Source organism: Schistosoma haematobium, chromosome 7 (assembly GCF_000699445.3).
Source record: "Schistosoma haematobium chromosome 7, whole genome shotgun sequence".
NCBI classification, from domain to species: Eukaryota; Metazoa; Platyhelminthes; class Trematoda; order Strigeidida; family Schistosomatidae; genus Schistosoma; species Schistosoma haematobium.
Window position 1 is genome coordinate 7,250,346 of NC_067202.1, and position 144,179 is coordinate 7,394,524.

At 34.0% G+C, this 144,179-nt stretch overlaps 1 protein-coding gene across 1 annotated transcript; it reads left to right on the forward strand.

The window, feature by feature from the left end:
- The first annotated feature begins 11,474 nt into the window (after positions 1–11,474).
- On the forward strand, positions 11,475–93,520 carry MS3_00009516 (uncharacterized protein). The gene is made up of 14 exons (XM_051217899.1): positions 11,475–11,819; positions 45,820–45,966; positions 46,817–47,462; positions 49,328–49,464; positions 51,882–51,999; positions 53,185–53,552; positions 71,612–71,913; positions 73,019–73,154; positions 75,391–75,538; positions 83,280–83,428; positions 87,922–88,086; positions 89,120–89,232; positions 90,417–90,496; positions 92,394–93,520. The coding sequence occupies exons 1-14, from the start codon at positions 11,798–11,800 to the stop codon at positions 93,157–93,159; spliced, it is 3,297 nt and encodes a 1,098-aa protein (XP_051064331.1). The 5' UTR covers positions 11,475–11,797; the 3' UTR covers positions 93,160–93,520.
- Positions 93,521–144,179: the final 50,659 nt, after the last annotated feature.

Below are 144,179 nucleotides of genomic sequence, written 5' to 3' on the forward strand. Positions count from 1 at the left end.
TGTTGAAAGAAGCATTTGTCTAAATATTATGTCAATGACTGTACTACACTCTATCTTATCTGTCAATGTATATGTGTATACGAGAAAAATATACATTAAAATAGAGTATTTGTTATGTAACTTAGGATGAATCAACATACCTCCAGACAATTGAAATATGTAAGTCATTTCACTAGTTAAATGAACTCAAGTAATCAATATCACTAATTCTGTGAATATTATAAACTGATCATTTTGATGAGTTTAGCCAAAAGAAAGTGTTTACTGATTTAAGAAGATTCAATTCTCACCTACATGATCAGTGAAACTTCTTATTTAGTAGTCTTCATAATTCTATTTATATGATTCATGATGTTTTTATATTCCTATTTCAGCATTTAAATCTATCAACTATTCAGATCATTAGATTAACACAGTTATGCATATGTATTTCATGTTACTATAACATACTCGGTCGATAGAACTCAATGAAACTCTTATTACTGTACAAAGACGATAATGACCATTCATTAAAGAATGGTTATTCAGTTGCTTTCCAAAATTCTCTTCAATTCTAAATTGTTTGTAACATATACCATATTTTGATTGGTGTGAAAGTTATTCAACGTCAACCCTATAGTTTACTTCTGCCAAGATTATGTTTGAAAATGTTAACTTTAGTATATGGAAAAAGCATGATAATCTGTTAGTCTATTGCTTCTTAGCTAATGAGCTTGAAAATACTTCTTCGGCGAACTTTTAATGCATTTCCCAGTACATTAGTATATAATAATGTTCTCAATAGATTATAAGAGGTTACCATTTAATAGTTAACAGTTACCATCAAAAATAGCATTCTATTCCAAATAAATTTAGCAAATAACCCAACTATCAACACAGAAGCTATTACTATACTATGCTTTAAAATTATAGAGATGGGGATTTGTGGAGATTGTAGTACTTTTTTTAAAAGTTTAATTCATGTGCTGATCTTATCTAGACCATCATTAAAAATATAAAAACAATGGACAGTCGTTTCGTCCCATTATTAGATTCCTCAGTAGAGATGACAAAAAAATTTCACTAATCAGTCCTTCCAAATGAAGATCATAATTCGAACATGATTAGTAAGCTATTTTCTAAATACTTTTAAATTTACTAAACAAAGCAAATATTCTACTGCTTAATATTCACTTGATATTGTTTGTTTGAATCTTCCCATTGATGTTTAGGACTGCAATCGATCAGTCTGTTATGGGCATATGTGCAAACTGTGTGGATTACCTCGATATTGTCTTGAGTCACAAGCTTTTTAAACAAAGATGGATAGTGACTAGCAGTGGAATCCAGGACGTGAATATCGTCACCTGAATGTACCTGCATCTCAGAATTGATATTAAGTGGATAACACAATAGGGTTCAAAGCAAACGGTACTGAGTTCGAGTCCCAGAGTGAACATAAACTTTGAGATACAGATACATCCAAATAGGACGAAACGTGCATCAAACTAGATTCCACTACTATCCCCTTTCCTTCTTTGCATAGTTACTGTTTAATAGTTAACAGTTATCTTCAAAACTAACATTCCATTCCAAGTTAATTTAAAAGAACATTTCAAGAAAATAAATCGTCGGGAAATTACTACTACTACTTACTTACTTACTCACTCTTGTTACTCTCAATGGAGCATCGGTCGCCAACCATCATTCTCTAACCCACTCTGTCCTGGATCTTCCTTTCCAGTTCTATCCAATTTTTCTTCATTTTTCTCATGTCTGCCTCCATTTCTCGACGTAATGTGTTCTTCGGTCTTCCTCTCCTCCTTTGACCTTGAGGATTCTATGTGAGGGATTGCCTTGTGACGCAGTTCGGTGCTTTCCTCAATGTGTGTCTTATCCACTTCCAGCTCTTTTTCCTGATTTATTCCTCCACTGGAATCTCGTTTGTTCTTTCCCACAGTTGGTTATTGCTAGAAGTGTCTGGCCAACGGATCCGAAGTATTTTATGTAGACAGCTGTTAATAAACACTTGTATCTTCTAGATGATGGCTTTCGTAGTTCTCCAAGTTTCCGCACCATACAGTACAACTGTTGTAGTGCGGTGTCGAGTCGCGGTTAACTATAATCACCACTACAGGAAGACTAAGTGCCAGTTAACCGATAAGATCTCCCGTAAGCCAAAATTCAGAAGGCAGTTGGTGACTGTAGTCGAGATGTATTTGTTGGTGATCTCGTGGTATCAAAAATACTGAGATCGTGCCAGGTTAGAAGTGTGGCTACTGAGCGTAACCAAATTCGTGCAAGGCCACAATCAACGGAAGAATGTATATGTTTTGGTACAGTTAAAGAAACGAGTACAGTAAAACAATTCCTGGTACAATTTGTTTTAATAATAATAGGTTCTATAACACCAATCACGTTCTCTTGATAAAAGTATGTCACTACACTGTCTTGACATTCGTATTGAAAATCTTGACCTTGATGTTGGTTGAACTACTACTACTACTACTACTACTACTACTACTACTACTACTACTACTACTACTACTACTACTACTACTACTACTACTACTACTACTACTACTACTACTACTACTACTACTACTACTACTACTGCTACTACTACTACTACTACTACTACTACTACTACTACTACTACTACTGCTACTGCTGCTGCTGCTGCTGCTGCTGCTGCTGCTGCTACTGCTGCTGCTGCTGCTGCTACTGCTGCTGCTGCTGCTGCTGCTGCTGCTGCTGCTGCTGCTGCTGCTGCTGCTGCTGCTACTACTACTGCTACTACTACTACTGCTACTGCTACTACTGCTACTACTACTACTACTACTGCTACTACTACTACTACTACTACTACTACTACTACTACTACTACTACTACTACTACTACTACTACTACTACTACTACTACTACTACTACTACTACTACTACTACTACTACTACTACTACTAATACTAAAACCAGTGGTTATACTAACACTACTACTGATAATAATAATAATAATATTATTCTCACTCAAACAATTTACTGTTAACACCCTAAGTTTCTTATGGTTTTCTTTTCACAGTTTAATAAATTTCTCATGAGAAAATCTTTTTTTACATTTATTGCATAATATACGTTTGTTTGTTTGTTTGTTTTTCCATTTGTAATATTATAATTACATTGAAATGAATTAAAAGTCTGTTACGTTTAGTTTTAATACTCCCATGTGGGATAGATAAAAGCCTTTTTAAGATTCAGGTTACTAAAGATTATTATTGTATATGCCTTAATAATTGAATGAAGTTGTACAGGTTTTTATGTATGATTGATAAGATCGATTACTTAAGATGATTTCATTTAATTGTGACATTAACTAAAGGTCCTGGGTTCGAAACCGCCATGTCGGATCATGGGTGTATGCCGTTAAGAAGTTTTATTCTCGGATGAAATGACCATCCAGTGCTTCTAGGTATTCAGTATTGGTCTAATATTGAGTGAGTCATGATTTCAATCGAAAAATCAATAATCTCCACAATGCTTCGTTAAAAAAAAGAAATAGTTAGAGTGCGAGAGATAAAGGTCAACTGATTTTGTTTGCGAAAGTTGAATTGATAGTACTTTATGATGAAATGAATGTTCCAGTGATCAGTGACTATGTGTTAACTTAATATCATACTATGTCGTTATTTAAGAGATTTTCGCAATGTTGTCAAAGTCAAAATAAACGTAATTAAAGTTAATTATAAATAATTCATTTTTTATTGATTTTTCTAAATCTTCCGATTGATGTTTAAGATCTCATTTGATCAGTCTCGTATCGGCATATGCGATTAAAACGAACGGTTCTGTGTTAGAGTTCTGGAGTAAACATCAAGAATGGGATGCATTTACATTCAGCTAACGCGTCCCCAATAGGATGAAACTTGCATCTTGGATTCCATTGTTAGCCACTGTTCATACGCACTTATAATACTTGGGACTTAAAACAATATAGAAGTAATTCTCATAGAATACACATATGTCAATAAGAGACTAATCAATCGGAGTCCTAAACATCAATACGAAAATTCGAGTAAACAATACCAAGTGCTTGATTGAAATTATGAGTCAATTGAAGCTAGAACACCATCGAAAACCTGGAAGCACTGGATGGCCGTTTCATCCTAGTATGGGATTCCTCAACATTGCGCATCCACGATCCCGCACCCCACGAGATTCGAACCCAGGATTTATCAGTCTCGCGCCAGGCGCCTAATCAACTAAACCACTGGGCTGGCATCCAATGGTGTTAATGTCTAACTTCAACCAACTTGGGAAAAATTGAAATTTACAATTTAAAGTGGTCTAGTTGATTAAGCGCCTGGCATGAGACTGATAGGTCCTGGGTTCGAATCTCGCAGGGTGCGGGTTCGTGGATGCGCACTGCTGAGAAGTTTCATACTAGGACGAAACGGCCATCTAGTGCTTCCAGGTTTTCGATGGTGATCTAGCTTCAATTGACTCATGATTTCAATCAAAAACTTAACAACCTGCACAACCCCTAAACTGATAAATACCAAGTGAATTTGAAAAAATTGTAAATTACATCATCTTAATTACATAATTGTAAATGTAAATCTTCATTTAGAAACTTGAATTAGAACAAAAACAGAAGTGTTTACTTCATGTTGTTGAGGTCTATAATTAAGTTCAAAAGAAATTTTTTTCTTTACAAAAGTGAGTTCAGATTACAAGTATTTATACTATACATGTTCAATAATAAATATTTTTTTATTATCACCATGGTAACACAAATTTATTTATTCTGTTTACAGTGAAATTAAGTTTTTATTTTATTTATAAAATACAATCCAGTTTTGTGTTTAATGATAAACAACAGAAGACAAATAAATGATTAAGAAATGAATTGTGAAGGATCAATAACAGACAGAACATGCAATTGGAACATGAACCATGAGATAGAAGTACAACCAGCTGACAAGTCTCAAAATTGAATGAAATGCACGTCCTGGATTCCACTGTGAACCACCTTCCATATCTGCTTATTGAGTATGAATAACTAAATTCTATGTAAGGAGACATTTAGGTTTTATGAACTCTGATGCTTATTGTCTAGTTCTACTTGATATTACGTGTTGCAAACATCAAAGAAGCATAAATTAGGCGATTGTAAATTTTAAGTGGATATAATGCTCTTGTAAAATTTAAGTATGTCTTATTGACAAGCAAATATAAAGAATCTGTCATAGGTTTGAGATATTTATTTCCTGATTTCAGTATTATACATTTCATGAGTCTAACTGAAATAACATTGATGAATATACATGGAATGGTATTTTGTGCTATAATTTGTACTAGTTTAATGAGAATGAATGTTCTAAAGTTATTGTTTGTTTTAAATAGAAACTAAGCTTTAAACACTATTATGATAAATCGAAACTAAATCTTATTTCAGTGAAATTAATAAGACCTTGTTTAGCAAATTATTTTTCATTTCCTAATTTTTGTCTATTGAATACCTAGTAAACATGAAAACACTCTAATGTAGAGATATGTTTGAACTTTATTGACGATTTACGGCCGAATACTTAACAGTACTGAATGAAAGTACAAGTGATAAGTGGTATGAGATAGTCTAAAGACAACGTTTCATTTAGCTTTGAAGTTACTTGACGTTCTTTAATCTGATGTAGGTAAACTATTTATGGAACTGATTCTGTTTGTAAGGTTCAGTTCTTGGTCATTCAGGTTCACTGTCTAAAACGTTAACCCTAAGTTATTCTGATAGCAAATGACCTTAGACAGGATTGTGATATTTATGATTGATTGATCATTGTGTTGAGAATAGTCAGCATGGTTTGTCTACGATATGAGGCTGTCTGGTGATTCTTGAGTAACTTAAACCTGTATCATTAGGTGCTTCAAGTTATTCGGTATATGGCAGATCTCCTGTGAAACAGAGATAGATATATGCTGACGACCACTTGCTGTTAACTACTGTCTTACCTATTTAGTCATTACTGATGATTGAACTCTATCCAACAAATTATTATGTAATTACCAGAACACGTTGTTCAGTAACAATTCAGTCTCACATATGAGCAGATACTGTTTACTTAAAAATTGGGACCAGTATAAAATTTGGTTTTGGGGTTTTTTGTCTATTGTCTTTAACAGAGTAACATCAAAACATTACATGGGTGATGTCACAACATATGCCCATATTATATTTTGTCTGACAGAATTCACTAGAACTAAGGACTTGATATTGATTACTACGAAACAACCAATCCGTCTAAATAACCCACGTTTACATCTTCAGTCAACTTGGAATAAAGGAATATCATCATCCTAGTATTGCCGATTAATCATTGTCCACGTGCTGACTCCCAAGAATACACTTGAAGTTATTTTGTCATCACATTAAATAAGACGTTTTGAAATTTATTCTCCAGTGAGTTCATTGTTAGTACCGATTTGGGCAGTAACGTGGAGTAATGGTAAAGCTTGAATGTACTATTTATTACTGTCATCATTTTATATCTTCAAACAAGTGTAGTTCTGTGATAGGTGTTATTTGTACACAACTCAGTTCAATTTATATAAATCTGACTGTCAATCTAACTGTAATCATATAAATGTGATGTATTCTTAAATTGGTTCTGTTAACTTTGGGAATCAAATAAATTCTTATCACAAGCCTCCACGTTTTTACTTTTGTGTTCATGTTCCCGTGTAGATTCAGCCTGTAGTTATTAGGAGTGAACAGGAAATCAAATTGAACGTTTACTTAACAAGACTCGGTGTATTACTTCTTAGGAATTCGCATCCATGACCTCAATGGAGAGTGAACCAAGAATTTTTAAATCTCACAATGAGTGATTAATCTAGATGAATGTCTTCATACTCTTGTCCTATTGTCATGATTAAATCAGTCATTTGATCTACTCGTTTATCATAGTTCCATCATGATGTTAATATTTCATTGAATTTATTCATGCTCCAAGAATAAAAACAAAGCTCATGTTTTCTGTGAATATCTGAGTCAGGTGTAAAGGAACTTTGAATAATCTTCAAAATAACAATATGGCTATATTTTGTGGTTTGACAATTTACAATAGTATTTGATTAGGTTGATTACAATCGGTTAATTGGGTTGATACATTTAATGTAATTGAATAATAAGGTTATAAGAGAAATGAATGATTGGCTTTTAGATCACAACAAACACATATCAAAATTTAGAACAACTAAGCAGTAAATATTGAAGATGATTACATATCACATAAAAAGTAAATGACTGTTAGGTATCATTCATTAACCAATGAAATCGAAACTAATCAGATCTAGTTACTATTCATAGTATTTAGAAGAAATACTCTGCTTATAACAATTTATCTAAGATTATTGGATGAAGTATATGTTGGAATAATTGTTTGTCAGGATGAGGATTTGTAAAGGGTCGTTTTATTTCTAGACTGCCTCATCATAGGATAAGCTCAGTTAGCGTACCATTGAAATTTCAGATTCGATCTCTGATAGGGTCGCTAGTACAGGTTACTGAGGTGTAGAATATATATATATATATATATATATATATATATATATATATATAGTGCTTCCATGTTTTACATGGTGATCTAGCTTTAAATGACTCATGAATCCAACTATTGAATTACGAGAACGTCAACAAGACACCACTCTGATTATAATCATCATATGTTCACTAGTGACGGTTTCCAAGGTGTATTCCCTAGAGTTCTAGTGAAAACTAGTGACCAGTAGAGTTCAACCGGGTCTATTGTGAGATGGTAACTCACTGAAGACAATGGCTAACGGTTGCGTAGTTTCGTGGATTAGTTGAAATTAGACATTAAAACCATTGAATTTCGAGTCAGTGGTCTAAAAGTTAAGCGTCCGCGCACGAGACCGATAAGTCTTGGGCTCGAATCTCGTGAGGCGAGATCGTGTATGTGCACTGACGAGGAGTCCCACAATAGGACGAGACGGCCATCCAGTGCTTCCAGGCTTTCCATGGTGGTCTAGCTTCAATTGATTCATGAATTCAAATATTTAAAAAGTGAAAGCTTTATTTATCGTATTAGTGGCTTCAATCTACTGCATAAAATGCATTAATTGTATGTAAATATAGTTCGTTCGATAATACATATCATTGAATGAAATTTTTCTTTATTTAACCTATTCATTTCTACAGGTAATTGATGTTACGGACTGATTATTCAATCAGATAAGTTGTTTATACAATTTCCAGAATCCAACTGATTGGTTCAAACTCAGCATGTATTATATATATATATATATATATATATATATATATATATATATATATATATATATAAACCTTTAGAACTGGATCATTCATTTTAATATGGTTGCATGAATAATATGTAAATAATACAGATGATTATGATGAAAGTAAACTTTTCATTAGGTTTCTAGTTATTGTTAAATGCTGGTGAGCGGCCTATGCTCCTTCACGAGGAGTAACAGGCGTAAGTAATTAATTAATTATTTTTAAACACAAATATAAGTATAAATTGAAACCTTGTTGGTATTAAATTCACTTGGTGTTGTTCTACTTGTATCTTCTTATTGTTATTTAGGACTGCGATTGATCAGTTTCATGTTGGCATACGTGCATCCTGTGCAGATGCCTCGATATAGCTTTCAGTCACAAGCTTTTTAAGCAAAGATTGATAGTAGCTAACAGTGGAGTCCAGGACGTGCGTTTCACCCTATTTGGGACTCGTCAGCTGGATGTACCTGTATCCCAGAGTTGGTGTTCACTCTGGAACTCAAACCCAGTACCGATCGATTCAAACGCCGTCGCGTTATCCACTTAAATATTGAGTCCTAATTGACACATAAGCATGGGAAAAATGACTTGAAGTGATAATTTTAGGGGAAAAAATTCAGTTTACGGTGGTTAGCAGTTCTTTCTTATTTCTTTCTGCTTCATTAATTTCAAATAACAACTTATTATAAATTATAGTCAATCTATTAAGGATTGGTTGAAGTTAGGCATTAACACCATTGGATGCTGGCTCAATGGTCTAGTGGCTAAGTGCTCGAGCGGGAGACTAATAGATCCTGGGCCCGAATCTCACGAGGTGGGGCCGTAGATGTGCACTGCTAAGGTGTCCCACAATAAGACGATACGACCGTCCAGTGTTTCCAGATTTTCCATGGTGGTCTAGCTACAATTAACTCATGAATGCAACTACTTTAGTACAGAAATTCATTTGGTGAAAACAAATAAATGGCTTTCTCCAATTTGTAATACTCTCTAATCGGATATAACTACATTATGTCATTAATATTGCTTTGTAATTCTCTTAAATTCCACACCGTTTACATTTAAAAACAAACAAACAGACTATGAACGATTTATATCAGTTGGATAGATTGATGTTAGTAGCAAAAAGAATATTTTAATCCACCTCTTATCTTCATGGTGGAAAAATAACTTTTACTTAACTAATCAATAAATTGTACCAGTTTTTGTGTTAGTTGTATAAACAGATTGGACAATTTATTTATTTGCAAAATAAATGTAAGTTCTGGAGAGAGAAAGACAAGGAATCAAACAATAAAGACTATTGAAGAGTTAAATAAAAAGTGATTCTGATTTTAATAAGTAGTATTTATTGCTTCAAGGTAGATTAAATTTGTATATGTAAACAATTATGTTTTAATATCAGAAGGGGTATTGTGGATAGTATCTTAATTTCAATGGTTGAGATCATAAGTCATTTGAAGCTAGACCACTATGGAAAACCTGAAAGCACTTAAACGGCCATCCAGTGCTTTCAGGTTTTCCATAGTGGTCTAGATTCAATTGATTTATGATCTCAATCATTGAAATTATGTTTTATTTACTAACAAAGTAACATCAATAATTCAATGAAAATAGAAAAGTGATTATCAATGGGAGTCAAGAATTATGTTTCATCCTATTTGGTAATATTCAGTTTAAGATTTCTTCCATTCAGTGTTGATATTTATAATGAGAATTTGAATCGTGAATCTTTCGTTTCAGTAGAGAGTAAAATTCAATTGTAGTCTTGAATCTCTATGGAAGATTCAAGCAAAACAATAGCAAATGAATTTAAATTCACCCTATTGCACAAGCAAGTGGCTATCAAGACTCAGTAGTTAAGTGGATAACGCGATGGCGTTTGAAGCGAACGGTACTGGGTTCGAGTCCCGGAATGAACATCAACTCTGGGATGAAGGTAAATCCAGCTTATGAGTACCGAATAGGACGGAACGCGCGTCAAACTGGGTTCCACTGTTAGCCACTATCCAACTTTGCCTATGATGTTTGTGAATTAAGGCAATATTGAAGCAATACGCACAATATGCACATATGCCAATGAAATAACTGATCGATTTCAGCCCTAAACATTAATTGGAAGATTCAAGTAAGCAACACCAAGTGAATAGAAGTGCACAATATTTAGCTTCATGAAAACAGCTAAAATCAATCAGTGATTATACTTTTTGAAGTTTCTCTCAAATGAATAAAATAAAAATAATCTTTCCGAATATCTAACTATTATTTTGACAAATAAATTTATACATTCAGATTGCTTGAATTGTATTGTATATAAATAATAAATTTCAAATTCATTATAATTTTTTAGTTTCAATAGTTATCATATGATGAATGTCATGAATACAAAAATATTAAACTGTTTCTTATGTTAATTTCAATAGTTGAAATCATCAGTCAATTGAAGCTAGACCACCATAGAAAACCTGGAAGCACTGGACGACCGTTTCGTCCTAGTATGTGACTCCTCAGTATTGCGCATTCACGATCCCGCCCTCCCCCACATGCTTCAAAGCCAGAATCTATCATTCTCGCGCGCTAGCACTTAACCAATAAATTTACTTAAAATAAAATGTTCTTCAACTCAAATCTATCAACATTCGAATTATAAATACGAAAAAAAGAATCCATCTTAACTGATTAAATTGAATGATTTCAACTTACATTGGAATAAAAAAATAATTTTTTACAAAACAACCAATCAAAATTAAGCTTGAATTTGATTGGTTAATTTCAAAATTGGGCAAAATATTTTATGATTTTCAACATTATTATTATTTTCTTTTTTTCTTTTTACAAATGATGCAAAATTCCAAATCTTACATAACATGAAATAATGTAATCCAGTGATTGGAATTAATTTTAATTAAATTTAATTAATTATTTATTTAATTATTCAATATAAAACAAATTACATTATATTTATATATAGATGTATATACACATATATGAATGTTATGTATCCCTTATTTAATTGTTTGGAAAAATTTTAAAAAAATGTTTTATTCAATCAATATAATAATAATAATCATATATTTTGATAGAAATCAATTTTGATAATCATTAAAATTATGTCAATTCATGGAAACTATAATATAAAATCAATATTATTGATTATATTTTATCATATCATCATAAAATTGGATTGTTATTATTATTATGTAATAATTATATTACCATGGTTATTATCATTGACAATGAGTAAAGAAGAATTCATTTATAATGAATTCAATAAATATTCTATATATAATACAAAAACTTATATAAGAGGACCAGAGAATCAAACTATATTATATAATACAAATACTATTATGCATTGTAGAATATATCATCATCATCATCATAATTATAATCAAACAAAATTAAAATTATTTTATAAAGAATCTATAAATGTTCAATGGATTATTGATGGATTTGGTGTAAATAATGAAAGTTTAAAAGCTGTACATGGTGATCGTTATTCAATGCCTGGACCAATTGAAGAAGGTAATCATTAAATATTATTTGAATAGTTTTTAAATGTAATTTATTTAGGCGTTGTGATTTGATTGAAATGTTGTTCATTGTTAATGATATAGAAAGTTTATTATGATTACGTAATAATTGTTATTTAACATGGATAATTTAATAATGGCAGACTATAGAAGTGGATTAACTCATTAAGCAGTCGGTAATTAGACTAGACATTAACACCGTTAGATGCTGGCCAACTCAGTGGTCTAGTTGGTTAAGTGCTCACGCGCGAAACCAGTAGGTCCTAAGTTTGAATCCCGCGGGGAGCGGGATCGTGGTTGCGTACTGCTGAGGAGTCCCATACTAGGACGAAACGGTCGTCCAGTGCTTCCAGGTTTTCTATGGTGGTCTAGCTTCAATTGACCCATGATTTCAATCTGTGAAATTAAATAAACATTTATATTTATTACAATTTAATTACGCATTACTGTAAACATTTTTATTAATCATTAAGTTTCAATGAACTGATTCAGTAGTTAATTAATAAACAAAAATGTGTATCCAATTTTATAAGTCAGTAAATAAACTATTAAAATTACTACAATCTCTACAAAACCCCTTCTGATATTAAAGTACATATGCTCATTAGTGACTTGCTTCAAGAGGTATATCCTGGAGTTCTAATGAGAAGTAGTGACCAGTGGAGTTCAACCAGGTCTGTTGTGAGATAGTAAATCACTGATGACAATAGTGGGTGTGTCGCTCAATTCCGTGAATTAGTTGAAATTAGACATTAACACCGTTGGTTGCCGGCTCAGTGGTTTGGTGGTTAAGCGCTCGCGCGCGAGACGGATACGTCCTGGGTTCGAGTCTCGAGAGGCGGGATCGTGGATGAGCAATGCTGAGGAGTCGCGTACTAGGACGGAACGGCCGTCCAGTGTTTCCGTATTTTTCATGGTGGTCTAGCTTCAACTGACTTATGATCTTAACTACTGAAATGACTGAAATCTCCACAAAACCCATTCTGATACTAAATTAATGTAATTTATCAGGACACAATTGAATGAATGAACAATATTCTTTCAATGTATTTCTCATCAGGTACTCTACAATTATCATATCCAAATTACTAATCCATAAAATTGGCCAGATTTAAGGCAGAGTACATCATCTGGAAGTTGTAATATGTGTATTAAGGATTGTTGTTTATTATGTAAAATCGAATCAAATCGTTAGTGTTGGGGCTGACTAATATGAAGTTGTTGACTGGAATTAGTTTATAAGTGAAATGAAATTGCGAGATAAATAATGATCAGAATAGATATGATCAACATGGGCTGAAAGAGAGAATAATGGAATAAAAATCAGAAATTACGTAATATGCAGAATAATATGAATTAGGTCAGATATTGTAGATAGGAGGCTAGTAAGTGTAATAATAATAATAACATTAAAGATAATAATAATAATGGTAAGATGTGTGGATAATTTTAAAATATAAAAATGAACAGTCATCTAATTGCGTCATCATATTATAAATTTGATTATTAACTAGGTGGCTGCGAAGTTGACGAGGGTAAAAGGAATGACTGAACATATTTCTTTTGGATACAAATCTCCGGTTTTTTAATCCGAATAGCGATTGCTTTAGCCGTCTGCAGGATTCTCAGTTTGAAGGAATTAGGTAGTCTATTGTTAACACGATAAATTATTGTAAAAGATTGCTCCATGTTGGCTGTATATCTCGTCTGTTTTATATTTAATCTTTTCTTAACATTAAATTATATGAAGTTATCAGCTTCTTATTTGAATAATAAAGTTCACCTATAAACTAATATAAGTATTATCAAATAGTGTTAATAATTTAAAGATATATTATTTATTAAGTGATATTTACCGGTTTGGTGATATTATAGTAGGTATAGGAAAAATAGAACTATTGAACTTAACAAGAGAAAGCAAATTGTTTTTTTTAATACAACTTTTAAAAAAAACCAGGTCCTGGGTTCGAATCTCGAGAGGCGGGGTCGTGGATATACACTGTTGAGGAGTCTCACGATATGACGAAATGGCCGTCCAGTGCTTACAGGTTTTCCATGGTAGTCTAGTTTCACTTGACTCATGATCTAAATTATTGAAACCAAGAATTATGTTTGAACACTGTTATACGAAAGAAAATGATTAAATTATGATACTTATTTATTATTTATAAAATAATAATGAAATAACCCTAACACATTTAATCGTTTTAAAGTTAATGACCTACTTAATCTGTTAATAAATAATCTTATGAACAACTAAATCTTGGCAATTTATTCCTTTTTTATTTTGAACTTTCTTTGTTTCATCTTTTTTCTCTGAATAAAGGCTTGGTTGTAAATAACTGTAGGGCATATGCTGAATAAATCCATATGTTACCGTTATGTTACTATTGATTTCGATAAGTTATTGACAGTTATAAATGATAATGCCCTGTTACGGCCGAGAGTGGGGAGAGTTAGCTCTCTCTTTCGAAGTGCTCTAACATGGTCCCGTGCATACAACCCCTGTCAGGGAAGTACTACTCACTACCTTCTCGTGGCGGGGGTGTTGTCTACGAAACTGAGAAGACGAAAAGTGAATGTCCAGAGTTTTAACCGAGTTGATGGATACGGAGAGTCCATCTAGGGGAATTGGAAAACCCTTACTCCAAACCAACGGTATACATGGGCCCCAGTATCCTGAAGTAACAAATGGTGTATGAACCAATTATTAGTCACCGGCTACCATGGGACTGCATCTCCTTACGTTGCTCCACTGCCTTGTGGATCAGGCCTTTAGGTCGAAGGCTCTGGGTGTGGCCCTCTAAGAAAACCACCTGCTTCAGTTTGTGCATCCGGGCAGTATTTCATCTCCCACACAAAACGAGTGATCTATGTGGCGCATATGTATTTGGTGCCTCCTTGTACCAATGATTAAGTGTTTAAGTAATAAAAATAATAAAAATCTGAACAGAATGTACATATGCAAACATGATACTGATCAATTGCAGTCCTGAATAACAATGGGAAGATACAAGTAAAACAACACCAAGTGAATTTATTTCATTTTTTCGCTGAAAATCTAAACACACACTCATATGTTTATTAAGGAATAATGTTATGATGTGATTCATTGTGTTTTCATGTACTACTATGACTAGTAGAGACAAATCACGTCAAGTGTGAGAGATTTACTAACCAATGACATTATAATGCAGCGGATCGATGAACCATTGGATACCAACTCAATGGTTTGAACGTTAAATAATGATTTTGAGACTTGAAGTCCCATCTTCTAGGTTGAGGATGTGAGCATACAATCTTAAAGAGTCCTATATAACACAAAGTATCAATTCTATGCTTTGTAATTTTTTTAACATTTATCTAACTAAGTTTAGTTATTAATTTAAACTGTAAACAAATTCTTTTCATTGAATAAACCTATAACATGCTTTTCTCTAAACTGACTTGTTACTATTTAAGTGATTGCTTGATTAAACATTGAACGAAGTAAACAAAATTTTAAGGTTTCATATCTGTTTAAATACTGACCTGTAATAATTTTCACTAGTGATTAGATATGTATGTAAGTTAAATATTATTATAAGCAAAGATAGATAATGGCTAGTAGTGGAATTCAGGACGCACGTTTTGTCCTTTTCGAGACTCGTCAGTTGGATGTACCTGAATCCCAGAACTGAAACTCAGTACCGGTCGCTTCAAACGCGATCACGTTATCCACTTAGTTATATATATAACCCTAAATTATTACAATCATCCTTGGATACTCAATATAGTAGGTACATAAAACTGTAATTCCCTACTCATTAATAAATACATATACAATCGATCATATGAGTCTACTACCTATCAATCAACTATTTACAATAAATGACATTGACATAGAATGAATTCGAGTATACAACAAATATTCTTAATCAGTATCATATGTATATTACATTGAAGTATAATTAAATGGTTTTATGTAGACTAAATCGATTGTATATTAACAATAATATTGTTTAAGATTGCAATTGATCAATCTCTTATTAGCATATGTACATTCTGTGAGGATTGCTTTGATATTGCCTTAATTCACAAGTGTTATAAGTAAAAATGGATAGTGACTAATAGTGAAATCGAGGATGAATGTTTCGTTCTATATGAAACTCGTCCTCAGCTGGATATACACTCATTGTAGATTTGATGTTCATTCCATTGTACAATTTAGTAGCTATCAGAACTTGGTAACTATGTGGATAACGTGATCGAGAACGTTACTGGGTTCCAGTCTTGGAGTGAACATCAACTCTGAGATGCAGGTACATCCAACTGATGAGCATGAAACGTGCATCCTGAATTTATGCTTACTTAGTTCTCATAATCTTTAGATTAGCAACTAAATAAATAACTCTCACTATTAGTATTATAATTCCATATCTAATTTACTAATTTTATTAGTTAGTTGCTAAAAAGTTTAATTGTTTGTTGAATCAACTAGATAAATTTTTCAACTGTTTCATCAATTGATTTCAAGTGGATGGTGGCAGTTTGTAGGATGTTATAGTGTCAGTTACTATGTTAAGCCCATAATAACTTATTCTAGCTTCTGCACAGGCTAACTTATTCATTCTTCTTGAGTCATATTTTGACCTTGTTAATTATTCACTTATTGACTTTGCTTGTTTATTATATGAGAGTATGTATATGTATACTTCTTATCCTATTCATCACATGTCTGTAACTTATTTTGTGTAGCTATAAATATTGATTAATACTTGACTGAATGGAGTTGGTTTGCATGCCTTCTCCACCTAGAATATTTTTGATTGAGATCATGAACCGATTGATGTTAGACCACCTTTGGAAGCACTGGACGCCCGTTTCGTCCTATTGTGGGACTCCTCAGTAGTGCGCATCCACGATCCCGCTCGCGGGATTCGAACCCAGGGCCTTCGGTCTCGCGCGCGAACGCTTAACCTACTGGACCACTGAGCCGGCATCCAATGATGATAGGCCCTGGGTTCGAATCCTGCGAGCGGGATCGTGGGTGCGCACTGCTGAGGAGTCCCACAATGGGACGAAACGGGCGTCCAGTGCTTCCAGGTTTCCAAAGGTGGTCTAACATCAATCAGTTCATGATCTCAATCAAAAACTTAATAATCTGCACAACCCCCATACTAGAATATTTTTTTTCACTTCGTTCTCTCTTCTTTGCTTCATTCGGTGCGATTCTCTGAATGTCTGTTCCGATCAACAAGTGTACAGAATATACGTATTCGAAATCCTTTCTCATATTTGACTTATTTTAATTCCGTTATTCACGAACGCAAGTTAAGTCAATAGTTACATACGACGATAGCCAGGATGTATATTTTGATAATCATCCAATAACGGTCATTTGTCCAATCTACTTAGAGTCAGGTAATGGGCTTCACAAAGTTTTGAACCTAGTCTCATGTTCATTTGTACTCATCAGGTAAGCATGTCTAAAAATTTAGAAAGTAGGACTAGTGTTTCTCTCTAGATTTAAACCTGAATTAAACCGGTGGTCACCGATCTTCATCCATATATATATATTGTGTAGTTCCATGACAGCTTGATTCAATTTACTTAGTGATCGATAGAACATTTATTAAAACTGTGTTGTGATTAGATGACTGAATAGGCATATTGGTCACATATGACCGGTAAACGAGTTAGTTGTTTAACTGTAGATATTTATGTTTGATGAAATCCTCATATGTAAATTTAAGTGAACTACAGTTGGTCTTTTCTAAACCCTTAAAACTTTTAAGCCGTAATCAACCTTATTAGATTGGTACTAATATGCGGTACTTTAGTAAACTTATTCTGAATATCATTTCATATCCAAAAAAATATGATGAAATTTATACTAAAGCATACTTAATGTCGGATGGTATTTAACTCTCAGGAAATTGGATTCAACATATCAAAATATACCTATATGTGTATGCAGGTTGACTCGTGAATTGAATTATGAAAATACTACAATCTTCATAAATCTCCATACTGATAACAATCATGTGCTCACTAGTGATTAGCTTCAAGATAAATTTATTAGAGTTCTAATGAGAAACCATAAACGGTGGAGTCTAAGACAGTTATCCACCTCAGAAAATCGATGAAGGTTTGCACAAAATCATTGATCGATTGAAGTTAGATATCAACACCCTTGGATACTGGCTCAGTGATGTAAAGGTTGAGAGTTCGCGTGCGGGATCAAAAGTCCTAGGTTCGAGTTCAATATGCGGAGTCGTAGATAAACACTGTTGAAGGGCTCCATACTAGGGCAAGACGGCCGTTTAATGCCTCCAGGGTTTCAATGATGGTCTAGCTCAGATTAACTTACGAATTCAACTGTGAAAATCCTACAATCTCTACAAATCTCCTTAATGATTATATGTGCATTCATTAGAACTATGATTTCAATCTGAAGTATAATACTCTGACATTGAAAGTTTATATCTCTCAACTTAAAAGTTGTCAGGTTGTAATATCTAATTAAATTTACATTTAGATCTTTCGCATTAATAGATTGAGACAGTAACAGCCTTTTATGATAAGAATATCGTGTAGTCTCGATTATTGATTTTATATAAAGTAATGACTTTGACAAAGTTTAGAAAGAAGTGATGACTGATGAATGAAATATCCATTCCATTTATATCTTCCTATGTGAATAGTTACATAATCTCCTACTGATGTAATTATGACCAAATATATATGCATATCTACAATGTTTATGTACAGTTTATAGTTTAGTACTGTAATAAATTTAAGTATTTTGTTTATTTAAAATACAATTCAATTTATGAGTTAGTTTGTTTATTTTTACTACAGTAATAAACTATCAAAAATGTTAAATTCAATTGGTGTTGTTTTACTTGTATCTTGCCATTGATGTTTAGGACTGCAATTGATGAGTCTCTTATTGGCATATGTGTATACTGTGCGTATTGCCTAAACTTACAAGCATTGTAAGCAACGATTGATATTGTCTAACAGTGTAATCCAGTTTTACGCTCGTTTCGTCCTATTTGGAACTCGTCAGCTCGATGTACTTGCGTCTCAGAATGAATAACGCGATAGCGTTGAAAACAAACATCACTGAATTCGAATCTCAGAGTGAATATCAACTCTGAGATGCGTGTACATACAACTGTCTATGAATTTCAAATGAGAAAAACCGCGCGTTAAACTGGATTCCACTGTTAGCCACTATCCATCTTTGCTTAGAATGCTTGTGAATTAAGGCAATATTGAAGCAATACGCACAATATGCACATATGCCAATGAAATGACAGATCAATTGTAGTCCTAAACATCAATCAGAATATTCAAGTAAACAATAACAAGTGAATTTGACAACAATTGTAAATTACATCATCTTAATTACATAATTGTAAATGTAGATCTTTATTCATAAACTTGAATTAGGCACAAAAAAAACAGAAGTGTTTACTTCATGTTGTTGAGGTCTATAATTATGTTCAAAAGAAATTTTTCTCTTTACAAAAGTGAGTTCAGATTACATGTTCAATAATAAATATTTTTTTATTATCACCATGGTAACACAAATTTATTCATTCTGTTTACAGTGAAATTAAGTTTTTATTTTATTTATAAAATACAATCCAGTTTTGTGTTTAATGATAAACAACAGAAGACAAATAAATGATTAAGAAATGAATTGTGAAGGATCAATAACAGATAGAACATGCAAATAGAAATAAAAAAATAAATAAACAATAAACCTAAAGAGAAAGGAAGAGAGAAAGAGGGAGGGAGAGTGAGCGAGACAGTATCTTTTGTTTACTTAGTGATTGTTTTCGAATTAATCTAGTTTTTTGCCAAATTTATGATGAAAACAATCGAAAACAACAATGCGAATTTGATGAAAAGTTACTCGCGGATACTTATCATAATATTGACTTGAATATTTCCTTGTTACAAGGTAGACTATGAAGAGTGTAATCTGAATATTATATATATATATATATATATATATATCGATAGGTAGTAGAGGTAAGAGATAACCCTTGACTCTTTCGAACATAGACATGTTATTCATCTAAGTGTTACTCGAAGCATTCATATTTTACCAACTGGAAATATAATGTTTGACTGTGAACTATCGTGAATTTTTACTAATTTAGAAAATGAGTGCTAGCTAGTCTTCAAATAACATACTAAATACCAGTAAAGGGTATGTGAAGATTGTATTATGGTCACAGTTGAATTCACGTATTGATGTAAACTAGAAAACCTGGAAGCACTGGACGGTCGTTTCGTTCTAGTATGGTAATTCTCAGCAGTGTGCACCTATGATCTCGCACATGAGACCTGAACTCAAGACCTCCAGTTTAGCGCGTGAAAGTTGTTAATGTCAAACTTTAGACGATCCATGATCATGCGCAACACTTCATCCATTGTTTGATCAACTCGTGAATTCAACTATAAAAATACTACAATCTTCACAAATCCCCATACTGATAATAACCAAGTGCTCACTAGTGACCAGCTTCAAGATGGATTTCTTGGAATTCTAGTAAGAAGGCATGAACAGTGGTGTTCAATTTGTGTCAGGTGTGAGACAATTATTCACTACAGACAAATCGTGAATTGATTGGAGTTCAACATCAACACCGTTGGATACCGGCCCAGTGGTATAGAGGTTGAGAGTTCGTATGTGAGTCCGAAAGTCCTAAGTTTGAATTTCACATACGAGATCGTGGCTGCGCGCTGTTAAAGAGTTACAAACTAGGTCGAAACAGCCACTCATTACTTTCTGGTTTTCAGTGGTGATCTAGCTTATATCGGCTCATGAATTCATGGAAAATTTTGACATGATTATTGCATCTTGATATTTGTAAATATAACAAACTTCCATTCTTCATGATCAATTACATAGAACATCTACAGCCGAGTATTATATCATCATCTATTGCATATTCATCTATAATAGTTTTATCTTTCGTTTATAATGTTCATATGTATTATTTAAATGATGAATATCTACATTAAATCGGATTTAAATTTACCTCTGAAATATCATTTTACTTTACAAAGGTTAAATAAAACTAATTACAATTCTAGCCTATTTATTTGTTACATTTATTTTAATGAACCTTTAAAGTATGGCGTTATCAACTTACTTCTTCTTAAATGGTTTTAATTATTTAATCTAAGGTAACATTTAAATGATTTATGAAAAGTGAACATCGTTTCGTTTCTATTGTTCATATGGTTTTCGAAAACAATTAAACAATCCCATTGGTTGAAATCATGAGTCAATTGAAGCTAGATCACCATGGAAAACATAGAAGCCCTGAACGGACGTATAGTCCTATTGTCGGATTCCTTAGCAGTGCGCATCCATGATTACTCCTCGCGAGATTCGAATTCAGGACCTATCGGTCTCGCGCGCGAACGCTTAACATCTAGACCAAAGGTGTTAATGTCTAACTTTGACCAATCCACGAGATTGAGTGAGTTACTATTTCACAGCAGACTTGGTTGAACTTCACTGGTCACTGCTTCTCACTAAAACTCCAGGAAATAACTTTTGAAGCCAGTCAGTAGTGAGAATATGCTGATTATTATCAATTTCGTGGATTAGTTGAAATTAGACACTAACACCATCGGATGCCGACTCAGTGGCCTGGAGGTCATGCGTTCACGCGCGAGACCAATAGGTCCTGTGTTCGGATCACGTGAGGTGAGGAGTCCCACAATAAAACGAAACGGCCGTCCAGTGCTTCCAGGTTTTCCATGTTGGTCTAGCTAAAACTAATTCATGATCTCAACTATTAAAATTACCATAATATCTACAAAACCCCTTCTGATACTTATAATGAACTGTATTGAAATCACAATTAAAAAACATTTCTGATTATTTAACCTTTGGTTATTAAACTGGAGGCCATGAGTTATTCAGGGTTCTTGTTTTGAATCACGATGTTATTAAGATTTTTTATCTATTTATTTGATGTAATGGATGATTTATCACTATATGTATATCGAGCAGTGGGTTCGAACAACAAAACAAATAATAATGAGCAAAAAATGTAATGGTATTATTGTGAACGAGAACATGGGCGGGAATAACCTAACGTAGTCTAACACATAATTACAGAGCAATTTGAAAACAAAAACGATAAAAACCCCACATTTTTAATACTTCATTTGTAAAATGTTCACAAATCGTCTCAAACTTCATTGTTCCTACATTTTTATAAAAAACACTCATTGTTCCCATTCTCTTCAATTCGATCTTCCAAATCTTCTACTCCCAGTGTTCCATTTCTGATTGTTGTTATGTGTACTACATATATCAACATAAGTAGCACATATCACTGTGTTAGCCTTATTCTGGACGTAACTCAATATATGTGCGTTGAATTTAATTTTCAGCGTTGTAACGCTATTTAGTATCAAGAGATTAGAATCTATAATAGAGTTTCAAAGTCAATGTTCTCATTATTAATAGAAGGAAAAGTAATTCAAATATACATATTTAGTAGTATACTTTGAAAACATAATCATCCATTTGTTAAAAAATATCCTTTTCTTTTCGTTCTTGATTGTTATCTATGACTTAGTAAATGATATCGTTGATAATAATAGTTGCCTTTTCTGAATGATCTCTAGTCTATGGTTCCGAATGTATATAATTAAAGCATCTACATAGTTTATTTTGTAAGGTACCAAATGTAATCAAACGTCACTGAACATGTGCCTAGATGGTTTCAAAGCCAATAAGTGTTAAATGATCCAATCAAAGTGGGAATTAGAAAACTATGTTCATCGATAGCGAAGCATGTAATTGAAACAAGACACAAAAACTGATATCAATTGAGGTCAAGGATGAATTTTCAGGTTTATTGAAGCCTTGATTATTCGTACATTTAAACCCCTCTTATGTATACTAAACAATTTGTCGTAAAAGACTAATATTATGAAAGAAGATTATTCTTTTGATAAACTCTACTCAAGTTCTACAATTCATATATCCAAGTTAATAATTCGAAAAATGGTCAGGTTCAGGGTAAAGTGTATCGTTTAAAGTTACGGCATGTAAATCTAGGATTCTCAAACAAAATAGAATAAAATTGTTAATGTTGATATGACTCATATGGAATGCTAACTTATATGTGAAGTGACAATTTTAAGATCTATGATCCGAATAAATATGGGTCAGTTAGAGCGAGAGAAACAATAATGCAATTACAATCCAATCAAATGTTTAATGGAAGACTATATTGGGTAAAAAAAATCAGTTTGCCATCCAAAATTGTATTATACGTCGCTGTGACGAAATGGGGTCTACCCCAATAGAAATACACCGTTTCTCCTCCGCTGGTCAAAATTAAGGGCGAGTTAATCTTAGCTGGTGAATGATCTAGTTTGACTATTGTACTTATGACATTTCGTAGTCAAATATAATTGTCTCTGTTATCTTGATTCACAAATCTTTGTACTACTACTACTACTACTACTACTACTAATAATAATAATAATAATAATAATAATAATAATAATAATGATAATAATAATATATGCATTGTAGAAACTGAATACAATTTATTAAATCGAATATTCTTCTTTCAAATATTAGTCTTTTGATATGATGAGGATCTTTAAGCGATTAAGACTTACCGTAACCTTGAATTTACCCTAGCGATCCTTAAGTTATTTTATTGCCTAGGATAATGCAGTAATTTCTTACTGTTTCTATACGATGTAATTCGAAGAGGACGAATGTGAGATGGTGGAGGAGATTTGGAGCTCAGGTGGATGATTTTGATGAAGTTTTGTTCTCTGAGCTGTATGGTTTGATCGTTGAGCTTTCGTCGTTCTCCTGAACGATATCATCAGCACAAACTTCAGAGAGAAGTGAAACGTATCTCCCATAGGGAGATACAACCAAAACAAAGTAGTAAATAATGACAAGTTTAAGGTCAACAAGAACCAATCAACATCGAAGTCTACAGGACAAGCAGTGAACCACATATGGAGAAATTCAAACGCTTCACTTCTATCTGAAGTTTGTGCTGATGATGTCGTTCAGTAGAAAGATGAAAGCTCCACGACCAAACCATCCAGCTCAGAGAACAAAACTCCATCGAAACAGGTTAAATATATTTGTAATTGAAAGTTTGTGTTATTTTTAATGTTCCAGTCAATTGTTTAACATATTTAGCTAAGATAACTGATTTGAACCGTTGAATATAATATCTGTTAATTAGTTAACACAGTATAGATAGAATGGAATAAGGAATTCAGGTCTATTTACTCATTATTAGTTGTCATGGGACGACTAGTTGTATTCCATCTATCCTTATTCAGTATACAATGAATCGGAGAATCATATCCCTATCTATATTCGATAATTTTGATGTTTGATTATATTTCCTTGAAAAAGCTTGGACTAGATTGCCAGATGAAACGTTGGATTTACTTCAAATTTATTCGCTGAGATTTTACAAATACAACATTCTTCCTCTTTCATATCTAATCTAGTTTCCTTTAGAACATCAAATCCTTATCATATAAAAACAGTAAATATTAAACATACTCTCCCCCCTCCTTCAAAATAAAGAAAAATTTAAATTACTTTATTCTGATTTAAATGTCGTTCGTTTTCTTCTTTTTTTTGGTTTTCCATGGTTATACTTTTTTTCAAATATCGAACTAGAAAATTAAAAAGGATAACACAATTTTGTAACCGAGATAGAGATGTTGTCATTAAATGTACGAATCTTAACAACAACACTTGGTACTTGTTAATAAAATGGAATATTAAGATTAATAATTCATTTCGATAGAACAATGAGAAGACGAAGTTAATCTGAAAATTGGTGGTGTATATGCGTTATACATTCCGAACAATCTCGTCACACATATACACTTGTCATGGCATTTTCTATGAAAATTAATAAAGGTCAATTAAATGAAAGTCCAAGTAAATATAATAATAAAGGGGAGAGAAAGAATAAGAAATTGTTGCGTTATCCTAGGCGATAGAATGACTTATGGATTACCAAGGTAAATTCAAGGTTATGATAAATTGTTTTTGTACACATAAGGGGGGTTTAAATTTACGAATAGCCAAGGGTTCAATAAACTTGAGAATTCGTCCTTGACAATTTCTATACAACGTTCTAAATGCTGTATTATTGTCAATTCTGTGCACTGTTTCAATTATATGTTTCGCTATCGATGAACCTGATTTTCTACCTCCCACGTTGATCGGATCATTTGACACACATAGATTTTGAAACCATCTAGGTACATGTTCAGTAACCCATGACTGCATTGTTCGATTACTCTTCCCATAGTATGTGTTCCACAAAAACATATAAATTGGTAAATACAATGACGTTATCATAAGTGCATTGTCTAGGTCTATTTGGAATCATGGGCTTAGACTTTTCAATCACAACCGATTGAGCAGCATAATAGGTTTTCTCGATGGCTGGTTTCATTCACTATCTTAAAACTATACTGTTGGATTCACTACATTCATCACATTTTGTAGATCAATTCCGTCTTCTTATTGTTCTATCGAAATTTATAAAAGGGACTAATCGCTTTAATAATTCATTATTGAACGGTACAAGAATGTCTTTTATTATCATTAAAATCGAAATTCACTTAGTCTTTCAGGTCATTTTAATAAAAGATGACAATATTATTACAGATTTTAATGAGACTATAATTTATGAACGATCTTTCAACGACGCTAGACTGACCTTGAAAGTGTCCACCTAATAACTACGATCAAATGAGGATTATAAATTAGTGTGAGGTATTCAAATTATGAGTTACAGTTGATGGTTAAGATTAGGAATTAGATTTAGGGTTTTCATCACGAAATGACATAATCTATAATGCCAAAACTCTATTTAGCCAAATACATGAGTGAATTACGCGCCAAAATCCGAGACGAGTTTCCTTATACGTGATTGGTTCGTCCATAAATTCTAGTCTCACCGAGATTTTATAATGGAAGGTATTGAAATACTTTAAATTGATTATAAATAACTTTTATGTGTATAGAAATAAGCACAAACATGATCTGATTTCACAATATTATATGATAATTAAGTATGTAGGTATGAATTAATTGATCTGAAAAGGAAATTAGGAAATGATGTTGGAAGTGGATAAGAGACATATTGAGGAAATCACCAAACTGCATCACGAGGCAAGCACTAATTTGGAATCGTGAAGGGAAACGAAAAAGTGGAAGGCCACAGATCACACTGCATCGAGAATAGGAAGTAGACATGATAAGGATGAGTAGCAACTGGAAAAAAACTGGAAAAGACTGCTTAGGACAGAGTTAGATGAAGAATGCTGGTGTGAGGCCCATGCTCCTCCATGAGAGGTGACAGGCGTAAATAGTAAGTAAGTAAATAAATGAACGAACTTTGGTAAATAAATAAATCAGTCAGCTAATCAAGCTCTTTTCATGATGAGTATATGTAAATTTCGGTTTTTCAAAACCTATCAACGTCCTCTATACATTTATTCTTTAAAAATATTTCCAAGTGAAAAGACTATTGAGACTGTTGTATTTCTGTAAATTGCATTTATGGTGGACGCTATTCATGAGATTGTTTGTAAATAGTATGAAGAGGAACGTCTTCTTGAAGCTATCAAAATTGTCAAATGAATAGAAGAGTTTCAGTAAATTAAAAGCACAGCGTAAGTGAAACACTTAAGGATCAGAAGAGAGGACAGTTCGAACTACGAAACACACCGTAAAATGCAAATGGATGATCAAAGTCTATGTATGCATATTATATAAGTACTGTAGTTTATTCCAGTCAACATTCATTCCGTTTGATTAATATCTAGTTAAGCAAATTGAATGTTGTATGATAGATAGTTTTGGTACAAATTCATTGATTGCTTGTAGGTAATATAATGTGTATATATTTAGTATTAAACTTGTAAACGGATTCGAAACACATGTTTCATCCAGTTTCATTTTATTCAATTGTGTGTACTTCCATCCCAGCGTTCATGGTTGTATGACACTCGATCGAACCAATTAACTTTCATTATAAACATCTAACACATTAGTAACTTACCCATTGAGATTAGATAGTTTCAAATGCATTGAAGCTACACGAAGATATTAGTACTAACTAACTAACTAACTAACTAACTAACTAACTAACTAACTAACTAACTAACTAACTAACTAACTAACTAACTAACTAACTAACTAACTAACTAACTAACTAACTAACTAACTAACTAACTAACTAACTAACTAACTAACTAACTAACTAACTAACTAACTAACTAACTAACTAACTAACTAACTAACTAACTAACTAACTAACTAACTAACTAACTAACTAACTAACTAACTAACTAACTAACTAACTAACTAACTAACTAACTAACTAACTAACTAACTAACTAACTAACTAACTAACTAACTAACCAACTAACTAACTAACTAACTAACTAACTAACTAACTAACTAACCAACCAACCAACTAACTAACTAACTAACTAACTAACTAACCAACTAGCTAGCTAACTAACTAACTAACTAACTATTTGCTTTATTAGAATAATTTTCACAGAAAAAAGTGAAATAATAAACTGAATTCTTGTTTTGTTTACAACTCCGTTATATTTGTGCTTGTCAATAAGAGTACAAAATATGGAAAAATACAAAGCTTATATCAACTATTTATTTGTTAACTATTCTAATGACAGTGACCATTATTCATTTGGATAGATATTATTACTTATTTACTTGTGCCTGTTACTCTTCGTGAAGGAGCAAAGGCTGCCCACTAGCACTCTCCATCTAACCTTGTCCTGGGCAATCCTTTTCAGCTCTTTCCAGTTGTTATTCATCCTTTTCATATCTGCTTCTATTTCTCGACGTAATGTGTTATTTGGTCTTCCTCTTTTGCGCTTCCTTTCAGGATTCCAAGTTAGGGCTTGGCTCGAGATGCAGTTTGGTGATTTCCGTAATATACAACCTGTCCATTTCCATCGTGTTTTTCTTCCTCTTTTCTGCTCTCCTTCAGAAATCCAAGTTATCGGTTGTCTCTTGATATAGTTTTATGATTTCCTCAATGTGTTCCCTATTCACTTCTATTATCATTTCCTAATTTCCCTTTCAGTTGGGAGCTGGTTTGTCCACTCCCACAGTTGGTTGTTGCTGATGGTATCTATTCAACGGATATTAAGTATCTTGTGTAAACAATTGTTTATAAATACTTGTGCTATTTCGATGGTGGTTGTAGTAGTACTTCAAGTTTCTGCTCTGTACATTAGAAATGTCTTGACGTTCGTATTGTGGCTTTGATATTGATTGACAGTTGTTTTGAATTCTATATGTTGTTCAACTGTAAGAATGCAGCCCATGTTTTGCCAATCCTTACCTTGGTGTTGAATAAGTAAAAAAAACATTTGAAGTGATATCTTGTCTTGGATCGTTTACGAAAGTCAGATATTAAAAGGGAGTTATGTAATAATCTATTTCATTGACCATGTGAAGCATATTATGTTAACCAGACGAATCAAGGTCTTTAGAAACACATCTCCAAACATTAACCTGCCTGGCTTTTTTAAAGGATTACAAAATTCGGTCAAAAGCTCAATCTTGTAGCATCTATTTAATACTATTCACTTTACTTCATCAGAACCCTCTTTCAAAATCATACATACAGTCAAAATAGTCGACTCAAGGGGAATAAAAATGAAAAAAAGTAATCTACAGTAGTGACTGTTGCCATCCATCAGTTAAACCATAACGTTTTAGTATACAAAACAGTATGTTCAGTCTTTTATTCTTCGATAGTGTTAACCTACCATTCTATCTTCAATAATCTATCGTTATTTCTTTAATTTTCCAATCCTTTTCAATTATGTTCACAGATAAATGCTCAACCATTATTACAACATTTAAATATTCTATTCTTAATAGCTATTAAGTAGACAGTTATCTTTATGTTTCCAGAGTATTGATCAATATGATAGTGCAGTAACTATGTGTACGTATTCACATATATCGAAAACAGTGTGATTCCAGAAGGTGTTTCTTATATATTAGAGTTTATTGTGGGATTTCATGCTGTGTTAAATCCTTATTATTCTCATCATTTTAAATTAGGTTTCAATAATCTACACTTATCTCTGACTGTAATTATCTTATTATTATAAATAGTTTTCTTTTCGTTAAATCTATCCTATGGTAAGTAAATTAAGATCGACAGCAGTCCATCCACTTAATCAACGGAGACTGATGGAACTTGGTTTTGAGTATCAATAAAAAACAAAACAACAACAAACTCTTACAAATACTATGAAACATTATGGATATTCTTTCAGTATAGATAATTGTGTAACAGATACTAGGTCTTTGTTATATCCTGATGAGAATAATGAATGCTAACTTTTGGGATCCATTTATGGACCAATAATATACGTATACTTTTATCGTATAATTGTGAAGTAACTAAACTATTCATATTCGTGTTCCTTTTATTATAAGCTTTATTTTGGCCCATAAACTATTATTATACGTTTTACCATTCTTGAGTTATATCCAGTATATTAATTACTACCTCCCTCATTCACAGCCACATCTGGTTAATTCTTGTAAAAATGTTGGTTTCTATTTTATGGTACGATTTGATCTGTTTGATTGGTATATAAACCCAGGATGTTTGAAATACATGATTCATATCGCAGAGGCTGAGGTTGGTGTTCTGCACTTAACTGGCTGGGCTAGACAGGATGCAGGACCGATAAGTACTCTAGACTGCTCGCACGGGTTTTAGACGTCATTGGTCCGATCGATAATTCACTGTTCTTTCATTAGCGGTGTCATTACGTTACACATTAATAGGATACACGGCACAAGTTATAACAGTCTTTTTATTACCAACTACACTGAACTATATCGGAAGGTGTATCTCTTAGATGAATCCTTAACTTAAATGAAACATTTAAACTTACTGTCTGCTTCTAACCATTATTTATAATAGAATGAATGAAATGCCTAATAGTTCTTTTCTTTTCTATAATCTCATGTCAAATAAATTGAACAGAACTTATTATTCTTATAAAGTAATAATAATAAGGAGAATAAGAAGAAGAACTCTATTGAGAATGAGTTAACTACTGTCAATGAAAAACTTTTCATTGTTTAATTTCTATCATAAACTATTGATGTGTTTTTTTTAAACCCTTTCAAATGTCATCTAAACCATAACAGTCTTCTTAGTTACGTCATTAAAATATACTAAACAACAACAAAAGAATGGAAACAGTTTTCTTTTTCGTTAATTATCGAACTTTCTCCTTAATGTTATACAAACTATTCTCAACGATAAATAGTTTAGATTGAGTAAAGATGAAATGATGTTATACAGTAATGTGATATATGCTATTGATGTCAACAGATATAAGTAGTATATAGCATCAATTGAAAATGGAATGCTTGGAAGCAGAAAGTTGGAAAGATCGAAGAGAAGTGAACTAGAACAGAGATTGATTGATATGGAAATGAAGAAAAGATAAAGTCTGAGACAATTGATGGACATTCTGAAAGTGTAGTATTTGTATCAGAAGGGATTATGTGAATATTATATTTAATTTTAATAGTTGAGATCATGAGGTAATCGAAGCTAGACTACCATGGAAAACCTGGAAGCACTGGATGACCGTTTCGTTCTACTTGGGGACTCCTCAGCATTGCGCATCCACGACCTTGCCTCGTGAGATTCGAAACTAGGGCCTATCGGTTTCGTACACGAACGCTTAAACACTCGACGACTTAGCGTGGGTTCGAATCTTGCGAGGCGAGATCGTGGATGTGCACTGTTGAGGAGTCTCACAATAAAACGTAACACCATCCAGTGCTTCTAGATTTTCTATGGTGGTCTAGCTTTAGTTTACTCACGATCTCAATTATTAAAGTGAAGTATTTACTTTATAGTTCACAGATTTCACTAAAAGATTCTATAATTTTATATTCAACTACATTTAGTTGTGACTGTTTATGTTCTCATTCATTATAGTACAAGGAAATATATGGTATAACTAAGGATTTAATGAACAATGAAGCAAATTATGCCATAGGAATCTTATGTTAAGCCTTTAAGACTTACTGACTATTCATGATACTCAATAGAATTTGTCTTTAAACCCTTGAATATTATGTTCTTCTTCTTCTTCTTCTTCTTCTTCTTCAGTATTATGTCTGTTGACTGAATTTATCATTTATCAAATACATATAAAAATCTGTTTTGTTGTTTATTTGATGGGTTTTATCGTACACTCAAACAACTTACAATTATGTATGTATGTATATATTATATCTTATATTTCTAGATAACTCATTGACATGTCAACAATCTGTCTGCCTTAGTTTAACACTATAGCAGTACTATACGGTTAGTGAATTATCAAAGTGAAGATTATTATTATCATTACTATTAGATCAAGTAAGATGTTTTTAACGTGTTAGCTCCGTTCTTCAAAAGGTCTTACCGCCCAGAGACGGAAATTCGTGAGGTAAGATGAGGTGTGACATTTTTAGAGTCGACCTTTTCTAACTCCTTCCTTCGTTGTGCAAAGGCAGCATCGCTGAAGGTGCTGGTTGCCCGAAGGAAATACTTTATCGCTGTCACACTTCTCTGTAGTCAGAATTACGACTTCGCCCTTAGACCCTGAGTTGATGCTTTTAGTCTTACCGTTCCTCAGTCGACCTGCCTGACATGGTAGAACTTGAAGGAACATATGTTCCAGCCAATATAGCTCGGTTGGGTTATGATGATAGGCAAGCCTGACTACTATGTCAAGGTAGCAGCGACGGTCGGGCTAAATTTGGAACAGGTATATAGCATAAGCTGAATTTATTTAGTAAACTATAGAGAACTCCGGAGAATTTGACACCTATTCTTTAAAAGTGAACATTCATAATCATCATGTTATCTAGTAAGAGTATTAACTTGTGATGTTTGGGGTAATATTTAATAGTCTTGAATATTATGAACAGTCATCTGTTAAATATTGACTGGGATAATAATGAGATGAATGTCGTTCATGTATTAAAGGCTGAAGTGAATGATTTCACTACGTTGAGAACCTTGATAAAAAGTCATTAACTAGCTGTAAACGTTCATTTCTGAAACTGAACGATTTCAATTCATAGTTACGTAAACGTTTGTTCAGTATTTCACTCAGAACTTGAGATAAACCAACCATTTTTAGTTGAACTAATGAAGTGTAATAATAAGTAAACACATCATTATGTAAATCTATACTGATTGAATATTGATACTTAGCTAGTATCATATTTTTATAGTCCGTATTGCTGACCAAAGTGAAAACTTATCAAAATGAATGGACCTGACTATACAACGTTTTGATGTTAGTTGATTAAGGATATTTGTCTAGATATCCTAAAATAAGTTGATCTATTCTCTGGATCATTTAATTGATTAATGAAGATCAGTTTGTGATACTCTGAGTCGCTATTGATCTTATCAGATGGTAGCATTTCTAATTTCTAATTGAAAATTATTTGGACTTTACAGTCGAATTACTATTCGATACTAAATATTATGACATTACTTCAAAGATCGCGATCATCATATAATCTACTATTTGAAGATAGTAGATCCTCAGTTGAATAAGAAATTTCACTGGTTGAAATCATGAGTCAATTGAAGCTAGATTGCCATGGAAAACCTGGAAGCACTGGACGGCCGTTTCGTCCTGATATAGGACTCCTCAGAAGTGCGCATCCACGATCCCGCACCCCGCGGGATTCGAAACTATTCACTTAAGAAACGAACAACAAGTATAATGATTCCAAGAGCTAACCAATCATCCAATCAATAACTGTTTATAACTGCAACGTTTATCGCAATTATTATCTTAGTGACGCAATCAATTTTCTGTCTGGAATGTTTCATACGGTTGAGATATTTAACTACAAATCTGTATTGCAATGGACGAATTGATGTTTGACTTAAGACCTTAATGTTTAGCAGAAAAATCTATAAATAATTAATAAGAATTACACACGATTTATACATTATCAAAAGTTAGAGATTGTTGAGTTTAGATTGATATCATGAATGGATCAATGTTAGATTATCATTGGAAACCTGGAAGCTGTCAAACATTTGTGAGCGAAATCAAAGGTCCTGGATCCCGGTCTTGTGTGTGGGATCGTGAATGTGAATTATTGAGGAGTCTCACAATAGCACGAGATGGTAATCTATTGCTTTCAAGCATTCAATGCTGATCTAACATTGATCAATTCATGATATCAGTCTAAACTCAACAATCTCTACAACTCTATATCGATAATTATCACGTGCTCATTAGTGACTAGCTTCAAGATGGATTTTCTTGAGTTCTAGTGATAAGCCATGAACAGTGGAGTTCAAACGTGGGGAGTGTCAGGAAGTTACTCACTGAAGACAATGATGGACGGTCGTGCAATATCGGCGGTCTGTAGCTTGAGCGAGACCGATAGGTTTCGGGCTCAAATCCAGAGTGCAAGATTTTGGATGTGTACTGCTTAAGAGTTCCATACTAGGACAAACCGGCCATCCAGTGCCTCCAAGTTTTCAATGTTGTTCTAACATTATCAATTCATGATATCAATCTAAAAAATTACTTTTCATCAACTCCATAACGAATAAACAGAATTTCACTTATCTACGTATTTTTTTCATATCAGAAGGGTTTTTGTGGATAATTTAGTAATTTTAATGGTTGATATCATGAGCTAATTGAAGCTGGATGCGAACTTCTGAGAAGTCCCACAATAGGACAAAACAACTATCCAGTACTTTCAGGTTTTGCATAGTGGTCTAACTTCAATTGACTCATGATCTCTGTTGGGGACGTTAGATCCCCAGAAATCACTTGGGAAAGGACCTAATTTTGTCATTTTATTTAAAAATTTGAATTTCTTTGTTTTCGCGTCAAAGATGCTCTTGTCACCTTCATGTCGTATTTCCCACTGGGAAATGTCTTAAATGCTATTGGTCCGTTGAGTCTTTTAGTACGCTATTTGGTAACTCTCTCCAAGGACGGTTTTGTACTGTATATATATATATATACGTTTTGGATTGTGTTTGTTGTTATCGCTCGTTTCTGGCTGTTTTGCAGAATATACTTCCCATTCTAAGCTTGGGCTTCTCCCTCTAGTTAACGGGGCTGGGACGCATCAAATAGGCTAGCTTACTGGTTTTTGGTCACCGAGTCTTGTTCTCGTTCACCGATTAAGTAAACTCGTGATAACTTTGAACTTAACAATCTCAACCATTGAAATTGTGTTATTGTTTTTTTTTGTTTGTCATTGAAATCATTGTTTTTTTTCTCCAACTTGTTGACAGTTTTATTTGTCTCAGCATGCAAACTGTAAAATATTTTGTAAATTGAATTTAATTCAATGTTTGTTTGTATTTACCTTTTTTTCAAAAAAAAAACGAGAAAGAATTTCTCTACAGTTTCATATGTATGCTTGCAGTTGTCATTGACCTGAAATCTTTATGAAAGTTCAATATTCTAGAAGAAAGTATAGATTTAGTAAGAAGTCTAAAGAAGAAGAAGAAGAAGAAGAAGAAGGGGGAGAAGGGGGAGAAACATACATCGAATAGTAATAATAATAATAATAATAATAATAATAATAATAATGACTGATTGTTTTAATAAAAATAATGAAACACAATAAGGGGGGGATGACAGATAAACATTAGTGAATCAATCTTTGTTTTCATAATTGCGTTTTTCTTTTTATGTTTCTATGGCGATGAAAACTAAGAATGTTTGTTATCCACTGATCAATGAAGTTTGATTTGACTTGATTTGATCTGATTTTTTTTTATACTTTATCTTATGACATCTCTATGACAAGTGAGTTATAAGCTGAAACTATAGAAAACAGTAAGAATGTCTCTTGAATTGGATAGTTGGTTAAATGGGATAAATTTAAAAAATAAAAAAAAAATAATTTTTAAGACATTACAAACAGGTTTTTCTCCCCATTTTTATCTTGTTGATAAACAAATTCAACTGAAATTTGAAATGTTGTTTTCTAAACTTCACTTAGTATTGTTTGGCTTGTATCTTCCCATTGAGGTTTAGGACTGCAATTGATCAGTCTGTTATTGGAATATGTGCATACTGTGCGTACGCTTCGATATTGCCTTCATTCACAAGGTTTTTGTAATCAATGATGGATAGTGGGTAGCAACATCGAGGTAATCCATACAGTATGCATATATGCCAATAACAGACTGATCAATCGCAGTCTTAAACCCCAATAGGAAGATACAAGCCGAACAATACCAAGGGAATTAAAATTCACCACATTGCACAAGCAAGTGGCTATCAGGACTCAGTAGCTGAGTGGATAATACGATGGCGTTTGAAGCGAATGGCACTGGGTTCGAGTACAGGGTTCAGGTACATCCAGCTGACGAGTCCCAAATAGGACGAAATGCGCGTCCTGGATTCCACTATTAACCAATATCCATCGTTGCTTAAAAAAGGTTGTTTTCTTTAGTTTGGTTATGATAATGATATAAATATTTTGTTTTGACTGAGATCACATTAGAACAATAATGAAAACCTGGAAGCACTAAATGGTTGTTTCAACCTATTGTAAGACTCGTCAACAGTGTGCATCCACAATCTCGCTTCACGAGATTTGAACCAAGGGGTTTCGGTCTTTCACGTGAACACTTACCCTCTAGACCACTGAGCCAGTGTCTAACGGTGTTAATGTCTAACCTCAATCAATCCACGAAATTTCGCGACCATTTTCCATTGTCTTCAGTGAGTTACTATCTCACAACAGACCTTTTTGAACTCCACTGGTCACTACTTCTCACTAGAACTCACAATAGGACAAAACGGCCGTCCAGTTCTTCCAGGTTTTCCATTGTGGTCCAGCTTCAACTGATTCATGATCTTAACCATTGAAATTACTATAATATCCACAAAAACCGTCTGATATTAATCTTCCCAAATTTTTTGTTTTTTTTTCCATTCAATGCAATAGGTTCCACACACACACACACACACACTCTTTCTCTCTCTCTCTCTCTCTGTTTATGTTAATTTAGTCTTTAGACTAAAACCGATTAAATGTTACCCATTCAAATAAAGTTATGAATGACAGATATTGAAGTTGTTGTTTATAATACTTAGTTTACAGTTCCGCTTTAAATTTTTGTCAAAGTAACTGATAACTAAGATTATTTATACTGGTGTTGTCTTTATTCTGTTTTGTTTTTCTTGTTAAAGGGAAAACATAAAAGTATGCACTGTCAATTATCTCATCACATATATGCGTGATAAGATAAACTTGTACAATACCATAAATGTTACAGTAGTTAATGAAATAAACATTTACTGCATTACGATTTTTCCATTCAAGAAAATGAGATATCTGGTTTCGAGAGTAACTTATGATAATATCTAGAGAATAATATTGAGGATTCACAATTGATTGATCACTGGGTGGTGATCAATGTCATGTTTGTCAAATCCTTCTTAGTGCAGATCGAATGCTATCGACCATGATTGAATGTGGCCACTAGTCTAAGTGACTCGACGCTGCATGTACTATTGTGAGATTAGATGGTGGTTGGAGGTAGTCGACAGGTAGCATGAAACTCGGGTCCAGGGTTTCCTGTCGACTACCTCTAACCACCATATAACCTCATAGTGAGGATTCTTCTGTGATAGGTTTTCATTTTGTGAAAAAGAACATTCAAAGTAAATATTCGTTAAAATATATCTCATAATGAATAGAATTAGGAGTATGGATTAGTTGATTCCAACTCAAAGTATTGAAAGGAACATTTCTACCATGACATTTAAATGATTTACTTACTTACGTTTTTTTAGCGAGTTAGTTTTCTGCGGGATGGGGACGCTAACCCCATGCCCAACCCTCCTCCTTTATCCGGGCTTGGGACCGGCAGTAGCCCCCGGAGGGACTCCAGACGGAGTTATTTAAATGATTTAGAACAATATTATTCTCTAGTTAGAATGATTGAATGACGAAAAACATCTTCATATAGATTATAACCAATTACAATAAACATCTCATTACTTTGTATAGTATATGTAAACCGTTATATCCATCAATTCATGCTTTAAACGAAAAATAAATACACCATTGACACAATATAAAAACTGTAGTATTTTTTTTTAAAACATCGTATACGTAACTCTATATAATACGGTGGAAAAATAGACAATCCATTCAAAGTCTCTTAACTATTTAAAAAGAAAAAAATAATCATAGTTTTCATAGAAAGAAACTGTGGCAAGTGAAGTTCAACCGTGTCTGTTGTGAAAGCAGTTATCCACTAAAGACAATAGTGTACCGTCGTGCAATATCGTGGATTGGTGGAAGTTAAACATTAATACCGTTGTATATTGGCTCAGTGGTCTAGATATTAAGCGTTCACGTCCTGGGTTCCAATCCAATGTGTGTGATCATGGATGTGTATTGTTGAGAAGTTCGATACATGGGCAAAACTTCTAGGTTTCCAATGGTGGTATAACATTGATCAATCTAAATAAAATTTATTTAAGTACTTTAGTGTATTCTGTTATTTCTCAATCTATGTGATTTTATTTACGTTGTCTCTTTGATCACGGTAATACACTAGTGTTTATTAACTGTATATCAGTTTATAGTCAATTTAACGTACAACACAAGTGGGTGACACTAAATAACTGAACATCTTACTAAAATCTGAGAACCATATATTAAATGCTTCAATTACAATATGTCAATCAATCGTCTTAAACTTGACTATTCCTTTTGTAAATATCAGCCACTCATCTCAGACTTCATTGTTCCTTTATTTCCACACTAATCATTCTTTGTTCTCATTCTGTTCTCTTTGATCTTCTTGACCTTTAACCTCCAAACATTTCACTTACAATTATTGATACATACTACTCATATCTATGGGCATCAATAGCACATATCACAATAGATACTACTAGATATTCTTATCATTATAAATAACTTGAAAATATACTACCTTTAAGAAGAGAATACATGGAAAAGTTATAACATTGGTATATTTGAATACCTTTAATCTTCTCTTCTAAACAAAAATACATGAATGTAACATTTCAATATTAACAAATGTTCTGAAAAAAGGAATATATATATATCCACATAGCAACAAACAATCAACTACATTATGATTTGAATTTTACAAATTTTTTTTTGTTTTTGTTTTGTTTCACCTATATAAAATGAATTTCCCAACATCAATAGAATGTCAGAAAAGAAAAGGCATTAAATGTCTGTAAATTTTTAATCACCTTTTGTGTAAAATTCATACCCATAATGAGTGAATCAAATGAACATTAGTCTTGTTACATTTATGTCAGTTACATGATTACATCATAGAAATTGAGTGAAAAAGATTATTAGTTACTAGTAGGAGTTATTGTTAGAAAGATGTTACTATGACCAAAATTAAACATTAAAAATTTATTACATTAAATAGGACATAATTTTACCATATGACAAAAACATATTTCACTGTATGCTTGTATGTACGTATGTGTGTGTGAGTGATTGGTTGATTGATTGATTGAGTGAGTGAGTGAATGAGTAAGTAAATCTTTTAAAGGTGATAAATTGTAACAATTGCTAAATGAACCTGCTCTGTAAATGGGCATATAAACTAAAGATAACATGAATAAGAACTTCCGTCTATATTTGATAATTATCAGAAGAGGTTTGTGGATGTTTTAGAAATTTCACTGATTGAAATCATGAGTGAATTGAAGCTAGACCACCATCGAAAACCTGGAAGCACTGAACGGTCGTTTCGTCCTACTATGGGACTCCTCAGCAGTGCGCATCCATGATCCCACACCCCACCAGATTTGAACCCAGGACCTATCAGTCTCGCGCTAGGCGCTTAACCAACTAGACCATTGAGCCGGCATCTAACGGTGTTAATATCTAACTTCAACCAATCCACGAAGTTGCGTTACCTTATACCATTGTCTTCAGTTAGCTGATATCTCACAACAGACATGATAACATGAGTTCTAATTTATTGATTATGACCATATTTTAAACAGAAATAGAATTTCACTAAAGAAATTATTTCAAATGGTTGTAGCCATTTGGAGTTAATAAGTCAGTCAGTCAGTCATAGTGTAGGACTAGGTACATATATGCATTCTTCCAAGTTGCCACACCCCATTAATACAAGATGAACACCAAATCCATAATGTAGTTAATTCAATGGTAGTAATATATAAAAGAAAGATTGTGTATTAGGATATAATACAAGAAGAAATAATTAGTTCGTAGATAGAAAGGAATAAAGTAATTTTAATCTCACGGTTTAAGGGAAGATAAAACGTATTTACATCTACTCCATTGTGATCGATTCTGAACTATTTCACCTAGAGTCTCCAAACATTGGTTTTGATAGTGGCATGAACCCGAATCAAATAGTCTGCATCTACTAACATGTCTTAGATCAGAATTTAGTGGCAGCCATTCGGAGTATGCACAAAAAAATAATTAAGTGTATTTCTTCACAGCAGAATGAACTTGTATTCTAATGTTGATGTCCATTGATATATCTCTTTTCCTAGTTATTTACTTATAAGTGCTTGTGGGAATTTTATTTAACGATCACACTGATCACTTAATATGTATATATATGTATATAAGATCAGATATTGACTAATTTATAGTAAAACGAAGGTCATTCATGTATTTCAGGCCATTTAGCTCATAATTATTCCAATTATTTAACCTTGGAATATTAAATTCGCCCAAAAGTATGCATTGTATAATAACAATAATCTATCATTTGAAAACAAAGTGTATTTACAAGCAATGATGGATAGTGGCTAGTAGTGGAATCCAGTTCACTCTATTTGGGACTCGTCAACTGGCTGTACCTGCATCTCAGAGTTGATATTCACTCTGGGACTCGAACCCAGTATCGTTCGCTTCAAACGCCATCGTATTATCCACTCAGCTACTGAGTCCTGATAGCCACTTGCTTGTGCAATGTGGTGAATTTTAATTCATCTGTTATTGTTTGGCTTGTATCTTCCCATTAAGGTTTAAGACTGCAATTGATCAGTCTGTTATTGGAATATGTGCATACTGTGTGTATGCCTCGATATTGCCGTCATTCACAAGGTTTTTGTAAGCAATGATGGATAGTCGGTAGCAATATTGAGGTAATCCGCACAGTATGCATATATGCCAATAGCCGACTGATCGAATGCAGTCTTAAACCTCAATGGGAAGATACAAGTCAAACAATACCAAGTGAAAGTGTTTTTACTTTAAAATTTGTTATTTCTGATAAGCGATAATATGAACTGTGAATTGTAGGATGCAATGTTTGTAGAACTGCACTATGTTGAATAAATGAAATAAGGTTAGTGATGTAATCCATGATGTATATTTGAGACTTAGAGCTAGATGTATCTACATTCTATAGTTGATGTTAATTCTATTCGTTTCAATAAAGTTCTGAATGAACTTTGATTATTTATAGATTTTTTCGGAGTTTAATCTTACTAACTGATAATATCGAACTAACTTTAAATATGTACTAGCATCAATATAAATGGTGGAGATTTGTAGCTCAGGTGGATAATTTTGATGGAATTTTTTTCTCTGAACTGGATGTTTCACTCATGTGGCTTCCAGCGTTCTTCTAAACGACACATCAGCACAAAATTCAGATAGAAGTGAAGTGTTCGAATTTCTACACATGTAGTTCACAGCTTGTCCTGCACACCTCCATGTTATTGGAAAGTATATTCTGATCTCATTCATGTGACAATTATTCCAACAATCTATTGAGTTTGAAAAGAACAGGAATATGAAATTGTTTTTATTTTCGTAGAAGTACTTATAGATTGAGTTTACACATTTAGATGTGAATATGAATTATGGATGGCATTTGAAATAACCTTGACACAATTAACTTAGCAACTAAGACCTAGAATGAGATTATAAATTAGTTTAAGAAGTCAGCATAATAATTAAGATTTTCTTTTTGGATTTTCACCACAAATTGACATGAGCTATATTATCAAAATTCAAAACTCATGGTATGGTGTAGGTTACTCATATCCATTTAAGTAGTGTTCAGGCATAGAATATATTTCAGTAGAAGATCGATAAGGAAAGAACGGAAACAGTATGCAATAGGTATGAAAATGTATGAACAACGAAATCTGAGACTATGGATTGATATTTTGTAAATTAACAATTTACTATATAGTTCTTAGATTTTATTGAGATGTGCTATCATTTCGTGTCAAATACATTCGATTGTCCCCATTGGTGTTCGTGTTCACTACTAATAATGCTAAAATGTAATTGGTTTGATTTCACAGGTTGAAATCATAAGTCAATTGAAGCTAGACCACCATGGAAAACCTGGAAGCACTGGACGTTACCAGTGGAGTTCAACCAGGTCTGTTGTGAAATATCAGCTCACTGAAGACAATGGTGTACGGTGGCGCAACTTCGTGGATTGGTTGAAGTTGGACATTAACACCGTTAGATGCCGGCTCAGTGGTCTGATGGTTAAGTAATCGCGCGCGAAACCAGTAGGTCCTGGGTTCTAATCCCGCGGTGTGCGGGATCGTGGATGCGCACTGCTGAGGAGTCCCCTACGAGGTCGAAACGGCCGTCCAGTGCGTCCAGGTTTTCGATGGTGGTCTAGCTTCAATTGACTCATGATTTCAACCTGTGAAATTTCTAAAAACTTCCACAAAACTTATTCTGATTTGATTTATAAATATTAGTTTCCCCCATAGTTACATCCAGTTTTAGTTATTTCTATCATCACATATTTCATCGATTTTTTTAAATGTCTTATTAACTCTTATAACTAGAATAAATATGAATCCATCGTTCTTTATTCAATAGTTAAGATTATAAGTCCATTGAAGCTAGACCATTAAGAACTTACATTCTATCACATTTCATAAATAGTTAAATTGAGATCAATCCATTCATGAATTGTGAATTGATAAAGTGTACTTTATTATGAAATAATCTTAATTAATAATGACATTTTATAATGAAAGCAGTAGCATAGTTATAATGACTTCAATGAGTAAGTCATTAGAAAACTTCTGACGTTTTATACGACCTAATGTAAACAATCATGTTAGTTTGTATCTTTGACATGTCTCTATCCACAGTAAAACAATTATTCAATGTACAATATAAAGTAGATTTAAATAGTAGAAAATTATGTCAAGAAGTTGCTACGTTGTATAATATATGAAAAGGAGAAGGAACAGAATTGTTTTAATGGATGGTCAATAGAATAGTAGTTATGTAAGAATCAAGAGATGAATGTTAAGAAATTATAAGGTTCAAAAACAAAATTAAAATTAGAAAAAAATAAGACCAAATGGAAGAAGTATGAAAAATAGTTCTGCTGAAGGAAATCTTATACTGATGGCCAAGGCAATGAAAGTGGTTGTACAAAGGTTAGGTTTGTGAATATGGATTGTGATGGCTTCCGCAATGTACAAAAGGCGCACTCGTAAATCATGTGGTAAATTTGATGGGATATGATAGATAACCTTAAAAGCTTTATTCAGTTCAACTTGATGACCTGTGTCAAGTTCTTGATTTAATAATTACTTTGAATATTAATAATCTTCTTTCTTCCAATTACTCAATGTTAATTTGAATGTCATTATGTAATTATTACGTAACGTTTCCACCCGATGAGTATTATATTATTATTGTAAATCATATATATATCATCAGGTAATGATCAATGTTAAATGTTATCAGAATGGGTTTTGTGTAGATTTTAGAAATTTCACTGGTTGAAATCATGAGTCAATTGAAGCTAGACCAACATGGAAAACCTGGATGCCGGCTCAGTGGTCTAATTGGTTAAGCCCCTGGCGCGAGACTGATAGGTCCTGGGTTCGAATCTCGCGGGGGGCGGGATCGTGGATGTGCACTTCTGAAGAGTCCCATACTAGGACGAAACGGCCGCCCAGTGCTTCCAGGTTTTCGGTGATGGTCTAGCTTCAATTGACTCATGATTTCAACTAGTGCAATGTTATATGTGTCAGATCCTTCTTAATGTAGATCAAATCTTATCGATGAGATAAACAAAAACTGTTGAACTTATCCATCACTATAAAATTTACACACAATAAAGACTGTTAAACTTATGCGTTGGATATATAATCTTTAGTTCATTTAATATTTATTATTATGATTCTTATTGAGATAGTCTTGTTAGCGAATTTCCAGACTTCTAATAGTTATATATATATATATATATATATATATATATATATATATATATATATATATATATATATATATATATATAATTCATAATTTATCAAGATAATTTTGATAATGAAATGATAATAGCACCTTTAGCAGTGTAATCAAGGCTGCGCGTTTTGTCCTATTTGAGACTTGTCAACTGGATGTAGCTGCATTCCAGAGTTCATGTTCACTACGAGACATGGGTAATGAGAGGATGTAAGCAAACAATACCAAGTGAATCAAACTAGAAAAGGTTTATGTATTATAGAAAACTGTTTTGTTTTCAATAATCATTAATTTATAAGATCAGAATGAAGCTTTTTAGGTTTATGTCAAATTACGTCACTTTTAGCTTAAGGGAGATATTCATCTGTTAACTAAAGGACATCTTTACATAGCAGTAGTTTGTTCTGTCCTACTTTATGTCAGTGAAAAGAGGTTTTTACTTCATTTATTTTATTTTAATACATACAAAGAGGTATCGAATAGATATACGCCACACAAGTCACTTGATTTATGTTTGGGCCGATTCAGGTGATTTTCTTAGAGGGCCACATCCGGAGCCTTCGATCCACAAGACAGTGGAGTAACGTCGGGAGATGCAGTCCTATCGCAACTAGTGACTAATAATTGGTTCGTATGCCATTGATTCCCTCGGGATCCTGGAGCTCGTGTGCACACTTGGTTTACAATCAAGGTTATTCAACTCCCCTAGGCGGATCCTTCATATCCACCGACCCGATTAAGGCTCTAGATATTCTCTTTTTGTCTTCTCAATTTTGTAAATAACACCGGTGCCGCGGAAAGCAGTGAGTAGGACTTCCCTAACCGTATACGCGTGACCACGTGAGAGCACTTGGAGAGGGAGGGCTGTCTCTCCCCACCCTCGGATGTATTAGGGCATTTGGTTACTTGAAAATATATGCTTTTCAAGCATTACTTGTGTATCTTGGAACCACTGAGTACGTAATGCTCAAATGCAACTCAGATTCCTGGAGACAAATGTCACATTCATTGATAAAGTGGTGAATTTCAATCGATTTAATGGACACATGTTTTACGTATATCACACTATCATCTACTTTGGTTCTGAGTGTTAGATGGTATACGGATACGTCATAAGTCCTCAGCAAATGAAGTTGTTGACAGTTAAGCTATACCATGTTGAACTTCCTATTATAAGTGCTCGCTATAACTGCAATCAGTGCCTGATTTGGTAATAGGTCTTGGAGTCGTTCGCAGTGGCCCAGACGCATCCAAGTTTTGCCTTCCATCACATCTTAAAATTACTCTGTGTTATTTTTACTTCATGGAATCGTTCTTTCTTCTCGAGGTGTATAATTCATTTTCGATTTTCACTACTACTACTACTACTACTACTACTACTACTACTACTACTGTCAAAGTTGTTACTACTTATACCACGCTTGGATTTGTTATGATAATTCCAGCTCGTGTCAATAAATAGTCTGTCAACGTGAATCAATGCTTATACGTATGACTAACTGACTGTGACTTAGACAGTAAATAATAAATCATCTAAACCATTGAACATTAGATTTCGAATATTAAATTTTATTTGTATCATAATATTCTGTTATCAGTTTATACAATATAAGTGAAACAGAACACTTTTTAGAACAATTCAAGAGAATGAACAAAATGGGAGTACTTATTTAAACTTACAATCCACCATAACAATCATGACTTTATCTTTAAAATCTTTGAGTTTTGGTGTAGAATTTTGTTGTATATATTTTTAAATGTGGTAAATGGTCATAATGTTTACAGTGTGAGATCAGTATGATCCTTTGGCGGCCTGTTTGAACATCTGGTCTACCTATTCCTCCCATCTGGATATTTCAATAAGTTATCTATTTTTATTTGTTTTAATACATCATTATGTTTATTAGTCGCATAACCTAGTCAGATGAGCTTCTGAATAGTGTACAACCTTTCTCTGTACAAGTTACAAAATGCCCAATCAGAGATATCGTATTTGCTGGCAATATGCAGTGAAATGAATGTACATTATTCAGATAGTGATTCGTGAACTGATAACTTACAAACTTAGAAAATTACTGCGAAGAAGCTAAAACGCCGAATGTTTAATTCAAAGTACAATCTATTTATTGACATTAATTTAGTCACTGCTGAATTCAATGATGAAAATTCTGTTTTCTGTTTCAAACTCTACATCTATGTGAACTGTGTTGCTGTATTCTGTTTTTAATCACTAGGGAGATATCATTGTCACTGCGGGGATTTGTGGAGATTGTAGTATTTTCACGAGTCAATCAGATAATGGATGAAGAGTTGTGAAAGATCATGAGTCGATTTAAGTTAGACAATAACACCACTAAATACCGGCTTACTGGTCTCCAGGCTAAGTGTTCGTGCACAAGCTCGAAGGTCCCGGTATCCAGCTCCTCATTCGGATTCGTGGATGTGCACTATTGTGACTCCCCATACTAAGACGTCCAGTTCTTCCAGGTTTTCAATGATGTTCAAGTTTAGATCGACTCATGAATTCCATTGTAAAGATACCATTTTGTTTAAATATAATTAAAAAAATATCTCAACATATAATCTGTTCAAATTAAGTTAACAGTATGTTTTATTATTTCAGGAAATTTTGATTTATTAATCAAAAATACACAACTTGAAGATGAAGCCAGTTTTATTTGTCAAGCTAATGTGAAAATATATTCCACTTCAGGCATTGAACCACAATTGGATACTATCACTAGTAAACCAGCTTATTTAACAATTATATGTAAGTTGAATTGAATTTAAGAGAAGTTCTGTACATTATTATACTATTTTCTGTAACCATGTATCGTTTGAAATAAAGTTATGTTCATAAATATTTAAGTTACTGGAATTATATAATTCCAAATTTACTCTTCTCAAACTTGTTGAAGCTGTTTCATTGAAAAAGCATTTGACAAATACCATTTTAGTATCAGAACGGGTTTTGTGGATATTATAGCAATTCTAGTAGTTGAGATCATGAGTCAATTGAAGCTAGACCACCATGGAAAACCTGGAAGCACTAGACGGCCGTTTCGTCTTATTGTGGGATTCCTCAGCATTGCGCATCCATGTTTCGAACCCATGACCTATCAGTCTCGCGCCAAGTGCCAAACCAACTGGATCACTGAGCCGGCATCCAACGGTGTTAATGTCTAACTTCTGGTACTAATCAACATATGCTCACTAGTGACTGGCTTCAAGAGGTATATCTTGGAGTTCTAGTAAAACGCAGTGACCAATGGTGTTCGACTGGGTCAGTTGTGAGATAGTAACTCACTGATGACAATTTGAGATAAGACCTGAATAATATACTTTTAGGTATTGTAACAGTACTTGATCGCAAAATGTTCATGTTAACCACCAGTGTGCGAATACAGCGACTTGAATTACAATAACATAATGACAATCTACCTAATGTTCAATTTATTTGAAATTATCAAGTCAAACCTTTGTAATGGAACTTATGGAATGATGAATTTAATCCCTATCTATTGTACATTACTAAGAATACTACAGTAAACATTTGAGGATTCTCATATTTATCTTTATTACATTTATGATTACTACATTTTTTTATTACTACATTTCAGTTCCTCCTTCGGGTTTAACTTTGATTCATTTACAAGATAGTCAATTTGAAAAGAATCGTCAAATACCAGTAACTGTTAATTCTATGTATATACTACCTAACACTCATTTCTCTAATTATGTAAGTGATCATGGTATAAACCATCATGTATATACAACAAAAGAATTAAATCAAATTGTCGATAGAGATCTTAGTCATATTGTAGCTGATGATCCTAAAACTGAACTTTTTATGGATTATAATAAAAATTATATAGATCATATCAAACAGCCATCAGATACACAATATACATCACAGAATATACCATTGAAAGAAATGTTAATTACTCATGGATCTTCAAGTTATACAAGTAATATATATAACAAAAGTCCTAAGATATGGATAGTAGAAAAGAAAAATTTGATTGTATCCTGTCATACATCACCATCAAAGCCTGCTACTACAATACAATGGCATTTAGCTGGTATATTATTGATTAAGAATTCTGATAAATTACAATCATTTTCTGATCATCAAAATTCACTTATTCATTATACAATAAAAGAAAAAATTATGAATATTTCAGACAAATCAATATTTTCAAGTAAAACTAATTCAATATTGTTCCCTAATACATCAGTAACAAGTTTAACTGATGATGTACACATGTAAGTATTGATTATTCTTGATACTTTTATTATTATCATCATCATCATCATCATCATCAGAATGGGTCTTTATAAAGACTGTAGTAATTTTAATAGTTGAATTCATGAGTCGATCTAAGCTAGATCATTATTGAAAACCTAGAATCACTGAACAGCTGTATAGAAGATGTAAGATTAGATATTTATTTGTCTGTGGGATAAGTTTCAACAATTTGAATCAATATGAGAAACTTGAAAATTAACGGATAAGATAAAGTAAGTGAGATCCAGTTATATACAGAACTTCAAAACTGGTGAATAGGAAATCATATGTGCTAGTTCTTATAGCCAAACACAGGTTGTATTCATCTAGCATAAGGTAACCTACAAGTCTGTAATTTCCAAACAGATCGAACTAGTCATTACAGATACCATGTACTGTGATCTGGCTGTTATTAGTCATCATTTATGATGGATATATGTACAGAATACCACTAGTTGATCAACAATCTCTTGACCTGCCAATAATGAAGGTAATGTTTCTTAGACAAATTAAACTGGGTTTTTAGGCCATACACTAATATAAACTCGGTTAATGCACAAAATATGTCACAAGTTTTGGAGTCGGTTTGTACCTTTGTTGATATTTCGTTAATTATTAACTTATCGTTGTTCATATAGCACTGAATATAAGGAAAACCATGGCCAAAACGACATTCTTTAGGTTTATACTAGTCTTTGTTGCCAACAAATTAGCATTTAATGACAGTAAAACGTATAATGGTATATCATATTCAGTAAGAATTTTATCTAACAAAGAAATATCGGTTCTATCTAAACAGTATTGATGACGAGGTTAAATAACTGACTTTGGATATTTGGCAGGGATGTCTTTATAAAGAGCGTTTAAAAGTCATGGATTAACTAGATTGACGTAAGATAAGCCATTCATAAGCAATTACTGTCATAGTTATCATACCAGTATTTGCCTTTGTTTTCGAATCGATTATACTTATGGTTTATGTTTGCTATATTTTTCTGATCTGTAAGGCTGGTCGTATTCCGTTCGTAAGAGAAGTTAGATACGCTCTGGCAATAATTATAAGTTGGTCAGACACCTAAATCTCCTGTATCACGTCGGCTGACTCCAACAGTCGAAAATAAACTCTTAGAACCTACGATATCTAACCATTTGATCAAGTATCCATACTACAACTTGAATATAATGTTCTAATCAGAATTTTGAACTAGATAAATGAGATTTTGGCTAATTAACAATGCTTATTCAGTACAAATACTTAAAACATATAAAATGTTAATCGTTGACCAAATAGACTGGAGACGGTTGAAAGAAAGTTAGGGGTTGCCAAACCAAAATATGGCATCAATCCTTGAAGTCACTAAGGTTTGGTCTGAGCCATCTTGGTAGATGCAGACTACTTACTTAAGGTCTACGTCACTATCAAAATCAATGGTTAGAGACTCTGGGTGATATGATTCAGAATCGATCATAATGAAGTAGATGTATACACTCTTTGTTTTCTCTTAAACTTTGAGATTAAAATTACTTTATATTTTAATTTCTTCTTCATGTAATATATCCTCATTGTGCAATCTTCCTTTTATATATTACCATTATTAAATTAACTACTTCTATGAATTCGGTGTTCATCGTGTTGTGTTAATGAGGTATAACAACTTGAACGGATTCATATATTTGCCTGGTCCTACGTTATAACTGACTGATTGAAATAGTTTGGTGTGAAAGTTTCTATAATGTTACATCGGACCATACTAATCTTCATTAATCATTATAAACATATTGACCTTTATTGTTGATGATCATTCATTGAGTGTTTTGTAATTTAAATTTTATAAACTTATAGGCAAGTAACTGAAAGTCAATTGACTTTAACAGTTGAAAGAAAATATCAACATTGGCAATTGGAATGTAGCGTTAGTAATTCAGAAGATTTTGTTCCAGCAAAATTACCAACTGTCACAGTTACAATTGAACCAATGTGTAAGATGTTTATTTTCATTATTAATTTCTAGATTTTGTATAATATTAATTACACTGGTTGAAATCATAAATCAATTGAAGGTAGATCATCATGAAAAACCTGGAAGCACTGGACGGCCGTTTTGTCCTAGTATGAAATGTAGTAATCGATTCAAGACATCTACCTTTGAATTCTATTGATCAATATCTACCGTAGTCCACATCAGGGTCACTATGGACGTCACAGATTTCAAAGTCGATGACGTAGATAGATATAAGTAAATTGGTTTTATATTTGTAAATCAGCGTTGATAGACTAAATCATTTTCAAGCTTTCCACCGATATTTATAAAATTTGACTCGTTTCAGTTAAACTTTTGGTACAGGTCATATTTTATTATACTGAAAATCTGGTTAGTTTCACATCATTGTCATGTAAATTAACATCTGCTCACTAGTGACTGACTTCAAGAGTTACTCCTGGAGTTCTAGTGAGAAGCCGTTACCAGTGGAGTTCAACCAGGTCAGTTGTAAGAAATCAACTCACTGTAGACAATGGTATACGGTGGCGCAACTTCGTGGATTGGTTGAAGTTAGACATTAACACCGTTGGATGCCGGTTCAGTGGTCTAGTTGTTAAAGCGCCTGGCGCGAGACTGATAGGTCCTGGGTTGGAATCTCGTGGGGTGCGGGATAGTGGATGCACACTGCTGAGGAGTTCCATACTAGGACGAAACGGCCGTTCAGTGCTTCCAGGTTTCCCATAGTGGTCTAGCTTCAATTCACTCATGATTTCAACCAGTGAAATTTCTAAAGTCTCCACAAAACCCCTTCTGATAATAAAAACTATCTTATATATTGTAGTATTTATGCTGTAAAAGTAATGATTAGATCTTCAAGAATCACAGATGTTAGTCTTGACCCTGTTAGACAATGTACTAAGGGATTACAATGGATTTGTTTCTATGAATAGATCATATAAGAAAACCATATCAGCTTGTCATTGAATGAATATAAACTATATGAATCAGCTATCTCATTAATGGTGAATCAACTTGGATAGCGTTGCTTATCAAAATTCACATCTGTAAAGTAATTTCAAGATCATAATGTATATTTTAAATGGTATTTTTAATGCGAAATGACTGATATTTAACAAGAAATTAGTTTAACCAGATTCTCATTGACTAGGTAATAAAAATGTGTTCGTGCAAGAGATCGAATATTCTGGGTTTGATACTCTGTAGTGAGGTCGTGGATGAGCAAATGCATCAGCGGAGATTTGTAGCTAAGGTGGAGGATTTTGATGGATTATCGTTCTCTGAACTGGATGTTTCAGTCGTGGAGCTTTTATTGTTCTTATGAACGACAACATCAGCAAAAACTTCAGATAGAAGTGAAGTGTTCGAATTTCTCCACATGTGGTTCACAGCTTGTCCTGTAGACCTTGTTCTTGTTGGCTTTAAAGATCAACCACATATGGAGAAATTCGAGCATTTCACTTCTCTCTGAAGTTTGTGCTGATGATGTCGTTTAGAAGAACGATGAAAGCTCCACAACCAAAACATCCAGCTCAGAGAACAAGACTCCATCAGAAAAACATGAATCAGCGCTACTAAGAATTCTCATATTGGGATGATAGAGTTGCCTGTTGACTTTAAGTTTTCCATGATGGTCTAACTAACATTAATCCAAGACACAGACTATAAAAATTGAATGGTCTCAATCTCGGGCTATTAAAAATTTGTTTATGATTTAAATTAGTCAAGTAATCAGTATATTATTAAAAACATTAAGTGATTTATTAAAGTTAGCTCCTACTTTCCAAAACACGTAATCGAAACAAGTCACAAAATCCATCTTACAGCAGCTTTTAAAGCATTATATAAAATTTCTCAACAGCGTATTCTTAGGTTTATAGAGGTTAAGCCTCTTTCATATGTACAAAGTAGAGTATATTCTAACCTAAGGTGGTTTGATGGGTTATTTATTCTTTCCATATGGTATGAGTTTTCCCCACCTTTATTTTAAATTATAACTCAGTATTTATCGATTGAACTTTTACTAAAGATGACCTTAACAAGTAAATATGTGACACCTCAGCAGCGCGCATCCACGATCACGTCTCGCACTCGAACGCTTGACATATAGTTCACTGATCCTACATCCAATGGTGTTAGTGTCTAACTTCAACCAATCCACGAAATTGACCCACCGTCTATCATTATCTTCAGTGAGTTACGGCCGTCTAGTTTTTCCCCTCTCTGATTGTAAGTATATATGTGACCAGATTTTTTTTGTGATATGTAGCACAAGCATCACATTTTCCAGATCAACTCCATCTATTGATCACGTAATGATTATTTGTTTACAAGTCAACTTAGTTCAAATATGATTCTTTTCTTTTTCTGTAATTTATTTGTTTTACTGATATCTAGACATAGAAAATGTTAAAATACAAATTATTAACCAAACAGAACAAGTAAATCTACGAGAAGGTCAATTAATCCATTTTGAATGTATAGCAAAAACAAATCCTTTAACACCAATTTACAGGTCAGTGTTATTCATTTTGCTTTAAAAGATTACTAGTTTATAGAAGTCTTTTGCATTGGTTGTTTAAATCTTCCCATTAAAGTTTAACGCTGCAACTGATCAGTCTCTTATTGGTATATGTGTATCGTGTACGGATTGCCTCGATATTGTATTATAAGTAGAGAAAACCAGTGGCAAACAGTCTGGGAACATTAAATTTGAGAGCTATTAAATGCTTGTAAATTAGCCCAACACTTTAAAACATCCAACAAATAATCATTTAGTGTTCAGTCACAGATCTGGAGTTTATAGCGTAGTGAAGGAGAACAGAGGTGAGGACAAGCGGATGTATTTAACAGAAATTACACAGTTACTTGGTAAAATAGAAAAACGAAATAGTAAATAGTTAATTTGCAAAATATCATTCTATCATATCAAACCGGACTGTTCCTGTTGCAATCATCAATCCTATGTCTCACATTTCATAGTTCATGCGTTTTCTTACAAATTGCATTACGTTCCCGCTCTTCCTTTGTTGATCTTTCCCCATCTTCTGCTGCTAGACATTACGTTCTTTAACTCGCGTCATATACTACTTATATCAATATCAGTAACACACACCACTATAAGTCTGCATATTAGTGAACTCATGAATAAAGTCCAACTCAGTATCGAAATAACTCGTAAATAGTACTGTTTTGGAAGAGAACACTGGGGGATGGGAGATAATCAAATGTATTTTAATATAAGATTACAGAATATCTTGGTAAAATCTCAGAACTATACTGTTAATATTTCATTTGCAAAAATATCTGTCATTTGTCTCATAGTTGGTTGTTCCTTCGTTCCTAACTTAACTGGTTGAAATCATGTGTGAATTGAAGCTAGACCACCATGTAAAACCTGGAAGCACTGGACAGCCGTTTCGTCCTGGTACGGGACTCCTAAGTAGTGCGCATCCACGATCCCACAACCCGCGGGATTCGAACCCAGGTTTTCCATGGTGGTCTAGCTTCAATTGACTCATGATTTCAACCAGTGAAATTTCTAAAAAATCTCCACAAAACACATTCTGATAATAAACTTAACTGACAAGTTGTATATAAAGTGAAATACTCATCCATTTATTCCATAATTAGATGATGACACTTTTGATGACTGATCTTCTACATTTTTTGTTGTTGTTGATATTTTCATTTTATAAAGTTGGACAATTGGAAATCCAATTCCTTCTATTCACTTGGATACATTGAATTTATTAAAAGATAATCAATTCGAGTCAAATAATAATATTGAAGATGATAAACATGAACATAATTTAATCAATATTCAAATGAATGCAAGTAGATTACAATTAACAATGAATAGAGCTATGCATCATAAACGTATTCGATGTTGGGTTGGTGTTGAAGCACCTGAATTATTAGAGAAAATTACAAATGCTTCATTGAATGGTGTATTATTTAATAAAGATTCAACATGTGAATCAGATTGTCGACAATTAAGAAATGTATTAAGGAAAAGATTAAAAGACATGACCTGGTCAAAAAGTGATTATCGTTTAGAAGTTACTTGTAAGTAAATACAATTGCATATATATATCTAAAAGATGTTTAGCTTTCTTAAACGTCATTGAAATAGAAGAACTCTCAACGAGACTATAATTTATGGACGAGCCAATCAGAAGCGTTTGACGAAGTTCAGGATCACAGCGCCAACTTCAGTGCTTAATGCAAACGTACGATCGGTTAACATGGAATTTTGTACAAAACGTAATAATTGAGCGGCTATAACAAATAAAACAGCGACACTCTGAATTGTGAACGAATCAATCAGGTATAACATAATAGATCACGGATTTTAACGCGAAAGCCTTCCATCCATTTCGTTAAATAAATTTCTGGCATTATATCTGATGTCAGTTTGTGATGAAAACCCCATATATAATTCTTAACTAAGGCAAATTATGACAATTATTACGAACTGGATAATAAAATACAAGTAACACTGGCTGCAGCCAGGTACTACAATATATACGGATGGATGGAGAGCGTACAGACTCCTACGTAGGCTTGACTATTTGTATCGTGTCGTTATCTACAAGTAGTATTTTGTGCACTCAACAACCGGAGTGCACACAAAAAATATTAAAGCTATATGGTAGAGGCTGAAAGAGGCCGACTATTCTGTAGCGGTATGGATGATTTCCTCTACTGAATGCATTACGATTTTAGAACCTCCGAACGTCTTTCTAATTTTGACAAGTTTTTGAACCACGTATAAGAAGTGTATCCACTTTATTTCTTTTGGTTTTGTATAATATATTTTCACTCTATACTGACTGTTTGCTGATTGACTTGTATTTCTCAAGGTTACTTAAAATTCGTTCAAAGGTCGTCTATAAATTATTGTCTCTCTGAACTACCACTTATATTCATTTTTAAATTACGTCTTGTTAAAGAATAAACTTAACACATTCAAACTTTAATAAAAAATTAATATATTTGTATAGTACCAATAAGTAGAAAAATTGAGTTTTCTGGGTTCGTCACTCAATGTGAGAAACTTCTTCAGGGAGAGAGAGAAAAAAAGAACATTTTGTATCAAGCTTTTTACTCTCAGAATATTTAGTTGATGGTAGCTTATTATAAAGTTTTTTAGAAATAGGAGAAAATGATTATGGATGATTCTCTATTTTACTGATTTTTAAAATAAATAATTGCCAGGGTAATCAACCTACTATTTGCTTACATTTTACCTTAAGTGATAGAAAATTCACTAATCTTCATTCTATAAATGTACATAGAAATATGTTTACAGTACAGCTTACAATCACACTGAAAACGTACATTCATCATTATGCATACACAAAAATGAAATTACTTCTTTTCTTATGTTCAATCGAAGAAGATTAATTTCACTACAAAGAAAGTGATATTTTCAAAAGACAAAGATTTAAAGAATACAAAGTAACATATAGAGATTAGAGTAATGTATTTGTTAATAAATGGATTCAGTCAGTCAGCCACAACGTAGGACCAGGCACATATATGCATCGGTCCAAGTTGCCATACTTCATTAACACAACAAGATGGACACTGGATTCATAAAAGTAGTTAATTCAGAGGTGGTAATATATAAAAGATAGATTGCAATAAGGATATAGTACATGAAGAAAGAATTAGTGATTTTAATCTCTTAGTTTAAAGGAAGACAGATAGTGTATACACCAACGCCATTGTGACCGATTCTGAGCCATGTCACCAAGAGTCTCCAATCATTGGTTACGATAGTCACGCGGACCCCATCAAGTAATCTACATCTACCAACATGGCTGAGACTGATGTTAGTGACTTCAATGACTGATGCCACGTTTTGATTTGGCCGCCCCTAACATTCTTTCAACCATCTCCAACACCGGTTAGCATTGCAGGTCGTGGATCCACAGAATTATTATAGATTGTATTTAGTTATTGTAAAAATTATCTTTTGTAATTGGCTTTCAGTACCTTCCTGTATTATATTATGTGAATAGATATTAGTTTGTATGCATTTTAAGATTATTGAATACATGATTTCAAGTTGAAAAAAAACACCTTTGATTTCAAAGGTCATCAAGTTGATATCTGTAGGTGATAAGAATTAGGATGGCAACAATTTTCACAAATCTTTCATCTCAATAATAGTTATGTACTCAGTAGTGATTAATTAAGAGAAGAATTGACAATAAAATTGTGCAAACTGTTAGCTCATTGAATTCAATGAACTCTTGAGTTAATAAGTGAATCATTTATTGATTTGAGTGATGTCGAAAACATAATCGGACAATTGTAACGACATTTTAAAGTACTGGGTTCTATACCCAATGAAATAGATGTTGAATACTCATCGATTCTCTATAGTCCTTTTTCTAATTGTAGCTACATTTTGATGTAACCTGCCTTTAATACATGCAATCTACTAATTTATTTTGAACTATATGTATTATTCTTCATAATAATTTGGATTATTTTTCTGGATATGATGAATAATAAAAAGTTGATATTATCATTCAGTCTATAAAGTACACAAATTAAATAACACGGTCTGTTATGAGATAGTCAATCACTGAAGATAATGGTAGATATGTCGCTCAATTTTGTGGATTGGTTGAATTTAGACATCTACACCGTTAGATGAAGGATCGGTGAACTAGAGATGAGCGTTCACGCACGAGACCAATAGGTCCTGTGTTCGAATCCCGCGGAGCAGGATCATGGATGAGCACTACTGAGGAGTCCCACAATAAGATGAAATGTCCATCCAGTTCTTCGAGGCTTTCCATGTTGGTCTAACTTCCATTGGCTCATGAACTCAACTATTGAAATTACTAAAATATCCACAAAAACCCCTTTCTGATAATGTGAAATCAGTTAGTTTTTGTTATGATTATTATTACTATTAATCATGATTTGTCCTGATACACTGAATTGTTCGTCAGGTAGAATATTTTGGTTTAAATCAAATATTAATTGTATACTTTTAGTATAAAATCATAGTGTATTATAACAATAAATGACAAGAAATTTCCTTTTCAAATAACCATACATCAGTAATTTATGCTTGTATCACGTGTGTCCGTGCAGTTAGGCACAATGTAGAAGATGTCAAATCATACATACATATATACTGCATCCAGTATGGTATGTTACTAGAAATCAACCTGTTCTCCTATCATAGACAAAATATTACGTGACAATCGTATCTTTTAGTCTATCAATGAGTTGTGTATTGATTGATGAAAGAAATTTTATATTACATTTGCATGTTTACTGTTTTCTGTTTTGTTTGATGAAGCAAAGATACATTTTTTTCAATAATGTGTCATATCAGAATTAGTTAAATAGAAATGGAAGTTAGTCTATACAGTTGACATTAGTAATTATTACTGTGAAGTGTCATTTCTTTTAACAAGTACCAATTTGAATTCACTTGGTGTTGTTTTACTTGTATCTTTCCATTGTCATTGAGGACTGAAATTGATCAGCATCATGTTGGCATATGTGCGTCCTTTTCGGATTGCCTTGATATAGCCTTAAGTCACAAGCCTTTTAAGCAAAGATGGATAATGACTAGCGGTGGAATCCAGGACGAGCGTTTCGTCCTATTTAGGACTCGTCAGTTGGATGTACCTGCAAGTACACCCAGCTGACGAGTCACAAATAGGACGAAACACGAGTCCTGGATTTTATTGCTAGTCACTATACATCTTTGCTTAAGTATCGTTTTGGTTACCTAATTTCTACTAATGCTAAAGAATTCCAGTTTTTTTCTAATTAGCTATTAATGTTGTTTCTTTGGTGAAATAGGCTAATTTCGTCTTGATTAAAAAAAACTATTGGCCAATCTACTCGACTATACTCGATTGACTGGAGTGAATACCTTTCTCTTATCTAACATTGTTTAACTCAACCGATCACGGCTTACCTTTAGAACTGAATTTCGACGAGTAACTGATTGGATACCGTCTGTAGTCCAGGGCGTTTAAGCCTTAATTTGTATTCATGATGTGGTCGCAGATACAAACTACTTAAGCAGCTGTCGCGTTCTTCCTAGTATGCAATCGTTGTCTAACATCAGGTTGTGATGTAAACTATAAAATTTAATAATCTCCACAAATCGTGGATATCAAGAAAGTAAATTGTGGTTTTTTAGTGCAATAATTAGCCTTCATTGAAAGCTTCAAATATTCTCATTAGGTTTTCTGGCAAAAAGTTGAGATTTGTGATGTCACATCACTGACTTATCTTAGTTAAACATTCATATGAAAACGAGGAAACATCAGACAGCAGGCATATTTTAATATAAAACTCATAAGTAGTGTCGTTCCATAACTTCGTATCCCCTTACACTATAATGAGCATCATATTAAATAAACAAGTCAACGTAATCTGTAATGTATTTAGATATTATAAAGTCGTTATGATAATTTACTGTTTATATATACGGTTTCGGGTTATAGTGATGTTCGAATGTGGATATTCCAATATCTTATAACGAAATTATCACATAGACCCCGCATCTATGCATAGATAGAGTATACTTGACAAAAAAACAAACTTCTAGCTTACATAATGAGAATCTTTTTTAAGCTAATCAGGGAAGGTGAATAATAAGTTGATTCTTATCAGAAGGGGATTTTGGAGATTTTAGAAATTTCACTGGTTGAAATCATGAGTCAATTCAAGCTAGACCACCATCGAAAACCTGGAAGCACTGGACGGTCGTTTCGTCCTACTATGGGACTCCTCAGCAGTGTGCATTCACGATCGCACACCCCACGAGATTCGCACACAGGACCTATCAGTCTCGCGTCAGGCGCTTAACCAAATAGACCAGTGAGCCGACATCCAATGGTGTTAATGTCTAACTTCAACCGATCCACGAAGCTGCACCACCGTATACCATTGTCTTCAGTGAGTTGATATCTCACAACTGACCTGGTTGAACTTCACTGGTAACGGCTTCTCACTAGAACTCCAGGAGTAACTCTTGAAGTCAGTCACTAGTGAGCAGATGATTATTATCAGAAGGGGTTTTGTGGTGATCTAGCTTCAATTGACTAATGATTTCAACCAGTGAAATAAGTTGATATATCATTATAAGAAAGTCTGTTACCTATTCAGTTATTGATATTACTGACTGAACTTCCATCGATCTCACGTTTAAAATATGGTTATGATATGCAGATAGTCTTGATATAACCATGTTTATTGACAAATTGTATAGAACAACTGGATTATGGCTAGCGTTGGTGTCCAAGAGGAGCGTTCATTCAAATTTAAAACTCTTCAGCTGAATATACTGCCACCTTAGTATTCATGTTCATGCCGTGACCCAAACCCTGTATGATAGAAAATGTTTAACTCATATGATATTTCAAAACTCATCACATTTTAGAATTCAAAGTTCATCCTTTATTGTGTTGAGCACAAACAAACAGAAGCAATGATATATATTCTTATTTCCAAGTAACTGATTGCCTACTATTAACAATGACAGTTGAAACAGTTTCATAAAATTTGTAATATAACGAACAAACAATAGATAGTTGAATTCATGAGGCAATTGAAGCTAGATCACCAAGGGAAACCTGAAAACACTGAACGGCTGTTTCGTTTCAATGTGACACTCTTCAGTAGTGCTCATTGACGATCCCGTCCCACAGGATTCGTATTCAGGACATATTGGTCTCGCGCGTGAACGCTTATCTCTAGTTCACTGATCCGTTGTCTAACGGCGTGGGTGTCTAACTTCAACCAATCCACAAAATTGAGCGACACATCCACCATTATCTTCAGTGAGTTACTATCTCATAAAATATCTGGTTGAACTCCACTGGTCATGGTGTTTTCATGTTTTCTATGGTGATTTAGCTTAAAATAACTCATGAATTCAAACAGTAGATAGTTGTTTATGATCAAGTTGACAGTATAGTTTTACGCTTAGTATTTAAGTAAAACTGGTGAGAAGTAAGATGTATGATGAATAGTTTAATCACTCAATTTCAGCAGAAGATGTGAACAACAATGATTGAAAGTACAGTTTATAAATAATGAATATATACTTAAATATCTACAAATCAGTTCATTCAGTCCCTAGTATGTCTTGTTGTAAACCGGATTGAACAAGAAACACTATCACATGTTATATTATAGGTGATGATTTATTATGGCAGAAGGGGGTTTGTGGAGATTGCAGTAATTTCATTAGTTGAGGTCATGAGTCAATTGAAGCTAGATCACCATGGAAAACCTAATGAAGTCCCACAATAAGACGAAACGGCCGTTCAGTGCTCCCAGGTTTTCCATGGTGTTCTAGCTTCAATTGATTGATGAATTCAATTATCTATTGTTTGTTAATTATATTACACATTTTATGAAACTGTTTCAACTGTCATTATCTCATGATCTCAACTATTGAGATTAATTATACCTTTTTAATACAAATTTTATTCGATTAACTTGAGAATTCTAACAACATATTATCACTTAGTATAAGAATCTGCAATATATTAAAACTTGGATGTTATAATCAAAGGAGTATGAAATAACATTCAGGGCACGTTGATGCATATATTGAAAACGTTCTTTCTTAAATAATTGTGTCGCGAAACATTTACTTGAACTTTAATTACTTTTATAATGTTAAATCCAAAGCATATTTTTGAAACTAAAGTTTCTGGATTCAATTCCTGATTATATTTATTTATTTATTTGAACACAGAAATATGGATACAAAGGGGTATATTTGCGCCACACAAGTCACTTGATTTGTGTGTGCTGTGATATTGCTCAGGTCACCAGACGGAAACAGGTGGTTCTCTTAGAGAGCCACACCTAAAGGTCTGATCCACAAGGCAGTAGAACAACGTTAGGAGATGCCGTCCCATGGTAGTCGGTGACCTACGGTTGGTTTACATGCCATTTGTTCCATCAGGCTACTGGAGCCCATGTGCACTATTGGTTTGAAATCAGGGTTTTCCAACTCTCCTAAGAGAACCCTCCGTGTCCTCAAACCCGGTTAAATCTCCAGATAACCTCTTTTTGTCCACTCAATTCCGCGAGAAGTTAGTGAGTAGGACTTGTCTGACAGTGGTTGTATACCCGTGGCCATGTAAGAGAATTTCGAGATGGAGAACTGACTCTCCCCACGCTCGTGCATTTGAAGCCCCTGGTTATATCATCATCGATAATATTTCCTAAATAATGTTATTCTAAAACAAAACTTCCATTTAGGTTTTCAATGTTGACATAACTTATATAAGTTAACTAACTGATATACAAAACATGTTTGTTGTTTATTTCGCATATGGATTAACCAGTTTTCTGTGCTCAACTATCTAAACTATGAAACTGAATCTTTATGTGACACAATTAATTAGCCTAAATTTTTTTGGTGTTTTTTTTAGAAAAAGAACGTTACTTTTGGGTGAAAGTATACATTTTCTTGATTTCTATTATAATCACCATCATATCAACTTTATTGAAATTTGATTCATTTGATTCATTAAATAATCCGAATAGCAATGAGCCTATTACAAATTAACCACAAATCATTACGAACAATGTATTGTCTTAAACAAACAAATATATATATAAAGAGGGAAAACGGGGTATTTCCCCCCCCATCCCGATTTTTAAAAATAGGGGTAGATAACAACAAAATAAATACACTATGATATTGCGTGATATACGTCTCCAAATTTATTTTTCTCTGATTAAATGCCAAAACTTTTTTTAGTCATGGTGAAAGAACGGAAAGTATTTGATTATTTGGTAATAGTATTATGTAAATCAAAATAAATTTATTATATTTTGTGTGCGTGTATGTGTGTGTGTGCGTGTGTGTGAATTGTATTCTTTATAAATAAGGAATAAGATTAAATTAAAATGATACTTCCAAATTACCTGCTCTATAATCAGATGTATACTTTACTCAGTTGACAGTTGATTACAATTATTTTTTGTTGATTGAGATTATGAACCGATTGATGTTAGACGACCATTGAAAGCCTGGAAGCACTGGGTGGACATTTCGTCCTATTGTGGGACTCCCAAGCAGTGAGCATCCAAGATCCCGCTAGCGGGATTCGAATCCAGGGCCTTCAGTCTCGCATGAGAACGCTTAACCTCCAGACCAATGAGCTAATCCTTGTCGGGTAGAAACACGTATCTACCTCAGTACAATGGAAGATAGTCGCAAAATCTCGAGAGAGTTGTTGAGGTTACACATTAACACTGTTGGATGCTGACTCAGTGATCTGGATGTTAAGCGTTTCCGCACGAGACCAATGGGCCCTGGGTTCGAATCCTGTGAGCGGGATCGTGGATGCACACTTCTGAGGAGTCTCACAATAGAACGAAGTAGCCGTCCAGTGCTTCCAGGTTTTCAATGGTGGTTTACCATCAATCGGTCCATGATCTCATTCATAAACGTAATAATCTCCACAACCCTATCTTGAGAATACAATTATTGACTCTTCTATTTTGTATTTGCTATTACATAATCTATTAGTAATTAATTAAAGTTTGTCAAGTAAGTACGACAAGCACATTGTGGAATAAAACAAATTCAGTTCGTTCCATTTTCTTTAAATCTTTCATGTACACACTGACTTGTACGAATCGATAATATGTTTTTACAAATGTAATCATGTGTATAACATGTATAAAGTCATTTAGACAGATCAATAGTGAAAAACCCCTTATAACTGTTATTTGTATTCATAAAAGGGGACTATAATCGATTAAGTTAAGGTCTCTCTTTCGTATTATCCATTTATCAATATATTGAATTGTGTATGAACATGGAAAGTATTTACAATTCGTTTTCACTAATATGAACTAAATGGATTCATGTAAATTACACACAATTATCATTTTAAAAATACAATTCTTTTATTTATACAAATCAGTGGATATAGGGCATATGAAATGAAATGAATTAACTTTATCTTAAGTGATTACTGCTTTTGTTTCGGAAAAGTTGGACTCCCAGCAGCGTAGTCGTAGTAGAGAACATCTGAGGAATCCCATACTAAAAGAAGACCTTTTAGTGCTTCTGGATTTTTAATGGTTAGCTAACTTAAATTAGGTCATGATTTCAATGAAATACAGCAATCAGTATAACCCTTAACTGAGAGTTTAATAAAAGAAACTAAGTGGATGAAGTTGATTGACTCCCTCTTTTACATCAAGACTCCATTTAAGCCAATAGTTTGAGACAAATAAAACAGCGTTGATTGAGATCATGAACTGATTGATGTTAGACCACCATTGAAAACCTGGAAACCCTGAACGGCCATTTCGTCCTGTTGTGGGATTTCTCAGCAGTGCGTATCCACGATGCAGCCTCGTGAGTTTTGAACTCAGGACCTACCAGTCTCGTGCCAGGCGATTAACCAACTAGATCACTGAGTCGGCATCCAACGATGTTAATGTGTAACTTCAACCAATGAGTTGATATCTCACAACTGACCTGGTTAAATTCTATTGGTCATAGCTTCTCAGTAGAACTCCAGGAAATGCCTCTTGAAGTCAGTCACTAGTGAGGACTGATAGGTCCTGGGTGTGAATCTCGAAGAGGGCGGGATCATGGATGCTCATTGCTGAGGAGTCCCATACTAGGACGAAATGGCCATCCATTACTTCCCGGCTTTTCATAGTGATCTAGCTTCAACTGAGTTATGAATCCAACTATTGAACTGTCTATTTTTTTTAAAAGTGATAATATTCAGCCATTATTTTTTTAAATTTCTAGTGTTTCTAGTAGGTAACATTTGACTAAGAGTATCATATTGTATCTTTGACAGTATTCTTGATTGTTTTTTCGTCCTTTCTTGTTTTGTACTTTATTTATTTGTTTGTTTGTTGTATAAAATAATTCTAATATGATTCCTCATAGTATAAATGAAAGTTAATATCATGTCAAGTTAGAGATAGTATATTATTCATTATTCATTGTTCCGTTACACAGATGATATATGATGAATCCTAGTTTTTTTTTTTTAAATTTTTATATTTCATAAATGATACCCATAATATGATTGTTTACATAATAAGAAATAAATTCAATTCATTTGTTCTTTGATAGTTGTTATTCAATTTACAGTTGAATAATAACCAAGTTCAAATAAATATTTATGTTTATATTCATTAAATACGGTAGGTAGTTGGACCTCCTGAAATTCAACTTCTTTTACTTTATTTATGGTTGAATGAAATAAGAAATAGTTTAGATGGACAGTGGCTAGCAGTGGAAACTAGGACGCGCGATTCGTCCTGTTTGGGACTCGTCAGTTGGATGTACCTGCATCTTAGAGTTGATGTTCACTCTGGGACTCAAACTCAGTGTCTTTCGCTTCAAACGCCATCGAGTTATACACTTAGCTACTGAGTCCTGATAGCCACTTGCATGTGCAATCGTGTGAAGTCCCAAACAGGACGAAACGCTCGTCCTGGATTTCACTGCGAGCCACTATCCATCTTTGCTTATAATGCTTGTAAATTAAGGCAATATCGAGGCATACGCACAGTATGCACATATGCCAATAACAGACTGATCAATTTCAGTCCTAAAGCATCAATGGAAAGATTCAAGTAAAACAATATCAAGCGAAGAAATAGTTTAGTGTGAATTTTATGGACGTACACTTTTAAGGAAGTCTTAGAATAGGATGAAATGGCTGTTCAGTGCTTCCACGTTTTCCATGATATGGTCTAGTTTCAATGAACTCATGATCTAAACTATTGAAATTTCATGAATGGTTAGTTATGTTAAAAAGAAAATATTTAGGGGGAATATTATTTGAACTTTCATAATATTTTGAAAATGCTTTTCTGTTTGTACATGAGGTATAATAAAGTTAAAGTTTGCTTCAATCTATGGACTGTCTATTCCTTCCATTTAGATATTTCAACAAGTTATCAGACTTTGTTGTTTGTTTTAACATATAATTGTGCTTATTAGTCGCATAACCTATTCAGGCGTATTGATGAGACGTTTACAACCTTTCGCTGTACAAGTTTCAAAAGAGTACAATTAGAGACATTGTGGTAGCTGGCAATATACATTGAAAACAATGAACATTAATCAGATGTTAATCCCTAAACTGCTAAAATCTAACTAGTGATCACTAATTGGCTAGGTGAACTGTCTTTAATGCTTACTAAGTTTTAAACGTGTCGTAATCGTAGTGTAATCACAATTCAAGAATCCTAGCTAAATGATTTACAAGATGGTTGCTCAGTATCACTACAAAATTTCAATATTTATCGTCAGGATCGATTAAGCAATAGCAGTAATGATAAACTTGTATTACAACATCAGTATTAAGTAGATACTAAGATAAAACACCACATTTCTGTACAATATATGAATTTCTGTATAGACAACCTTGTGTATAATAATCATGGAAGCACTAGATGAATGTTTCATCCTGGTTTAGGACTTACACAGCAGTTATTAGTCGGGAGTTTTCCGCGTACACAATCATCGATCTGCTGTGTTGACTTTCGTAGCAAGTTGAAACGTCTGTCTAGTACTTCCAAGTTTACGATAGTGGCTTAACTATGATCAATTCGTGATTTCTATTATGAAAATAATATAATCTTCATAAAATAACCCATACGTATAACAGACATGTACATTTTATTGGATCGAATTTCTCTTTTACTATGTTCATAAATTGTCTACTGATTTTCAGTTAATGTTGAACAAATAGATTTCGTGACTGTTCACAATCCATTAGAAACCAACATAGTAAAATTAATGTCAAATATAAATTCACTTGCTGTTCTTTTCTTGTTTCTTCCCATTATTGTTTAGGACTACAATTGATCAGTCTCTTATTAGCATATGTGCATCCTGTGAAGATTGCCTTGATATTGCCTTAAGTCACAAGTATTATAAGCAAAGATGGATAGCGGCTAGCAGTGAAATCTAGGACTTGCGTTTTGTCCTATTCGGTACATCCATCTGACGATTATCAAATAGGACGAAACACTCATCCTTAATCGTACTGCTAACCACTATCCATCTTTGCTTAATATCAAATATAATTAAAAACTAGAACTGTGACATATATTGTTCATTTATATGTCATGAATGATAAGTGGCTAATCTGAAAATTACTCAGTATAGAAATATTATTAGACATTAGAATAAGTTGAGTCAAATATTCAATTATATTGAATTCCCAACACACACACATCTTTTAAAAAAAGGTTTATTTCAGTCATAGTTACCAGAAAAAAGTATGTATCTATGCTAAATTACATTTGATAAGTCTGTTTGACATTTCTATATCAAGAACTATAATGCTATTCTCGGTTAATTTATGAAGTAATGTTTGGCTAACAATGACATAACTAGCATATATATATATATATATATATATATATATATATATATCCCTATGGCTTCAAATAATGGGATATAATGAAGAAAGCATATGATTTTCTAGATTCCTGACAAACAAATAACAAATATGTATAGATTCTGTATTCAAGATTAGTGGAAATGAATTTGCTCGTCCATGTTTCCTGTGGATTTATCATATGATTAAAGATAATTGACAAAGTATTTATACTATTGTGGTGTTTGCTACTGATGTCGATAGATATTAAGTAGTATGTATCATCGATCGAAAGTGAAATATCTTTCAGTAGAAAGTTATGAAGATCGAAGAAAAGAGAACGAGAACAAAGAATGATTGTTATGGAAATGCTGGAACGATGAAGTCTGTGACGATTGATTAACAAATTGTAAATGAAGGATTTACTGTATGGTTCTCAGCTTTTACTCGAAAGTCATCATCCAGAAGATACAAATGTTTATTAACAACCGTCTGCACAAACTACTTCGGATCCGTTGGCCAAACACTATCAGCAACAACCTCCTATGGGAGAGAACAAACCAGATCCAATTAGAGCAAGAAATCAGGGTGAATCGCCGGAAGTGGATAAGACACACATTGAGAAATCACCCGATTGTGTCAAAAGGCAATCCCTCACATGGAATCTTCAAGGACAAAGGAAAAGCGGAAGACCGAATAACAGATTACGCCGAGAAATAGAGATAGACATGAGAGAAATGAACAAGAATTGGAGAGAACTAGAAAAGAATGTTCAGGACAGATTGCGTTGGAGAATGCTTGTCAGTGGCCTATGCTCCATTAGGAGTAACAGGCATGGAACGAATCTCAAATTTTACTAGGACGTTCTGTAATTTTCTGTTGAAACACATTTGATTGTCCCCACCTAATGTTCTCATTCACCACACTATTCGATTTTGTATTAGTAGTTATCACTGCTCAGCATGGTTTATCTGAAATCACGAGGTTCATTATTTATGTCCTTCAATGCTATAAACAATTTTGTGATTAAATTTACAATCAACTTTATGTAGGATTGTGATTTTTGAACTATTCAATCACTGATTAGTGAATATTATCGAAATATTGGACGGCCGTTTCGTTCTATTGTGCGACTCCCAAGCAGTGGGCATCCACGATCCTACTTGCGGGATTCGAACCCAGGGCCTTTAGTCTCGCTCGCGAACACCTAACCAATGGTGTTAGTGTCTATTCAAGACTGAAGGCCCTGGGTTTGAATCTCGTGTATGGGATCGTGGATGCGTACTGTTGAGGAGTCCCACAATAGGACGTAACAGCCGTGCAGTGCTTCCAGGTTTCTAACGGTGATCTAACATCAGTCAGTTCATGATCTCAATGAAAAACTTAACAACCTTCACAACCCCAATACTGATAGTTATCAAAATATTCATGTACAAAAAGAGAGGAGGGAAATATCCTTTTTTATTTACATTGATTATTATAAATTCTATAACTAATCTATTCAACCAATTGTTCACTAACCCATCAAGCAATAGATTAATGGAATTCTTTGTAAGAAACTCTAACAGAATAGAAAAATGAAGCCAAACAACAACAATCCTTTTTAAATAACAAACAATGAAACATTTATGTATGTTTAGCCAATATACTATTTGGCAAACGATTAAATCATACATTAATCCATTACCATCAATGTAACAAATAGAATATAAAATTGATATCAAATGTGAATTATATTGTTCATAGTTAAAAATAAATGGTCATTTTCTATTCTTTTTGATTATAAATCATACATGGAAACATTGTTCATTCGACCGGGTTAAGTATTACTAATACAATGATAATAATAGTATATGCTCTGAAAGTAATAATGACAGAATTTACACCAGTTTACAGGTATGATCACCTTGATATACAACATAGTAACTTAATAGTTAAATTCATGAGTCAATTGTAGCTAGATCATTATGAAAAACCTGAAAGCATTGGACAACGGTTTCATCTTAGTATTGAACTCCTCAACATTGAATATAGAGAATAAACATGTATTATAAGATTGTTTTAAGTTTACTAGTTCAAAAATTGTTTAAGTAGTACATTTATGACATGTATTACAGCAATGAAATGCAATTTTTCATAAATGGACATCCTGTTGATGCATGAACGGTGTATGTAAGGTCATTTCCTGTACCATAATGATCTAATACTAGAGAAAGTAAAATGGAAACAGAAAGCATGGAACAACAAAGCAATAATTACTAAAATATGTCAGTCAGGTCTACCATAATGCATGTGTCATATAACTCAGTGATATACTATTCATGTTAGATATTATTCAAATTAGTTAGGGTTTGCCAGATATGGCACTTACGTAAAGTAACTGCAGATAGGTAGTTTTACTTAGCGAATTCAGTAATAAGAACAGCTAAACATTTAAAGTCTCTACAATCTCACCTATGGAATAAGATACAATTACAGGCGCTAGTACCCTTAATAAATTTTCAGAAGAGTAGTATGCATCAATGTAGCGAACAAAGAATGAGACAGATTTTATCTTACTAATAGATTATTCCAGAGGTAAAATAATTCATACAGAGAGGTGCTTTAGAATGCGTTTATTTCACTAGTGAAGTTTCTGCATATTGATAGTTTTGTTCTCTGAGCCGGATGGTTTAGTCGTCGAGCTTTAATCATCCTTCTGAATGAAATCATCAGCACAAACTTCATCTAGATGATGTGTGCTGATGATGTCGTTCAGAAGAATGATAAAAGCTCCACAACCAAACCATCACCATCGCATATCAAATTACTTGACTGGACATAAAAGATAGTTTATATACTTAAACTATGAAAGATCGAGCCTAAGTTTATTACATCTAGAATTAGAATTCAATGTACAAACAATTCCAAGAATACGAAGTGTAAATCATCTCTTTTGCTGATTCCAATCTTAATTTATCCTTTGATCCATACACTACTAAGAATAAACATACAGTATTCTAGGAACGGACAAACACATCCTTTATACATTAAAATATAGTATACAATACACTTAATAAATAAATAATTATTAATAGTTGAAATCATGAGTCAAATGAACCTAGACCATCATGGAAAACCTAGAAGCACTGGATGGCTGTTTCGTTCTGGTATGAGACTCATCAGCAGTGTGCATCCACGATCCCGCCCCTCCGCGAATAAACAGTATTCTAGAAATGAACGCACATATCCTTTATACATTCAAATTTAGTATCAAATACACTTAAATAAATAAATAAATAATTTTCACCTTAATTGTTTTTAAAAAAAACTTATTCTTATTTACATTTACTACTTATGAACAATACAAATTGGGCAATTATTATTCATAATTAACAGCTGCCCAATATAATTGAACATGATACATTCTATTCATTCAAATGAATAGAATTTAGTATAGGCTATTTGGTCTTTATTATTCTCTATATTCAATTGAATGAAACTTTAAGTAGGTTATTATTATATGATCTTCACACGCATAGAGATAATTCAGTGAAATCATTGTATGAATAGTAACAATAATAACAATAAGTATTATTATATTATTATATTACTAGAAGTAGAGAATAAAAGTAGTATAGAGTAGATTTAAAATAAGAACATTGATTGTTTTATTTACATATTATTGTTTAAATAAATGTTGAGTTCAATCTAATCAAATCTGTGTATGAATTACTGGAAATCATTACTGTAGTGAATGACAACATTAAGTGAGGGAGGGGGGGCAATAGAATCTATTTCAACACTGAATTGCAGAATATCTTGTTAAAATCTCAGAACCATACAGTAAATGCTTCATTTTTGAAATATTAGTTTATCGTTTCAGATTTCACTGTTCTTTCATTTCCACAACAATTATTTTCTGTTCTCGTTCTGTTTTCTTCGATTTTCATGACTTTCTTCTGCCAGATATTTCACTTTCGATTGATGATACATACCACTTAATATGAATGGACATCAGTAGCATATACCACATTACGATTTAAGGCTAATTAATGTTTCCTGATGGATGCTATGCCGCTTTCATTGATTCGTTGTGAAGCAATGCAATCATGTCAGTGTTATAACTTGCAGCCCTGTTGCCCTAATAATATATGATGTAATGATACCGCCAATTAGAGATCAGATCGACTGGACCAATCCCGCCTATTCCCGTACGAGCAGGCTAAAGAATTTATTGGTCCTGCTTCCTGCCTAGCTCTGCCTATTAAGTTTAGAACACTAATCTGAGCCTCTGTGATATAAATCATGTTTTTCAAACATACTGGGTTTATATACGAACCGAACAGACCACATCGCAACATAAAATTTAGAAAATAACATCTAGTCAAAAGTGGCTATGAATGTGGGAGATGGTAATTGATAAACTGAGCATAACTCCAGAACGGTAAATCATATAATAATAGTCTATGGGTCAAAATGAAGCATATACTACGAGGAATATAGATATACATAATACAGTTACTCAATATTTATGCAATAAAAATATATGTATCGTATTAATTCATAAGTAGTTCTCAAGAGTTACCATTCATAATTCTCGTCGGGATATAACAGTCACAAATGGGTTTAATGTCAATGTTTACTTATTAAAGTGACTTAAGCATTATGCATAAGCAGCATAGATATTAGTGACAACTTATTTATAATGATTATTGAGACTTGAAACCACACATATACTATAATTATATCGCTAGCAACTGTAAAATCCTGAAAAGAGAGAGCTTACAATTATTTCGAATTGAACGAATAATTCCTTGTAAATGCAAGTTGAAATCATGAGTCTCTTATATACACTATAGTAGTTGATTTCTTCGTTGAAAGTGATACTTTCTACACGAAACTGTGATTAATATGAAGTAAGAAAGATAATGATATTTTATACACTACAATAATTCATAAATGATCATGAATATATAGGCTTTTATATTCAAACAAAGCGTACAAATATAAGCAAAGATGGATAGTGGCTAGCAGTGGAATCCAGGACGCGCGTTTCGTCCTGTTTGGGAGTCGTCAACTGGATGTACCTGCATCTCAGAGTTGATGTTCACTCTGGTACTCGAACTCAGTACCGTTCGCTTCAAACGCCATCGTGTTATCCACTTAGCTACTGAGACTAATTAATTTCAGTCCAAAAACATCAATGGGAAGATTCAAGTAAAACAATATCAAGTGAATTAAAGCGTACAAATGTTCAGTATTGTATTCAACTGAATCCTTATCAGGTAGACTCTTATGCATAATAATATTTACATGAATATGTAACATAATAAATCCATCAATACAATTTGTAAGTCATTGATCACAATGAAAGAGATTGTAGAACGGCAGACAGTGGAAATTGGGTTGCGATGGTGGAGAAGATTTGTAGCTCAGGTGGATGATTTTGATGGAGTTTTGTTCTCTGAGCTGGAGAACAAAACTCCATCAAAATTGGGTTGCAGAATATTATGAATCGACTAAAGTTGGATAATGACATCATTGAATGCTAACTCAGTGATCTAGAGGTTAAGTGTTTGCGTGTTATTCCTCAGGTCATAAGTTCTATACCGGGAGAAAACGGCCATTCTAGCTTAAATAAACTCATGATTTGAACTATAGAAATACTATATTAAAATGTAGAATAACTTATTCTATCTTGATGGTGTTATTCATATTATCTATGATTTCTGTATTTGTTTAAATATACAAAAGACGGTCCTGAATTTTCAAGTCCTTCAAATGATATATTATCCGGTGAATTAGGTCAAACCATTTATTTAGAATGTTCAGCCAATTCAAATCCTGAAGCTGATGTCTCTTTATATTATATTGGACCAGAAGGACAAATTCTTTTAGAAGAAGTAACCAAATCGGAACTAAATCAATATCAACTTCATTATAATCGTCCAGGAAATTCTAAAAATCCAAAATATCTTATTTGGAATAGTGAAACAGAATATGCAGAATTTAATATGAGTGTTATGAAAGCAGCTATTCATTCAAGTGGTAGAAAGGTAATAACTATAGAAATATATTTTAACATGATTTTCCACATACCAATAGAAATTCAGTAGTATTTAATTTTTGTTTTTCAAATAAAGCTTAACACAGTATCATGTTAAAGTACTTAAACAGAGACATAGTGGAAAATTCAATAATCATAGTTTCAGTATAGGGTTATGGACGGCCGTGACCAGTGGAACTTATCCGTGTCGGGTAGAGAAAGGTATCTACCTCAGTACAATGGAAGATGGTCGCTCAATTTCGTGGATTGGTTGAATTTAGACACTAACACTACTGGATGCCGATTCAGTGGTTCAGTAGGTTAAGCGTTCGCGAGCGAGACTGAAGGCCCTGGGTTCAAATCTTGTGAGCAGGATCGTGGATGTGCACCGCTGAGGAGTCCCACAATAGGTTCTCAATGGTGATCTGACATCAATCGGTTCATGATTTCAATCAATAACCATAGTTTTAAAATTCAATGCCATAAATCAACCTAAAAGTTAGCCACATATCACGAACTAATTTTCCAGTTTTCTTTAGAGTCTTATGCATCCTTGAATGACGTTAGTACTTGGCAAAAGTTATTATCCATAAATCCTCTTCCATTCCGTTTATTGTGATAAATGCAATATAAGTCATTCATACTGTTGTTTACTATGCTGAGTCAAACATTTACAAATTTGTTTTCATAATAACGAATCAACGAAGCATCATTTAAATCTATGTAATATTGTTTAATCAGTACGAATTAAAACAATGAAATAAACAGGTTTTTGTAGCTAGCATTTCACCCGATCATTATAACTACCTTGACGTCGTGTTCGGACTTGCCTACCATGATGAACCGATCAGGTGTAGACAACCGGAAAGTGATAACCGCCCACATACCTCAATCAGCACTCAAGGCCATCCATTGTAACACATTATGTATATTCAAAAGAATGTATTCACTTATCTTAATCATTCTATTACTTAAAATGATTAAAACAACGGCAGTTAGTTCATTCGCTTAACCTCAAAATCTGTATACATTACAAATGGTTTTACCAATTCTATCATTTGAGATCATTTAAGATCATACTGTTTGATTGATTTTATTGTTTGATTTTAATCTAGCTATTAGGTTCAGAATTAAAACAAGTTTCATATAAATTACATTTAACAAATCATGAACAATTTGGTTTTTATGCATGTACTGCTCAAACAACCGGTTATCCACCCATATATCGTACTGTTTATGTAGGACAAGCTGGTAAGCAATTTTGTTCTGTTTTTTTCACTTTCAATTGACTTATAATAAGATACATTTTCATTGAATGAAAATTATTACACTAGTCAACAATTGAACACATCATTTCTTAATGGGTAGTTTTTATGACAGATTAACATTTTTCAGGATCAAACATGAGATCTTTCCAAATGTGATCATATTGAGATGATAGAGAAGATTTGTAGCTTAAATGAATTTTTTATTTTATTTTAACACATAGATATTGGTACAAGGAGACACCAAATATATATGCGCCACACAAATCTCATTTGATGTGTGTGAGGGCTATGATACTGCCCGGATGCCCAAACCGAACCAGGTGGTTTTCTTAGGGGGCCACCACACCCGGAGCCTTCAACCTAAAGGTCTGATCCACAAGGCAGTGGAGTATCGTAAGGAGATGTAGTCCCATGGTAGCCGGTGACCAACAATTGGTTCATACGCCATTTGTTCCACAGGATACTGGAGCCCATGTGCACCATTGGTTTGGAATCCGGTTAAAGCGCCGGATATTCGCTTTTCGTCCTCTCAATTTCGTAAACAACACCCACTCCATGAGAAAGCAATGAGTAGAACTTCCCTGGCAGAGGCTGTATACGCGTGGCCATGTGAGAGCATTTCGAGAGGGAGAGCGGACTCTCCCCACTCTCGGCCGTACCAGGGCATTCGGGGGCAGCTCAAATGAATGCTTTAGGTGGATTTTTGTTCTCTACAGTGGATGGTTTTGATTGTGGAGGTTCCATTGTTTTTCTGAGCAATTTCATCAGCACAAATTTTAGGTAGATGTGGAGTGTTTGAATTTCTCCTCATAAGACTCATAGCTTATGTTGTCAATCAGTATAGGGTTGTGGAGATTATTAAGTTTTTGATTGAGATCATGCTAGGGAGTCCCACAATAGGGTGAAACGGCCCTCCAATACTTTCAGGTTTTCAATGGTGGTCTATCAATAATCGATCTCAATCAAAGAGAATGGAAAAATCGGCCTGTTCAGAAGGTAGAATAAGTTATATGGGTTTAATATAGTGATCGACATTACAGATTTTCAGGCTTACCTAATTCTCACTAAATCGTTTAATCGCTCATCTATGTATTATTTATATGAGTGAGTTATCACATATACTATGCAAAGTGGTTTTTCTTTTTATTAAACTCAGAGATAGAACAAAGTATTCATAAAATATCTAACTTTACTGGCGAGGCTATAATCTATGGACGAACCAATCAGGTACAAGATAACAGGTCTTGGATTTCGGCACGAAATTAACTTGTCCATTTGGCTAAATAGAGTTTTGGCATTATAGCTGATGTCAGATCGTGATGAAAAGCGTAAATCTAATTCCTAACCTTAACCATCAACTGTAAATCATAATTCTAATTCCTCACACAAGTTTATAATCCACATTTGGTCCTAGTTATTAGGTGAACCCTCTCAAAGTCAGTCGAGAGTCACTCAAAGGTCATCCATAAATTATAGTCTCATCACTTTACTTTCATTCGTGGATTGGTTGAAGTTAAATATTAACACCGTTGGATGCCGGCTCAACGTTCCAGTAGTTAAGCACTCGCGCGCGAGACTGTTAGGTACTGGGTTCGAATCTGGCGAGGCGCGATCGTAGATGCGCACTGCTGAGGAGTTCCATACTAGGACGAAACGGCCGTCTAGTGCTTCCAGGTTTTCCATGGTGGTCTGTCTTCAATCGACTCATGATCTCAACTGTTGGAATTACTACAATCTCCACAGAACCCCTTCTGATACTAATCAACATATGCTCACAAGTGACTGGTTTCAAGAGATATATCCTGAAGTTCTAGTGAGAAGCAGTGACCAGTGAAGTTCAACCGGGTCAGTTGTGAGTTAGTAACTCACTGGTGACAATGATGGATGTATCGCTCAATTTTGTGGATTAGTTGAAGTTAACACCTTTGGATACCGGATCAATGGTCTAGTAGTTAGGCGCTCGCGCGCATGACTGTTTGGTACTGGGTTCGAATACCGAGAGGCGGGATCGTGGATGCGCATTACTGAGGACTCTCATACTAGAACGAAACGGCCGTCAAGTGCTTCCAGGTTTTTGATGGTGGTCTAACTTTAATTAACTCATGATTTAAGCTTTTGAAATTTTATTCATTTCTGTAAAATTCAGAATAAAACTAAACTGTTATTAAGTAATTTTCCAAAAAAAGTTTTTTTTATTTTTGAATTGACATTTTGTAAAGAATCACCGAAAATTTTAAAAACTGATCAATCGATTTCTTTCGATGGAACTTTTGCTGAATTATTTTGTACAATCTATAGTATTCCTAGACCTACTGTGCATCAAATTACATGGTCAATAAATGGAATCTCTATCAAACCGGACAAAAGGTAAGTATTATACTTGTAGTATAACTAAGTGTAAATAAAGTATTTGAATGAACATATATTTTTAGTAATTTGATGATGATGATGATGATTGTCATTTAATTGTTTGATATCTGACTACAGTTAGATCGGATGTATGATTGTCGTCGAATGATTGAAGTAGAAATATACATCCTAGCTGCCTTTGTATATTTAGATGGTTATTGTATTGCAACAGACAATATAAATGATTAAAGAATGTTGAATGATCAAAATGTCAAGGTTTTACAATAGTGATGGCTTCAATACATGCCATAATGCATCATTTGTTGTAAATATCAGAAGGGGTTTTGTGGATATTATAGTAACTTCAATAGTTGAAATCACGAGTTAATTGAAGCTAGACCACCATGTAGAACCTAGAAGCACTGGACAGCCGTTTCGTTCTAGTATGGGACGCCTCAGCAGTGCGCATCCACAACCTCGCCCCCTGTGAGATTCGAACCCAGTACCTAACAGTCTCGCGCGTGAGCGCTTAACTACTAAACCATTGAGCTGGCATCCGACGGTGTTAACTTCAACTAATTCACGAAATTGAGCGACACATCCACCATTGTTATCAGTGAGTTACGGTCTCACAATATATGCTCACTAGTGACTGGCTTCAAGAAGTATATCCTGGAGTTCTAGTGCGAAGCAGAGACCAGAGGAGTTTAGCCAGCAACATACACTTCATACACCAAATTAAATTGGTTTACACTAGTCGTAAAGCCCATTATCATTACCTTATGATTGATTTACTGTATGATTGTTGACTTTATTTAATCATTGAGCAAAAACTTGTCAACGTTAAATACTCTTTCAGAAGACAACATAAACCAACAAACTACAATGTCGCCAGTTGTTCTATCTTTCGAAAAATATGTCTTATGTGGAGGTATTTCTTGATCAATATGAACATACCTAAGCTATTTGCTTATCTAAAGCTTACTTACTTACTCCTGTTTCTCCCAATGGAGCATAGGCCACCGACAAGCATTCTTCATCCCACTCTGTCTTAGTCCTTCTTTTATAGTTCTATCCAATTCGTGTTCACTTCTCTCATGTCTATCTCCGTTTCTCGGTCTAATCTGTTATTCGGTCTTCCGCTTTTCCTTTGGCCTTGAGGATTCCATATGAGGGATTGCCTTTTGACACAATTGGGTAATTTCTCAATGTGTGTCCTATCCACTCCCATCTCTTCTTCCTGATTTCTTCCTCGACTGGGATCTGGTTTGTTCTCTCCCATAGTAGGTTGTTGTTGATAGTGTCTGGCCAACGGATCCGCTGTTAATAAACATTTGTATCTTCTGGATGACGGGTTTCGTAGTACTCCAGGTTTTCGCTCCGTACAGTAGAACTGTCTTGACATTTGTATTGAAAATCCTGACCATGGTGTTGGTTGACAGTTGTTTTGAGTTTCAGATGTTCTTCAATTGTAGACATACTGATCTTGCTTTGCCGGTCTGCGGCTTCAGTTTATATAATGCATATATTTTTAAATAAAACACTTGGATACCGGTTAATTAATAAATTGTCATCTGCTTTGAGAAACCATTTGTACGTGATTATTAATGATAAACTATTAAAAAATAATATCGATCTGAAGAGATTAATCTCAATATCTATATGAACCATGATAATTATATTAGTACACACTATAATAATACATAAAAGTATTATTCGCACTAATTGTAGCGGTTTGCGTCTTATCAGTAGGTACTTTATGTACTAGAGGAGCATATAGAGTAACGTCAAATGAGACTAGTTGGAAAAGAGAGGAACAAAAGAAAAACAATTTAGCCAGCGATCCAACAAATGCACACAATTCACTTATATTCATTAATGTAACCCAAAGACAACAATGAATAATAACATAAACTTGAAATTAGGAAAATCTCGAAATCGAAACTAGGAGCCGATGGTTTAACCTTCCACACTAATAACATCACAATTGATTGATCACTGGGTGGATATCAATGTCATGCGTGTCTAGTCCTTATTAGTGCAGATCGAATGCTATCGATCATGTTGCAATGTGGCCAACAGTCTAGGTGACTCGACACTGCGGGCACTATATATTGAGATTAGATGGTGATTGGAGGTAGTCCATGGATGATATTCAATAAATGAGTTGTTTTTATAAGGCAGCGTGGCGAGACTCTAATTTATGGACGAGCCAATCAGAGGCGTTTTGAAGATTTAAAGGTTACGGCGCCAACTTCAGTGCTTAGTGCTAACGTACGATCGGTTCACAGGGAATTTTGTACAAAACGTAATAATTGAGCGGCTATAACAAATAAAACAGCGACACTCTGAATTGTGAACGAATCAATCAGGTATAACATAATAGATCACGGATTTTAACGCGAAAGCCTTCCATCCATTTCGTTAAATAAATTTCTGGCATTATATCTGATGTCAGTTTGTGATGAAAACTCCATATATAATTCCTAACTAAGGCAAATTATGACAATTATTACGAACTGGATAATAAAATACAAGTAACACTGGCTGCAGCCAGGTACTACAATATATACGGATGGATGGAGAGCGTACAGACTCCTACATAGGCTTGGTTATGTGCATCATGTGGTTATCCACAAGTGATATTTTGTGCACTCAACAACCAGAGTGCACACAAGCAATATTGAAGCTATATGGTCGAGGCTGAAAGAGTTTTTGAGACTTAATCATGGTTGCAGAGACCGACTATTCTGTAGCGGTATGGATGATTTCTTCTACTGCATGCATTACGATTTTAGAACCTCTAAACCTCTTTCTAGCCTTGACAAGTTTTTGAACCACGTATAAGAAAGGTATCCACTTTATTTCCTTGGTGTTGCATAACATATTTTTACTCTATACTGACTGTTTGCTGATTGGCTTATATTTCTCAAGGTTACTTAACATTCGTTCAAAAGTCGTCCATAAATTAGAGTTTCGCCGGCAGAGTTCTTTGAACTGTGTTACGTAATTCTGAAGCTTTCATTTTCTTTATATACAATATCACTATCCACTAAATAATTACCATTTTGTTTTGTAAAGAGACTGTATTTTCTTGGTTATTAGCATTAATTATCCTATCACTGTCAGTATGAGTTCGTGATTTTATTGACATCCAATACTTGTCTGTCAGTATATATTTTAGGTTATACTTTATTTCCATTAGCTTCTTAATAAAATACTATAGTTTGTTGGATAAAGATATTATATTTCATGGATGTTTCAAGCATTTCGAGAAAGAGAACTGAATTAAACACATGTATCGATAATAATAATAAGAGTTTGTGAGCGGTAAATTAGACAATTGTATAAAACTTAATTTGTCTACGGATAAATGTCTTGAATGAGTCCCTATACTGTCGCATACAGAATCTAAGAAGGCCTTGTAACTATATATGAATAACCATCAGTTATAATTTGCTTATCGCTTGTAAATTGAAACAATTAGAATGAAGATGGAAAAATAACCAGATGTCTACTGAACAGTACCTGAGATACAATTAAACGAATTAATAAAAGGATTAAACACGTCTATATCAGAGGGCTGATGGTAGTTAAAAAAAAAGGTTAAATGATTAGATGAGTCTTAAGTGATGGAAGTTCAACACAAATGCTACTATTGTTTGATTGGAATCATGAACCGATTAATAATCTATCACCATTAAAAAACTAGAAGCATTAAACAACCCTTTAGTCTTAGTATGGGATTTCTCAGCGATTCGCACACATGACCACGGTCGTGAGACTTGAAACTAGGATCTTTGATCTCATACAAACTCTTAACCTCTAGATCACTGAGTCAGTATCATGGTTTGATTGAAGCAGGACATTAAAACCGTCGGCTCATTGTACAGAGGTTGAGCGTCCTCATGAGATAGAAGGTCCAAGGCTCGAACCGCGCGCGCGGGATCGTGGATACGCACTACGGAGAAGTCCCATCTCGGGACGAAATGACTGGTCAGTGCTCCCAGGCTTTCTATGATGATTTAGTTTAGATCGATTCATGAATTCAAATATTAGATTACTGCGATCTTCATAAAACCTCTTTCTGATGAAAATAATGTAAACAAAAGCAATGTGATAAACACTCTAGATAATAAATCAGTATTACGAAGGTAGGCTAAGGGTAAGAACGCAATGTTGTTGAACACATAAAGTGGGTTTCAGTTTCCGTATAACCAAGGCCTCAATAAACCTTAGTGTACGCCTTTAAAGGCTTTTGTACAACAATAAAAATGCTGACTTAATTATATTAACCTTATGATCAGTCTCACGATTGCTTCTCCCTATATGCTTGTCACCGCACATACACGTCAATTGATAGACACACTGATATGTGACACAATTATTTACGTGCTGTTTTAACTTTTGGTTTAACATAAACCATATCTTTTCAATACTGACAAGTTCGGACTGTGTAAAATGTTCTATTGATGGTTTATTTAAGTTTCCATTTCAACATGAGTCTATTTGGATATATGTATGATTAAATTGTTCGTCTTCTTATTGCATAATCAACATTTATCAAAGGGACTAATTGTTAGACATTAACACCGTTGGATGCCAGCTCAGTGGTTTAGTTGGTTAAGCGCCTGGCTCAAGACTGGTAGGTCCTGGGTTCGAATCTTTCAAGGTTGGATAGTGGAGCGCACTGCTGAGGAGTCTCACACTAGGACAAAAGGGCCGTCCAGTGCTTCCAGGTTTTCGATGGTTGTCTAGCTTCAATTGAATCATGATTTCAATCAGTGAAATTTCTAAAAAACCTCCACACAACCCCTTCTGACAAACAGAACTGTAAAATAGAAAATCTAACTAATTAAAAAACAAAAAAATGGTATTCATTGTTGAAAGCAAAGATTAATTCTATAATTGGACAATAAATTTAAAGTAGAAAAGATTTACGTCTATGGAGTAATTGTATAATAGATAAATCCATTTCTTTCTTTCTTTCTTTTTTTGTTCATTTACGGAATGCTAAACAAAGTTTAATCCAGATCTCAAGTAAAATATCTGATGTACTTTTTTTCTTCTTCAGGGATTAATATTCGACAAAACACTAAGATCATTTGGTTGCTGAGAACGTTACTTACTCACTTACCTACCTACTTATTTACTCATTGACTTACTTACTTATTAACTTACTTATGTATGTATGTATGTATGTATGTATGGATGTGTGTTACCCTTCGTGGAGGAGTATAGGTCACCCACCAGTACCTCGTCATCCAACCCTATTTTAAGCATGTATAAATACATAGTTCTATCAATAATAACTTTAACTGAATCTATTCAAGCAAGATAGAAATGAAATCATTTATAAAAATGAAAAATCATTCATACAAGAATAAGAAAAAAACAAACAGACTTAAATCCAAGTCTTATGATAAACGATTAAGTATATTATGCAGTCTATTTAGGTTTGTAAATAAAACTCAAATGAAGTGATTAATGTCTGAAGAAATGAAATACTTTTTATCAATGTTATTCAATTGTTCATTTGATATAATAGTAATCGTATTACTTATATTCTATACAGTGTATTCCAATATGTAATTCTACTGTATATGTATATTAGGTTAACAATGATTTGGTTATGTATTGAAGCTTCGAATAGATATAATACATGTATATAGAACTTTTAAGCATGTTAGTTAAACAATAACCATTCTATGTAAGATAATCGAGAACAGCCATGATGTGAGGCGTTAGAACGAGTGGTTGATGTTTATGGGTAGGTTAACAATAGGTTCAGTAGTGGATATGCTCTATTCCATACTAGAACATCCTTTACTTCCAGGTTTTCAATGATTGTCTGGCTTAGATTGGTTCGTGATTTTGATTAAATAAACATTATCAAGTATTTAGGAGATTTGAAAATTTTCAAAGATTTTGAATCATGAAATTATCTTAGATAGACAAGGAAGCACTGAAAAGCTATTCCATCTTAATAGATGACTCCTTAGTAAAGCCCACTTACAAAAATTGCTATGGACTACGGCCACTGAAAATCGTAAGTTAATTGAGGTTAGATAATAGAGGTTGAAAAGTCAAGCGTTTGTGCTCAAAACGGAAGGTTTTTGGTTTGATCTCATACAATATATTTTTGGTGGGAGCTTTTCATTTGACTTGAACATTATATCTACATAGAAAGTGCTTACTTATTTGATCTCGTAACTACTGAAGATCAAGAGGAATCAGGGACTTGTGGGATTCATTTACAAAGTATTGACCAATTAAAGTCATAAAAATTATTCTTCCTTCCTGTTTTCCACTGCTAGTCACTATCCATCTTTGTTTACTTAGCTATGTTTTATACAAGAATCAGTATGTCCATTTTGTTATAAACTTTACACTACCAAAGTTATTTTATCTGTAGTAAACGAGAACTCAGATGAAAACAATCCATTTATTGTTTCATACAGAATTACAGAATATTTCCATAAAATATGAGAACCACTGGCACTGTTGAAAAGTCCCATGCTAGGACGAAACGGCCGTCCAGTGCTTCCAGCTTTTCCATGTTGGTCTAACTTCAATTGACTCATGATTTCAACTATTGAAATTTCTAAAATCTCCACAAAGTCCCTTCTGATTAAATACTTCATTTGCAAATCTTCCATTAATTATTCCTCATCTTCTGTATGATTCTGACACTGCACAATTCCTTTCTAATTCCTATTCTATTTTCTTCAATTCGATCTTCTTGGCATTCTTCAGCCAGGCATTCAACTTCTGATTAGTTTTACATACTACTTATGTTGAAAGATATAAGTAACATACACTATTAATTTGATCACAGAATATTTTTGCTCATTCTGTCAACTTATTCATAAGAGATGGATTTATGAACTTCTATTGTTTATGAATTTGTATACATATGTTGAACACATGTAGTGATTGTATTCTATGGAAGACATGTTTGCGATTTATATGTTATTGTTCTGAGGTAAATATAAGTACTATTATTAGAAGGGATTTGTGGAGATTCTTTAGAAATTTCACTGATTGAAATCATGAGTCAATTAAGGCTAGACCAACATGGAAAACCTGAAAGCACTGAACGGCCGTTTCGTTCTAGTATAGGACTCCTCAGCAGTGCGCATTCACGATCCAGCACCCCACGAGAATCGAACCCAGGACCTATCAGTCTCGCGCCACGCGCTCAACCAACTAGACTCATGATTTCAATCTGTGAAATTTCTAAAATCTCCACAAACCCCTTTTGATAATAATCATCTGCTCACTACTGACTGACTCCAAGAGATACTCCTGGAGTTCTAGTGAGAAACCGTTACCAGTGGAGTTCAATCAGGTCTGTTGTGAGATATCAACTCACTAAAGACAATGATATACGGTGGCGCAACTTCGTGGATTGGTTGAAATTAGACATTAACGCCGTTGAATTCGGGCTGGCTCAGTGGTCTAGTTGGTTAAGTGCCTGGCGCGAAACTGATAGGTTCTGGGTTCGAATCTCGCGGGAGGCGGGATCGTGGATGCGCACTGTTGAGGAGTCACGTACTAGGACGAAACGGCCTTCCAGTGCTTTCAGGTTTTCCTAGATGGTTCAGCTCTAATCAACTCATAAGTTTAAAAATGAAAATGTTGATTAATTCTGTAAAATATTTATTTTTTGACAGATCATATATAATAATCATTTTTTGAATATTTTTGACATGGTTACTAATTTTAATATAATTTTCTTTATTATTTATATTATCAGATTAAGAATTTATCAAGAGAAAACACATCGTGGTGTAACCAGTATATTAACATTAAATAATTTACGTCCTAATGATTATTCTACATATAATTGTACAGTAATCAATTATTACGGAAGTGATTGGAAGTTAATTACATTATCATCTGACAGTAAGTATATTTATATTTCTTTCTATTAAAGATAGAACTTATAATTGCTATGGTTTTATATGAATAAATCACTAAGCTATTCAAACCTTACTTACTTACGTAATATAACGATCGAACTGACAGTATTCGGCTTGAACGCAGGACTAACGAACCAAAATGTATTCGAATAGGCCAGACTACGTTCTTTGGTTTAGTTTACAAAGCGTTTTCGAGACACTCGTATTAAATTATATCAAAAAACAAACTCTGTGCTCAATTTAAACGGTTCTAATTTAGGAAATAGAACAAATTATATCAGAAATACAAAATAACTCAAACCGTACAGCCTGTGCTATACAGTCAGAAGTTTCACTGACGTAAATTAGCGCGCTGAGCAATAAAAGAAACAGTTATTACTAAAGAGTACGATACCGGAGAATCAATAAAATATTCTCAACAAGATGGGATCAAATATCTATCTGCAGGGATTCCAACAATCCTCCCAAGTAGACAGTGAAAAGGTTAACAGTCACACACTGAATCACACGGTAACCTTGAGCTTAGTCAAACACGACCTTACTGTCAATAGTCCTGTAACATGCAATAGAAAATTAGGTAACAAAACATAAGTCATTAATCAAAATCACATAATAAAAGCTCAGACGAGGATAACTGAAGAACAACAGGTGTGGTTAAACGAGATCTTAACAAAGGTTAAAATACACGACATTGAGAAGAAACAAATAAATGAAAGTACTGTCCAACAAAAAGACTGCAGAGGGATTTTCATCGTTCTCTCTCCGTTACACGTATATTACCTCTTGTAGAGGAGCATAGACCACCCGTCGTAAATCTCTATCCAATTCTATCCTGAGTAATCCTTTCCACTTGTTTCCAGTTGCTAATCCTTAATCTTCTTAAACATTTCGTTCTGATAACCGTTATTAGATAATGTCCTGAACGTTGTATAAATCAGAAGACAAATATGAAGTGTTGATTGCGTTTATTATTGCACGACGCATAGATAATCAAAACCACAGAAATGCGAAACAAAAATGAAAGGCTAATACCGAAAAGTAAACGACCAAGTAAGTGTTCGAGTTTGCGAGTCAAAAATGATTAGGATTAAAATGTACATATATATATACACGGGGAAATGAATGAATCACAGAATTAGTTGAGCGATTACCATCATAGTTACCAGAATGAATATATGCGTAGGCAGTAAGCAATGCTCAAGTATACATATTCATACAAGCGCACCAATAATAAAGGTACAATGATATAGATCAATTGTTATTGTACAAATGACTCTATACGTTATATAATTTAATAAAAACGCTTAACCAAATTAAGTGTGAACAAACTCAATTACACGTGAGCTGATATACACCACTGAAAACGTGGGAGCATTCGAGCGCCAGACCTATAGATCTTAAGTTCGAATCCCTCGAGCAGTTTTGTGGATACGGACTGCTGAAGAGTCCCATACTAGGACGAAACCTGCATCCATTGCTCCCAGGTTTTCTATAATGGTCTAGCTTCAATTAACTCATGAATTTAACCATAAAATCAAATATTTATAAAAATAAAAAAATCTTTGTACACAAAGTACACAAATTCAACAATGAACTAACATGAATGTTATATCGACATTTAAAAAAATATCTCAATAATACATGGATATAATACTGAGTTACTTAACGTCTCTAATTATGAAAAGTGAAAAAAAAATTTTTTTTGAAATACCAAAATTGTAAGAAAAAAGAATCCAGTTAGTTACTAATTTTTATGGCTACGAAAAAATAGGTATGGATGTAGATATACAAACTAGACCAAGTGCAGAATAAATCGAACTCCCCCTCTCGTCATCATGTCGATATACCGATTGATATGTTCTTTTTTTCTCACTAGATTTTGCTTTTTCTATTTTTATTGTTCAAATATTTGGTATTTTGTTCTTATTTATTCAGTTTTATTGTCTTGAATGTTTTTTTCTTCTAGTTAGAGTTTTTTTAACAAGTTAGTTTTCTACGGGATGGGGTCACCAACCCCATGACCAATCCTCCTCCTTTATCCGGGCTTGGGACCTGAAGTAGCCCTAGAGGGGTTCCAGTTGGAGTTACTTTTATTGGTTTAGCAAACTTAATCGTAGTTTTGAAATTACGAGTGTTTTTTTATGAAATTACTAAGCCTTTTATTAAAAGTTTATCAAAAGTAATTAAGATCAATTAGATAGGGTAGTTGAAGGTAGTTAGCAGTAGACTATGAAAATTTGATAATCATTTGGATAGTGGATTGTAATCAGCGAAAAGGAATCAAGGATGATGTGTTTTGTTCGACTAGGGATTTTTCAGATGTATTTACCTTCATACCAATGTTGATGTTTATCAAATAACTCGAACCTAGAACATTCCAATTCAAATGTTTCACAAATTATTCGCTGAGCTACTGAGTTCAGATAGTCACTAGCTTGTATAACGGATAGTAGTTTGTTTCATTTTTTTTCAAAGTATTTGGATATACTCTGTTATTGAAATTATCCACTGAATTCCACTGTTAGTTAAGATCTATCTATTCTAACATAACTTGCAACAAACTGACTATAACACAGCAATTAGCTGAATAGACACATATGCTAATGTAGACTGACTAAAATTCAACTGAGAATATAAAAACAAATTGGTTGATAAACATCTTTACAAACTGAAATAAAGATCTGAAGACATTAATCAAATTAATGAAACGAAGGCAAAATGACAAACATAGAGGGGTGATGCAGTAAAGTTAATAAGATGTATTACATAATGATTAGAGAAGAATAAAAGAGTTTACTTAAGTCTAAGTATAAATCATTTGAATGTAGATGAAATAACAAATAGCTAAGCGACGATCGCATAACAAAATACAAATAATGCAAATAATAATAATATTAACCGTTATGAAAATGGGACTTAATTTTAAGCATATATATATATATATTTACTACCGTGGTGATAAATTAACAATCGTCTGTTTTTGATTGAAATCGTGAACCGATTGATGTTGGATCATCATTGTAAACCTGGAAGCACTTGACGGCGGTTTCGTCCTATTGTGATACTCCTTTGCAGTGTGCATCCACGATCCTCCTCGTTGGATTCAAACCCAAGGTCTTCAGTCTCGCGCACGAACGCTTAACATCTAGACTATTGAGTTGGGTAGCATCCAACGGTGTTAATGTCTAACTTCAACTAATCCATGAGGAATCCCACAATAGGACGAGACGGCTATACAGTGTGTCCAGGTTTTCAATAATGGTCTAACATCAATCGGTTCACTATCTCAGTCAAAAACTAATGTTTGTCAAATTTACTTGGTATTGTTTACTTGAATCTTCCCATTGATGTCTAATACTGCAGTTGATCAGTCTCTTATCGGCATATGTGCATACTATGTGTATTGTCCCGAACCCAGTACCCTGTGCCTCAAACACCATCGCATTATCCATCCAGAGTGAACATCAACTCTGAGATGCAGGTACATCCAGCTGACGAGTTCCAAATATAACGAAACGCGCGTCCTGGATTCCACCTCTAGTAATTATCCATCTCTATTTACAATGTTTGTTAAGTTGTGATTTTGGTATATTTCTTATTATTACATTCTTTGTAATAGAGTATAATCGGTGAGACCATAATTTATGGACGACCATTGAGCAACGCTGAAATAACCTTGAAAATGCCCACCTACTTACTGGAATTAAACGACGGTTGTAAACATTTGTGAGGAATTAAGATTATGATTTACAGTTGATGATTAAGGTTAGGAATTAGACTTACAGTTTTCATCACGAGCTGACATCAATTAAAATTCTATAACGCTATTTCGACAAATGGATGAATGAATTTCGCGCGGGAATTCAAGTCCTGTTATCTCATATCTGATATCGTAAATCTGTTGGATTCGTCCATAAATTATAGTCTCTCCACATAAACTGTTTATTCATTTTAACGCAAGTGTTAAACATCATTCCATGATTTAAATTTAACCAGCAATGTAAAATATCAGCTTCCGATGAAGATTATCCTGCTTTGTATGTACAAGTTTAAGCTATTCATTGTACTTAAGCAAAGATGGATAGTGGCTATCAGTGAAATCCACGACACGCGTTTCGTCCCATTTGAGACTCATCAGTTGGATGTACTTGCATACCAAAGTTGATGTTCACTTCGGGACTCGAAATTAGTACCGTTAGCTTCAAACACTTAGCTACTGAGTCCTGATAGCCACCTACTTGTGCTTGCTTGAAAATCTTCTATTTTCAGGCTATATCGAGGCAATCCGCGCAGAATGTAAATATGCCAACATGCGACTAATCAACTGTAGTCCAAAATAACAATGGAAAGATACATGTAAAACAATAACAAATGAATTTAATCGTTGTACTTTCTAGTAGTTGATTCATAATTAACAGATTATCATTCTATTTATACCCAAAGAAATCTAATTCTTTTTTGTTCCATTAATTTTAGACAAATGGCCATTAACGTTTGCTGTTGTTAGTGCTATTGCTGCATTATTTGGTGTTTTATTTGTTACAATTATATGCTGTTTCGTTAGATATACTCGATTAAAACGTAGTAATTCAAATGGTTATTTCAAATCCAAACAAGAACATCATTTACAGAATAATAAAGGTAATTAAACTTCATAACTGATATATCATCTTTGTCTAAATCTTTTTCTATGTTAAAAGAATATGATAAACTGGGGATAAATGTCAATTTCATTACTTATTTACTTATTTACTTAATTACTTACTTACTTACTTACTTACTTACGCCTGTTACCTCTTGTAGAGGAGCACAGGCCACTCACCAGGATTCTTTATCCAACTCTGTCCTGGGTAATCCTTTCCACTTGTTTCCAGTTGCTATCCATCCCTTTCATATATGCTTCCGATCACCGACGCCATGTGTTCCTTGGTTTTCCAATTCGCCTTTTCATATTGACTTCTAATTCGCAATGCAATGTGTTCAACTTTGCTATTTTTTGTTTCCCTTTACGATTCCAAGTTAGGACTGGCCTTGTAATGTTGTTTGATGATTTTCGAAATGTATATCATATCCACTTCCATCGTCTTACCCTAATTTCCTCTTCAGCTGGAACCTAGTTGATAATTCTTGCGGATTTAAACGCTATATTCGTCTTTTAGGCTATTCTGTAACCCCCAGGCTAGAACTATACAGAGACCTGAACACGAGAGAGAAGACTCAAGTATACGAAAAGCAGTTTACTCCAAGGTTCATTTTAAAACAGAAAATACAGGGTTTTTATAATATTTTAAATGTTCTTGGGTTGCTAGGAGATTCTGGAATGCTACTAAACATAGTAGCAGTGTAGCAGCCAACCAATCAGAACCTCTACATGTGATGTTCCGCTTCCTTGATATTTTTGGCCAAGACTCCAAGTGAACGCTGATTGGATGAAACGCTTCCTAATGTTTCCTGATGCTTGCTTGTCGTTTGCGAGCAATTTTCTGGATCACCCCAACACTAGTTTGCTCTCTTCCACAGTTAGCTGTTGGTGATGGCCTCTGGTCAGCGGATATTGAGTCTCTTACGCAGACAATTGTTTATAACTATTTGCACGTCAATTTCAACTTACATACTAATTGATTTCTGTTGAAATATAATCATATATTCTTCATAATTTGACTTCATCTTATAGAGAATAAACAAAATAGGGACGGTGTAGAACTACAATCAATGCTAAATCATAAACCAATCCAATCTGGTCTATCTAACTCGAACCCTGTTGAAAATGTCTCTTTAACAGATAATGTGAGTATATTTTGTTTTAATCATTGTCACTGTTTATTTTGTATATATAATTGACTGTAATGAAAACTGAACAAAACTGTTATGAATATGGATACAACTATTTCTTGTTACTGTGTGAAGGAACAAAAATTGATGATATTGTATTCAAAGAAGGAAATAAAACTGCAGATAGCGATTTTTCATGCACCAACTTATCTAATTGACAATGGTTGATATTAATTTATTAATAAGCAAAGACATGTGATATAAGTTTCGGTATCATTTTTTCATTTTGTGACTAACTTCGAGAGGGAAGTCACCCAGAAGTTGTGACTAGTGGAACTAATCCATATCGGATGTGAGTCAGTTACCTAACTAACACAATAGAAGATGGTAGCACAATATCGTGGATTGATTCAAGTTAGACATTAACACCGTTGGATGCCGGCCGGTCTGATGGTTTTGCGTTTTCGTACAAGACCAAAGGTCCTAGTTTTCAGTCCTGTATGAAGGGATTGTGGGTCTACTAATAGGATGGAACGTCCGTCCAACACTTCTTTCTTGAGTAATCAAAACAGAAAAATAAACATTATTTGGTTAATTTAAGAAAATTGTGTAATTTAGTCAGTATGAAGAAGTCGCCACTAAAGATTTTCGAAATATGTCAATCCAAACGAGAGAACACGAAAATCATTATATGTACTAGTTTTTCATATTGATAGGACTGAAGGCGACATAACTTAATAATTCCCATCCAGCATCTATTTTATGATTACTACAAGCAGTCTACTAGATGCTTCATGTCTCTTTCCATCGTCTTTGTGTACAAATTAAGTTTTCCTCTGAAAATGTAGATAAATATATGTCTGCCTAAAAACGTCCCTAAAATAGTTATCAATACACTCTTGTTATTATCTGCTTACATGACAGAAGGGTAGATAAAATTAACCTGTTCTCTCTCTTACTCCCTCTCTTTCTCTCTCTCTCTCTCTCTCTTAATCAGCCTAAATTTATCAAAGTCTATCATTATATGGAGACATTGCTTTCTTTTTAGTTTTAGCAATATATCGGCAAATGTGTGTTTTATGCTTAATAGAAAGATGGAATTAGATATTTATCTAAATGGTGAATTTATTTTGTGTCTTATCTACTTGTTACCATATTCATTATTTATGAACTAATCGCTTTGATTTGTTCATTGTTAGGAGTGTTATCCTATTCAAAATGTATACAAATCGAATATGGATGAAACAGACATTCGAAAGTGTACAAGTCATGATTTAAGGTAAGTATGCATCTTCTATAGTATATACCTACCATAAAGTATCAAATCTCCTGTTAAATGGCATATACACCATAATCATATATTTTATAGCTCTCATTGACACTTATTGATAATACGCCGGTGATATGTGCTTAGTTCAATGCTTCCAGTCGAATCTGATATGTTAGGCTTCTTTTCATTAACTGAAGGTGATGTATCAAGAAAGAGAGGTAGAAATTACATTCGCAACTGATTATGAATGTTGTTCGGCATTCCCTTTTTTCTTTGTAGTAATTCTGTATAATTCCTCTGTGCCTGACACTTGTTAACTGATCACAAATATAAATAGAACAAATGGATAAATGCATGTATACATGTATCATTGACAAATTATCTTGAGAGTTAAATCACTCCTTTATCTATGATCTACATGTTTTTACTTGTGTTGTTCAACTTCGGTTGTGCAATTTTAAGCACCAAATAAGACAATATTCTGCAGATATAACAATTTGTTATTACGATAATCCGGAAATTGTTAACACAAGTAAACTGTTTGTCTAGGCTGAAATCTACTGGTGTAGTGGTTTATAATGGTTATGGTAAACTATACTAAGACGAAATAGCTTTTCAATCATTACAAACAATTGTTCAACTAAGATAAATCTGTAATTAGTAGTGTCGGCAATAGACTCAAAAAAAATTCAGCTAATGCTGAAATGCTAAATGGAGTTCAATCCGTGTTATGTGGATATAGTCATCCACCTCAGATAACGGATGAAGGGTTACGCAAGATCATGGATCGATTGAAGTTAGACATTAACATCGTTGGAGTTAAACGTTCTCTTACGAGGTAAAAGGCTCAGGATTCGAGTCCCACGAGCGGGGTCATCGATAGGCATTTCTGAGTAGTCAGACACTAGAACAGAACGGCCATCTGGTACTTCAAAGTGTTCCAGAGTTGTTCATCCTAGATCGATCCATGGATTCGACCCTGAATATACTACAATCTCCATAAATTTCTATATATATAGTGCCGCCTATGACCAGTTTATTGAAGGCACATAGGTTTGCAAATCTCTCACCATTTTCGTTTCTTTCTCCCAGTCCGTGTCGTCCCATGATGTCTTCATATCCAATGTTGTCCGTTCCAACCTTGGCATTGAAATCTCCCATCAGAATGATCAGGTCCTTTGTTGGGCACTTCTCGATGATTGACTGCAGCCTATTGTAGAATTGATCCTTAGCGTCTTCATTGTAATCGTTGATGGGCGCATAGCATTGGATGATGTTCATTGAAATGCCCTCTTTCTTTGTTTTGAAGGAGGCTTTGATGATCCTTAGTCCACGAGATTCCCATCCTATAAGTGCATTTTGTGCTTGTTTGGACAGCATCAATGCAACTCCTTGTGTATGTAGGGCATTTTCTTCTTCATGGCCGAAGTATAACAATAGCTTCCTTGAAGCTAGTCGTTGTTGTCCAACTTGTGTCCAATGTGTTTCACTAATCCCAAGTACCTCTAGGTTGTATCTTCTCATTTTTGCAGCAATTTGGAAGAGTTTTCCAGTTTCCTACATTGTACGAGTATTCCATGTACCTAAATAAATGGTTGCTCTGGTTGCCGAAGGAACTCGGCTTTCATCATAAAATGTCATAGCTATTCTAAATGAAGACATTCTTAATCCCAGGGCAGAGTTTAAAAGGTTTGAATAATTTTTTCTGGTTAGCGTTTTCTTAGCGGGTCGCTGACCCCATGCTCAACGCTCCTCCTTTGTCCGGGCTTTGGACCGGCAGTATTCCTCAGAGGGTTCCAGGCGGAGTTATAAATTTCTATACTGATATTTAATTTCATTCGTTTTATTTATCTAACATAAACAATAATGTCATCATGAAAACTTTCTTGATTTTTCAATATTTTAGTCCGATCAACTTACATACAAATGAAATTGATTTATCTACAAATTTTATAGAAGAAAATTATTTAAATTATATTTCTTGTACATATCCACAAGATACTACTTCATTATTGAATAATATTCATTCAATCAATGATCATGTATCAACACAATGTACCAATAAATTATCGAATAATTATAATCAATTACCATATTGTTCCAATCAATTAATTGATAATCAATTTAATACAATTATCAGTAATATATCACCACCTCATAATACCTCTGAATGTTTTATAAATGATACTATGCCTAATTTTAAACAACCAGATATTACTTCATTAATCTATACTAGTTCTTCTAAACCATGGATACAAAATACAAATGAATTGAAGAATACCATATCACCACCACCACCACCACTATCACCACAATTATCATTCTCTCCTATAACAAATAATTCTTCATCATTAGCTCCTATTTTTCTAATGGCATCAGATTTAAATTATTCAACAGGTATTCAACAAAATCATCTTACTAGTTCGAATACATCAACAGTGATTATACCACCGGTTATTTTACATCCAACCAATGATCAAACTTTTATGAATAATCCATACGGTCCAACGACAATCAACAATAATAATAATAATAATAATAATAATAATAATAATGCAAATACCTCAATTCTTTACAATACTACTAATAGTAATAATCATAATAATGTTAGGAATCCTATTCCAGATATTTCTATTATCCCATTTCATATGAATAATTGTCAGACAGGATAATAATAATAATAATAATAATGACTTGATTCCGGTAAACATATTAATAGCAATGTATGGTATATACCTAAACGAATGCCTGTATTTCACTTTGAATGTCTAAGTACTTATATTGTGTTTCAATGTTGGAAAGTTTTTGTAATTAATTATCTGATTATTATGTTATAATATGTCGTTTATTTTATTTTTTTTTGTAGATAAGATACCAAGAACTACCTACGTCATAGTTTTGTTTATTGATTTTTCTTCTCTCTGTTCTTTTTCTTTTTCTTCTTCTTCTTTATTATTATTATCACTGTTTCCGGTTTTTCTTCTGTGTTTTTACAGTGTATTCAAAATAAAACAGAATGAACAAAACTGTAAAGATAGTTTTGAAACCTTCTTTTATTCGGACTACTATAGAAAATACGATTAATTTGATGGAATTTTAACGATATTCATTGTCATTTCAATGGTTGAGATCAGGAGTCAACTGAAGCTAGATCACTATGGAAAATCTGGAAGCACTGGAAGGTCATTTCGTCTCGTTATGGAACTCCTCAGCGGGTTGTATCAACATATGCTCACTAGTGACTGGCTTCTAGAAGTATTTCCTGAAGTTCTAATGAGAAGCAGTGAACAGTGGAATTCAACAGGGTCCGTTGTGAGAGAGTAACCTGCTGAAGACAATAATGGATGTGTTGCCCAATTTCGTGAATTGATTGAATTTAGACATTAACACCGTTGAATTCCGGCTGGCTCAGTGGTTTAGTGGTTAAATTCTGGGTTTGAATCTGGCGAGACAGGATCGTGGATGCGCACTGCCGAGTCCCACAATAGGACGAAGCGGCCTTCCAGTGCTTCCAGGTTTTTGATAATGGTCTAGCTTTAACTGACACATGACCTCAATCATTGAAATTACTATAATATCCACAAAAAACGCTTCTGATATATTCTTTGTCGATAGACAATGAATTGCAAGAATTTTGTAGCCATTTTCTATGTCTTGGATATGCTATGATTTGTAAATCTGTTAATCTAGGCTTCGACCTTCCGGACGGTGTACTGATATTCCAAATAAAAATCTACCTAATAATCTTGGCTACGAAGTGATTACTTTCCAAAACTCAATGATAAAACGAATTAGACTCAGTTATTCACATGATTAAATAGACAACTCACTATAGATAAGAAATAACAACTTTAGCAAAAGTAACTTTAAACTTGAAGTAACAAGCTTCTAATTAACTTACATTAATTTAAGGATGAAAAAGATAGAACAACAGTTATAGTGTTGGAAATATAACGATCACATGAACCGTATGTCAGTAATTAAACACAAGATAACAGGCCGACTAAGATCCCAAAAGACTTTTGAAAGTTTGTCATTCTTCCCTTTTTATCCACTGTGAATACGAATAAAGTACAGTTCATTATAAACTATTGTTATCTTCTTAATAACGTATAGACTATAGAAAATTCATGCCGTACAATTTGCTGATCCTACTTGGGTTACTTTTACATAATAAGGAAAGTTATCAGATGGTTCTGATGAGAGTATCTTGGATATCCATACTAGAAATACAAACTTATATCGAATTCCCCCTAATTAATTTTACTTATTATATGTACTGTATGTACTTTGGATTTTTCTTGTAGTATGTACTTGATGACATAAAAGGTACTCAGGTTTTCTCTTCATAAAGTACAATTACAACTGTTTCCATCAGTTTGTGTTTTCATGTAGTTGTCATGATTACAACTAAATGACACGAAATTATATTTCAGACATTCTTTAAACGTTGTGATTTGAAAGATGCAGTATAATCTAATCGGAATTCCGTAATCATATATAATATACAGACTTGATTAATGACCGGTCAGAACGGTAATATCATTGACGAGAAACTTCCTTGCTTTACACTGAAGAAAATAAATGTAAAGAAAGAAGCTAAATTTTTATCTTTCATCTGGTAATGTAGGTAGTCGACAGTAAACTCTAAAACTATTGTCGTATGTGCTACTGATGTCGACAGATATAAATAGTATTTAGCACCAATCAAAAATGGAGTGCTTGACAGCATAAGGTTAAGAAGATAGAAGGAAATAGATCAAGAACAGTGAATGATTGGTATGGTAACGAAGGAATAGTGAAGTCTGAGATGACTGATTGACATATTGCAAATGAATTATTTACTGTATGATTCTCAGATGTTATTTAGAGATTCTGTATTTTTGTATTTGACATTTATCCCGTTGTCCCCATTTGTGTTCTCGTTTACTACAATGTTATTTAGCTCATAGAGAAATACCTAAAGGATATGAAGAAATGTTAGCTTACTCTGTGACTTAGTGTTGTTTACACAATGCAATAGTATGTTATACTACATTACTATTAGTTGTCCTCGCTCACAACAGTACCAGTTCAGTTTTTCTTCCGATCTAAGTTCTATATAATTTACCTTGATGACTAGATTTCTTCAATGCTAAAAACTCAATCAAATTCGTATTTATTTAACTCTGAAAACCGTTTCTTCGAGTTGAGCATGAAGATTAACTTTACACCGATTGAATCGTGATGATTTAATTATTTTTCTGTTTTGTTTACACCATAGAAATCTGTATAAAAAAATTTGTCTGATAAACCGAAAAGTTATTAAAATTTAATTATTTTAATAAATCCCATTATTAATGAACATTAAACGTTTTTTTTGTTTTTAAAATTAATTTATCACGTTGTCATGGCAACAGTTTAGGTGGAAACTATGTTATGATTAAAAAACACCACCAAATAATTTCACAATTAACGCTTTTACAGACAGTATAAACTTTATGAAAGGGTTTAAACTTTGTAATTTGAATATCTTTTTTTTGGCGAGATTTTCAATTATGAATGATATTTGAGCGACTGTAAATAGACTTTGAGAGTGTCCACCTAATAACTTAGATTAAATGTGAGTTATAAACCAGTGTAAGGAATTAGAATTATGATTTACGGTTGATGGTCAAGGTTAGGAATTAGATTTACGGTTTTCATCACGAACTGATATATGCAATAATGCCGAAACTTTATTTAGCCAAATGGATGAATGAATTACGCGCCAAAATCCGAGATCTGTTATCTTATGCGTGATTGCTTCGTCCATAAATTATAGTTTTGCTCATTTTTCTACTGTCCATAGACAATTATAACATTTTCTACTTCAAAAGTTTCATCAAAAATTGGTTGTACGAACATAATCAATGGAAGTTGGTCCTACTATTAAAATCAACAGTGATCAAACAAGAATTTTAGGTCTTTCACCCAGAGCATAACCTCTTAATTCCATCGAAAACCTGGAAGCAGTGGACGGCCGTTTCGTCCCAGCATGGGACTCCTCAGCAGTGCACATTTATGATCCTGCGCTCTGCGAGATTCCAACCCAGGACCTATCGGTCTCGCGCCAGGCGCTTAACCAACTACACCGCTGGTGGTCTGGCTTCAATTGACTCATGATTTCAATTTGTGAAATTTTTAAAATCTCCACAAACCCCTTCTGATGAACATCTAACTGTTAGTCAATCGACTTATGATATTGCACAATCCTCTTATCATAAGATAAGTGGGTAAATGCATCATAATGGAAGTGCTTTAAAATCCATTTGTCATGATCTCATAGGAGAACTCCATAAATCAACTTTTGAAATACATCCACATAAAATGAACGATTATTATCATTATACAGGAAATATATGAGATATTTGGAAACTTCCAGATTACACTATTGGCTAATAATCGATAATTCTTATGTCTTGTGGCAGTAGTTTAAAAACGTAAGTCATGGAAGCAATGATCAGTGATTGATTAAGTTATACGAGTTCATTACGAATAATGGTAAAGGTCAATAGAAAAATGAAATATATACATTAGGGGTTATAGGAAGGTTTTCAACTCATTTAAAAGAGTTGTCTAAAATTACAAAGTTATCGTGGAAAAAAGTCGGACCTGCATCATTTTATGGAGAATATTCTTTTCAATTTATTTCTCATCAGGTACTCTACAATTATAAATCCAAATGAATAATCCATCAAATTGGTCAGATATAAGGCATAGTACATCATTTAAAATCATAATATGTGAATCAAGAATTGTTGTTTGTCATATGAAATCAAATCAAATCGTTAATTATCAGTATAGGGATTGTGGAGATTATTGGGTTTTTGATTGAGATCATGAACCGATTGATATTAGACCACCATTGGAGACCTGGAAGCACTGAACGACCGTTTCGTCCTATCGTGGGACTCTTCAGCAGTGCGCATCCACGATCCTGCTCGTAGGGTTCAAACCCAGGGCCTTCGGTCTCGCGCGCAAGATCCCGCGAGCGGGATCGTCGATAAGCACTGTTGAGGAGTCCCACAATAGGACGAAACGGCCGTCCAGTGCTTTCAGGTTTCCAATGGTGGTCTAATACCAATCGGTTCATGACCTCAATCAAATCGTTAATGTTGGGGCTGACTAATATGAAGTTGTTGACCAGAATCAGTTTATAAGTGAAATGAAATTGTGAGATAAATAATGATCACAATAAATGTGATCAGCATGGGCTGAGAGAGAGAGGAGAATGGAATTGTTATGAACGGGGAATTAAGAAGCCCAGACAATTACGAAAGCTATTTTCTTGGGACGTTATTGCATTTCATTCAAACCCTGTAAAACACTTATATTTATTTTTGTCCCTATCTTATTCTACATAACACGAGCTTTCGTTCTATGTATCATTCACTAGCATACCCTTTTTTGTTCCAAAAATATTGTAATTTAAATATTATATTTTGCACTATAATTTCTACCCTAATTCCCTGTTTCGGGCATAACTGTATTTTTCCAAATTATCCTACGTCGTGGTCAAGATATGCACTTATTTATTCATGTACATTTTTGTAGTAATCCGAATTCAGAGAATCCAGAGTTTAGTGTTCCAACTGTCTTGTCTTCTTTCACTCGCGTGCTTGCCAACCAATCAGGATTTAGAATAGTTCTCTCTACCCCAATCGAACTCACGCGTATTAGACTCAAGGTTAAGCCACTCAGCCTAACGCGTCAAGGTCATAATTTAGACTACACAGACCAAGGTCAAGTCATAACAAGTATCACGGGGTAAAAGCGATCCAAGGTCATAACAACTGGCGACGGAGAATTTTTTTTCTTTCCTATATTGATTGATCCAGTACAAAATGCCTGTTTCATTGGATGACCTTAAAACTATTCTTCAAATGCAGCAAGCACAAAATGAGGCAAATCAGACGAAGCTTTTGGATGCATTCGCACGAGTGTTCTCATTACAGTCGTCCTCAGCTTGTCAATCAGATAAGCATGAAAGCATCATAAATTCTATTTCTGAATTCCAGTATGATCCTGAAGCTAATGTCATTTTCAGTTCGTGGTTTCACCGCTGTGAAGATATTTTCCGCGTTGAATGCTCGCATCTTGATGACGCAGCAAAAGTCCGCTTACTCTTAAGAAGACTGGGAACACAGGAATATAATAAATATGTGAATTTTATCTTGCCGCAAAATCCACGAGATGTATCATTCAAAGATACAGTCCAGATTTTATCTGATATTTTCGATGAACAGTCCTCATTATTTAATACTCGCTATAAATGCTTCCAAATAACGAAATCTCCAGAGGACGATTATCTCACGTATGCCGGGAAGGTAAATCGACAGTGCGAACGCTTCAAAATAAACGAAATCACAGCGGACCAATTTAAATGCTTGATTTTCATATGTGGTCTAAAGAATGAAGAAGATGCAGATGTCCGTACCAGAATGTTGGTACGCATTGAACAAGAACCAAATATGACATTACAAATGGTCACAACCGAATGTCAGCGGTTACTTAATCTCAAGCATGACACTGCGATGGTGCAACAGAAGGGTAAACCTTCCGGTTCTGATTCAATTAATGCGCTCCGATCCATAAAATCATCGAAACAAAACTGTACAAGCATGAAAAAACCTGCCAACCCCCCATCACCATGCTGGTTCTGCGGAGCATGGCATTTTGCAAAATTCTGTCCGTTTAAGAATCATAAATGCCGCAAATGTCATCGCATTGGCCACAAAGAAGGTCATTGTTCGTTAAATAAACGCAAGACTAAACATCGTAGTGAAAATTCAAAGCAACAATCAAATAGTCAGATTAAAACCACGTTTGCAACCTTTAAAGTTGGATTTAAAAATAGGCGGAAATTTGTAAATTTATTAGTAAATGGAAAACTTATACGACTTCAGTTAGACACTGCTTCTGATGTCACGTTGATTTCAAAGAACACATGGCACAAGTTAGGATGCCCATCCATCCGACCGACAGAACATGTCGCCCGAAATGCGTCAGGAGACATAGTAAAGTTGACAGGAGAGGTCCTATGCAATGTTCAACTTATGGGAAGTAAATTTACAGATGTTTGTTATCTAACAAATCGACACGATTTAGATCTATTGGGATTAGATTGGATTGCACATGTTGATACTTTGAATAAATTATTAGATGAGGTATGTTCTCAAAATGTTTCCTATGATTCTATCCAAATCCCTAATGATATTTCTAAATCAAATGTCTCCGACGAATCATCCTCTCTGGATATTAACGAATTAAATGCTTCTGATGAAACATGTTCTTATGATCTTTCTGAATCAAACAATTCAAATGTTATGTGTTCTCACCATGTCAAATCAAATACCGCCGATTCATTGCCTTCTCATAAAATTTCCAAATCGAATACTTCAGACAAAGTATGCGCTAGTGAAACTTCGGAATCTCATGTACTTCTTTCTAATGTTATGTCTACATCAAAGTCTTCTGCTTCCTCTCAATTGTCGTCCGTATCTTACATAAACCATCTTCGACAAATTCTTCCAGTGACAGCTGCTCGAATCGCTGAACACACTCGCCGCGATCCTATCTTAAGACGATTATCTACATTTATCCAGCGTGGTTGGCCCCCACGTATAACATCTCATGAACTGAAACAGTATTATCAACGACGCCAATCTTTATCCATCGTCAATGACTGTATAATGGTTGCTGATCGCGTAGTGGTTCCGTATAACTTACGCTCACTCGTCCTGAAACAACTGCATACAGCCCATCCAGGTACTGGAAGAATGAAAGCTATTGCTCGAAGTTATGTATATTGGCCTAATATCGATGAACACATCGAAGATTTCGTGCGTGCGTGCAGAAAATGTGCTGAGGTTTCTAAGTGTCCACGAAAAGCTGAACTACATTCCTGGCCATCTCCAGAAGAACCTTGGTCGCGTATACATGTTGATTTTGCTGGCCCATTCCAGGGTACGTACTTCCTCGTTTGTGTTGATGCTTATTCAAAATGGCCGGAGATTTTTCCTATAAATCAAATCACTTCGCAACAGACTATCATGAAGCTACGGCAGTTATTCTCCCGTTTTGGAGTTCCAGATGTTCTCGTGACAGATAACGGCACTCAGTTTATTTCTTCCATCTTCTCAGATTTCTGCAAGAGGTTTGGAGTCAAACATGTCCGTTCACCTCCGTACCATCCACAATCGAATGGTCAGGCCGAAAGGTTTGTAGATACCTTCAAAAGAGCGCTACTGAAGGCAAAAGGGGAGGGAAAGATAGAGGAGATTCTTGATGACTTTCTCTTGGTCTATAGAACAACTCCAAACCCATCAACACCAAATCAAATGTCCCCAGCAGAAATTATGTTTGGTAGAAAAGTAAGAACTGCCCTCGATGCCATGAAACCACAGCAAAGAGACATCGGAAAAAGAAACAGAAAGATGGAAAACCAATTTGATCGCCATCATGGGGCGAAACGCAGAATTTTCCAGAAAAATCAGAAAGTATACGTCCGCGATTTCCGATATTCACCTCCACAATGGACCAGTGGACGCATACTTAAGAGACAAGGGAACGTAATGTATGTGGTGGAAGTTGAAGGACAGAAGTGGACACGCCATGTCAACCACATACTGGAAAATGCTGGCACTTCACAGAAAACCGAGAAATTAGACTCAATGTGGAGAATCATTCTGGACAGTTTTGACATAAAATGCTCAGCGACTCAGAAGACCACGCAACCTGAACAAAGTCCTATTAGGAAAGCATCACGGAAACGCAGAAGACCAGATATTCTACAGGTAGACCCAAAGAGGAGAACATACGTTTCCGAAGGAAGATATCAATGATGATATCTCAGCACTTACCTGTATATAGTAACTAACCATTTTTTTTTTATTTTTTTTTAAAGGGGGAAGGTGTTATGAACGGGGAATTAAGAAGCCCAGACAATTACGAAAGCTATTTTCTTGGGACGTTATTGCATTTCATTCAAACCCTGTAAAACACTTATATTTATTTTTGTCCCTATCTTATTCTACATAACACGAGCTTTCGTTCTATGTATCATTCACTAGCATACCCTTTTTTGTTCCAAAAATATTGTAATTTAAATATTATATTTTGCACTATAATTTCTACCCTAATTCCCTGTTTCGGGCATAACTGTATTTTTCCAAATTATCCTACGTCGTGGTCAAGATATGCACTTATTTATTCATGTACATTTTTGTAGTAATCCGAATTCAGAGAATCCAGAGTTTAGTGTTCCAACTGTCTTGTCTTCTTTCACTCGCGTGCTTGCCAACCAATCAGGATTTAGAATAGTTCTCTCTACCCCAATCGAACTCACGCGTATTAGACTCAAGGTTAAGCCACTCAGCCTAACGCGTCAAGGTCATAATTTAGACTACACAGACCAAGGTCAAGTCATAACAAGTATCACGGGGTAAAAGCGATCCAAGGTCATAACAGGAATAAAAATCAGGAATTACGTGATGTACAGAATAATATGAATTAGGTCAGATATAGTAGATAGGGAGTGGATGCTGAATAAATTTCTCAAAAAAGTGTAATAATAATAATAATAATAACAATGGTAAAGTTCATGAACAAGATAATGGTCAAAAACAAGAATTTTAGGTCTTCAGGCAATATCGAGGCAGTCCGCACAGTATGCACATATGCCAATAAGAGACTGATCAATTGCAGTCCTAAATAACAATAGGAAGATACAAATAAACAACACCAAGTGAATAAAACAATGATAAAGATGATGATAATAATAATAAGATAAGTTTTGGACATAAAAATGAACATTAATCGAATTACGTCACTATATTATTAGTTAATAATCATATTAACCAGCTGGCCCTGAAATTTGCCAGGGTAAAAGGAACGACTAAACATATTTCTTTTGGATACAAGGCTCTGGTTCTTTTTATCCGAATAGCAATTGCTTCAGCTGTCTGCAAGATCCTCAGTCTGATGGAGTTAGGTAGACTGCTGTTAACACGATATATTATTGTGAAAGATTGCTCCATGTTGGCTGTATGTCCCGTCTGAATTAAATGGGCTAAAATTGAGCTGTTAACCGTTTTGACTGCATCTTTACTTAACCACACTGGAAGGTGCTTACAAGCCCGAATGTACAAATTCCTAGAATATTTGCCAGTAAAAATTGCTCCACAGGAGCACTTGAATTGATAGATACGGAAACAGGTGGCTACTCTAAGCAATTTATCTTTCAACCTCAGAGTGATCATTTGACTTGCGAAAAACATTATCTGTAATTTACTTGCATTAAAAGTCCTTTCAATCGATCTGCTTAATTTCAGTCTTAGCATTTCACTCGGTTGATCGCCTCTGAATTATAAGTGTATATACAGAGGCTTTTTATTCATGGTTAGGCATTGTCTACTCTCTCCATTTTTAATTATAAGTTTCTCGGGATATCCATTTTCTTTCAGGGCTGTGTATAATGCCATTATTTCATCTTCAACCATATACTCTCTAGATACTCTGCCTTACATCTGGCTAATTTTATGGATTATTCATTTGGACTCATAATTGTTGAGTACCTGATGAGAAATACATTGAAAAGAATATTATTCATTCATATAATTATGTTTTAATGTAGTGGGACGTTTTCAGAGATATTAAGGAGACTGTTTAGATTATTGAATTATACAACCATGTGCTACGTACATGAAGAAAACCTGTGAATCGTTTCCTGATTCAGTTTGTTCTGGATTTAACAAGTTACAGTTTACAAGAAGAACAATCTGAATATCTACTATCATTTCAACATCGTTTCATGGAGTACATATTACTCAAATTAAAAAGACCGGTGAACTGCCCGGGTGCCCAAACCGAAGCAAGTGGTTTTCTTAAGGTACCACATCCGAGGCCTTAGACCTAAAGGTCTGATCCACAAGCCAATGGAGCAACGTGAGGAGATGTAATCCCATGAGAGCCGGTGACCAAATATAGGTTCATACACCATGTGTTTCCTTAGAATCCTGGAGTCCATGTGCACCATTAATTTGGAATCAAGGGTTTTCCAACTCCTCCAGGTAGATCCTCCATATCCACCGACCCGGGTAAAGCGCCGAACATTCGCTTTTTGTCCTCTGGATTTCGTAAGAAACAGTAATACTACGAGAAGACAGTGAGTAGGACTTCCCTGACAGTGGCTGTCTACTCATGGTCACGTGAGAGCATTTTGAGAAGGAGAACTGATTCTCTTCACCCTCGGCCGTACCGTTTGGGGCTTACTGTTTACTGATATTATAAACAAAGGTGAGAAAACAAACAATCGAAATGTTTCAAAGTAACTTAATCAAGAATGAATTAAGCATTTGTCAAAGTCGATCTTGCAAAACTTACGAGCAATAAAATAAATTTAAAAAAAACTAAACAAAACATCTAAGTTAGCGTTTACCGTAGACCACAGTTCTGACATTTGTAAACATAAGTGATTCTACAGAAAACAGTGTTAAAAAGGACACAAATTTTGAAAATACTTTTGTTATACGTTTCTTCATACATTAAAATCAAAATTAGACATATTAAACCAAACAATATTTTTACAGGTTCATTCATTCTACCTTTCAATACTTAAGTTATATGATACCGCTTGGTGGTCACAAAATCTTAATTTATCAATCACTGTAACCTAATTGGAATGTAGTAATCGATTCAAGACATCTAACTTTGAATTCTATTGATCGATATCTATCGTAGTCCACATCAAGTTCACTATAGACGTCACAGATTTGAAAGTCGATGACGTAGATCGATATAAGTAAATTGGTTTTATATTTTTAAACCAGCGTTGATAGACTAAATCATTTTCAACCTTTCCACCGACATTTATAAAATTCGACTCGTTTCAGTTATACTTTTAGTACAGGTCATATTTTATTATATTTAAAATCTGCATAGTTTCACATCATTGTCATGTAAATTATCATCTGCTCACTAGTGACTGACTCCAGGAGAGACTCCTGGAGTTCTAGTGAGAAGCCGTTACCAGTGAAGTTCAACCAGGTCAGTTGTGAGATATCAACTCACTGAAGACAATGGTATACGGTGGTGCAGCTTCGTGGATTGATTGAAGTTAGACATTAACATCGTTGGATGCCGGCTCAGTGGTCTATTTGGTTAGGCGCCTGGCACGAAACTGATAGGTCCTGGGTTGGAATCTCGCGTGGTGTGGGATCATGGATGCGCACTGCTGAGACGTCCAGTGCTTCCAAGTTTTCCTTGGTTGTCTAGCTTTAATTGACTCATGATTTCAATCAGTAAATTATAGATTTATTAATTTAAGTACTTCGTTACGATTATTTTAGCCTATCTAATACTTAAGAAGTATAAAATTTAAAACACCCCTCTTTTCCAATTTGAATGCGTTATTCAAATTTCGTTCGGTTAAATGAACGACTAGTCATCAATACTACGGTAATGTTATGATGGTTATTATTTGGCAACTAGTGTTCATATTTAACACGTTTTAAAGATTTCACACCATACATATGCATCACTTTAGTAGGTATTGATAACATAATCTGATTGTATATTCTATACTACTGTTTTATATATGTACTGACTAACAGCTGGATATCAGTTAGACTTTAATGTAACACTAAATACCCATGACATTTCATAGTATTCATTAATACTTAAACATTATCATTAATGTCACAACCTAGAATCAATTGAATAAAACATTTTAAATAACAATTACAATGATGATAAGAATAATTCTTTCCTGATTTGACGGAAATGTTAAAAGTGCATTGTTGATTTTCTTTTCCTCGTCCTCCTCGTCCTCCTCCTCCTCCTTCTTCTCGTTCTCCTTCTCGTTCTCCTTCTCTTCCTTCTCCTTTTTAATGTGTACACGACAATCTTTGTTTGTTTGTTTGTTTTTCTTTAATAAAGCGGATAAAATCATCAAACGTTTCTTTTACTTTCTTTTTCTTTTTTTCTTTATTAAGAGACAACATTAGATAAGAAATGAATGACAGATTAGAAAATTGTTCGTGTAATCTACATTACTTGTTATTCATAACAATTTAAGGGTAAAAAATAATCATACTACTTGTCTTGAAGTTCTCACTTTCAGTTTTTTTTTTTTTTTTTTAACTATACAAATAGAGAATTTATGAAACGTTCTGAATAAATTATAAGCAAAAATGGATAGTGACTAAAACTGAAAGGGACTTGTGGTCGGGATGTACTTGCGTTTTAGAATTGATGTTCACTCTGGGACTCGAACCCAGTATCGTTTACGTTGCGTTATTCACTCAGTTACTGAGGTTTGATAACCACTTGTTTGTGCAATAAGGTGACGTTTAAATTCATTTAGTATTGTTTACTTGAATCTTCTCATTGATGTTTAGAACTGCAATTGATAAGTCTCTTATTGGCATATGTGGATCGTGTGTGCGGGATCTTTGATGCATAGTGCTGAGGAGTCCCATGCTGGGACGAAACACTTGTCCAGTGCTCGGAGGTTTTCAGTGGTGATCTCACAGCGATCGATTCATGATCTCAATCAAAACTTTAATCTACTTATTCTGTCTATCTCTCTATCTATCAATATGCTACACGATGCATTCGTGAATCGTTATGAAAAATTACTTTCTTATTTGAAATAAGCATAATTTAGTTGACTAATAATAACTGTCGCATATTTCTTACAATATTGTTCAGAAACCACAACTCTTAACGACTAATAATGAAACAAACGCTAAATTTGTGGTACTATACTTTTCTGGATAAACTATTCAAAGTTAAGACGGTACATCTAGAATATTTATGGCTAATTTTTTCATTTATATAGTGACAAAGTATTTCGTAAAATAGTTTATATCAGTTCGCGATGGAAGCCTAAAAATGTAAAACTTTATTTGTTACCGTAAACATCTAAAAATAACCACGAACGATTGGACAACTATTGCAAGTCTTTTTGAGCTTTTATATAAAGGTTTAAGAATACAGATAGTTCATATCTATGTGGACAAGTTTATGAGTCGTTGTTTATTTGACTGATATTCTATATTCGAATGTTCATCAAAGTTGTTTTAGTTTTGCTCTTCATTATACTCTTATCAAATATCCTTGGACATACCTTGACTGAATCATGCGAGAAAGAAAAAATGAAGCTCTACGATTATATATTTTTATCACTCCATAATACAAAGATTTAAGTATTTTTATTGTCACAATGAGGGTTTGTGGAAATTGTAGTAATTTAATGGTTGAATTCATGAGTTAATTTAAGCTAGACCATCATTGAAAACCTGGGATCATTGGACGGCCATCTCACCTTAGAATAGGACTCCTGAGCGGTGCATATCAACGACCTCACGCACGGGAATCGAACAAAGGACCTTCAGCCTCGCTTAACATCTAGACCACTGAACCAGTGTCCAACAGTGTTAATGTCTAACTTCAATCAATTTACGATATTGCGTAACCATCCACCATTTTCTTCAATAAGTAACTGCTTCACAACAGACACGGTTTGACTCCACTGGTCACGTGTAATAATTTAATAGTTCGTTAATCATTAAACCGAATTTACAATTTTACCAACCAGTCAAACATGAGTAAATCAAAGAATAAAACCTAAATGTGCATTGTAAGATAAGCATATGATCAAAGTTAATAAAGAAGCTGTGTTAACATTTTAGAGAAGTCCAGTTTAGATTTACGAATCTACATTTCAAATGCTTCGATGGTATACAAGAGACGGAATTTAAAAGAATGCATCATTTTCATTTGCGAAGTCGGTTAAACTATAATTTGTGGACGACCTTTGAGAAACTCTAAAATGACCTTGAGAATGTCCACGTACTCACTAGGACTAAATGAGGGTTATAAATCAGTGCGATCAGTTAGGACTATAATTGAAAGTTGACAGTTAGAATTAAAAACTAGATCTCAGGTTTTCATCATGATCTAATGTCAGCTAAAATGACGAACCTCTGTCTAGTCAAACGGATGAATGAATTTCACGTCAAAACCCAAGTTCTGTTATTTCGTATCTGATTGGTTCGTTCATAAATAAAAGTCTCACCCTTGCTTAGTCATCAGCCTGATATAATTGACTTTTTAAACATATAATTTACTATCAGGTTAACAGGAAGAACATAACCTTGTTACGTTGAGTATTCTAGAATGTAAAATCTTTAGGGTATCTCTATTTTAAATGTGGTATTTATTTGAGAAGCATGATTTAATGGAAACTTTAGTGAATAGATATTTCTTTCGAGTGAATCGAAGAAAATTGGGAATTCCTCCGCTGATGATAGGAAATAAATGATCTTGATCAAGTTGTTGCATGTTACAAGTTTAGTTTTGAATGTGTATTGTTAAGGACTGGTGACTGTCTGAGGTTGGTATTTTATCAGAGATGAATCTATTGTTAGGTGATCGATTCAGACTTTGTATATATTCAAAATGTTTATGGTCAGCAATTGGTACATTTGAAATCAAACTTCGTATTCGGTTATATCTGAATAGATTGCCAAAAAGTGAAGGACCACCAGTTTGTTATATTTTTATGATTCGACTATGTTGTTTTAAAGTTTGATTCGAGTCTAGTCCTTTTTTCATTAAAATGGAATGTAAGAGGGGTCAGTGACTTGGATCCTGTAGAGTTCAACCTTCTAAACTAACAATTTTCGCTTTGATTAGTCTGAAAGTTTATGGGGAATAATGTTTGTCTCATCTTATATCATCAACTGAAATTTAATAAACAATCTATGAAAAGTAAGACAACTATAGACCTGTTTCTTTCTAGCATGTGATTACTCAACAGTGGGGATTCGTAATAGTGAGAGAGATCGGGCCCAAAACCCACAGGTTATGTAGCGCTTGACCTTTAGAACACAGAATCGTCACATAACAATCAATGTCTAACTTCTATAGATTCTTCATACTGTGCAACCATCTTTAACCTCTTCAGAGGCATCAAAGTCCTTTGAGGAAACTCACAGTGGGAGAAAACAGATTTCCAGTGGTTGCTACGGTCAGTATATGGATTCTTGTACAAATAACTAATTTAGGCTTCGCATCAATTTACTACGAACAAATGTATAATAAATAAATTCTCTTAATAAAGGTGAAAGTATCTTTTTTGTTTAGTAGTAAATGTAGTGAACGAGAAGTCAGGTGGGTTAAAACTTATTCCTCGTTTAGTGCGAAATCATAGAGTAACTTCAAAAAATATAAAAACCATACATTAAATACTTCATTTGCACATCTTTCGCTAGTTGTCCCTTATATGTCTCACGATTCCTTCAATTTTCAATTCCTTTCTGTAATCTTCAGTACAAATTTCTCAATCCTCTTTTGACAGAGATTCCACTTCTGACCGCTGTTACGTACTACTTATATCTGTCAATATCAGCGGCGTACATCACAGTCTTACCCTTAATTAAACAGTCGCACCTGCGGTTGTTCTTAATTGACTCAGTCCGTGCCACGCCCCCGTGAAGATGTCAAGTCTGCCGGTGCATTGACTTCCGTAGCAATATAGACCTTCTGAACCATCTACATATGATATAATCTTAACGACTGGATGCCCTATTTCTTCTCTTCGTCGACACGGACGGGCTTCAGCCAACACCGCCCAGACAAAACACTCCACTGGACGCCTCGTAACGGCGTCCGCAGAACTTCACACTCCCCGCCTCCCGTTTGGCAGCGACAACAAATCTAGCAAACAAAATCTTAAATGGGCGAAGCCAAATACAACTTAACTATTCCTGATATGAGGTTTTCTTAAATCTCTTTCTCGTTGATAATTTCTTTACATACTGTATAATTCATTGGATGACAAGCGAAATTTCTCTTAAAATCTGGAATTAAATATGTTCCATAACAGAATGGAAACACAACCTTCACTACATAGTTACAAATGTTTCTTGATTGAATTTTATATTTATTCTGTTATATAGCCGCTAGCACATTATTCGCTTAAATAAATCAACTAACGTAATATGTTTTCTCATTGTACAAAGAAATGTGTCATGTAGGATAAAATTATGTGAACCGAAATGAAACTTTGGGTAATATTCAATTAATTTATAGTTTAAAATAGATGTTCTCTGGGTAAATATCAAGTTACTAGGTGACAGTAAATCAAATGGAATATAATAATGAATATGATTGAAAATGTCATCAATGTTCTTCTACATGGGAACATTTATATAGGTTAATATTGACGTTTATAAAGTGTGTGTGTGTGTGTGTGTGTGTGTGTGTGTGTAACTGAACACCAGATTGATCATATTTTGAAGTCTATGATATTCATCGGATTTTACTAGTTAATTGTTTTGTCTTTGCAACAGTAGGTAACGTCAATGTGGATGCGCACTGTTGATGGGTACCGTACTAGGACGAAATGTTTATTCAGTGTTTCCAGGTTTTCTATGGTGGTCTAGCTTTAATTGATTCATGAATTCAACTATAAAATATGTATATATAGCCTAAAATAATTACGAAATTCATAGCTGTTTACAGTTTGATGTAGATAATAATGTTATATGTAAAAGACTGATGTATGAAGTAGTACAGTTCAAAAAAAATTGTCGAATCAGTAAATTTTCCACATGGATTACAGCAATGAGAGGTACCTCTTACGAACCATGAATTTACTCTAACTGAACATCCTGTTAATGTATGAACAATTAGAGAAAATAAAATGGAAACAGTGGACACAGAGCACTATGTTGAGAAAAGTTGGTGGTTGGAGGAAGTTAACAGGATACCCTGTATCTGGTTTTTTGTCCTATTTAGCACTTTTCAGTAGGGTATACCTAAAATCATGAGGGAATCGATGCTCCCTGGCCGATTCGATTCAGCTTCACAGTCAGAGACGTTACCAATGGGCTATCTGGGTGATCCGGATATGTGTCAAAATTTTAATGGTTATTAAGCAAATAATTCAAGTGAAACAGTTTTTTTCAGAAAGGGTTTTGTGGAGATTTTAGAAATTTCACTGATTGAAATCATGAGTCAGTTGAAGCTAGACCACCATCAAAAACCTGGAAGCACTGGGACTCCTCAGCAGCGCGAATTCACGACCCCACCCCACGCGAGATTCCAATCCAGGACCTATCAGTCTCGCACCAAGCGCTTAACCAACTAAACCACTGAGCCAACATCCAACTGTGTTAATGTGTAACTTCAACCAATCCACGAAGTTGCACCACCGTATACCATTGTCTTCAGTGAGTTGATATCTCACAACAGACCTGGTTGAACTCCACTGTTAACGGCTTCTCACTAGAACTCCAGTAGTATCTCTTGAATTCAGTCACCAGTGAGCAGATGATTATTATCAGAAGGGGTTTTGTGGAGATTTTAGAAACTTTACATATTGAAATCCTGAGTCAATTAAAGCTAGACCATCATGGAAAACCTGGAAGCAATGGACAGCCTTTTCGTCCTAGTATGGGACTCTTTAAAAGTGTACATCTACGACCTCGCACATGGGATTAGAACTCAGAACCTTCAACCTCACGCTCGAACGCTTAACCTCTATACTACTAATCGTATCCAACGGTGTTAATGTCTAACTTCAACCACACCACAATATTTCACAACCGTTCACCATTGTCTTCAATGACTAACTATCTCGCAACAGACACAGTTAAACAAATACTTCACTACTTAAGCATTGTAAATTCCATTCATTATTCTACCATACTGTATTTCTATAAAAAAAAACCCAACTTATCTACATACAATATTATCAAGACATAAATATGAACTAATCTGGAAATATTTTATGTTCCCTAAATGGTTATTAATTATTCCCATGCGTTCTAGTAGTTACTGGCCAGTTCTGTTTTTTTTCAAACATAAAAAGACACAGCGTTTTACTGATTAAAATAGATTAATTAAGATGGAAAAAAAATCTGATTCGTTTACCCGCCACATTTAAAAATATAGTTATAGTGTGTGTGTGTGTGTGTGTGAAAAAGAAAACCACTACTATCTTCATGAATGCAATACGTTTTCTTATTACGTAATTTTCAAGTACTAGAGACAAGAAGATTACAAATATCCATTCTCTCTGTATGATGTAATCATTATTCAGTAAAAGTATTAATGTATGCAGACACACACACACACCCCTATATAAATGTAGACACTGCATAATCGTTTTATAAAAACAGATAGGTTTTCATTGAATTCGCAATTGTAGTTTATCTATAATTATCAAGTATGTATCACGTGTAGAATATCCGAGGCGACCTGCTTAAATATCTGGGCAACCCGTTTCTGCCATCTGGATATTTCAACAAATGATCAGTTTTTTGTGTGTTTTTTTAACAGACCATTGTGCTTATTAGTCTCATAATCTATTCAGGTGCATTTATGTAAAGCTTATGATCTTTCTCTATACAAGTTATCAAAGAGACATTGTGGTTACTGGCAGTATGCATCGAAAAGATTAAACATTAATCAAATATCTATTGCTGGATTGCTGACATCTAACTGGCGACTATTCAACATTTACCGTCTGGATCGATCAAGAAATAAGAAAAGGAAATTTGTTGAAATACATTGTGCTGAGAATTGTATATTGTACCAAAAAATATAATAGTGAATAAAGTCACTAATAAGAATAACAATAGTTGTTGTACGAAAATATATCAATTAAGTAGTGTCTTAGTTAACGATTGATATAGGTATGATGGGATAGGACGCACATTGAGGAAAGCACCGGAAAGCCCTCTTTTGGAATCCTGAAAGCCAATGGAAAAGTGGAAGAGCAAAGAACACATTACCTCGAGAAATAGAGTTAGATATGAAAAGAATAAACGATAATTAGATAAAACCAGAAAGGATTACACAGGACAGAGTGGGTTGGAGAATGCTGTTCGGCGGCCTATGCTCCATTGAGAGCAACAGGCGGAAGTATGTAAGTAATACGTATGATTCTTTTCTTTCTTACCATACTCACCTGAGGCAACAATGCAAAGAGATATTGAACAAAGTTCATACTTATTTTTGAAAGGCTAAAAGTCGGAAAAGAGATTAGATGAAACTTAATATGTACGTTTTATGTTTCTCATGTGATAAACAATCTCTTTGTTCCATATCAGAATAAATGTTCAAATGTAAGCAAATGATTTCTAACCATAAGTAATATTGTGCTGTGTGCTACTCATGTCAACAGATATAAGTAGTATGTATCATTAATCGAAAGTGAAATACCTAGTGGCACAAGATTAAGAAGATCAAAGAAAAGAAAACGAGAACAAAGAATGGTTGATGTGGAAACAAAAGAGCAATGAAGTCTGAGACGATTGATTGACATATTTCAAATAAAGTATTCACTGTATGATTCTCAGATTCTACTAAGAGATTCTGTAATTCCGTATTCTCATTCATTAAATTGTCCCCACTTGTTTTCTTGTTCACTACAGTACATATACATGCTAAATTTGGATATGACATAAGCACTTGTGTAAATCAGTTTAATATCATTCAACAAATATTGATCTCACCTTAGAAATCAATAAACTTCAGAGTGGAATGGACTAGATAGTAATGTCGTCGGTATATGAAACTGTCCTAGTCCACATTTTGATAAACGTAATTTGTTTTTAAATCTTTTTCCTAAACATTCCTCTTGTAATATATAACTTAATCTAGATTTTCTTTTTTTTGATTATCATTAGTACATTCTCACGTATTGCATAACATTTTTGTTGTCATGGTCTACAAAACCCATTAATCATTCAATAGAATTTTAATATTTAAAATGATACAGAAGACAAGTATAAGTTACGTTTTGTAGATTATATACGACAGAATTCAACTCATTGAATACCTAAATAGAATGAAACACTGATATACAATAAACTGAATGGTATTTACAATAGTTTGGTTTAGAACATTGAGGTCTATAGGACAAGCTGTGAATCACATGTGTAGAGAAATTCAAACGCTTTACTTCTATGTAAAGTTTGTGCTGATGATACCGTTCAGAAGAACGATGAAAGTTCCACGACCAAAGCGTTTAGCTTAGAGAATAAAACTTCATCGAAATCATCCACCTGAGCTACAAATCTTCTCTACCATCTGTTACTGATGTCGACAGATATAAGTAGTATATATCATCAATTGAAAGTAAAATGTCTAGTGGTGGAAGATTAACACAATCGAATAAAACTGAATGAGGACAGAGAATGATTGATGTGGAAACAAAAGTACAATGAAGTTTGAGACGATTGATTTACATTTTGTAAATGAATTATTTACTGTATGGTTCTCAGATTTTATTCAAAGGTTCTGTAATTTGGTGTTGAAATACATTCGATTGTTCCCTCTTGTGTTTTTATTAATTTCAATTAATAAAACACGAACGATCCAGTTTGAACTTTGTATTAATCAATAACTCAGTACATTTTAGCTGAGTTTACTCGTTATGACTTCAATGTTCCAGTAATGTGTTCCTTCTAGATATTGTCCTGTTCGTTTTGAGGATGAGTTTAGTGAATCGGGGTGTAAATCTTACCATACTTTTTATTTGGTGTGTCCAGTTGTCTAACTAATTATTTCATGGGTTCATCTCATGGAGTTACATATAAGGACGAAACACATGTCCTGTGGTTACATGTTTTCAATAGTTGCCCAGTTTAGAAAAATTTGTGATCGCCATAAAACTCAACATGATCTATAAACTCATACTGATAGACAATAAGTCGTGAACAAATTATCCTCGATTCGATGTGTTCTGAATATTTGCCTTAGACGAAACCTTTCAAATAATCTGCCTATTTTAAAAACGTTACACCCGACACGATCTAATGACAGCTAAATGATTAGTGATAAATTAAAAACAGTGGATATTTTAATTTATATGTTATTGTTTACTTGTATCTTCACATTGATGATCAGGACTGCAATTGACCAGTCCCTTGTTGGCATATGTGCTTCTTGTGCGGACTGTCTCGATAGTGCTTTAAGCCACAAGCTTTTACAAACGAAGATGGACAATAGCTAGAAGTGGAATCTAGGACGCGCATTCGGAGCGGACAGTACTGGTTTTGAGTTCCAGAGTGAACATCAACTAGTCTGGGATGCATATACATCCAGCTGATGAGTCCCAAATAGGACGAAATACGCGACGTGGCTTCCATTGCTAGCCATCATCCATACATCTAATTCTTATTCGTGAACGAAAGTAAAGCTTTCTCGTCTCCTCTGAAGCACGATTTATTGTGATCGGTATACTTAAACGAAACAGTTTATCTTTTAATTACTTTCTGATTTAATGTGATCTTATCATTCAGTGTTATAACTGTATGACTGGTAAATTATCGACTTTAATGTCTATTAAAACCCCCGGTTAGCTATGGATATAAGTGAATTTACTGTCATCTCAAAAATCACGTGAACAATGGCAGAATATATAATGAAAGGACGGAGAAAACAGTCATTACCTCATTAATTTTAATTTCGCTTTCGTAGCTTATATTCATGGCTGGAATTCTCTAGTCTTTGTTGAGATAAATTTTTCCCTACTATATACATCGATATTGCCATTTCATTCCAGTTTAGCCATATATATATATTAGAATTTGTAACAAAAAGACAACCGTTCATGATCCATGTATACCAGAACAAAAGTCCAGCAGAGAAACACTCATTGCTAGTTCACCTTAAGAACTGATTTAAGCTAGCCATCAAATGAAATACAAATAGTACAATAACTCTTTCATACTATTGCATTGTGTAAACAACACTAAGTCACAGAGTAAGCTAACGTTTCTTCATATCCTTTAGTTATAGCTCTATGAGCTAAATAACATTGTAGTAAACGAGAACACAAATGGGGACAACGGGATGAATGCCAAATACAAAATTACGGAATCTCTAAATAACATCTGAGAACCATACAGTAAATAATTCATTTGCAATATGTCAATAAATCATCTCATACTTCATTGTTCTTTTGTTTCCACACCAATCATTCTTAGTTCGCGTTTTCTCTTCTTAGATCTTCTTCCTTGATCTTTTGCCTTCAGACATTTCACTTTTAATTAATGATACAAACTACTTAAATCTGTCGACATCAGTACCACACATCACCCTATTACCTCCTAACAGTTTCTATTCTGTTAGAACAGAACTGTAGATACCAAATCACTTATCTCTTTAGATTACATAAAACATAGTACGACAATTGTTTGTTGAATATATATGAACTATTGAATGGAAATGAAAAGTTGTATATTTTAATATAGATTGATTGGAAAATATTTGCTGAAATGGAAAAAGAAAACTTTTCTTACCACATTCAAAAAAATGACGAAGCTTAGTTCCTTGAAATTATGATTAATTGATTTCAGTTTCTTTTTGAAAGGTCTATAACCCTGAAAAAAAAACAAAAAAGACAAACAAATGGAAACTAGGAAGTGTACTATAACCTAAGGAAACTGTATAAATCATAAAATTCATTTATAAAAAAAAAGAAAAAAAAGACGGATCATTCCATGTATTGATCTGAAATCAGCAACAAGTAATTAAATAGAAGAAAAATAACTCAGATATATAAGGAGACATGTGATATAATAATATATCAGTGTGGTATTTGTTGCCTACTTACTTATTTACGCCTGTTATTCTTCGTGGAGGAGCGTAGGTCGCCCACCCTCAGTTCTCTATATCCAACACTGTCCTGGGCAATCCCTTCTATTTCTTTCCAGTTGTCATTCATCCTTTTCATTTCTACTTGCAATTCTTGATGCATTGTGTTTTTCAACTTTCCTCTTTTCCGTTTCCTTTCAGGATTCTATGTTAGAGCTTGCTTTGTGATGCAGTTTAATGATTTCTGTAATGCATCTTCTATCTACTTCCAATGTTTTTCCCTAATTTTCTCTTCAGCAGGAAACTGGTTTATCCTCACCCACAGTAGGTTGTTACTGATGTTATCCAGTCAACGGATATTGAGAATCATGTGTAGAAAACTGTTTATAAATGTTTGTACTTTGTTGATTGTGGTGTTTGCATGAACTAATAATTCATTTGTACTTGATTCCAAATACAATAAGTTTGTTCGTGCTCATCTAATATTACTTAGTTAAATTACGTTATTTCTGGAATTCCTAGTTTGTACTATAATTCAACTACTTTTAATGATAAAAATCAGACTAATGGATATGAGAAAAAAGTCGGTAGTTTCTTTTCAACCAAAAAAATCATTTCTGTGTAAAGTTTTCTTGGTGGTTAATGATGAGGTGGACAACAATTTGTAACATCCATTGTGTAATATCTATTCAAAACAAAAAAGGAGTCTTCATTGAGAGTTAAGATATTCTAATATGTTAAATATACCTTAACTAATACATAACTGTGGCTGACATGAAAAAGTAATTAGACAGTTTGTTATTAGATATAAATGTCTATTTCGCCTGGATCCCCTCTGGCGCTACAGCCAGTCACAAGTACAGATAAAGAATGGTAGTATATGGGGTTAGCGACCCCATCCCATAGAAAACTAACTCGCTAAAAAAACGCTAACCTCAAAAAATAGTTCAAACCAACTAAACTATGCCCTGCGAGTTAGAACGTCTTCATTTAAAAGAGTTTCGACGCCTCATGGTGAAAGCCAAGTTCCTTCGTAAGTCACAAAGCTTTTGCCTTTTCTGATAACCACAGAAAACATTAATTTAGGTACATGCAATGCTCGTACAATGCAGGAAACTGGAAAACTCTTTCAAATTGCTGCAGAAATGAAGAAATACAACCTGGAGGTATTCATAATCAGTGAAACACATTGGACGCAAGTTCGTCAACAACGACTAGCTTCAAGGGAGCTTCTGTTATACTCCGGCCATAAAGAAGGGAATACCGTACATACACAAAGAGTTTCATTGACGCTATCCAAACAAGTACAAAATGCACTTGTAGGTAGAGGTTCACTTGACAAAAGAGGTACCATAATCACAACCTTATCTTTTAAACATGCTTCATCTATGCTCTACAATTAGTGCATATGTATTTTTGTCTGAACAGATAATTGATCTCCAATGAATAAAACATGGAGTACTGCATTTCAACATAGATCATATTGTTTCTATTAGATAAAATGGATCCATTTATCATTTAGTATGTGACAGTGATTAAAACATTATTTGAGTAATCATGTATAATTTAAATTACAGTGAATGATGTCCAATTGATAGATATATTAAACTTTATAGATGATTTTACTGGTTTGCTTATATACCATATTTGTTCGTCTCTTTTTGTTATACTTCTTTCCGTTTATTTGGCTTACTGTTTAATGATTCCATTTATATACATATGAGAACAATCAAATGTAACTGAATATGAAATTACAGAATCACTGAGTAGAAAACTGAGGACCATACATTGAATACTTCATTTGCAAAATGTCAATCACTTATCTCAAACTTTGTAGTTCCTTCATTTTAATACCAATCACTTTCTGTTCACGTACTCTGCTCTACGATCTTCTTAACTTCCTGTTTTCAGGTATTCCACTTTTTGATTGATACTATATACTACTTATATCTGTTGACATCAGTAGCATACATCACACTTCTATTATGTAATTTAAATAATGTTTCTTGATTATAATTTTAATATCTAATTATATAGTTTCAACCTACCTCTTATGTTTAACTACTGACTAGAATAAAATAAATGGAATATGGCTGGTAGTGGAATCCAGAATGTACGTTTCACTTCTATACCAGTTGCTTTCTGTTATCGTTCTTTCTTTTTCGATCTTCTCGGCTTTCTGCTATAGGATATTGTATTCCCGACTAGCGTTATATACTACTTTTGTCAATATAAGTAGCACACACCACAATACATGTTTAGTCATAATCAAATATCGGCACAAACGTAACTTCACTGGTTGAATTATTGAGTCAATTGAAGCTAGACGTGAAAGCACTGAACGGCCATTTAGTCCTATTTTGGGACTCCTCAGCAGTGCGCATCTATGATTCAGTGCTTCTAGATTTTCCATGGTGGTCTAGCTTCAATCGACTCATGATCTCAACAATTGAAATTACTAAAATCTCCACAAAACCCCCTACTGATGTTAACAAACGTAACTATTTAAAAAGATGACGTTTATTTTTGTTTTTCCTGTAACACACATTATTAACTGTAGGGTATATTTTACTGTGGAAACAATTTTTCCCGAAAAAAATATCACGTTTAGTTAGTTAGTTTGTTTTTTACTTCAATTTTGTAATGTCACCATTACTTCATCATCTTTTAATATTTACACTTTTACAAAAGTAACATATCACAAAAATGATGGGAAAATGAGAATCTGTTTGTTATTCAGTATAAATAAATGTAATGGTATGATAGGTATTTGGTTTATCTATGCTTGTCTAGACCTTTTGGTGCTGATCAAATTCCATCTATAAATTTCCAATGTGATCAATAATCTAAAGAATTCTTTGTCGGGTGCATTATTTGATGAAGTGACGCAGTTCAAAGTAATGGAAATAGATTTTTAACCAGTTAGAATATGAATAATCATTAGGCATTAGGGGACTAGATATGCATGATATTGGTCATTATTAAATGATGAAAATAATATGAATTAGCTGACTCAAACATTATATCAATCACTTCTTGAATAAATTAATGGTGACGTTTAAATCTCTCAAGATTGGTGATATGGGTTTCAACAGAGCAGATATCATTACTTTCATCAAGACTATAGGCATGCCTAACTGAGGCGTGCCGAATAATTTGAAACTTAGGAATATTCGGTTTTGTATTCGACTACCTTGAACCCCCTTATATATACTGTTTATAACAAATTAGTCATTATGATTGACCATTATTATGTGGGAAAGTAACGATATACTAATAATTGTACCTTTAAAACTTTTATACCAATACGTATAGCGGATGTGAATAATCAGTCATAGGAAGACTATCTTACTTAGTCAACTGAATATACAAATCCATTTTGATGAAAGTAGGAAATAAATCGTGCTCTATGACACTGTTCCAACTAGTCGAAGAATTCCCATGCATATATATATATATATATATATATATATATATATATATATATATATATATATAATATTGGTGACGATATGACACCACGAACATCAGTGACAATGAATCCTATATGTTGAGATGAGTGGAATGATTACGAAAAATATTCATGTAGGAATTTGTTATAGAAGGCATTTCATGAGCAAATTTGTCAATTAGTCGTTCGATTGCAGATCTGTAAGGAAATGATTTTTGTACAACTACACCTTCAAATATTTACGACTGATATAATAAGATACAAACAAACCATGTTATTCAGTAGACAACGATTAAAAACCTGGAAGCAGTGTACTGGAGTGTACTGCAATCTCGACAAACCTCATTATTCTGATATTAATTATATCTTAGACTCAAAATATTAATATTGACAGTTGTATATTGTTTGAATATACATTAGATCACTACAGGGATCCAGTGTTTTTTTGTCGTATCTCTTCAAAGCTCAGTTAAACATCACTTTTGAAAAAAACAACATTTAAATAAGGTTGCCGAAATGTGCAAACGTGTTTATATCAAGTTACAATGAATAATAGAGTTAATTACAAAAATATGTCGCTCACATTTGCATTCTTCTAAAGTACTAATTTTCATCAGAATGCCTACGTAAATTGTGGTAATTTTCTTTATCATAATACAAAACAAACATCTTCGCTTTGAAAAGGCGATTTCTACTAAACGTTTCCAACCTAAGTTATATGTACAGAAGAAAGTCGTGATAAGCCTTTCTCCGTTATGGCAATCATGGTTGTGACCACATAACATTTTTTAAAAACATTTTCCCTCTTTTATCCTTTCTTTCTATATTCTTTCGGAAAATCTTTGGTTCTAATTTGTGTTGAGTGGTTATGTAACCTCTTATTATGTTTATTTCGATTACATAATCCATTTTTATGAAATCTGGGTATTATTAATCATAAGATCACTTCCTTTATTCTGTAGTATCATTTTCCAAAATATAAGTACCAATGACTCTTGACTACACTTATTCATTCATCCTGTGTCCTCGTTCTTTTATTATCATTTCTTTTTCTTTTTTCAACATACATTTAAACTTAACTGACTAAAGTATAATGATTGAATTATTGAGTCAATTGGAGCTAGACCACCACGAAAAATCTGAAAGCACTGAACGACCGCGCAAACACTTATCCTCTAGACTTGTGAGCCAGCATCCAACGGTTTGAATCCGGTGGGCGGAATCGTGAACGGGCATTATTGAGAAGTCCCATGCTGAGGCGAAACGGCCGTCTAATGCTTTCAGGTTGTTGATGGTGGTCTAGCTTCAATTGACTCATGAATTCAACTATGAAGTTACTGAAATCTTCACAAATCTCTTTTCCAATGACTAAAATATGCTTAACTGTTGTTTATTATCATATGACTTAAGTAATAACTTATTAAAAAAAGGAATACATTTTTAAATGTCTTCAAAAGTCAATGTCTATCATTCACTATCAATCAGAAACGTTCTCTACCAATTTGACTATTTCAATACAAGTCACATGAATGGGAATGATTTTAAATGATTACGTAAGATGTTCATGCAGCAACAACAACAAAAAAAAGGAACATTAGTGTGGGGGGAGGGGATGAATAAAAGTGAATAATTAAGAATCATCCTAAATTTTTTTGATTTTTTTCATTTAAATTCTCAATATCCATAATACTTCTTTCAATATAATCATGTAGTCTTAACAATTCAGTTTACCTTGCATATATTACCTGTTGTGATACACAATACAATCACTATCGATATCATTATTATTTATAACAATTAATGATTGTTAGTCCATTATTTTGGATGGAAATAGTTTTCGGGGATTTTTTTTGTTTGTTTTTGTTTTGGAGAATGTGATCAAGGCATAATTACAGTTTCTAAGCAAAGATGGATAGAGGCTAGCAGTGGAATATAGAATGAGCGTTTCGCTTTATTAAGGATTCGTCATTTGTATGTACTTGCATCTTAGAGTTGATATTCAGTATCGTTCGCTTCTTACGTTATTGCGTTATCCACTTAGCTACTGAATTCTGATAGACACTTGCTTGTATAAAAGGGGTGAAGTTTAAATTCATTTGCTATTGTTTACTTAGATCTTTTCATCGATGATTAGGACTTCAATTGATCAGTCGAGGCAATACGCACGGAAGCACATTTGTCAATAAGAGACTGATCAATTCCAGCCCTAAACATCAATGGGAAGATTCAAGCAAACAACATCAAGTGAGAATTGAGTTAAAAATTCAAAGTGTTTCATCCTATTAAGGTTACACCTTTGCTTATAATGCTTGTTAACTAAGGCAACATCGAGGCAACACGCACAGTATGCACAAATGCCAATAAGAGACAGATCAATTGCAATCTCAAACATCAATGGAAGGATTCATTTAAACATTACCAAGTGAATTTATAATTACAGTTTGTTTGAATAAAATGTTGTTAGATGTTAGCAAAAAAGATTGTAGTTACTATGTCATGTTCATAGACGTCATTTTTAACTTCTGGACAGATCAATTTGTTTTTTCTTTAAAAGCCACATTTCGACCTTGTCACTTATTCAACTCTCCCTCTCGATATGCTGTCATGTGGCCACGTGCATACAACCGTTGTCAGCGAAATCCTACTCAGTGCCTTCTCGTGAAATTACTGCTGTTTACGAAATCGAGAAGACGAAAAGCGAATGTCCAGCGCTTTATCCGGGTTGATGGTTATGGAGGATTCACCTAGGGGAGTTGGAAAACCATGATTACAAATCAGTGGGGTATAAGGGCTTCAGTATCCTGAGGGAACAAATGGTGTATGAACCAATTGTTGGTCACCGGCTACCATAGGACTGCATCGCCTTACGTTGCTCCATTCTCTTGTGGATTAGACCTTTAGGTTAAAGGGTCTGGGTGTGCCCCCCTAAGAAAACCGCCTGCTTCAATTCGGGCACAGAGGTAGTATCCCAGCCCTCACACAAATCGAGTGATTTATGTGGCACATATCTATTTGGTGCCTTCTTGTACCTATATTTATGTGGAAATAAATAATTCAATTATTAATTCTGACCGTTTTTTATATGATCATATGTGTATTAATCACTCAGTCTATTCTTTACATGTCTATAACTTCATTCTGTTTGAATACAAATTTTGAGTTACACTTGGTCAGAACGAGTTGACTTATTGGACTTCTCTGCTGAACGTCTTATCATTTCTCCGATTGTCCATCTGGTTCAATGAAAGTATTTAAAATGCATTCTCATATTTTATTTATTTCATTTCATTATTCTCTAACGTGAATTAAGTCGATAAAAATAGACGAGGTTTGGTGGCATTTATATTTCAATAACAATCAGCATCCGATCTAAATGGAGTCAAATATTAAGCCACTAAAAGACAAAGCAAATTCACCTAAAAATCTAGATCATTTGTATACTGAATAACATCAAACAATTTTCAACAAAATAATTCACATTTTTCACGTACTGTTACTCACATTCATCTTATCGCTTTTTATTTAATTTCCAGGAATATAAGTTATTTTTTGGACGTGGAGAGAACATACCAGCTTCCGTCTGAAGAGAAAATTAAAAAAAGACGCTACAGATGAATAGGACATACATTGTGAGAATAATCACACTGTATCATGTGACAGGCACTAACGTAAAATCCTTATATGAAATGGAGAAGTAGAAAACCAAGGAACATATTGTGTTAGGAGTTGGAAGCAGACATGGAAAGGATGTATAGTAACTAAAAACATCGAGATAAGATTGTCCAGAACAGAGTTGGATAGGGAATGCTGGTGAGCATACTACGCTCCTTCATGAAAGGTAATAAGCCTGTATATATATATTAGGAACTCTTCTTCTCTAATTGTAAAAGCGTGAGACTATTTTTATTATTTCACTGTAAATAATAGTTTCTCAATTGAATGTCAGTTAGTTATCGTAATATGTTTTATTTTATTTAAGTATTCTCACTGTTAACTGTATTCAGTTTGCGTATTCTTCAATATCTAGAAGCCCTAAACACAAGTTTTTTCCTAGTGTAAAATCTTATAGCAGTTTGTTTATACGACCCTCACGTAATTCCCTTAGGAAGTGTACACTTTGTACGGTTCAAGATTAATCATGCATTATACAGTCAAAGCCCAACTTTATTCACAATACATCATTACAATCATACAATAGTCTGAATGTAGGAAATAGTGTGTTTTACACTTAAAGGGTAGGTCTTTTAGATGGTTACTAACAATTAAAAATCAATCTGTCATAAAAACTATATTTCACTTCTAAAAAGCTCTAATTACAACCAAATAAACTGGTTTATCCATAGTAACATAGTATTGGTGCATTTATATTAAAAGATATTTTATTTGAAGTGTCATTCATGAATACGTTTCAAGCAAAGATGGTTAGTGGTTAGCAGATAAATCCAAAACGCACGTTTCGTCCTATTTAGGACGCGTCATCTGGATGTACCCGGATCTCAGAGTTCATGTTCACCCTGGGAATCAAACCCACTACCGTTCGCTTTAAACGTCATCGCGTTATCCACTTAGCTACTGAGTCCTGTTAGCTTGTGACTTAAGTGAATGGGGTGAAGTTTCAAATTCATGCGCGTCCTGGATACCACTGCAAACTTCTGTTCATCTTTGCTTATAAAGCTTGTGACTTAAAGCAATATCGAGGCAGTCCGCAAAGGATGCCACATATATCAACAAGAGACTGATCATTTACAGTCCTAAATAACAGTAGGAAGATACAAGTAAACAACACCAAGTGAATATGACTCAAGTTTTTTTCGTTAAATCTGAACTCAGTTAAACAATATAGAAAACATTTATAAATGGTACATTGCAAATTTCACTGAAAATGCAAACTACACTTCATTTATGTTCACTCTGATATAACCCAGAAATGTTTCAATCATTTCAAATTACATAAAAACAATATAGCTAATCCATAGGAACTATCTTTAATGTTTTTAACTAATGGACATGTTTATAAACTAAAGTTGCCAATTCTAATTATAAGTCTTATCAATCATACTTAAAACAAATTCATTACATCATTTCATTTGAATAGAACAGTTGTATATTATTATTGTTATTCATAATTGGAATACAGTTTCTGATAAGTTTTGTCGATTGAACGCTATACTTGTTATCTCTGATTGTCACTGATTGTTGTGTCGGAAACGCTTAGCATTTATGCTAGAAATGACGGACTTTTGCAATTTGAACGAAGCGAAATTTAGAACACAAAAACTGGTATAAGTGAAGAATTATTAACCCCTAAAATACAAACAACGACGATGATGACGATGACCCTAGTTGAAAATACACTCATTTATATATTGATTGTACGCACACTTTGATTATTAATTAGGGGAATTTTTTGAAACTCCTCCTGGAGCCCCTCTGGGGCCACTGCCGGCCCTAATCCCGGATAAAGGAAAAGGGTCGGGTATGGAGTTAGTGACCCCATCCCGTAGAAAACGAACTCGCTAAAAAACGCTAATCAGAAGTTAAGTAAGGGTTTTCTGTGGTATTATAGTAATTTCGATGATTGAGATCACGAGCCAATTGAAGCTAAACCACCATAGAAATCCTGGGAGCACTGGACGGCCGTTTCGTCCTGTTGTGTTACTCCTAAGCAGTTAATAATTGGGATGAAATCACAGATACGATAAATGCTTACAGTTATAACAAATCACCTGCTGAGCATAGTTTATCTTCATTGAATACAAGAATATCGTATATTATACAGCATAAAATGTCATACCGGTAAAGAAAACAAATACTACATTGAGTAATTATCACATTGAATTAGAAAGAAGTAATGCTGAACAAAAATCATTATAAGTAAACCAATCTGATTTTGACTTTTCTACCCATCATACCAGTTTCATAATGGATTGACTACATTTCATGAGTACAAAGACAATTTAATGTCAATATATTTGTTTGTCGTTTCTTTTTTTTTCATATTTCTTCGTTATAGTTTTCTAGTATTCTGGATGCAAGATTTCTCGACAGTTTCCTTCCGTGATCTTGTCAGTAGGGATAGACATTCATGAGTCTTAGTAACACAGCAAGTCTTTAACCTTTAGTCTACTAAGCTGACATATACTGCTTAGCACGATTAATCAATCAATTCCGAGTGTCACACAATAATTAACTAAAATCAATCTGTGATGTGAACGATAAATTTACAAAACCCCATAAACCGTTTATATTAACTCATGATCGCATGCTTAGTAGAGGCAAATTTTGAGTAACGACAACTCAATTCAAATGACAACTTGGGATCTATGTAGTTTATCAATGTCGAATGCTATGTAGTTAGCCATCAGTGAGATTTGCAGATAGTTGCACGATATTCAGAAATGGTTACAGTAAAATATGTAGACCATTGGATTCCAGTTCAGTGTTTGAAGATTTTAGTGTTTACGCGAGAGATCAAGGATCCTCAATTCTAGCCTTTCTATTTAGGTCCTATATTCGGGCAAAATAGTTTTTCAATGCTTCTTAATATTCAATGGTTGTTTAGATAAGGACAATCCATGAAGTTTATTATACAAACATCTCCTTTCCATTCAACTTACTTAAAGAAAATGAAATCCAAAAAAGATAACTTTAGACTAAGTAAAAAATTGTGATCTGCTTTTTTGTCGCTTTAACAAAGATAAGCTTATTCAAGATAAGAAAATCATGACATGATCAGTAACTTAGTAATTCTATCAGTCTATCAGTTTCAAAAAGTTTGTTATGTTTGCTTGTTTATAATTTTGATCGATTACTTATGAAATTAAAAACTGCTAACAAGTTGTATAAGCGAAGATGGATAGTGGATAGCAGTGGAATCCAGTTTGACGCGCGTTTCGTCTTATTTGGGACGCGTCAGTTGGATGTATCCGTACCTCAGAGTTTATGTTTACTCTGGGACTGAACCCATTACCAGTCACTTCAAACGCCATCGCGTTATCTACTTAGCTACTGACGAGTCCCAAATAGGACGAAACGTGAGTCAAACTGGATTTATCTGCTAGCCATCATTCATCTTTGCTTATAATGCTTGTGATTTCAGGTAATATCGGGGCAATACACACAGGATGCACATATGCCAATAGAGAGTGATCAGTTGCAGTCCTAAACATCAATGGTAAGATTCAAGTAAACAGTATCAAGGATGCCAACAAGTTGGTTTTGATTTTACTGTTTGTTATTTTATGAACGTTTTATTACTCTGTTGCATATTCAACTATAAATGTGTGAGAACAATTGGTGCAAGCGTTTAGTGTTTACGCACTGTGCAAAGGTACGTTATTTTCCGTTGATACCGTAATAAACTGTAATTGATCAGTCTCATTTGATATGTGAATACGCGAAGTGGATTTCCTTGATACTGTTTTGTTGTCACAACATCTAGCAATGCTGGATAATGGCTAGGACTGGAATCTCGAGTTTGTATTTCATTATGTTTGAGATTCATTAGGTTAATGCAGTGGTTTCGTTTCCCTGTCGCGTAAGTTGAGAACTACATTCAATCAATCTTTCTTAGGATATTTGCATCCTGAACTATATGAAGATCAACACTGGAGAGCAAGTAGATTCACTTAGCGAGTTCCATCTAGAATGAAATAATCATTTAATACAATTCGTATATTTAGTTGATGGGAAAACTCTGAAACTAGACTGCATTTGTAAGCCATTAATTGATTTTACCACTGACACTTTTTACAGTTGATGAAATACTGGCTAGTGTTCACTGTAACGTATGTCATGTTCTTCTTTGTGCTGCTGATTGAATTCTATCAATCAAGTTCAACATGGTCTTTATTTTAAGCGATCTGGTATCGCGCGTATTACAATGCGATTTAAGACGGTGTTTAGAGAAGGGAACACTTGATCTAACTTTCGTACTCTTTAGCACTCATTAGCAAGTTATTCCTCTAATCATGCGAGAACTGACACCTTGTGCCAGAAAACCTGCTGTACTAAATCCAGCTTTACAAACAATTTTGAAATTAAAGTCACCTTTAGAAATGAATTTGCTTTTGGCAGTGTGTAGTCATTTGAAAACTGAGAATTGTAAACCGTGCCGATCAGTATTCCAGTCAACTGCTGTTTGCTGAAAGTAATTTGGAGTGATTAACAGTTACAAATAGTAACTAATTCACCTTACAAGTCTTTGAGTTTAATTGAAGTTAGTTGGACATGAAGTGACGTCATTACAGATAATAACACAGGGAAGAAGAAAACGACAAATGAAGGTTTATTTTCAACCATAAATTAATCACAAACTATATCAATATACCACATTTTTACTAATCTTATTCACAATGACTGACAATCTAAATCTGAACGTAGACTTCACTTGGTGTTGTTTTACTTGTATTTTCCCACTGTCATCGAAAACTGAAATTGGTTAGTCTCTTGTTGGCATATGGGCATCCTGTGCGGATTGCATTGATATAGTCTTAAGTCACAAGCTTTTTTATGTGAATATGCATAACGGCTAGCAATGGAATCCAGGACAGAATGCACATATGCCAACATGAGACTGATCAGCTGCAGTCTTAAATAACGATGGGAAGATACAAGTAAAACCAAGTGAATTCAAACTCCACCCTATTGCACAAGCTATCAGGACTCACTAGCTAAGTGGAGAACGCGATGGTGTTTGAAGCGAACGGTACTGAGTTCGAGTCCCCTAGCGAACATCAAATCTGGGATGCAGGTACATCCATATGACAAGTCTCAAATAGGACGAAACGCGTGTCAAACTAAATTCCACTGCTAGCCACTATCCATGTTTGCTTAATAATTCTGAATGTATTTAAATTGACTAACAATCCAAATACATTACATGGGAACAAACAAGAAATGTGAGCGAGATATATAAGTGATACATTTTTTTCAATTAAATCTTCTCTTTACACATAATGTTGATTGGAATGGGTTACAGACAAGATTGTTTCAAAAACATTTGCATACAATCGATAATATGCCAGAAACATTCACTATTCGTAAGTAATCGAACTTTCTCAAGTTTTCACTATCTGGTAACAACTCATCTCTAACCTACATGATATTGGCTGTGGAGGCTCAATTCATGAATTCTCGCCTTTGAATTCAAAGAAATGGGTATTGAATCTGTTACTTCCTCGACGTTAAGAAAATGAATATACGATTCTACTAATTTATTTTACTCTATTTCTTTTCATAGTATTCATATCTCTTCTTTATTGATTATAAATACATCTCTAACTATGTATTTCCTATCAAATATTCTTTTCAGTTTGGAGTTGTAGAGATTGTAGACTTTCATTGAAATCACAAACCATTCGTTGTTAGACAATCATTGATAACCTCTGAGCGTTGGATAGCGCTTTCGTTCTTATATGCGACGTCTCAGAATTGCGCACCCATAATCCCGCATAAAAGACTCGAACCCAGGACCTTCTGTCTCGCGCGCGTTCGCTTAATCTATAGATCACTGAGCCTGCATCCAGTGATGGAGTTTAGTCGTATTGAGTGTTATTCAGCTGCTCACCAATCGCAATGGAAGATGGTTGGTTAAAGTTAATACTGTTGGATCCCGGCCTAATGGTCTCAAGGTTAAGCGAACGCGCTTGAAACTGAAAGTCATGAGTCTAAATCGCGCATGTGGAATCGCGTATGTGCACTACTGAGGCGATCCGTAATTAGGACGAGAGAGCTATCCAAAGCTTTTAGGTTTTCAACAGTGATCCAACATTGATCGATTCATGCTTTCAATGAAATGTTTTTTTTTCTTAGGTTCATTTTCCTATATCTCAGCTTGCTTCTTAAGTCAAAATATTTTCTCATGTTATTACTTTATCAATTATTCCAACTTGGTCACTAGGGCTCGTGGTAAACAAAAATGAATCACTGTCGTTATAATATCAGCTAATGACTATATTTGTCATTTTTTATCAGTTTGTACGAGTTATGTAATCATATTTCATTACCATTATTGACACAAAAATAACCTTGATTGGTTATAAAATCTCTTTTAAATGGATATAGATTCGTGTATGATCTGAGGATGACCTAAACATAATTGATTAGCTGATTCATTTACTTGACCTATTCTTCATTAAACAATCAGATAAAATAATAGGCGATAAATAATTGACAGTCGTATCATTTCAGACAACTTACTTTCAGCTGAAACTGTATACATGTGAAAAACTTGATGAATATATAATGGTCAGAATGGGTTTTGTGGAGATTTCTGGAAATTTCACTTGTTGAAATCACGAGTCAATTAAAGCTAGACCACCATCGAAACCTGGAAGCACTGGACGGCCGTTTTGTCCTACTAAGGGACTCCTCAGCGGTGCGCAGCCACGATCCCGCAACCCGCGGGATTCGTTCCCAGAACCTATCAGCCAGGTCTGTTGTGAGACTGTAACTCACTGAAGACAATGGTGTACGGTGTTGCAAATTCGTGGATTGGTTGAAGTTACACATTAACACAGTTGGATGCCAGCTCAGTGGTCTATTTGGTTAGGCACCTGGAGCGAGACTGATAGGTCCTGGGTTGGAAACTCGCGGGGTCTGGGATCGTGGATGCGCACTGCTGAGGAGTCCCATATTAGGACGAAAGTGCCGTCTAGTGCTTTCAGTTTTTTCCATGGTGGTCTGCCTTCAACTGGCTTATGATTTCAATAAGTGGAATATGTAATGGGACAAAACAAAATTGATTTAGAAATTCAGTGTCAAAATGAGATAACAAATTGTTTTGATATATTGAATAGAATGAAGAAGAAAAAAACGTTTTACGATTGTGATTTTTATACAGACATAGAATAGTACTACTTGTACTACATGTACAAGCAGACATAAGTAGTATGTATCGGGAATTGAAAGTGGGTTATTTTAGTGGCCATAAATTTGACTCTATTTGGATCGTATGATCGTTATCGAATAATTAATGTCGAAATATCTTTGCATAAATCATCCAATTAACTCGTATTAGCGAATAATGGAATTAAATTAGCCAAATATGAGGATGAATTTAGACTACTTATATTTCATATAATCGTTGATCCAGACAAACGATCGAAGAAACCACACGAAGAAAGTGAGGCGAAATGACACATTGTGGAGAAGGCATATAAGACAACTCGATTTAACAAAGCGTGAATCGGTATTTATAGTCAGACATCAATAAATTACAGACATATGATGAGTAAGATAAGAAATACACACACATAAAAACAGTCAAGATTGATAAGTGGGTAAGTAACATTGTCAAAATGCGACTCAAGAGGAATGAATAAACTGATGTGTCGGGAAGCAAGAATAATCCATGCGGGCTTGACGCGGCAACCAACACAATAGATTCTTACGGACGGGAGAGGAAAATAAAGAAAAAAACAATCAAAATTACAGCAGGAACGAAAGAATAATCGAGTTTATCAGGTATAGCTGAAGAAAAATGGGCAGCAAATGATGCATTTAGTTTATTGTTTTCATATTTTATAAATACAATATATGATTTTGTATGACAGTGATGTCTTGTTGTTTGAATCCTACTTTTTATATCTGGTCGTCACTGATTGTTGTGTCGCAAACGTTTATCACTTATATTCGGAACGAGGGACCTCCGAAATTCCCACGACACGAAAGTAAGAACACAAAGACTGATATATATGTATATTTATTCACCCCCAAACATGATCACGACAACGGCCATGGTCAAAAATACACTGCCGTTATATCATACAGTAAGTTGGTTAACCTTATCCAAGTCTTCGTTCACTACAGTTAATCAAAAAGGAAATATTTGGGATCACGTAGAGAAAAATCAGTTTGTTTTGCTATCTATTCAACGTTACTAACGTTCAATTTTAGCAACATTTGGAACAGATCTTCCTTTTAACTTATTCATGTTTTGATTAGATTTATGTAGTATTCAGTAAGCACAAATATATAAAGGATACAAGGAATATCTCGGTGAAATTGATCCAACTGTAGTACATTTGTAGATAATTGTTAATACAACGTATCAAAAGAGACAAGAATCCTTTAATACAAAAATCTACTGAGATATAAATTTACTAATAAGTTGACTAGATGACTGTTGGAATTATTATTAATATTTTGTTATTGTTTCCTCAGGTAAATATTATATGAAAACTCCCAGGACAGAGTTTAAATGGTTTGAATTATTTTTTCTGGTTAGCGTGTTTTTAGAGAGTTAATTTTCTACAGAATGAGGTCACTAACCTCATGCATAACCCTTCTTCTTTATCTGAGAAGTAACCCCGGAGGAGCTCCTGGCGACGTTGCTCAACAAAACATAGGCCTATCAATATGTGAACTATTTTCACGAAGTAATTTAATTTAAATGACAACTGAAAACCAGGAAGAACTAGGAGGCTGTTGTTTCTTAGTGTAGAATTTGTCAGCAGTATGCCTCCATGAAAATGACGGGGATCGAAGATGGGATCTTTAGGGTAACTTATGATTTGTGTCCTCCTCCTAATATGATCTAACCCCTTTGGTTACGAACACTCAACAGAACTGGATGAATTACCTCTGAAATTTAGTTATATGTACCTCTATGTAGGCTATAATAATCCCGTGTTGTGGAGATTGTTAGTGTGCGTGCAATATCGTAATCTGATTGAAGGTGGACGTACAAACCATTAACACTGGATCAGTGGTCTGAAGTTCAAGCTCTTGTTTTCAAAACTGATGATCATGAATTCAACATATGGTAATTCTCCATCCAACTATGTACTAAACAATCCATTCCAGTTCATTCCATTCGTTGCCCATCCTTCTGATGTCTGCTTCCAATTCACGATGCAGTGTGTTCTTTGGTCTTCCTCTTTTCCGTTTCTAATCAGCATTCCAAGTTTGTGCATGCCACGTGATGCAGTTTGATGATTTAAGTAACGCATGTCCCATCCACTCCCATTGCACTTTCCTAATTTCCTCTTTAGCTGGGAATTGGTTCGTTCTCACATAATAAACTGTTGCTGGTGGTATTCGGACAGCGGACACTGATTATTTTGTATAGACACTTGTTTATAAACAGTTGTGTATTTTTGATGACGGTTGTGCTAGTTCTCTAAGTTTAGGCTCCGTTTAGTAGAACTGTCATGACGATTGTGTGCACATTAATTTTCAAATCTGTCATCATTCTCGTTCCATACTCCCAGTCAGTACATGTCGTCCTACGGTATCTTCATTCTTGATATTGTTCATTCTAACATAAAGCTTATGTTTTTGTAAGCAACTCCTAAGCATATATTGTGATATCACAACAAAATAGACTGTTCCAACTGCGAAAAACACCACATCGGATAAAGTGGACGCCCACTTCATCTTTGCATGAAGGAAAATAATAAGTGGTTAAGCTCCATGATACATCTCCATTTATATCAATGCATATAGACAACTGCGGACACACATTCAACTGGAAAATTTTTGAGATGTTGGATAGAGGGAATGATGAATGCACCAGAGAATTTTTAGAAGCTTAACACTCAAGTCAATCAGCAATCAACAAACACATTGAAATCAATTCAATCTATCAACTAATCAGAAAAATCATGAACAAATATAGAACCAAGAATCAAATCAATAAGAGAAACGATCATAATAAAGAAGTGGACAATGACAGGTTAAAAGTCAACAATAAACAATCAAGATCGAGGTCTATAGGAAAAGGTGTGAGTCATATCTGAAGAAATTCGAACAATTCACTCCTACTTGAAGTCTCTGCTGATGATGTCTTTCAAAATAACGATGAAAGCTCCACGATCAAACCATCCATCTCAGACAACAAAACTCTGCCAAAATTTGTAATCTATATATATAAACTATAGTAAATTATTAATTTTAAGTGTTAACTAATCAATCCAAACGTTCATTTCACTGTTCATTCATTACTCCGAACACCCATAATATTGTTTCCACATTTTTCATCAGTTCAATTTGTAACTAAATAACAATCAAGCATTTTGATGTGATTCAAACAAAACATCTTTAGTCTCGTCAAACATTCTATGTGTTTTAACTATTCATGCATGTCACTAACCAAATGAAGTAACACCTATGAAACAATGGATCGTATTAATTTACAAGAGAAAAGAGTAAACTAAACGGACAATTACACTGTCTTGGCTTTTACATTCATTGCATGTTTGAAATAATTGCACTAAGCTGTATGGAATTGATGAACAGAAAAAAAAGACAAGAAAAACAAACCTAATTGAATCTGTCTAACATCATGGTAACTGTCATGACCAGTTATTCAATGTGCGGAAATTCTTAATTACGCATATTTGAGATTTTTAGAAACAATAAATGATTTCAATTGGAAACAATAAATGATTGTCAATGTTCATGCAAATTGTCTTCCTTTTCTTACACGATCACACTCAATTTTTCTTCATTTATTCATGGTATGAAACAAGATCAAAACAGTTGAATTATATTCAGTGTTTCTTCCATCCAATGCTTCGTTAACTTTACTTCCATGTTGGCCACAATCAGGTGGTGATCTGAAGCTACGTCAGATCCTCTCATTTTTCACACGTCTTCTATTTATCTCTTGAATATTTTAGTGATACAGATATGATTGATCTGGTTCTCTGTAGTGTGGTCTGGTGGGACTCAAGTGGGTTTGTGTATGTGTTTGTGGGGGACTATTGTGCCGTTTAGAACCATTTTGTTGGATGGAAATTAACTAACGAATCTTTCATCATTCTCAACCCTTTCTCACAGTCAGTCCATGTCGTCCCATGATATCTTCATACTAATCTTTATCATTGTCATCACTATCATTAGTGAGTGTATAACACTGGATAACATTCATTATGATTCCCTCTTTCTTTCTTTTGAATGATGCTTTGAGAATAAGCTTTTTGTTTTCTAGACAGAAAAAAAGTGCTTTTCCTCAAGCTTTAGGGCATAAAATAATTTAATTTACTTGGAGAGAAAAGTATTTTATCGTGTACTCAATAAATAGCTTTGTCAACCACAGGAATGTACTTTTTCATTCCACTGTAACTCGATTTGTAATATATTCTACTACTGAAAACAAAATTATTCTGTATCATTTGGTTAGCGTAAGTCGAGCTAGTTGGTATTTATCACTAAAGTATACCTTTTATTCAAGATTTTCTGTTGACTAGCTCCAGCAGCTCAAAAGTTTGCATGCGATCTCCAAGCAGGCTAATAGCCATAATAACAGTTGATCGATAGAATTTTATCAGCACTGAAAGTGTTTGAGCGAAGAGAAAGAAATGGATAAGCATAACATTGGTCATTATCCGGAGATAGAAAAATCACGGTACTATTGGATAAGCATTTTAAAGTTTATTGAATGTTACTGAAATCATGAACCAGTATTAATAAGACGACCATTGAAAAACAAGAAACGATGTACATCTCTCTCATCATGGTATTGAATTCTTCATTAATGTGCATTCACGTCCTTACCACCGGTGATCGGACCCAGAACCTTCAGCTACGAGCGCCAAAGCCTTAACATCTAGACCACTGAAGCAAGTTACAATGATGAACAAGCTAAATTACAATTAGTCCGCGTTACTGAGATGCCATCCGCACCTGACAAGGTTGGACTCCACCACCTATAGCTTCTCATTAGAACTTATTCACTAGTAGACACATCGTAATTATCGTTATAGGAAAAATTAAAGTAATTATGATTCATTAAGACATATTGCAGCTGGTCGTGGATGTGTACTATTCAGCATTTTCATACTAGAAGGTTCCATATGTGCAGTGCTCCCAGGTTTTTAATGATTCTCTAACTTGGGTCTGTTCATGACCTCAACAAGATTAGAAAATTGTTGTACAGAAAAATAATGAGTTGTATGTACTACTACCTGCACACAGATTGCCAGTAGTATATTTATGAATAAAACTGAACGGTATAAATATTTCTATATTTGTTTCAACACAGATTTATATGGATTCCATATGGGAAAGACAAGTGGTATTTAGCAAATAAGGTATTTCGTAAATTTACAATTTTGATATTAGTTGTATTTTATCATAGGAAGAATTTTATTGTACAATCTCAGCGAATGAATTTGAAGTAGACCCAATGTTTCATCTGGCAATCTGGTCCAAGATTTTTCAAGGAATTATTCAATACTTTTGATGTTTGATTATATTTCCTTGAAAAATCTTGGACCATATTGTTAGATGAAACATTGGATTTACTTCAAATTCATTCTCTGACATTTTATAAATACCTTCTCCTTTAATTTCGCACATAAAATTGGCACCCAAATAGTATGAAGCTGTTCAATCAAATTTAGATGAAAGTTTTTATAAATTCTAGTCCTCAAATGCCCTGGTACGGTCGAGGGCGAGTAGAATGCGCTCTCCCTATCGTAATGCTTCCACATGACCACGCGAATATAGCCGCTGTCAGGGAAGTCCTACTCACTACCTTCTCGAGGCGAGGTTGTTGTTTACGAAATTAAGAGGACAAAAAGCGAATGTCCGGCGTTTCAAATTAATTGTTGGACACGGAGGATCCACCCCTAATGCAGTTGAAAAACACAGATTCTAAACTGATGATGTGAATCGGCTCAGGGATCCTGTGGGAACAAAATGGCGTGTGAACTTATTCTTGGCTAACGGCTACAATAGGACCGCATCTCCTGACATTGCTCCATTGTCCTGTAGGTCAGATATTGTTAGGGATGCAGAGGAACATACCAATAATTGTCGTGTTAAGTCTAATGATGTCCTTGGACGTTAAATGGACATTTCCATTGGTCGATATTCATTTCACCTGTCAAATATTGTACAAATGTTGTTTTCTATTTTATGGTACGATGTGGTCTGGTTGGTTGGTATATAAATAGAGTATGTCTGAAATATAATGATTCATATCTCAGAGGCTGTGACTTGCGTTCTGGACTCAACTGACTGAGCTGGACAGGGAAGCGGGACCAATCGAGACTCTAGGCCATTCTTACGTGTTTTACGTGTCACTGAATCGGTCAATAAAACGCTGCGCATCTAACCTTCAATCCACACGTTACAACAGATATTTAGGTCGACTGCTCTAGGAGTGTGGCCCAATAAGCAAACCACCTACTTTGGTCTGGGCACACGGATAGTAACCTAGCCGTTACATAAATCGAATGATTTTTATGGCGCATATCTATTTGGTGCCGCTTTTTACCAATACTTAGGTGTTCAATTAAATAAATAAACAAATTCTAGCAATACTACCTTATTTCTAGTTGTTTTTCCCCTATTTATGTATACATCTATCCGTCTATTTCACTTATCTACAAAATTACATTTATTCCCTTTTATTGTTATTTAAAATCTAACTCTGTTTCACATTCTAAAGAGATAAGAAAAAGTCTTATCTTAAATCATTTAGATCTTTCATGATTCATTCCCAGTTATTATTCTTTCTTCAGTTATTTCTTCACTTTTTTCATTTTGCGATTATTTTCATTGTAACTTATAAAGTTTGAATTAATTTTTCTGGTTAGCGTTTTTTTTTAGGAAGTTAGTTCTCTACGGGATGGGGTCGCTAACCGCATATCCAATCTTCCTCCTTTACTTGAGCTTGGAACCGGAAGTAACTTTAGAAGAGCTACAGGCGGGGTAAGGCCAAAGAACACATTATGTTGGGAAATAGAAACCGATATGAAAAAGATGAATAACAACTAGAAAGAACTGGAATAGATTGCCCAAAACAGGGTTGGATGGAGAATGCTGGTAAACAGCCTATACTCCTTCATGAGTAGTAACAGGCGTAAGTAAGTAAGTAACTTAAAGTTTTTAGTGATTTTGTTTCATCATCATCATCATCATCATAATTGAAAGTAAACAATGTGAATAAGTTTTGTTTACATTATCTATAAAACAAACAAACTAAATTAACCGTTTATAGTGAATAAGCCAATGTTATTTATATTTTCATAGGTCACACTTAATTCCATACATATATATATGCTCTGCAAATTGTTTACTACTAATAATCAGTATAGGGTTGTAAAAATTGTTTGCATTGAATTTAAATCTCATGTGTGAGTACATGAATACACACTGTTGAGGCGCCCCATACCTGGACGAAACAACTGTCTATTACTTCCAGATTTTCAAAGGTCGTCTAACATTAGTCAATTCATGATCTGGTTGTATAGAACATAATCTCATATAATCTCATTCGATACTGAATTGATTTCGATTATCATGATGAATATAATCATCAAATTGAATAGTAACCATCGTTCCGAATTCCAAAAAAAAACAAAAACGGAGGTTTATTTGTCAAAAACGACAAATCTAATTTCATTTATTTCTATTATTTTTTTCTCAAACTACTACTCATAATGTATGTAATAAAAGTAGAAATGAGTTATTCCATAATAGTTCTCCTTATGCATTGATATAAATTCCCTTGAGTTAATGTCTAATATTAGCAAGAGAATTAGGTTTCTTCCTTTCTTTTTTCTTTTTTTTCTTTTTTTCCTCTTTACTTGATGAGCAATACAAAAAAAAGACGCAAGAGGAATATTACGATACTACTATTTATTCATCAAGTTTTTTTCCCAGATGTTTTTCTCTGTTTTTTTCTTTCTCCTCGTCTTTTATTCATTCCACATTATGCTTCAAGCTTTCCTACTATTTTCCATTCATTATTAGACATAAATAAAAAATGAAATTGGGCAAAAATATAAAATGAATTTAATTTGTCTTATATTTATAGTAAATATAAGACCAAGTTGAATGAGAAAAGAAAAATAATAGAATTTTGTATTTCATTATGTTTCTTATATGTTTACTGTTTGTTTGTGTTTGATTGAGATCACGAACCGATTGATGTTAAGCCACTGTTGGAGACCTGGAAGCACTGGACAGCTGTTTCATTTTATTGTGGGACTCCTCAGTGGTGCTCATTCACGAGCTCGCTCGCGGGATTAGAACCCCGAGCCTTCAGTCTCGCGCGCGAACGCTTAACGTACTGGACCACTGAATCGGCATCTAATGTAGTTAGTGCCTAACATCAACCAATTCACGAAATTGCGCGACCATCTTCCATTCTACTGATGTAGATACCTGTCTCTATCCGACACGGATTAGCTCCACTGGTTTGTTTTGTTTGCTTGTTTTAAATTCAGATAATCCATTTTCTATAAAACGTATTTCTAGTGGATACGTCATTATCTAATGAAGGAGAACTGAGGTTAGGATAGACTAATTTCAAATATCTGCCGTATCAATTTGTTGATATGTGATTTGTCTACCGTAAAGATTACGGGTAACGGGGAATCAGGTTTCGATTCTGAAATGGCTACCACATCCAAGGACTGTAGCAGTCACGAAAATTACCCGCTACTGTCACGGGGAGTTAGTGACAAAAAACACAGATACGGGACTCAATTAAGGCTCTGTAGTTCGAATGATTACAATTTAAATCCATTATGAAATATGAAAACCATACATTAACTTCTTCATTTTCACATCTTCCATCGATTGTCCTACACATCCTTCATGATTCTTCTATTTCTCAATTCTTTTATGTGTCCTTTTCTGTATTTTTCAGTTCAATCTTCTCAACCTTCTTTTGACAGGTATTTCACTTCTGATTGGTGTTACGTTCTACTTATATCTGTCAATATAAGTAGCATACACCAAAATCACATTCTTGAGTTATTCTCGTTAGTTCTTCTAACGGAATTAAGTCAATTAAAGAAATCAATTCGTTACATCATATGCGTTATTGTTTTTTAATGGTACATACTGCTGAAAAGAACTCACAGTAGGATTAGTTTATAATATTATCTCTGACAAGTTCAGAGACATTTTTTTGAATTGAAGCGAACATTTCTAGGAATATTAAATCCTGTGTATTTGGAAAGTTTTTCTCTTAATGTATGGTTTCTATATGACAACAAACGTTTGTTTACATTTCCATTTATTCTGTTTGCCAAAATCTGTTATGAAGGTGGATCTTTTGTTTTAGCAAACGAATTTTCGATTCTTATTGTGAAGGTTGTGAAAAGGTATGAATTCTTTTGTGATGATACACCGAAAGAAGTAAAAACAGTCATCGAAAACCTGATAGAGTTGAACAGCTGCTTCATTCTAATATAATGTGTCTCAGCTATGTGTAACCCCGACTCTTCTATTACAAACTAAGTTTTATCTGTTAGAAAGGAAGACAGAATGCTGATCATTTAAGGGTATGCAATGATACCATGCGGCATGATGTTGACTGCTGAAGATAACTAATTATAGACAGTAGGCTCAAAAGAATTTGCGATTAAATGACGAGATCACTCAATAAAAGAATATCTTCATCCTATTATATGTAAATTATTCGCATCACATGTCATATCCTATTGATCAATATCAACATCGTAGTTTATTCAATCTTCTATGACTACAGTCATAGTTTCAAAGAAATAAGTCCAGTCCATCGACATCACCATCCACATCTTTATCGTCGATGTAATATATCACAATTTATTCATATTTCATCAAAGCGTATTATTTACTCTTCATTTATAGTCTTGGTTTATCTTTACTGTTTTCATTTGATGCTTTCAGTTTTGTCTTTTTATTCACTAACTTCGTTGAGTGAGACTACAATGACTTATAAGTATTTGACTGTCTACTGTAGGGCTCAATGATTTTGATCCTAATTATTTGAAGACGGAATATTTAACATCGTTTGTCGGTATTATTTTGTATTTTTTATAATTTAGTCAATTCGATGAGACTATATTTTATGGAGGACCTTTGAATGATACTAAATAACCTCGAGAATGTCCATCTACTAACTACGACCAGGGTTATAAACCATGATGAGGAATTAGAATTATGATTTACTATTGATGGTTAGGGTTAAGAATTAGATTTAGAGTTTTCATCACTAACTGACATCAGGTATAATGCCAAAATGCTATTTTGCCAATTGTATGGATAGATTTCTCGTGAAATTCCAAGACTCATTATCTTATATCTGATTGGTTCATCTATATATATTATAGTCTTGACATCAATTCTGTTCATTATATACACCATTGGAAATTGCTGTTAGTTGCATTAGAACAATTCAATGATCATAAAGTACCTTTTTTCTAAATATCAAACTTAGATTTATTCATGTTTAAATAGTATGGCGAAGGTAATCAGACAAATAGCACTTTATTGTTCTACAATCGTTTTACGTAATACTAATATAAATATTGACTTTAGAGAAATAGAATTATTGGTTAGATTTCGATTGGTTCTTTTGTATCACTTACGTTTAGCACACTCTTTATGCAGTTTAATCCTATACAGTGGAAAAAAGAAACGATATCATGGATAGAAGTGTAAAGGAACGACTAACATGAGTCGCAGCTGAATAAGTCGTTTAAAAATCTCACAGGGGCACACGAAGTAACCAAATAGTTACAAGATAAAGAAAAAAAATAGATAATGGACAATTAACACCAGGAGCATAGTGTCCATATATGTGTGCAGAATAGAAGAAGTAATTCATCTTGTACTGAACAATAACACTTGGATTACTTACTTACTTACTCACGCCTGTTACTCTTAATGAAGCATAGGCCGCCAACCAGCATTCTCCAACCCATCCTCTGCCTGGAGTCCCTCCGAGGGCTACTGCCGGTCCCAAGCTCGGATAAAGGAGGAGGGTTGGGCATGGGTTTAGCGACCCTATCCCGTAGAAAACTAACTCACTAAAAAACGATAACCAGAAAAAATTATTCAAACTTTTTTAACACTTGGATTAGTGTTATTAAACAATGTTATATAAGGTGAAATCACTATAATCATCTATTATGGTCAACTAAAAGTTATCTATTGATGATAATTGTAAATAGGAATGGAACATGTTTTGATCCTCACCTTTCTATGAAAATGTTTTTCAAAGTGTGGTCACTAAATTTCATTAAAAGCATTTCAAACTGATATTTTTAAGGTTTAGATAAGAGCATCGTCTTGTCTAGCTCATTAATGAAAGATTGAAAACCCACTCATTATAATATTCTTCTCCACATCAAATTGAACGAAGTTTAAGTCTAATGATGTGATCACTGCTATTTAGATAGAGTAATATCCATCTAGAGTTTTAAAGACTGAGTCAAGCTTTTTTAGTTTTATTCCTTTTCAATAAGTTGCAAATAAAAATGTATTCTTTAGTCATAACAAACAGCCATAATGATGGGGATTCAAGCATTTTAACAAGTGATTGTAGATCTACACATTCAAAACTAGTTAGTTTTATATTGGTATCCGAAAGGGGTCTTGTGAATATTATAGTAATTTAATAATTGAGGTCACGAGTAAATTGAAGCTTGACCGTTGTGAAAAACCTGGAAGCAGTAGACGGCCGTTTCGTCCTAGTATGGAACCTCTCAGAAATGAGCATCTACGATCCCGCTCACAAGATTTGAACTCAGGACCTATCGGTCTCGTGTGTGAACTCTTAATCTCCAGACTACTGACTCATGAAATCAACTATTACTTACTTACTTATTTACGCCTGTTACTCCTAATGGAGTATAGACCGCCGACTAGCATTCTCCAACTCACTCTGTCCTGGGCCTTCTTTTCTTGTTCTATCCAATGGTTGTTCATTCTTCTCATGTCTGTCTCCATTTCTCTTGCAGCCTTTTCCGCCGTCATTGCTAAATCTTCCACATAATTGCGTTTGTCAGTTCTGATGCTCCTCTTCACCTGTTTGTTTACTTCTGTGTATTCAGCTTGTGCCTTGGCTTTTTCTGCTCTTGTTCGGCTGTTATTGATTGCTGCCTTCTTGTTCCTCCTTTCTTGAATCTTATCCAGTGTATCAACAGTGATCCATTCCTTGTGATGGTGCTTCTTGTGGCCCAGAACCTCATGGCATGTTGAAGTGATTGCCTCTTTGATCCCCTTCCAGTTGCTCTCCACAGTAGTTCCTTCTCCATTGAGTAGATCATGAAAGGCCTGGAACTTATTGCTGAGGACTATCCTGAATTTGTTAAGTTTGTCAGTATCCCGAAGAAAAGCCGTATTGAACTTTTGTGATATTGTCCGCCTCGTTGTCCAGTACTTCTTGAATTTTGATTTCATCTTGGCGAGCAGCAAGTGATAATCTGATGTTATATCAGCCCCTCTTTTGGTTCTCACATCTTCCATCATCTTTCAGGACTTTTTTGTTGATGCAGATATGGTCGATTTGGTTTCGCGTAGTGTGATCAGGTGAAGTCCATGTGATTTTGTGTATGAGCTTATGTGGGAATATAGTGTCGCCTATGACCAGTTTATTGAAGGCATATAGGTTTGCAAATCTCTCACCATTTTCGTTCCTTTCTCCCAGTCCGTGTCGTCCCATGATGTCTTCATATCCGGTGTTGTCCATTCCAAACTTGGCACTTAAATCTCCCATCAGAATGTTCAGGTCCTTTGTTGGGCACCTCTCGACGACTGACTGAAGCCTATGTTAGAGTTGATCTTTGATGTCTTCATTGTAGTCGTCTTTTGATTATAATCATCATCTACTTACCGATGACTGGGTTTAAGAGGTATTTCCTGGAGTTCTAGTGAGAATCATCCACCGGTGCAGTTCAACCAGGTCTGTTGTGAGATAGTAACTCACTGATGACAGTGGTAGATGTGTTGCTCAATTTTGTGAATTAGCTGAAGTTAGACATTAACACCGTTGGATGCCGGATCAGTGGTCTAGATGTTGAGCGTTGGGGCGCGAGACTGATATGTCGTGGATTTGTGTCCTGTGAGCGGGATCGTGGATGCGCACTGTTGTGGGGTACCATACTAGGACGAAACGGCTGTTTAGTGCTTCTATGTTTTCCATGGTGGTCTAGCATCAATTAACTCATGAATTCAACTATTAAACATACTTTTGGTTTGCATACAACGTATTACTTTATTTAGTGTTTTGGGTTTGGAATGTAATTTTGTTTCTTAATCCCGTCATATCATTTAGAGAAAGGCTAAGGGATAAAATGTGCATGAATCAAATCTTATCAATGAAAGTTTAATTCAAAAATTTTTTTATTGTGTAGAACATCAAAGCTTTAAATTAATAATCATAAGCAAGCGCCAAGACATTGGCATTAAGATCATGTAAAGTCAAACAATTTTGCTATATAATTTGAGAAAAACACTTTTTACTGTTATTGTATATAATAAGTCTTCTAATTGAACGCTAGATTCTGTTTCCTAAGCTTTTCGATAAACTTCCAAGTCGAAACAAAGATTTGAACACGAAAGAAAAGGCGCGAAACACGGAAGAAGCGCTTTACCCCAAGGTTCGTTTATGTACCAAAAATCTAGGGTTTTTATAGCATTTAGATGGTCTTGGGCTTCCGGAAAATTCTGGAACGCTACTAAACATAGCAGTAGTATAAGCAATCATCCAATCAGTAACGTGACAAGTGACTTTTCCCTTTCTAGATGTTTCTGGCAAACGTTCTATTGAATGCTGATTGAAGAAGATGCTTCTTAGTGTTTTCAGAGCATTTTTCGGCTTTTTTCGAGGAGTTTTATGGATCTCCTCAACAATATAATATAGTAATTTCA

Excerpts from the sequence above, each read along its gene's own strand:
- MS3_00009516 (XM_051217899.1), top strand. The coding sequence starts at position 11,798 with ATGCCTGGACCAATTGAAGAAG. Across the intron at positions 53,553-71,611 it reads TTATCGTTTAGAAGTTACTT|ACGGTCCTGAATTTTCAAGT; the intron begins GTAAGTAAATAC and ends AATATACAAAAG. Across the intron at positions 88,087-89,119 it reads TCATTTACAGAATAATAAAG|AGAATAAACAAAATAGGGAC; the intron begins GTAATTAAACTT and ends TTCATCTTATAG.